Raw genomic sequence first — 144,179 nt, 5'->3', positions numbered from 1 at the left:
GCTTTCATTATAATGCATAATATCCTAAGGAGGTAGTGAAGATCCGAATTTTTGCGAAAAAAAATGAGTATCTCGCAAGCCGTTAAACTTACGGAGCTGAAATTCAGTGTATTAACTCTTTATTGAAAATAAACAGAATGTGTCTTAACATTTTTTAAAATTCTCCTTTATGGAGGGTGGCACTTTCTACATATGGAAAATGGGTAGTGAGTTGGTTTGTAAAAATGATCGAAAACGATCGATGATATTTAAAAAAAACCGAAATACAAAGACAGAGCTTGGCTTCATATATCCATTGCTTTCTACTATAATAATTGCTGAAGCTTATGTTTATTATATGGAGCGCTTACAGCACAGGACAATCAACTCATAAGGTTGTGAGAAAAATTGGCATAAAATTTGTACTGTAAGCTTAATTACATGGAGATTTTAAGTTTGGATTGTATGCATAATTTTATGGAAAATTTTACACTTTTTCCCCTTTACGTTGGTCTACTTACCTTGATTTGGAACTTTCAAATTTCACCCTTTTTTCCACTTCAAATTTCATCCTTCTTAATTCAACAAGGAAATAATTATATTATGATAATATAACTGAAATTCATAGTTATTTGGCACATGGCAAACAGCACTGTGGTAATTGAATGGGAAGAAGGAGGAAAATTCCCATTCACCTCTGAACACTTTCCAGGAACCTCGTTCCTTTTCGCTTTCTAGACGGGGGAGGGAACTTGGTAATGGCATCAAACCTTCATGTGTAATTACAAAAATTAAATTTATGAACAATTAAGAGATCATCAGTTTATCAGGCTTTAATTGATAATTTATTCACAAGATTCCCTATCGAAGGCGTGATAGATGAAGTTTCTGTTCTACATAAGTCGACATTGCCAACTGACATGATCGATATGGAAAAGATGCTGTATGGTGATAGAGAGATGATCTTCTTGCTGATTATTTCAAAACTGACCAAGAAAAATCGTTATCAGACTTAAGTCTAACAAGCAGATTGTCGATGAGGAGTTGCAGAAATCGGGTAGAAGTATTATCAACTTCCACGACAGAGTGCGAACGGGAATTTCCCCTTATGAATTTACAGATGACTGATATTAGAAATAGACTAAGTGCTCAAACATTGTCTAACTTGTTGTTCATCAATGTTCATGGCCCACCGCTAGATTAGCTCAAAGTAGACGAGCAAGTTATTTTTTGGTTATTTACCACGGATGATTTACCACATAAAAGTTACCAACAGGAAATAAACCCAATTTCAGATTTGTTTTAAAGTATAAAATTACGAGTTATGGAAATTGTATACTTGTATTAGTAATGGCTTATTTGTGTTATTCAACTTTGTACCTAACTTTTAGTAAGTCTCTTCTTTGCTTTAGGTAAACTACTTTGAATAAATACTTATAATAATTGCAATTATGTATATTTGTAACTTAAATTTAACGTGGTGTTTTAGTTATTACACAAATTACAATTATGAGCATACTTAATGAAGATGCTCTCACATAATGTACCCGAGCCCCTTTATACAGTATGAAAAAACTGATTTTTCAAGTCTTTTGTGAGAAAAGTACTGTGAACTGAGAAACTATAACCTTTTCCATATTGAACAGGGGTATTTTCCTGCGAATAGAAGTTTGTTTTGGAATGCGTTCAGAAATTAACACTTGCAAGAATATTTTCTTAGTACAAGTATATTTTAGGCACACAGTAATTTCCCCCACCTCGAACTGTTTCAATTTCCTCACTGACAAACACTTTACCATTTTATATCGTAAAGGTCAGATTCACCATTATTGTAACAGAGTGGTGCTTGACCGATTGACTAGAAATTCAAACTCCTATTAGTGACAATTTCATAGTCTTGTGTTATTACAAGTGTAAACTCTTTAGTCAGTACAGAAGAGGTCGTGGATCGTGTTCAGAGTTGATGACGATGAATTTTGGTGAGTCAGAGTAGGTCATAGTGGATGAGAGTGGTTCATGGTGGGTGGTGGGTCACGGTGGGTCAGAGTGGAAAAAATGAAATGAAATATTTGAGTTTTACGCTTATGCCGGTTAGGCTAAAGGAGACGGTGATGATGAGAGATGAATGAAATGGTAGAATGAAGAAAGTGGGAGGAAACGGGAGAACCCCGAGAAAACCCACGCACATGGTGTTTGTCCACCACAAAATTCACTTGGCGGGAGCAGGGTTTGAACCCGGGACCCCAAGCACTAGAGGTGAACGCTCTATCATTAAGCCACCGCGGCCCAGGGTCAGAGTGGGTCATGGGGGTCATGGGGGTCAGAGTGGGTCACGTTGGGTTGTGGGTCAGAGTGGGTCACGATGTGTAGTGGGTCAGTGGGTCGTGGGTCAAGTTTTGTTTGACCCACGCCATTAGTTACAATATTGTATATTTGAAATATCTCTTGTTATAGTAATTTGAAATGAATATTTTTTTTCTAGCAAACTTAATTGTTAATGTGACTGTAGTAATTTCATTGATGTAGTCCAATTTATTTTTTGTATATTTGAAATATTTTAAGATATACTCATTTGAAATATATGTGACATTTTTATGTAAGTTTTAGTCACTCATTTATGTAGAATATGGAAAACTGCCAGATCTTTTCTATATACGGGGTGTTTCCTTCTTGAGAACATCGTTAGGCGTAATAGAATTAGGTCAAATGGGATTGGCATTTCACCTAAAATCGCGGTTGTGATTTTTCTGTGATTGGCAGCTGATAAAGTGTTAGTCAAAATGGAAATTAGGGCAAATGGCGAGTAAATCGCTTGCAACATCAGATTGGATTCGTGCTCAATTTTAACTACGTTATTTCTTTCTTTCGATCTCCTTTTAGGACTTCTACAAGTGCATTGATGTTCAATTTCTTAAGAAACGAAAATAAATTAGTACTTAAAATTGGGAACAATATTGACTGAATGTTGTTTCTCAAAAGTAAGGGGAATTGAATTTAGTAAAGGAAAGTTGAGAATAAGAGTACACTTGTTATACATAGAAATGCTACTTTCAATTTTGAGAACTGTAATTTCATTCATACTCGCGGATTACTCTTGCCCACTTCACATTTATTTCATTTCTCTCTCTCTCTCTCTCCGCATTTATATTAGAAAACGTTGGTTTTAAATATTTCAGAAAAAAGTATATTCTGAGAATATATTCTTTTACTTCCTCATAATAAAATACTTTCTTATAATAATAATAATAATAATAATAATAATAATAATAATAATAATAATAATAATAATAATAATAATAATAATAATAATAATAATAATAATAATAGTAATAATAATAATAATAATAATAATAATAATAATAATAATAAGGTACACCTTGAAATTTTAGAGCAGAATTTGGGATGATGACAAGTTTGTGTCTACAATTATTTTTTCACAATACAACTTTCCTTTGGAAAGAAACGAAAGAAAGAAATTAGGAGCTTGTAAAATGTGTGATTTTATAGGTTACTACATTTATTATCACTGATTTAAACTAATATATTGCAAAATAAAATCAACGTAATGCCTATTTTCATAAATATACTTAAATTGTATAAACAAGTACATTCATAAAAGCGTGTAGTTTAATACTAACTAAATGACTAAAACTCAATCGCCTGATACTTAGGAGGTCCTGGGATCGATCCGTGCTGCCAATCACCCTGATTGGGGAGTCGGAGAAGATTATTAATATCTACGGCCTGGCTACCACATTTATTATCCCGACCTAATCCGTAGACAATTAGAGATCTAAAATAAAGCAAAGAAGAAAAAAGAAATAGAAAAGAAAGAAACTAAAATGAACGCATCGACAGAAATCACCGACAAAATTTTCCATATTGATCTTTTCCATATGTTCGATTTTTCACTGGAACGTTTGAATGGTTCTTTCAATTAGGGCAAGACCTATTTACCCTAATCCTTTTTTTCTTGTTTTTAACTTATGCTGTAGAATGAGAAATTCTAAATATTGAAAATAACAGGCACCAGGCAGGTTGCTTGCAGTCTGAGATAAAACTAAGCACAACCCTGTTCCCTTCTATATACAGACCTGCTTCTTAAACAGAATAGTTTAAAACTGGCATTCTCAACCTATCCAAGATTGGAGTACCACCCACAAGTAATACCAAGTACGCTAGCACAATGAAATCGAACAACATTAATTAATACAGACATATACTTTCAAAATATAAGATTAATCAGATTTTTATTTTTAATGTTACTTTGAATTTCAGTAATATTATACAGATTAAAGGCGCTGGTATCAACGATCAAATAGCCCTTAGTGAATTATTGGTGTCAATTAGTTAATCGTGATCGTGCTTTGTTCTTAAAGTATTTCATAATTGAAAATGTTTATTAGGATACTTTGCGCCGGATATAGCCTATGTGATTTAAAAGCAACACTCCACAGTACAGTATTTGGAAACCTTTTGTGCTTTCTGCTTCCCCAAATTCTTTGTACTAGCAGAATCCCCGTTCTTTGCACGGGTGCCCCAAATACTTTGTACTAGCACAATGCTCGTTCTTTGCACGGGAAGTTTAGCTTCATTTTGGACATAAAGGAGACCATATATGTCACCAATCAACTTAAGGACCCAAAAACTATGAATTCAACCGGCCATTTTCAATTTTTTACATGTCGCCATCGTCCCCTTAGGGGATACTAACGGAGGTTTAATTTGGGTTTAAACAGTATCAGAAGTGTCACTGTTCATCTTTGCAACCTCATAAACTACGAATTTGATATTAATATCGGTCATTTTATGTCTTCGTCCCTCTCCTAAATTTCACCGTCAGATTGAAATGATAAACATTCCAGACCCGAACCTCATCCACAATGAAAAATTGATGTTGATCGGTCGGGTGCTTCAGCAGGTATTATTTCACATAGTCACTTTCATTTATAAATACTTTGTAATTCGTATTTTCCAACAATTGTTTCAGCGTGAACGAGGACTAAATATTTATCTTTTCCCGTTCCATGCCAGCAGCCATATTAATATAATCTTCAATTAACTTGCTTTTCTAGTTAAGTTCAGATTGGATAGAAAAGGATGTTAAGTAACTTCATTTTCTTCTAAAACACGGAAACGTCCTTCAAATTCGAAGATTTTGAATTTCCAGCTGAGCACTTTTAAGACAATCAAACTTGACTCAACTAAGACTCCTGAAATGTGTGCAATTTGTGGGAAATGGTGCAGTACATTTCTACTTGCTGTTGAAAGAAATCTTTCTAAGTGTAATCGAAATGAAAATTTAATTTGTTTCAAGCCACAAGTTGTGTTTTATTCTGACTGGAGTTGTTTATTAAGTTCTTTTAGATACTGAAAGAGGACTACTGTGAAAACAATATTAATCCTGGGATCGTCATAAAATAATTCAGAGAAGATTTCTGAAGATATATGTGCCTTGATTGCTTCGAATACTTTCCAGACCGTTGTAAAAGCCAAGACTTAACCAACGAATATCTAGAAAACGATGAGTTCTGAATATGATGCTGATAAATCATGGAAGAGAACTTTTAGCAACCGTTCGTTAAGAGGTCTTACAGTAAGAAAGTTTTTAATTTAGCAATGACATTAAAATGTTCTGAAATTTCATGAACATATTTTATTTGACTGGCTAGGTTTTCAATATAAATTAAGCAATGACAGTGAATGAAAGGAGGAAAGCGTTTATCACGTTTCAAAGGACTGACAAATCCTCTGTATTCACTCACCATATGCACCAATACACACAAGCGTCGGTGTATTAATGTCGTTTTTTAATAAAAAGTTGGTAACTCTTCTTTATATTCTTTCACCTGTAACTGGATCTAAGTCCATTAACACTGCTAGATATAAATTATCCATAGTTTCTTGGTCATTGACAGATTCTAGAAGTCCCTCTATTTGATCACCAATACCAACTATATTGACTTATGTTTTCGTTATTTATCTTCACTTTCATCAGGCTAATGCCAGAATAGTAACAACACTACAATTGCAGGTTACTACATGCATCCCGATTCCTTTCCCTATATTCGCGAAAGGACGTAACCTCTTCGACGTGCAAGTGGTTATGTCAGACCAAAGTTGCCGCATTTCTCCGATGCTTTAATTATACGTCAATTAGTGAATGAAGTTTTTGTGCGTATAGAAAATATTATCCCCTCCACGTGTTTTACGTACATCCTATAGTAACAGTAAACGATCTACTATTTTGGATGGGACACGGTAATCAGTAATACAGAGCTAAACTTTGGAGTATGAATTCCTAATTCAATCTCCGCTTAAGTAAGTTTGTAGTGGACATCATGGCCGTTAGTTTCGCAAGGATGCTCCTGTTTCTTCCTATATCCTCATTTCACTAATTCTTAAACTATTATTAACTTGCCTTAATTAGCCGTATCCATTAGCCTAAAAGGTATAATTATGGGACGTTAAACAAATTTTTCATTTTAAATTTTCATTTTTTACTATTCTGAATCTATAAATAAAACATATAATTATAGACATAGAATTCATTTCAATTTAAGGCAAAGTAGCATCTATGGTGCATGCTGTGAAGAATCGATGGTGAAAACTTGCGCTCATGGCCATTTTAGTATATGAATTATCCTGCCATTCTTCTGGCGGTACTGAAGATAACCGAAGTCAAAATGAAAGGATCAGGATTTCAAAATGGACCTACAGAACGGGAAGTAACGTTCTGCTAATTCAGTTATGCCCGCTTGGTTAAAGCCTAGAATGATTTAATAAGTCCTGAATGATAAATGCTGAAATATAGTGTAGGTCGTTGCTCAGTTGGTAGATTCCTGGCTTCACGCTTGGGAGCACCTGGTTCAAATCTGGTCCGGACATTATGACGGGGTATTCCAGGGTTTTCCTTAGTCTCTCCAGTTGAATGCCGGTACCTGCTGCAAAATGGCCCTGGTTTTACCTCCCTCAATCCTTTTCCACGGCGTAAACTATAGATAACAGTGTTTAAAATAAAGAATAAATTCAATTCGTACAAATGAGCTTTGATTTTTTTAAAATATAATCTCTGGAGCGCTCATTAGCACTTTTTAGTATATACCAAGGTCAAAGGGTTGTGCATATATGGGTTAGAATAATGAGTTGCAGTGTTGTGGCATGTTATCTTGCCTTCTCCCACTAAGATTTTTTAATGACAGCACTATCTACCAGAGCCTGATGAACCACTTCCTCCATCGAAGGAGTCTACAGGAAAAGCGAGCTTGGAAACAGCCAAAGCCACCTTCAATTCTTAGCTGTGATCGGGCAACAGAGGGACGGCGGTCATACAGTATCAGTTTTGTCTTGAAACCTCATAATGATTAATAACATGACTTACCAGTTCCACGCTCCGCAAAATTTCTTTGGTAATTAAATTCGTCCCTTGTTTTGTTCTTGATAATTGCAGTGCCATCAATGTGAAGATCATCCTGAATGTTGCAATTTGAGCATAGTATGCAATGAAATACAGACGGACACAATTAGTTTCTCTGTGCTCTGTTTCCTCCAAATTAAAATAACCTAATGCATACGTAGAAAGGCTGATTACATGTATGTTATGAGGACGTGCTGCCATGGTATACAAGGGAGAAAGAAATACAGTTTACACAAGTTGAAGCCTACTTCTTCTGACGACAAAAAGTGAAAATGATTTGCAGAAATTATAATGAATCTTGTATAAATGTGAATAATTATAATTCAATAGCATTTACTGATTTGAGGATTTGGACTATCTCTAATTTTAATATATAAGTGTTCTAATGAAAATAAAAATGCACAAACCATTCCTTTTTGTAATTGTATTGATTGTATACATTTTGTTCCCTGTAAACTTTGATTCTGTGTTTGTATATGTTAAGGACCTAGTCAAGACCTTAAATCAAATCCTTTCTTTATAAAGCAGAGTATACAGAAACAAATCAGTGATAAAATAGACTTATAATAGTACTAGCTGAAATGCCCGTTCTTCTCATGGGAAGAAAAGGTTTATAGAAAACGTCTTAATCACTTCCCCCTTACAATACCCTATCTATTTCAATGAAAGTGTAATCATAAATATAAAAAATATTTGTGTGGCATACATTATGAAACACCCTATTCTACAGATTATACCTTTAATTTATATGATTAAAAATCCACTTTGAAGTTGGTACTAACTCTTTTCCAAAATACTATAAACAGGTCAACATTTATCCGACACCGAAAACCATAATTAGACAATCTGTTATTTTCTCATTTTACTATCCGACTCTTCTACCACCTTGTGCCAATGAAGATGATATTAGACTTAAATAGCATTGTGAGCGCCACTGTTTATTTCAGCGTCCCCGAAAACTATCGATTTCACTTTAATATAAATCAGTTTGCGTTAATTTTACATGGCAATCCTTCGAACTTCCACCCCTTGAGTGTCCTATGCCACATTATTTTGTCTATTGTCATTGAAAGTCATTTGTCTATCAATTTTGTTTAAAATTGCTCCAGAAGTTTCACAGTCATGCTAGAATATACATTTATACTGTACATACACCATTTCCGAACGTATATAGATGTGCGAGCAACACGTTTGGCGCTTCCCTTCTAAATTTCCAATGCAGTTGAAATGCTCATTCGTGCTTAAACTTGGGATTAAATGTCATTACGATTGCAACCTAAAACCTTGATGAACCCAAACTATAGATTCGACTCAAATCTCTCATTTGGGGCATTTTATGTTTCACACATTTTCACCTTGAACTTAAACGCTTCCAGGTAATTATCAATTTCAGCAAAATCGAGAATAATGGATTCGACACGATGGTAGACCGTTTTCAATTATGTTCACATATCAACCTCTTCCTACCATCCCAGGCGTACTAACGGGAGTTAAACATAGATTTTAATGGTATAGAAATTGTCGACAATCTTTTTAGGGGCTTCGTAAACTATGAATTTGATACTAATGTGAGTCGTTTATTGTTATTGCTCCTCATATGCAACCGTGGAGTAATAATCTAGTTGAACTTAGACTTAAACTGCATCGGAAGTGTTGTTATTCATCTGTATTACATTCCCGAAGCTTGGGCTGTAAAATAATATCCGTCGTTATCGACCATTATGTGTGTTACTCTCTTCGATTCTCCGTAGGTGGGACAGGGGTTTTGCCCCTACTGGTGGCTGAACTCAAAGGTCATCAGAATTGCTACCTGTAAATTTAGAAAGCTAGGAAATAGACATTAACATAGGTCATTTCCGATTATTTTTCCATTCACAAATTCACCCCTCCTCCAGGGTGCTAATAATGGCTGAAAGTGAACTTAATCCTGCAATACGCGCTCGGGCTACTATTGTAGCCCAGAATTTTTGTTTTTCTTGCTGCAAAGTAGTTTGAGATGCTAACACAAAGGTTGTCTGTGCACCTTTCTATCAACTTCCATTCTGCGTCTTTAATGTGTGGTCGAACGTACAACCGAAACGAGCTCATTGCTATTCTACTTGAAAGTTTGATGGGCTACATCTGTAGCCCGCGCGACGTTTGCTGTCACAAGTGTTCCAAAACATGAAAAGTATTTTTCATCATAGCTTGAATGTTGATTGGATGGTCAATGAGTTTGGATAATGCCAGCTCTTATTAGAAATGTCTTATAGATTGCAATAGTAATGGGAAGAATATTTTGAGTCGAAAGAGCTGCATTTTTCGGACACAGAAATTGTGAAAATGCAGAAAGTGTTACTGAGAATTCCAGGTGGCAGGAATCACTGATACCTGTTGATGATAGTGGTAGTAAAGACAGTTGTAAAGTAAATTATTATGTAGCAAATGAAATTTCAGATGAAAAAAACTCCTACTTGTAATATTTGCACTCGTGCTCATAATATTTTGCTTCGTTTTCCTGGACCTAAAGGAGAGGCCAGGTCTGCATGATCGTAACTTGAATGTCTAGAATTGCTTTTAGATGCAAACATTTTCAGACTTATAGTTAATTGTAGCAATATTTACATTGACAGTGTTGGAAAGAGATTTGTATGTGACGAGACTTACAGACTTACATACAGACGAGACTGAAATACGTGACTTTCTTGGCATTTTGATGCATTTGATGAGTGGTAAATGCTTGAAGGAAAGTGTGTATTTAGTCCATTGTATCTGCATTGTCCACTCAATCACTTGCATGCAGAACACACTTCGAGGAACTTGAATAGGAAAACATAAAAATAAAAATATATGAGAGCAAATTGCATATGTATAATTATGCAAAATGATAATCAAACTTTTGATAGCAAGAAACCATAAAAAGTATTTCGCTTAAAAGATATATGTTTTGTCGATAATACGTTTATTTGTAAGGTTTGGTTGTAAAATTTTTGCAAAATAATGCGTATTTTAAAAAAGAATTCCGACATATATAACGATGAAGAAAAGTTCGAAATGCGCCAGATGGTTGCATTTTTGCTAAATACAAATAAGTGTTACAGTCCCATTCGTGTTTTACTTTTGAAAAATGAATGGCGTTGATCTAATTGTATATGCATAGTTTTCAAAATAAACATACAGGGTGAGTCGAAAGTCCTTGGACACCTGCAGAAGTTTGAAAATCGACGGGAAAAGTAAAAGGTGATGATGGGAACAGAGATTTGATGAGGGCCCGCACTTTTGGAGTGTATGTCATTCATGGTAGCCATCTTAAAATCCGCCATTTTGGATTCAAGTCATTTTTTTAAATCGGAAGCGGAGTGTATGACACATCAAATAACACTAGCTTGAGCTCAGGAATTTAGCGGTGTAATTTGTTTTTCTATCTTTTACAGTTTAGAAGTTATTAATGTTCAAACGTGGGAAATTACCTTGATACTGAATTCTACAACACATATTCTACGTGTTGCCCATCCTGTGCAATGTACAACTGTAGTCGCCGCAACAACTGTAGTCCTGAAATTTGGTCACAGGGCTTGTTTTTCCAGGTGTCTCAAATCACGGATTGTCTCAGCATACACTATCTGCTTAAGATGTCTTCATAGATAATGATTCGAAACTAATATCTGTCAATTTCGATCATTTTTATGTCTCTCCTAGGAGTGATAGAGTATGTCCTCTTCTAACATCAGAACTTTCACTTAGAGTGCACCAAAACTTTCACCATTCAACTTATGGATGCAGAAAATAATGGATTCGACACCAATATATTTTATTTTGAATTATGTTTACCTGCCACAGCCCTCCATTAAGGAATACTAATCAAAAATGAATTTAAATTTGGACGGCATCGTAAGTGTTCATCTCAACGACTCCGAAAAGTATGGATTCGACACCACTATCAGCAGTTTTCGTTTGTTTTTATGTCACTCATCCTACTGAAATTGCACTTCCATTTAAATAGGATTCACAATTGGAAAACGACCATTAGGAAGACCTAGGCGCAGATGGGAGGAGAATATTAAAACGATCTCCTAGAAATAGAAATACAAAGTAGAAACTGAAACCAATTCGCTTGAGATAGAAGTCAATGGAAAGCTTTTGTGAACTCCGTATTGAATTTTCGAAATTCCATAGAGTACATAGTTAGTTTACTCCTGCTACTCCCCTATGTGTGCTAGGGGGTATTACTTTCACTGGAAGATGTACTTGGACATTAGGTTCATGGGAACTGATACCAATGGACTCAGGGCCGCCCACAGGGGGGATGTATGGCGGAAGCTGCGCCATTGAGAAAAATTTTGGGGGGGATTTTACTCTACTTTCGAACTAGCAATTTTACTGTCGGAATAGCATTAAAACTCGATTTTGAAAAGCTATTTTTCAAAACTTTTTCGGGGTGAACCCCCGTACCCCCTGCTTCGATACTCGATGAATGAAATACTGCGCAAGTAGCCGTATGAAAGGAAAGGATGGTTCATTTTAAGAGAGAAGGGCCGCCCACAAGAGGGATGAATGGAGCAAGTTGTGCCATCGAGAAAAAATAGTGGGAAATAAAAAAAGTGAGGAAGAATTTTACTCTAATGTCGAATAAGTAATTTTGCTGTCGTCAGAATAACATTGGAACACGATGCGATTTTTTTATCTCAAGAATGAATCCCCCTACCCAGTGCTTAGAAACTATGAATGAAGTACCGCGCAAGTTGCTATATGAAAGGATGGCGCCAAGTTCTGGTGAACAACAGTTACAAACATTCAAAGAATCACTTTCAAATTTAAATTTGAAACTTGCCTATATTGTCTGTTGAAAATTATAAAGTAGTTTGACATAATTGTGAGCTAGTGGTAACCATACAGAAAACAGCCAAGTTTTAAATCTAAATTTGAAGTGAGCCAGTGAGTGTTTGTAACTGTTGTCCACCAGAACTTGGCGCCTATTTTTGTGATTTCAATTCTTTTTAAGGCCACTCGTACTTGGCCCTTTTACAGGAATGTTTTTTTTGTTGGATATCACTTCTTTTTGTAGGCTAATTTCGAGGATAACATTTTCTTTTGGTATCAAACTCAATAACTTGTAACTTGCGTCTTACTTTTCATGTACAAGGGAATTATATCAATATTTTGTAAAGAAAAAAATAATACTACTAATTGTAAAGAAAAGAATACCTGTGCCATACAGTGTGTAGAAGTTTTTATACCCTTCAATATCCTTATAGAACATATGTAGTATTGTACACTACCAAGACTACTAATAAAAGTAATGCCATTTTTATAATTACTACTGCCCCTACTACTACTACAAGCATTCTATAATACTACTACAGGAAATAAAAACAACAAAAAATAATAATTACTAGTACTATAAAAAATACTGCTACATTAAGCAATTGTTTTTAGAGGACTTGAGTTTTGAGGAGGGAAGAGATTATTAGTTTTGGGGGGAGTGCGCCATCAGCTTTGGGGGGATGGGCACCCCTGAATGGACTCCAGAAACAACCCAGATAGCACGAATACTTGCGGCAATACTTTTTGCTTCGTTTAGTGGAGCAAACAATCTGAAAGTTTGCGAAGGCAAAATTTCTTAATATTTATTAAAAACTTTCATTATGATCTTCAAATTTTCGCTGATTTATAAAAATAAATTCACCACTGCAATTAATTTGCATCTTTCTTGAAAATATAGCGTCGAAAGTTTGCCGTCGCAAACAGTTTGCAACTCTGTAAAAAACTTGTTTCGAAAAACTTGCTGAAAGCAAATATGTGATGATATTACCGAGTGCGCGCGCATGGTACCCAGAATTCACTGCGCTACATCAACTGTGACAAAACAAGCGGGAAGTGAGAATCGAGAAAAACCAATACATCAGAGGACTCCAGAATAAACTCACTGGTCTCTTATCAAATGTTTTTATTGACCCAGGCAGCCTGACGTTATTTTGTGAAAGTGTGTGAGAGTAAGTACAGGGATATGATCGTTGAGTAAGTAGATAAATTGCGATATCCTTTGTCTGCGCGTTTATCGTTCGCAAGTTTCTTATCTTTGGCAAGTAGCTAAAGATGTTTAATGCTTGCCACTAAGAAAAGACGGATCCACATTATAAAAATGTTGATGTTTCATAAAGTTAGGTTTCACTTTATAAATTTGCAGCAAACATTACCTGATACATTTGCAGCAAATATAATCTTGTGATCGTGAAAACACTTTCTGTAATGTTGCTGCAAACCTTTTAATATTTTCACCAAATTCATCAGCTCATTTTCGGAAATTTTGTCAAAGAAAATTTGCACAAAATATTTGCAGCAAAGTCCTGGTAAACTTTCTTGCTGTGCAGTCGCAAACATTTCGTTTGTATTGGCAGATGTTTTCATTTTCTGAGGCAACTTTGCTGCAAACTCAGCCAGCGTCAACTTCGTTATTTGCATTGAACTTTCGGCAAATTTTCTCATTTGAAAAGGCAAGTTTTTTGCAAACATTTTAGTTTGCCTTTGCAAATTTTTAAACATTTTGAAAAGTTTTCTGTGCTATCTGGGAATGCATTCACCACTAATATCATTTGTTTCCGATTATTCATATTTATCTCCCTTCCCACTCCTCCTAGGTATGTACGAGGGTCTAACCGCGGGAGTACTTTCCCCTATAATGTAAGTAATATATGTATAACTTGGTTGAAACTGCTGTAGACTTTCCAAAATTATGCTGGAGTTACACAAACACACACACAAACATCACCATACACACCACATACATACGTACATTCATACATACATTTATATATATACATATATAACGATAAATCATGAAAACACAAGGAAAATAGTTTTTCTCTGTGCAGCATGGCTGCCATCAATGTGACTGTGTACTAGTACACATTGAAATCGACTCACTTCTCTAAAAAACTGAGTGCCAAATTTGGCAACGTTGCAGGACGTCAAAATGGTGGTTTTCGTATCAAGTATATTAACACTGGACGCCGAATGACGGTGTATATGCACCGGAAGCCAAATTGTAGTAGTTTTAAAAGGAAGTCAAAATGATAGAATTCTGTATTGAAAAAAAATTATTTTGTTTTGGAGTATACTTATGAGTTTCGTGATGTACATAGTTGATTAACTGTATATACTCCAAACGGTATAGAGCTAAACATGATATAGCAAGTACAGTACTGTATTAAAAAGGGACGTCAAATGACGTTGTTTTGAAAGGACGTCAAAATGATAGAATTCTGTATATATATATATATATATATATATATATATATATATATATATATATATATATATATATTGTATACTAGAGTTTAGTTATATCGAACTTCTACTTTTTTTGTTAGTGTTCCTTCGAGTAGAGAGGTAGTATGAAACGAAGACCTAGAACTTAATAAGAAATCCGAATTACATGAACTCCCACCAGGAATCCAAGAATTCGACTCCCTTGCGCTAAAGCACGTAGAGAATCTATATAGCCGCAAAGGAGCTCAACCAAAGTTCGAGAATTAATGTTTAGGTTATATTTTCAAGTACTTTAACAACATATTGGTAGTATAATTATAATTGTAATGAACCTCAAATTCTGTTTATCTGTGTGGAACAAAATTGTAAGAAAGGAGTTAACAGGTGTCTGTGGTCGTATGCTGTTACTGGTACCACAAATAACCTATTATTATTATTATTATTATTATTATTATTATTATTATTATTATTATTATTATTATTAGTATTATTATTATTATTATTATTATACTTGTAGTAAGATCACGTCAAAAATGTCGATGAAATAACCAGAAATTTGCATGATGAAATATGTAACGTGATTCATGTTGATACCTCTAAGAACGGACGAAATTTAGTTGTTATATAAGATTTCTGACAATTATCCATAACATAGTTGGGAAGGCAATGAGTTGAGTTGATTTTAGTTTAGCATTCGTTTCAGCAGCGAGGCTATATGAGACGTGGACCTAACGTGAAATCCGAACCACAAAAGCTCCCGCCGAGTATCGAACACGGGTCTCCGAAGTCAAAAGCGCGTACGCTAACCGCTTAGCCACGGGGGATCTCAGTTGTGAAGTGAAGTAATAGGTCTATTAGTAATAATATTGGTGATAATAATAATTGTCGATAATTTATATTTATCTGCAATCAACAAGTCTTATGCAAACCAATGTAGTGAAATATTTTTTTTTTCAACCAACTTTTTTCTTATGAAATCACAGGTCTTAGCCAATAGTTATTTTCTGTTTGTATGATATTTACGTAATTCAATGTCTCCTTGTTACAACATGCGTAATATTTGTAATTAGGAATTTAGTCAGTAGATTGCTACAAATGGCAATTACGTCAGTAGCTTGCTACACCTAGCTCGCTCTTCAGGAACCTCTCTTGTCAGGGAGCCGCGCCCACTTATTGGGAACCAAAGATTTAAACAGTTTAAGGGTAAGAAAAACAGACAGTGCGAATAAATTTAATTTCGACATTCTGCAAATATTTGATGCACTTGTTTATGTATCTTTATGTATCTGTATGTTTATGTATTTAACCAATATGACAACAAAGTCACATATATATTTTGCCTTTTTGGGCGTGAAACTTTAAGAAGTAAGACTATTGTTTTTTAAAGGGGACTTCAATTATGCTAGTTTGAAAGTTTGTATTTTAGGAAATTGATTATTTTCATTTGATTTCTTGATTTTAAGATAATTTTATATTTAATGAATGTAACTATTCTATCAGGCCTTGTTTCCATTTTGTACTAATACACAATAACACACTGAGCAAGGCTATGTGATAATATGTGGAAAACGGTATCACGTAACAGTTTCAACACAATAACTGTGTCTTCATCAGATTTCCACTCCTTCTGGCTGCTTGGGAGTTGGTCATCACTTCCGGAGATCAACTTTTAATTAGGCTCCGCTCCTTCATTAAAAGTAACACTTGTGTGGCTTTCACTTTCACTTTTTAGCTGCACACGTGTCCAATTAAAAGTTTACTTTTTTCGTTGAATACATTCTGTCCTCTAATTATCCTTATTTTCCTTATTATTTTTTCCTCTTTCTTTCTTCCTTTTCATTTCTTCTTCTTTAAGCAGAATCTTCTCCCACTCTTTATTTATCGAGAATCCTGCATTCCAATTCATCACCTTGTCTCCTGCCGTCATAATCTCCCTAGCTTGCTTCCATTTTCTCACGAAAGTTCTGTCCTCTGCTTCTATGACCTCTGCTCCTTCCCACCCTATCCTGTGGTTTGTCTCTTTGTGATGCTTGTATATCGCATTGTTGTCCCTTTTCAATCTTACATCATCCTGGTGCTGTTTAATCCTTTCTTGCATTTTCTTTTTTGTTTCTCCTATGTAAATTTTGTTACACTCCGCATATCCTACTCTATATATTACTCTCCTTTGATCTTTGTCCCCTACTGCTTTTTTCTTGGTTCTTCTTACTAATTCAATTATTCTGCTTACTCCTTTCCTGTACGTCCTAATTCCTGCTTTCCGAAGCATTCTCTTTACATTCTATGTTTCCTTGCCTAGACTTTCTATTCCAAACCATTTTTGTTCTTGTCTTCTTCCTCTTTCTTTCCCTCTCTTGCTATGTCTCTTGTGATCTTATCCTCTTCGTTGTATCCATTTCTCCTTAGCTGTGTCCACAACTTCTTTAATGAATGTGTTTATTTTAACATTTGTTGGTATGTAAACCGATACTGGTAAAATGGTTTTAAATTTATGGTTGTAAAATGGTAGAAAATATAGAGAGCGCGTGACCTCAATTATACTAGCGACAAATGCTAATTAATAATCTTCTTTAACAAACATCATTGCGAAGAATCTTCCATTATTATATTTCCCAGTTATATTTCTGAATAGTTTGAACTGAAACCGTTTAATTACACTAAACTTTTAAAGAGAAGATAAACCTCACGATCTTGAATATAAGATATGTTTTTAAATTTTAAATTATATAATTTCAGTTATGGAATTTAATGTTATAGATTTTAATTATAGAAAAGACGACGCACAAACTTCTAGTATTGAAAGGTGAAACTTTTAAATTCAGATTCGTCGATCCAGAGTGTCCTTTGTTCGTAGTTTTGGTGTTTATTTTATTTTACTTTTTGCCTAGAAGTATCTTTTTTTATTGTTCCCTAATTGAAGGATTTTGTTTACCGCAATCCTACCGGAACGTCATACATTTGAAGGTGCAAGGCCGCCGTTCTACTTGGTACCAGTTAGAAATGGCTCTTACATAATTCTGTTGGAGTGGTTATCAGCTATTCCGTTTGCTCGTTCAACCAGTGAACTTGATATTAGAAGATGTTGTTAATTTTGGACCATCGAAGTGTTTCTGTGTAATATTTATAGCACTTCTTGACCACCTTTTAAGAGTTGAACGCACTGACCCGTCTGATCACTTAGCTATTTTTCGCACAGAATGACTCTCATCTCTCAAAATGACCACATGCACAGGTACTTCGACTCTTAGTGAACAATTTTTCTTAGACATTTTATAGAATTTACCTGTTTTTTTTACACTACTCAAGCTGTTCACGCGAATGAAACCAGTACGATTACATGTCATAGATTTGCATCCAATTTTGCCAATACTACGACATTCGAATAGCGCATACACAGCTGTTAGCTGAAGTGAAGAGAGACAGCTACTGACAAATGCTCGTAAATACCATTAGGTGTCACTGAAATGATGAATCATAAAACAAACCGTGACGTTAGATATCTGTTCATTAGCTATCCGTTTATTGCCAAGCATCTTTCCTGAATAAATTATTTTGGTGATAATAATACCATAATTTTCATGTTCTTATAACCAACAATGGGAAGGTAGTCAGCGAGAGAAAAGAGGTCATAGGAAGGTGGAAAGAATACGTTGAAGACTTATATGAGAGTAGGGATAGACCGTGTAGCCTAAATGTTGAAGTGGAAAATGAAGAAGGCGAGGATGATAAAGGATTTAGTATTCTTCGGGATGAGTTTGAAAAGGCTATATACGAGATTAGGAATGGAAAGGCCACAGGAATAGATAACATATCAATCGAATTCATCAAAAATATAGGAGACAAGGGAAAGAAAGTATTGTGGCGACTATGCAATGAAATATATGAAACAGGAGAATGGCCAAGAGACTTTCTGAAAACGATCATGATACCGATGGCTAAGAAATCAAACCCAAAGAGATCTGAGGATTATAGAACTATTAGTCTCATATCTCATGCAGCTAAAATTCTGCTCCGAATACTGAACAGAAGGTTATGTGGAAGAACAAATAAAGATGTTGAGGAAGAGCAGTTCGGGTTCAGAAGAGTCAAGGGCACAAGAGATGCTATTGGATTATTAAGGGTGATCGGTGAAAGATTTATAGAAAAAGGGAAAGAGATGTATGTTGTATTTATCGATCCAGAAAAGGCTTTTGACCGCGTGAGTTGGGAATTGTTGTTGGGAGTTCTAACAAAGATAGGGTTGGAATGGAAAGATAGAAGACTCATAAGAAACTTATACATGAACCAACAAGTAAGTGTTAGGATAGGGGAAGAACTGACGGAAGAGAGTGCAATTGGAAAGGGAGTTCGACAAGGATGCTGCCTCTCGCCAACACTATTTAATGTCTATCTAGAAGAGATAGTGAAAAAGAGCCTACATGATGATGATGGCATTTCGGTAGGAGGTAGAATGATTAGATGCATAAGATTTGCAGACGATATGGCGCTTGTTGCAGAATCTGAAAAGAAAATCAATAAAATGTTAGAAAAAATGAGAAAGGGCTTTGAAGAATATGGGATGAAAATAAATGTTAGAAAGACAAAACGCATGGTGATTGGAACGAAGGGGTCTATGTCAAATATAAAAGTAGGAGGGGAGAAAATACAAGAAGTGAATAGTTTTCGATACCTGGGTAGTATTCTTAGTAATGACATGAAATGCGAACGTGAAATAAAAGCAAGGATAGGAATGGCGAAAGAAGCCTTTAAAAGAAAGAAAAGTCTGTTTTGTGGGACCTTGAACAAAGAGTTGATAAAAAGACTCATAAAATGCTTCGTGTGGAGTGTTGTACTGTATGGGGCGAAAACGTGGACATTACGTAAAGGTGATGAAAATCGACTGGAAGCCTTCGAAATGTGGGTGTGGAGAAGAATGGAAAGAATTAGTTGGGTCGAAAGGAAAACAAATGAGAGAGTGTTAGAAATGGTGGGTGAGAAAAGAACATTTTTAGATATTATTAGGAAGAGGAAGAGAAACTGGTTGGGACATTGCCTAAGAAGAGATTGTATCATGAGGGATGTCCTAGAGGGTATGGTGGCGGGAAAGAGAGGGAGGGGCGAAGGAGACTACAATTAATGGATGATATTAAAACAGAAAGGTCATACGCGAAGACGAAAAGGTTAACGGAGGACAGTGGAGCATGGAAGCTTCTCAGCTGCGGCAAGTGACCTGCCAATAAAGGCAGAATACCTATGATGATGATGATGATATAACCAACGTTGTTTTTTTAAAAAAAACGAGTAAAATAAATATGAATTTATAGGATAGAGTTTCTTTTTATTCGGAAAATTCCGCAAAAATCGTTAGTGTGCTCAGATTTTTGACAATGACTACATGTATTGTTGGTATGGGAAGATTTATTTTCATTCACTTTGGTGCCGGAGATGATGAGATGCATCAACGTAGAAAAACCTTTTTTAACAATTCTTAAAATATTTTCAGGAAGTTAGACTTTTATGACTCTTCATTCTTGGATTAAAAAGTAAAGGGTAAACGTGGGCACAAAATACTACCTGGTGTATTACATGGGAGATTCTAGCTAGTTTGCAGCAACAATAATACGTGAGCAGAATATTCGTCTATTGTGTTGACATAAATATTCTTGTTGGCTCGCCTCGTTGAAGGAACACAGAAATATGTATATTTTTCCTTGAGGAAGGAGGAAGGTGGTAGAGATTTAAAATTACTATTCACACATTACTGTTACTGGGATCCATCTTAAATTGCAAGTCGACGTTTCATATAAGAAAAGGGCGAATGCTAAACTTCAACATATAACAATCCTTCATTTTCTAGTATAGTTACGACAACACGCTTAATACCTATCTTATCCTACTCTTATATTTCCTCGGTCTTCCTAAAATACTCAATCTTCCTTCTTTTTAATATATTAAGTAACCGTTTATGCTAAAGTAACGGGTTTCTTACCTCATCCAAATCTTCTCTTTACTGAGTGGTCACCTCCTGTTTGAAAAGAGTGAGTAAGAGTGAGGAAAAATCAGCAAAAACACCTTTTACACACAAGCCGTCAGAAGAACGAATTGGCGATTCTAGCTCAAGACAGGTACTAAGATCAGACGGCTATCCTTTCAAAAAAATTGTAATTATCAGAAATGAATTTAGCACAAGGTTTTCGTAAAAAGAGAGACTGGATATGGGAAGGGGGTTAGAAAATTGAAAGGAATACCTTCATTTCGACGTCTGGGCTCAATAGCTGATGTCCACAGGCTCGGCTGCTTGCTCTCTCAATGGCTCTGGCGGTCCTCTGGTCTCGGGTCGTTGATGAAATTCCGTCTAGTGAATCAAGCTCCAGTCCACTAGCCAGATGCAACAGCCGTCAGCCAGTTCGCAGTCAAACTCCGACAGCAACTCCAACTCCGATAGGAACTTCGACTCCAACCTCCTCTACTTCGACCGCGACTTCCCAAAGCGGAAGTTTTCTTTCCTATTTAAGCTCGGGCCCAAGGCTCGGCGACTATTACAAGTGAGGGTAGAAGCGAGTCCCAGACGTCACGGGAGGTGTGTCATAAGGTAATAGGAGGAGTTAGGAAATAGTCACTCACACATTTACTGCTAAATACAAAAACAATTACATAAAAACATATTACATTTGCAGAGTGCTGATTCAGCAAAACACTGAACAGTCGGTTACTAGTTCTTCAGAGAATCAGTCCACATGTCGCTCGTTTCTTATGATATAATAACAACACATAATAATATTGCAAAGGTCTCTGTCCATTCCCGTAATACACTAAATAGCAATAAACACAAACAGCACAGACAAAATTAGGCAACCCGCATCATTGTTCGCTGAAAAATATGATATTTACAAAATCAATCAATCAATAACAAATCAATCACTGTCAGTATTTAATGTGGGCGCCAGCATAAACACACATATTCCTTTATGTTTATTATATGTTTGAGAAATTTGTACATTTTTGCGTTTGAGGCATTTGTTCATTGGAATTTGTCCATTGAGGATTTTGTCTATTGAGAGATTTGTCTGTTGGGAGATTTGTGTGAAATGGTGGTTAGGGAGTTTCTCCATTTTACTTCGGGGATTGTGTCCATTGGGGGTTTCGTTCATTATAGCATGTGTTCATTTTCCAGATTGCGGGATTTTTCCAATCAGGAGAATGCTCCCTCATTGGTAGAGTATTCACCTCTCGTGCGTGTGTTCCCTGGTTCGATCCCAGCTCTCGGCAAATATAATTTTTGGTTGATAAATTTGTGTTCTATCTGTACATGCGCGTTCTCGTTTCCTTTTCCTTTTTTCATTCCACCATATCGATCATCCTTTTTATCTCTATCTCTCTTATCCACGGAGTATTATAATAAGACATTACATTGCAAATTTCGTTTCATTTTATTCTTCATAGTGTGACGAAACACACACGTTAGGAAAGACTGCTATGAAATATTGTCTATGTCAATCAGTTACTTTAGTCAATTGAAAACTGAGTCAACGAAATTATGTCCTATACTGTATTGTTAAGATCAAGATGTGTTTGAAACCATAATTGTCATATCTTTATGTAACCTACCGAAAATTAGAAGGTTCCACGCTCTCCGCTGGGCTCTTCGTCTTGAAGTAAAAATTGCCTTCTTTAATATAATATATTAATTGTAATGTCCTTCCTCTTCACATCTAAAATTCTGCTATACACCGTGTACCTCCTATCCCATCTCTAATAATACATTTTTTCTTAAGTAATATTCCAACCAGTGCCTTCTTCTTTTCTTCAGCAATTCCACGTACTTCTCTTCTTAACTTTTACTAATGAATCTTCATTGAATTTTAGTTCTATTCATCTGTTTATTGTTTTATACAGGTGAATTATATTCCCATGTAGAATAATTCATACCGAGTCAAAACTCAGACTCGACCATCTTACTTATACAACTGTTAACTTTAACCAGTCCATATATTTCATACAAGAGTGTGATTCATTTTGTGCCCTTGAGCAAACCCATATCTGTTACGGGAAAAGATATGGCATGTTTCTTGAGGGTGGAGGACCATGGAGTTCACAAATGTGAAATAGCGACGAAGGAGATTAGTTTCAGAGTCTACGAGGTACAGTGGGAAGAGTGAAGACAGTGGGAGAAGAAGTAAGGACGATGCAAAAACAGGCAACTGTAGCACCATACCAATCAATTACTTGAGGACCATAGCTGAAGGAAGAGTTTTTACTTGTTGGAAGAAACCTTATAATGATGCTGAAAGGAAACTGACATATAAAACATGGGAATAAGAAAGGCATTTCTCCATACAAAACTTTTTCAATGCCTTAAATGTTTTCTTGGAGTCTTCCGTAACCACACACAAAACTTCACGTGCATTTTGCTTTTTACTCTGTGATGGAGTATCTTAACATGAGTTCATAGCTAGCTGCTTCCCTCGCCATACTGGTGACTTGCCAAACTAGACACTTCTGGACTTGTCATGAAGGTGACACACAAACTTCAGCACTTATCACTCTAAGGAGACTACTGAGAAGACCCTTCTCCAATAAATGGATCAGTATCCTTCCCAGCGTTGCCGGCATTCGAATGGAAATTAGTACAATCCCTGGATGCTGATTTTAAGCCCAGATAGCAGATAAAATAGCTTTTTGTACTTGTGCATTGTCTTCCAGTAGTAACCAACACAATATGCATTACTCAATAATAATGGTAATAATATTCACCGTTTAAAGCTTCTTGATGTTGTATCCTGACACCTTTATTTACATTTCTTCTTCCTTTGTGTATCATTTTACTCTCGCTTTTCATTCGGTTTTGCTTTCTTTTACTTTTCTGGCCTGTGTTCTGTACTTTATATGTACATAAATTCAACTAATATCAATAAATTTCATAGCACAATTATAGGATATTATAATAAACTTCTTAGCTGATAATGAAATCTCGTAAAAGAGAGTAACAGTTGGATTATTCAGTAGTGCTCATCGTACGAGACAGCAGCGTACGCAGGAATTTATTTCGGGGTTCCAAACTCATTGTGAGGGTACCTTATATTAAAATTGCCCCTACAATTAGACTAAATTTATACAAAAGTCGAAATTTCAGGGGGATCCCTGCTAGGAGATGTTTGGGCACCTAAGAATAATGGCCGATGCATGTAAAGATAGTGTGTGAAGTACTTCGAGATAAAAGAGGTGCAATGTCATAAAATCTCTTCATGAAAACCCTTATGTTACAAATAAGATATTACATGATATTGTAATTATGTGATATACTAATGCCAGACTCTCACACGAGGCTTGTGTCAATGATATCCGAAACAGGAGAGTATAAAACCTCCAGAATGAAAAACCTTAGGATCTTTCTTCGCCCAGATTCTCGAGCACGTCAGCTCGCACGTGTATTGTCTAAGATGAGATCCGGTATGTCACCTGCGGTTGTGTCAAGTATGATTTAATCTTTTAACTGAGATATCATTTGACGTTCATATTTCACTGAGTCCTCGTTCTTTTAATCAGTGTATTTTTCTGCGAGTCTTTACTATCCGAACTGTAGATACCCTTCGACCAATAAATTCCGACTTCTATCATTTTATATTGCGTGCGTTTTCTTGCATTGGAACATTGGTGTACTCCATCCCAGAGACGAACTAATGATAACCAGCCAGAAGAAGAGAAATGACCCAAACCGCTGTTGGCGCTACACTGGAATGAAAATACACAAGTGTCGAAAAGTTAAGCATAATGCAAGAAGTTGCATGTAAATTCTGGGAAGTTCAATGTAACCACAGGAATTGTGGAGGATGGCGTGTATTGCTTGTGAGGAGCATTGAACCGACCATAACAAACGTCCGCCTGGTTCCCTATGGGAAGAAATCGAATACTAGTGCTAGGATTCCAAATAGGCGCATTCCGTGTGTGCAGTGAGTAAAATGTTGTAGTGAGCGGAGGTTACCGCTGAGTTGAATGTGGCAACAGATTAAAGGAATATAGCACAGAGATGTCCATTGGATGCGTTTACCTAAAGCCGGATCATCGGACGCGTAGAGAAAGGTGACACACAGACTGCAGTAGCACAAGCAATCAATGTAACACAAAGTATCGTGTTTAGGTTGTGGAAACAGTTTATCGACGCCAGGGACATCAGCTGTAGGCCTGTTGGAGGACGTTCACAAGTGACAACTCCAAACCAGGACCGATACTTATCCGTAACTGCGCATCGGACCCGGACCATGCCAGCAAGACAACTGTCAACGGAGCTTTCAGGGTGAGAGTGTTACGCCAGACTGTACCGGAGACAGAAAGTCAAAGGTCTGTATGCCTGATGACCAGCATTATTCATTCCACTGAATCAGACACACATAAGGACCCGTTCACAGTGCTGTACAGAAAATCATGAGTGGACCCCCAACGAATGGGGCCGCGTACTGTTCACGAATGAATCTCATTATAATTCCCAGAACGATTCCCATCGCACTATTATCTGGCGGGAACAGGGAACTCGCCAACATCCGAATGACATTGTGGTTATACTTACCTACACATCTTCGATGCTGGGTACATCAATGGCCAGAGGTACAGAGACGAGGTTCTGCATGCCTACGTGCGCCTTTTCAGGGGCGCAGTTGGCCCACAGTTTCTGCTCATGGATGATAATAAGAGTCCCCATCGAGCCAAACTGGTGGAAGAATAACTAGAGAAGGAAGACATTCAACGTATCGAGTGGCCGGCGGAATCTTCTTATCTAAACCCAATTGAACATGCTTGGCAAGCATTAGAAAGAGGCGTTGTAACCCAGTATCCGCCTCTCATGACACACCAGGACCTCTGTACCGCTTTTCGTGAGGAGTTGAATCGGCTTCCCCAAGAGTTCTTCAACAACCTGATCTTGAGCATGGAACGTTGTTGCCAACATGTATGCCTGTTTGAGGCGACCATATCTCATATTAACTTGTTTTCAATGTCGCCAGTGTGTCTCACAGTGCTTTTGTGGTGTATAAATTTTGGTACCAAGTTTTGAGTTTGTGTTGTGTAACCCCGTTGTACCATGTTTTCTTTCAACTTTGGCCTGTTCCGTGTTAGTGTGGCCCTTAGATGTGATATGTTGGTTCCATTAGTATGACTTCTTTACGTTCTTTGTTCCCTATATACTCGAACAGTCATTATGATTAAAATTTAGAATTAGGATTTGTCTAGTTGTCTGTCATAATTGAGTGTCAATCAAGTTAGAAAAATTAAAAGTCTCTAAAATCACTTACCTACGTTTTCACATCAATTATGCAAATGTTAATAATGAGCTGAAGTAATTCCCTTAAAAAAGATTTGTACGAGGGGGTATCAAAAACTACGTGCAATCACCCAGAAGGGGCTGAACTACGAACGCCCTCGAACATGTATTTTATAGTGAGATTCTTGTATGTTAACCATGCAAATTCTGCATTTGTTACAACAACTCTTTCTTCCTTTCCTTGTAAGTAAATCACTGAAGGTGCGATGATTAACAAGTTTGACACACGAAGCGTTATTAAATTCCTCCATCTTCAGGTGAAATCAGAATAACAGGTCCTGGAAAAGATTAAAGAAGTTTGTGGGGATGAACGTCAATCGTTTGAGATGGTGTCCTAGTGGAAACGTCAGTTCCCAACTTAACACATGACCACTGCTGATGCCTCTAGATCTGGAAGACCATCTTTTACTGATGATACCGCCTTGAGGGAGAAAGTTGATAAGATCATAATGGAAGACAGGTGTATAACCAATGAAAGTGTTATGTGCACAATAAGTATGAGTTATGGGTTTGTCTTGAATATTATTCACAGTCAGGTGCATCTTCAGAAAGTTTCAGCACGGACGACTTCTCACGCCTTTCTACAAGAGAAATCGCGAGAACCGCGAAAGGAACGTTATATTGGTTTGAGGCGGATGGTAAGGACTTTTTCGGTACACTAGTGAAATGGATAAAAGATGCATTTACCTTTATGACTCAGAAATAAGGGAAATGAACAAAGAATGGAAACACCTCTTCTCCCCCCTAAAAAAAAACGAGCGCAGACCTCTGCGGCCAACGTCATGCTTAGGTTTTCTGGAATTGTGAAATGGTCTTAGCAAATTACCAACCATTGGGAAAAAATATTAGTACCTATTATTCCCATCTCCTGACTAAATTAGGAGAGGAACTGAAGAGAAAATGTCATGGATTGATCTCAAAAGAAGTTCTGCTATTGGCAGACAGTGCACCTACTCATTTCAACATGCATTCATGATGAAGACAGTGGTATTAGGATATGAAATATTGCCCGATCCCTATATTTACTGGACCAACTGACTTTTTTCTCTTTCCAGAAATGAAGCGTTCACTCAGAGGATGCCATTTTAGCAGTAGGGATTACTTCATTTTTGAGATTGAACTATGTTTTCGAAGCAAAACTGTAGACTTTTACAAAACAGAAAGTGAAGAACCGCTAGCAAAAGTGTGTCGCAAGGGACAGTGACTACGTACAGAAGGACTAATACCATCATGTTGTCAGAATTCTTCAGAGTGAATTTCTTCTAGATGATTACATGAACTTTTTGATACCTCAACGTAAACTAAACATTTATATAGTCATCACAAATATATACAATAACAATCCATTATTGTAGCTGTTTTTTTTAATAGCAGTGATTATCCTTAGTCACAGAGTTATTTCTGGTTTAGTGCAAATTTGGCAACATAAAATATGGTAAATCATTCTAAAATTTTGTTTGTGGTTCATCACATAGTCCACTAAATTTATTTATATTATATTAGCCACAATAACACAAAGTATTATTATCAGAGACGTACGCAGAATTTAGTTTCGAAGGGAATCCACCATGCAAAATGGGTATGCAAAATGGATATAATGCACTTAATTATATTTGTGTCTAAAAAAGTGTATTAACGTTCTTTAAAATAAGGAGGTTCGAACCGCCAGAACTCACCTCCTTTGTACAACACTATTATTATTAATAATCATACAGTTTATTAGTTTTTAAGTTAGTTTTTAAATGCATACGTTACAAAATAGTTTCCTAGAATATGAATTAATTGATGCAAAATAATTTTGGAGCAGGGGTAAGAAGACTATTGGGGGGAGTCTAGCCTTTATTCTTCCTCAAATGAAGATCTCGAATCTCATTATGGCGATAGATTCCTCCCCGAATATAATAATTTGAGCAATCATAACGAAAATTGTGATCCTACCCTTAATAAATCACAATTTAAATTATTAAGGCAGACGAACAGAGAGAGAGAGACAGTCCAAATGAAGCGTCCACTCTTTTTGATATATTATTTTGAATCTAATTATGGAGATACATTTCTCTCTTGATAGACATTATAATTTGTGGCATCCAAAACAAAATTTGTGCTTCTACCCTCAAATAATCACAATTAATTAACAGAGAATTAAAATCCAGCCTTTATCTTTTCTCACATGAAAGTCTTGAATCTAATATGGCGTCCTTTCCCTATAATAATTTGTGCCATCAAGAACAAAATTTCTGTTTCTGCTATCAGTGAATCACAATTAATTACTAATGGAGGAATGATACTGAAAATCCAGCCTTCACCCCATTTTATATGAACATTTGAAATCTAACTATGGTGCTGGATTTTCCTCTACATATATTAGTTTATATTTCGGGAAAAACCGGGTGCTTTTACCCTTAATTGATATCATTTAATTAATTAAGATACTGTGAGAGGGTGAAAATCCACCTTCCACCCTTTCTTACCTCAAAATATTGAATTCAAATATTTCGATGAATTCTCGTCCGGATAAAATAATCTGCGCGGTCATAAACAAAATTTATGCTGCTACCCTCAATCAATCGCAATTAATTAATACAAATGGAGGGGAAAGAGTAAAAATCTAGCACCCACCTTTCTCACATGGATATCTCGAATCAATGTATATGCAGGCGGATTTTCCTCTGGACACGATCTGAGCAATCGAAAACAATACTTGTGTTTCTACCTTCAAATGACAATTAACTGTAATTAAAATGGGGGCAGAAAGATAGCCTGAATTTGCAGCCTTCTAGCTTTCTTTCTTTACTAGGGGCTATTCATTAATATATTCTAATTCATTGTGGGTACTAACAAATGACAGAGGTTGCTCATTACTTGGTTCTATTTTATTCGGTCCACATCTTTAATGATAATGCTACTCATAAATATGTTGTCGTTATATTGGGCTACCCTTAAATTACAGGAGTTATTCATAAGTTTCTACTTCACTGGAACTACACTCTAATGATGGGAGCTACTCTAAAACGTAAGCTCACTCACTGAAGCTACTCTTAAATGGCAGAACTATTCATAAATATGTTCTACTTCACTCGAACCACATCCTAATGACAGTAGTTACCGTATATATAAATTGTTTTAATTCACTGGAGTTTGTCTTCAATGATAAAGCCTATCCATAATTATGTTTTGTTTCTCCGTGGATACATTTAATAATTGGGTTATTCATAAATGCTCTCTAATTCAACGAGACATTTCTTAAATAAGTGCATATAAATAAATGCGCTCTAATTCGCTAGGAATACTCTGTAACGAAAAAGGCTATTCACAAATGTATTTAATTCACTAGGGCTACGTTTCAATCGTAGGGGCTATTCATAAATGAGCTCTAACACCCTGGCACTAATCTCAAATTATAAAGGTTATTCTAAAGTGTACTAACCCGTTGGAATTATTCTTAAATGACAGGAGCTATTCGTAAATAGGCTTTATTTCACTGGGGCTATACTCCAATCACAGGGATTATTCGTAAATACTCTAATTCACTGCAGATTAATCATAAATGGCTAGGGCTACACTTTAAGGATATTGTTTATAAATGCTCACGAATTCACTGGGGCTACTATTAAATGACACCGCATATAAATAAATGAGCTCTAATTAAGAGAAGCTACTCTTAAATAAATGGATTCTGCTTCAATCGCCTACATTTTAATGATAGAGGATGTTCATAAATGTTTTATTTCCTTGGAGCTACAGTTTAATGATGGGGCTATTCATTTAAGTGCTCGGAATGGCCGATGTGATACTACAATTGGTAGGAACTACAGATATGTTATCAAACATTGAAGAACAGCCAACTTGAGTCCGCTCTGAATAATCTTCATGTAGCGTGGCGGTGTCATTTAAGAGTCCTAACAACATGTAACACATTTCAAGGAATACGCTCTCCGTATATATTTGCAAATCGGAGCAGTCCGAAAATCCATTGTTATATTTAGATTCGATATGTTTATGAAAGGATTGATCTTGAATTTTTACTCTCTCTCCCTTATCTTCAAAGGGATAATTCCGATTTGGTGAATTGAATTGCTGAAAATGATTGCTAGCACTGGATTCAGCACCACATGCAACAGATAAAGAGAGGGCGTTTAGTGGCAAACCGTATACAGGGTGGAAGATAAGTAAGAGCAAAGTGCAAAAGTAGAACTTAGAATATGTCTAGAAATACCACGTTAATTTTGAAATAAGTATTGGAATTGAGGTCAAATATTCAATATGAGGTATGCATGTAGAACATGGGGGACATCTCAAAAGCCGCCATGTTGGACTTAGTGCAAGAAGAATATACGGGAAAAGGGTCATGTGACATATGGCTCTTGAAGCACACCGTCTATTAAAATCAATAGTGGCCAATACAATTTAATAACACTGTTTAATTGCAACTGTTATGGGAGTTAAGAATGATTGTGTCGTTGATACAAATATGGAGACAACAGTGGGCACATTTGAAAAGCAATAAATATGGACAATCGGGCTTTCAAAATTGTCTCCAGTATTGAAATTGAAGCAGTAATGGATCGATGTCATGAATGAGCTAGTTGCTGTTAACCAATATCCAGTTTTATAGAAACCATATCTAATCATAGCTTGGAACCTTGGTGCTGTAAACTGGAAGTGGGTGAGTGATTGCAAGTTAATGAAATTGTCCCATTGTCATATCTTGAAGCTGACACAAAAACTGTATTTGTTATATATGTTACAAAATTCTTATACGAGTGGAAGTAGATCACATCCAATTGCTGTATGAGTGACGTGCAACCATCAGAAAACGAGTCTAGTAAGTTCAACATTGTACGGTTTCTGCACCAACTCTTCATCTTTATTGGTTCTCAATGAATCAGCAGTTTTATCTATAGAAGGCCAGAAAACGTCAGTCACAAACTCTTTCATGTTTCCTTGGTCACAATTTGCACTTATGCCACCATATGAATGAACATTGGGGGGATTAGAAAGCTTGTTGGTTGGAAAGTGGTCTCATTCATATTTGTCGTTATTCCTCATTCACGTAATCTTTACGAGAGTATTGCTACATTATCACAGCGTAGAACACTTTCTGTCACAGAGCTCTACAAAACTATATTGGTCACTACTGATTTCAATAGATGGTGTGCGTCAAGAGTCAAATTACACATGATTCCTTTCCGCTATATTCTAATTTTAACTAATTCTAACATGGTGGCTTTTCAGACGTCACCCATGATTCGCATTACGCCTATTCAGTGGAGCTCTCCATTCAGTCCTCATATCCAATATTTGACCTCAATGTCTCTACTCTTTCAAAATTAACATAGTATTTCTAGACATTTTCTACATTCTATTTACGCACTTTGTCCCCACTTATCTCCTATCTTGTATACTGTTTGCCACTAAACACCCTCTTTTTCTTTGTTTGTTTTGGTGCTGAATCCAGTGCTAGCAGTCATTTTCAGCAATTGAATGAACTAAATTGGAATGTTCCCTTGTTAGTTAATTAATTGTAATTAATTGAGGGTGGTTCCACAACTTATTTTTGACGGAACAAATTATTATATACAGAGTGAAATCTATTAGCATAGTTAAGCACAAAGTTTTCACATAGTAAAGCTGGATGATTTTTTTGACTTTATCTCTCTCTACTTGTCTTATTTTAATTGGGAATAGCACCACAAATTTTGTTTTCGGTTACGCAAATTATTATTTGCAGTGGAGAATCCATCCGCATATGCTGATTCGAGATTTTAATGTGTGAAAGGATGTAGCTTGTTTTTTTTATTATTTGGTTTTCCGTCTATTTTAATTAATTAGTTACGATTACTGGAATAAACAACCAAACTTTATTTTTCGATTACACAAATTATGAGGAGGAACCATCGCCGTAATTAGATTGTATATTTTTATGTGAAAAAGTTATGGAGAAATTTTCACACTCTCTTTCACTCTTTTAATTAATTAATTGTGATTAATTTAAAATGAAGCAAAATTTTTGTTTTGGATGACATTTAATTATTGTATGGGAAAGGGGATTAAACACATAATCAGATTCGAGAGAAGGTGGTGAAAGATCAATTTTCACTCTTTCTCCTCAATTTTAATTACCGGTAATTAATTTTGATGAATTGAGATTAGCAACACACATAATCTGTACTTGTTCTTTTCATATAAAACCATCTACTTAATTCTTTTGACAACATAAGTGGGAGTACTTAAGAATTACATATCGTATTTACGGATGCAGACTAATGTCGATTCAATCTGCATAAATGTAGTCTCTTGTGGCATTAGACCCCTCCCAATAAAAATTTCTATATGCGCGATTGATTAGTAATTGATATTTTAAATGAAAATATTTAAAATGTAGGAATATTCCTACACAGTTTACAAATTAACAACTTAAGCTATCAAAGAATTTTTTTCGTTCTCTTTTCCTTCTTTAAAAAAAACTCTATAAGAAAGATTTTGATTTACTAAATAACCCGAATATTTTTCTTATTATGTAATAATAAATCCATTCATAAATTCTTAATATTATTATTATAAAGTAACTAATACAGCTTCGTACTGAACATCATTGCATTTTGCATCGAGTTATGTACATAAAATAAAGAAAGATATCAAAGATAATGATATTCCTTCAAAACAAGATATGATAATTAATTAAAAGACGAATACTTTCAAAATATCACTTATTTTACAAGTTTACAACTACATTGGTTGGAAAAGGGTCAGCCAGTTGAGGCAAGCATAGATTTTTTGGTAGCGTTAACTTGAATATGTTCATAAAATGGATATCTAAGATTCAAATATAAAATGAAAAATATCACTCAATAGAATATCCGAATCTATCCGATACAGTTATAGTAACAATACAGAATCTATGATCAATCATACGAGTATTAAAGAAGAAAGTTCTGATCACGCATTTTGATTTTAAAAAGTCATCTCATACACTCTCATATTTGGATAAAAGTACTCTCATATTTGGATAAAACCTGCTAATGGAATACCTTAAGTACATTTTCATTTCACCCCTATTATGTAAAATTTCCTTTTAGTTTAATCCTATAGATACGCGTTTCCCAACCTTTTGTAACTTGCGGCACACTACGGGTGTTACTTGAATTCTCGCGGCACACTTATACGTATTATCATTTGTAAATATAAAACACAGTGGTATTTTTCTGTGATTATTGATCTCCTTTTCACAGAGAAGAAAGCTCAATCACTGATTTCCCCCCGTGCTAAATCATTATGCTTATTTTTCATTCTAATTTTAAAACAGAAAACAATTTCAGTGAAGTATTGGACTCAGGTTTTTAAAAATACGCTTTCTTTTTAAAAACTGTATCCAATTTTTGCTAAGAAGGAAGATCACTAAATAACGAACGAACAAACAAATCTCTTTTACTTTTAAATACAAATAGGTAATTTGTCGAAAGGATTGCATGGTATTTTAAATTTTCAACTTACGAAATAGTCTGCAACAATAAAGAAGCAATAATGGTCATAACAATGAAAACAAATATGTCTACTTTTTTCAACATTAGAAATGTACAGAACAGTAACCCAGTATGAAACTTAGAATTGTAGATTCATAGTAGAGGTTCATAGTAATGTGAAATACAAATATACATTTTCCCTACGTTTTGAAATTTAATTGCTATAAAATTAATAATTTTATTTCGATTCCTCGCGGCACACCTGTATGCCGCGGCACGCCGGTTGGGAAACGCTGCTATAGATTGTGAGAAGGACACTTCTGAAATTTACAGTTGAGATGAGTTTAACGTTCCGTTCAACAGCGAGGCTATATGAGACGTGGACTTAATGATTAACGTGGGATCTGAACCACATGAGCTCCCGCCGGAACTGAATCCGAATTTCCTACGCCAAAGGTGCGTACGCTAACTGCTTAGCCACGGTTGAGCTGAAAATTACAATATTTTGGTGATCAGATATAGAAAAAAATATATTTTAGCCGTGGCTGTGTTTGATATTTTGATCTAGATCAAATTACGAAATTTAATTAAGAATGTTTTAAATCTTTATCAATGCATGACTCAAATCCAGGACTACCATCAGTGTAAAAACAGTTGGATTCCTTCACACAATACGGAGATAAAAAGGGATTTTTATTTCTGATTTTCATTTAATTAAATTAAGGTTTACTGATCACTTTTCTTCTACATATTATGTATCTTTATCATACACAAACCTAACGAGAACATTTTTTTTATTAATACATATAATGGAAACGGTTGAAATTATTAATAAAACCAATTAATACATTAATACATGCCATTATTAATAAAACCCATTAATTTTATTAATTTATTAATACATATAATACATTAATATATATATAATACAAATAATGGGTTTACAAGACAAAAATTATAATTTAACTTTTTCACTGCTGGACTACATTTTGGCGAAGATTACCTGTTTTCTTTTTTCCTGAGTTTTAATATTTTTCAATTGTTTGTGTGTGGGGGGGGGTGGAGGTGTAAGAGTAGGGGATGGATATATAGCTTAACTCCATGGTAAAGGACAGAAAACAATTCTTCTTTCTTATGATTAAAGGGTATAAAGTTTCCAGATGGTTAAACACAAAAATATTTTGCAAGCTGATGTTAAATTAAATTATCTCCAAGAACCAGAATTTTGAAGAGAACAAACCGTTTATTCAGCTAGAAGTGTAAGACTACTTCAAATAACATGATTCTGTGAAAATTTAACAGTCTTAAATTTGCTCCTACGTAACTTCCGGTAGGCAAGCGTGAAGAACAAAGACCACACTGAGGTACTAGAGCCATCTCGTACCAATTTCAAAATACGCTTTTTCTTAATCCTTAAATAGTATCGTTAATTTTTATTCCTGTTTAGATGTGAATAGAATGGTTCACTTTTTGTATTTAAATACAGTTTACTGTTTATTACTTTATTTCAATAAACTTTAATACACCTTTGTAAGGTTTCTTTATACAAAAAAAGGAAATTTACAATAAAAATCTGAATTTTTTCAACTACTATTCTGAAAGAAAAGGTAACATGCAGTATAACAAGGTACTTTTTCATTCATATTAGAAAAAAAGAAATAGAACATATTGTATTCAAATAATAAAGTGTTGAGTCTTTATATGCACAAATAAATTCACTATAATCTACAATTTATTTCCGTAACTAGTACGGTGCAAAGTCGCAAAGTTAACCAGTGCATTTCAGTTTCGTAATCAATATGGATGAGGTCAAAATGATTTACACACGAATAAAAGCACTTCGGCTAGATTTCAACCTTCTCCCTCACAATTGATCTAGGGAATATATACATAAGAAAAGTACCACACTAAATATAAAGAAGTCTTTTAAAAAAAGTTTGCAAAAGAACAAGTGTAAACATAGAATTTCGTATCTCTTCAGAACTTGCAACTCATTTAATTTCGTTCCCTTTAACATTTGCTATGTTAAAAGTACCTATTAGTTCAACAGAATCGTAGCAACATAGTTTCAGTTTTACATTTTTGAGCTTCTTCTAATACTTCCGTCAGAGTCCAATGGGATTAAATATATTGTAACCGTCTGGTAGTTTGAACGAAAACGGTGGTGTAATTAGCTTTATCTTCAGCCCAGGTAGAAACAATTTAATCTCATACAAGATACACCTAAGTACATCCTTCTTCTCTAATTCCAGAAGTTCGAGGTGTTTCAAATAGGAAGGTATAAGGTACAAGCAATGCCCTAATTTCAAGTCAATTCCAGCAATATTTAGATATTTCAAATTTGAGCAGCAACCCTTTATAAGGTATGTCACGCCAGTTTGAGTAATTCCACAATAAGAAATATTCAGTCTTTCCAATTGATGGCAATTCAGAGAAATGGAAAGAGCAATTTCATCATTTACGCCACTGCACCGTGAAAGATCTAAGGACCTCAAATTAGCTATAGTGGGTTGAGTGAAAAAGTCCACCATTTCATTAGCCTGTAGAATGAAGCCTTCTGTTAGTGCCAATGAATGTAAATGCATTTGTGCAATACTTTCTAGAGTTACAGTAGTTAACATATCAGAGACGCGAAATTGGAAATGCTTTAACTTTGTTAACTCTGACAAATGTATTAGAGAAAAATCACTCAACTTATGTCCGCAAATAGACAGTCTCAATAACGATTCTTTTCGTTTCTCAATCAGATATATCAAATCACTATCTGTTGTGGAATGCATATTTCCTATCAACAACTCTTCAAGATGTGGACATCCGTCTATGATTTTCTTAATTGAAATTGAGCTCTCGTAATCTGGCATTTGAGAGATATCTAGTTTACGTAAGTTTGTGAATTTGGATATTATATCAGCTGGATTGTGAGGTTCAACTGCTTCATAATCAAAAGTTATATAATAAGGACTAGTAAATACAAATGAGTCAGGAAACTCGAGGATTTCAATATTTTTGCAATTCTGAGCTAACGTTCGGATTGCATTGAAGGGAATACAAGGGACTTGCTTCACTACTAATGTTCGAAGATTTGTACAATTGTTGGCAACGAAATGTAATATAATATCTCCTTCCTTGTGATCGATTATTAGTCCTTCGACGAAAGGCGTCTGATTTAATATTTCAATTGCCCTGTCCTTCGTGATGGTGTTATCACAAGTGAAGGTGGTATTTCTCCAGAGCATTGGTTGGTCTGCAATATTTTGCCAACGTTGGCAAACGTTACGTGCGCTTACCAGGTCTTCGTACTTCAGATAGGAGAAAATCTTCTCAATTGCGAGGTCAGGTAGTTGCGCCATGATGTAGCTGTAAATAATACAGCTATGTTTTGGCTTTCTTCTGTAGCTTATTTCCTAAAAATAAAACAGAAATAAAAGTGTCAGTAAATGTTAATAATCAAAAATAACGCTGTTAAACAAGGAAAATGAAAATTTCACTTAATTTTCTACTACTGACTTCGTATTGCACAAAACAGTTAGCTAGCTGAAAACTTTTCATGTAAGACCGCTCCGGATACAGAGGCAGCGTTTCTGTTGCATTCGAAATTGATTGCTAGTGCAGGTTGCGAACCTAATTGCTTACACTGGATCCGAAAATCTGCAAAAGCAAATTATATGAACATATCTTTCAAATATACAATTAAAATTTTATGCCTGAATGTTTATATCCTAAGCTTTTGGGAAAGTGGTAACGTCGTACGACTTTTTGTTTAGAAAGTAGTGATTTTGGTTTCTTGCCATACTGCGCTACTATCAGAATTAATTATTGTGCTGCTGATTAAGGAACTTATATTATGTACACCACTTCATACATTTACCTTACACTATTTATATGCCTGCACGTTGAACCAATGAAAGACAGCTTTGTAGTGGACAAACAGTGTGTGTGTGTTTATTTTCTCGGGGTTCTCTAATTTCTCTCTACAGTCTTCATGCCAGCATTATCATCCATTTCCCTTAGGCTTGGTGCATAACATGGGCATTAAAAAGTTATAATATAGCAGGATAACAATAATGTATTAAAATATAAGATGGAAATATAAATAATATATTAGTCTCTTAATAAGGAGAAAGGTTAAACAATATAGGTAGAAATGAGTCCGATCTTAAGTTGAGAAATGTTATTAATATGAACAGTGTTCTACTTAAACTGTAAATTTTGTATAAGTGAAGGTACGAAAACAAAATATCTCGTTTTACTCCTCTTCTTTTTCCTAAAGTATATAGTTGTTCTTGACGTAGTTGTAATTTTCTGTAATCACAGTTTCTATATACAATTCCCGCACTGTACACAGAAAAATCCGTTCTCCGGACAGCGGTATATTATACAAATATAGGGAATCCTCTTGCTTACTACAGAAATCAGTATGGAGCATACGTTAGCTATATACGCACTGCCCTTAGATGTTACATCATGCCTTTGCAGGATGTCTGACATCCAACAGTTTTTCGTATATCACATGCATATACTTATGTTACATTTCTCAGCTACATGTTATATACGTCCATTTCTATGTGAGATCCTGACCGCGTATGTTGTTTCATACGGAAAGTACGTATAGATAGAATACTTATACGGAAGGTATTATAAAACATGAGTTTTCAGTTATACGTCTGATGTACGTTAAATCCTAAAACTACGGGAATTACACATGTAACCTACACTGAGAAAAAAATGTAGGTGGCATACTTAAAAACGTAGGTTACATTCGTAATTCCTGTAGTTTCTGGACTTAACGTACAACCGTATATAGCATCCTGCAGCAAACGTATAGCTGAAAAACTATGTATTATACGTACTGTCTGCATAAGTGCAATGACGTCATTCGTGTGACGTCATCTGCAGTAACAAGTATATACGGAGGTGATATCTAGCTTTGTGACGTCAGGATCATATGTAGCATGTGGGTTAAGAATGACGACACTCACTGACTATCAGGACGGAGCATAATTTCAAGAAGTATGCAATATACGTTCTGTACGTGTGTTTCTTGCGTTCAACCCCAAGACAGCATCTATATTGTACTTGTGCCATGTACGTACGACTAGATACAGTATACGTATTGTACGTATGTATTATACAAATTTTCCTTATGTCGCACACAGCTTGTCCCGATACAGCATACAGAATATCCGTATGCACCATACAGAGTGCACATATGTAGCTTACAGACTGTCTGCATGCAGCATATAGATTATACGTATGTCGCGTACAGGCTGGCCATATGTAATGTATGAATTGGATGTATGTAGCTTATAGATTGTCCATATGAAATATACGGATTTTGCCTGTATCGCATACGTATTGCCTTGTTGTAATGTATGGATTGGACATAATCAGGATCTAGATTGTACGTATAGTGCACCATTATTGAAGTGCTGCAACATACTGCGAAATGCATGATACATTCTTACTGTAATGTTGTCACATATTGTTTTTCTCTGTATGGAAACAAAAGTAGCTTAAAATATGGTTGATCTCCTTTGTGCCAATAATAAAAAAATTAAAAATACTACACTTTTCAATCTTAGTTTGGAGCAGTGAAACTGTCCAGAGAAATGTATTTACCTGCAGGGTGTAAGTTTGGACTTGCTGCTAATTCTTTGGAAAGCTACTGCAAAGCCAAGGTTGAAAAGTGGCACAAGCGTTAATTTTAAAATTATTGGCACAAAGGAGGTTAACCATATGTTAAACTATTTTAGTTTTCATACAGAGTAAATCAATATGTGACAATATTACTGTAAGAATTTATCATACCTTTTGCAATAACTTAGTTGCAGCACTTCAATAATAGTGCAAAATGCACAGCCATGTACAATCCTATGTTCAAACTCAAACAAGACTTACGTACAGTCATTTATTAAGCCGTTATCACCCATTGCTTGTACAGTCACGAAATTAAATATTCTTCAGTTGACAAAATTTGTTTTCCTAAAAACTCAACAATAAATTAACCTATTAGAGTACCGACTTTGGCAGGTTGTCAAGTTATAACTATTCGAAGAATAACAACAAAAAGATGCAAATTAATTAATTTGTTCCCGAGCTATTGGCAAAAGAAAATTTGTCAACTGTCAAATACTTTCTTTTCCGTGTGTACTATATAAAGACGACTTTACCTCATTCTTTTCCTTAATAATATCCTCTTCCAAAATGCAGAAGTTGTTACAAGAGGCGTGAATAGGATTTTCCAGAAATAACTTCTCTGCACATTTTAATTAACAGATAAGTTATTTTTTAAATGACGCTATAATTAAAAACATGGTGTCAGCTGAAAACGTGTTCCCTCACAAGATGATTCCTACACAGTACTCGCCATTAAAAATGCAACTTCAAGGAGACAGGGTAGCTACGCCAAAGTTCCCAAGCCGATATCTAATAGTAAGTGTCGAATATGCTTAACCCTTAACATACCAAGCGGGGTACTCTAGGGACCCCAGAGAGTGATATTTAGTGATACTGCCGCAATTATAAGAATCAATTTATTCTCAATTTTTATATGTATCCTGCAACCCTTTGAGATATTAATTACATGATTAGATCAACGATGCGTTTCTTTAAAAAATACAAAAAATAAAAACACACTTGAAAATGTAAAAACTCTATTGTTAAATCTGTGTTTCAGATTTACGAACACAAAAGTATAAAATTGTATGAAGAACTGAATTGTGCTCAAATATATATAATATTTGATGTCAACAATATTCATTTAACTTAAGTATGCTTCTAGCCGTCCAAAAAATAATAGTTGGAGTAACCCTCTGGAATACTATATTGAGAAATTAAAATAATACTTGGGGTCTCCAGAAGACTCCAGCTTGGTAGACAACTTTGACGACTTAGGCTTGGTACGTTAAGGGTTAATCTTACCGCTGTATTCGCTGTGTGACAACGTGGTGACAAAGGAGCAGAACTGACCCAACATTGACAACCAGAACGACTGTAACACAGCGAGACATCGAGAGGATGTTCTCTTCTGGTATGGTAAGCCATGCGTCTTACGATCCAATGCCACAGCTCATCAACTGTAGCTGGCGGAGTTCACAGGTATGAGAAACTGTGCAGCCATCGACCAGACACGTTTATCCTTCCCTGCTCTATACATTCTGCAAATTTGGACTTACCTGGATGTATCCTTCTTATTGCAACATTTTAAGTAACGAGCAGTGTAATAGACTCATACATTATTTAAAGAAAGAGCGATGATTCTCAGAATTACTCGGAAGTTTCTAGTTTACAATGTTATATCTATATATCTATATCTATCTATCTATCTATCTATCTATCTATCTATCTATATATATATATATATATATATATATATATATATATATATATATATAGATATATAGATATATAGATAGATAGATAGATAGATAGATAGATAGATAGATATACAATAATTTAAAACGGTTATATCAAAGTTTGCAATTCAGAGCACAAAAAGAAGTATAGCTCTCGGAACACTGATTATAGCCAGATAATACCACTAGTAAACTCAACCACACTCAGTACCGTTAGTTGCTTGATATTGTCTATGAGGAAAAGATCATCGTATCTCATTGCGTGTAGATTTTTGTATTTGTTTAACGCTAAAAATTGTTTGTCGCTAATCGAACCCAGTAACATATATATACCGACAAGACGTACGTTAGTCACAAGGTTACATGAGTGAAACACTAAATTATTCGATTGACACTTGCGGCCTTGTCAACACTAGAGAAAGGTACAAAGTGATTAAATAAATACGAAACATAGTTCATACAAAATATAGCGATGTATGAAGTCTCCTTTTCATACGATTTGGATAAAGGATACATCTGTAGAGAGCAACATAAATGATTTCTCTGGATAATTTGGATTAGTCCAGAATTTGAACAAAAATAATTTTGAAATTCGTTGTTAAGTCCAACATTTTTCTTTCTTTCTTCGGATTCTCAATAAAGTTGACTATTGAAAAGCTGAGTTACAGATTTTATGTTAAAACATGTTCACTATACCATTGCCTTATTCACAGAACAATACATTAGTTATTAATGTATGTCTGAAATAATAGTGCTTCGTGCAGATTTACTTTATCCAATCGGAATTGCACAATGATTAAAAAAAATGTTGCAAGGTATAATGTTCTTATTTACAGAGAAAAAGAGTTGAATGGACTTAACGCTAACAAACATTTTCTTTAAACAGACATACATTTATTCTAATTTATGGAAGAAAGAAATAATTTGTGGAGCAGTATATTTATTAAGGTTACATATTCGTACAAAAGAATGTAAATATAATCAGGTCTGTCTTCAGAAAGGACGTGCTTTTAGCCACAAATTACACTGCTTCTTTTCGCTGTCTTTCAGGCAGAATCCTGGTTTTGTTTTGATGCATGAAATACCTGAAACAAAAATCCAAAAAATATTTCGAATGTTACATTTTAAAATATTTAACATTTTTTAAATTAAATGGACAAAATCTGTTCGGTCAGGTATGGACTTTTGGGTTTCTGGTAGAAAAACGATTAATTAAAAAAAAGTGTTTATTGATGCTGAACAACTCGAAATGTATTACTATGCAAAAGTAAGTGGGTACCCAATGGCGTTCGAGGTACCATGGGGTACTTAATGTCTGCATTTTTAGATATGTGGAAATATATGTCTCTAAAATGTAAAGAACTGATATGTTAAGTACAGAAAACCGCAACTCGGTAAGCCTTATGGATACCGAGGTATGGGAGAATAAAGAACAACACCATAGAAGTGTGAAGTTTGCGTACTAGATTGTGCAGTTTCGAAAACGTAATTACTGAGGGCTAACAACAACCTCAAAAGTAGTTTCAATTCAATACACTACACACACGTCCTTATGGGGTTTTTCGGGTACTATGGCATTCACATACCTCCCATTTCTAAACATTCTAAAATATATCTTAATAAACTTATAAAGAACGTTACAGGTGTGTGTTTACCGAAACCGCAAGTCGGTACGTTTAACCTTTTGTCACTCGCGCTGTTGGAAAAAAGCAAACAGGTGAGTAAAAACTAATGATTTTTACGAATGGGGTCGCATTAGTGGAGTCACCCTCACTGCTATTCCTCAAGTGGCTCCTTCCCCTCTTTCACCCTAAAGCTCGCTGACGTGCTGCAATTGTAGTAGCTTCCAGTACAGGTTGAGGAAATAGTTTCGTCTGCGTTTGCTTTTTTCAAACGCGCGAGTAGTTCCGTGATAACACTAGCAAACATATATTTTTATGGAGTTTGAAATTTTCCAACGCGCGATCGTTAATGTGATAATTATTGTTTATGAGTGAAGTTTTGTTTTTCTAAGCAACGTCTCGCTTCTTGAATAGAAGTGAGATAGAGAAGTGGCTTGACAATATTAATGATGAGTCTGATGTTAACTATCGAAAATTAGTGGCTGCTGAAAGTGATGCGAATTGAAGTAATGAAAAAGTGAATGAAGATGATATTGATCATGATAGTGAAGCAGATAAGAACAGTGTAGATGCAGATTCAGATGCAAACGATATGGATGTGAATTACAGTTACAGTGAAAATATTGTTTCATTGGGAAAGACAGGAAAACAAAATGTAAATAGTAACTGGCAGCATCAGCAAAGACAAAGTGTAAAAACATTGTGAAAAAGATGCTAGAACCGAAGTTTACTGCTAAGGGTATCACCGAGTAAACAGTTTTTTTTTCGAAATTTATCGATATAGCCGTGATTGATGAAATTGTAAAATGTACTAACAATTATTTGGATAAATTACGAACAAGTTTCGGCGAAGAACGCACTGCAACTGTACAGCAACTTCAAGAGCAAAATTAATGACTTTATTTCGAAGTCTTTATTTGATTGCCAAAAGAAAGGAGCACGTGATGATGTACGATCACTGTGGACATGTGACGGAACAGGAATTCTAATCGTAAGAGCAGCAATGAGTTACACGAGCCTTTTACTGCTACTCAGGGCATTAGATTCGATGATTTCGAAAGCCGATCTCAGAGAAGAGATATTGACAAGCTATAGATATACCACATTGACTTGACACCTAGTTTTCTGTTCCAAGCGTTGCTATCGGCTGAAGGAATTCACTCCCTTTCGCCAAGGCTCTCTCGTTTAGCAAAACTGAACCCTTATTGGCTCAACGCGTGGATGTGTCGATGGTTTGAACTTTAGTTCGCATTTTTGCCACGGATCAAGACATTTTGGCAGCACTATAGCAACAATTCCAAATATCCTAAGTATTTACTCAACAATTGCATGCATTACTTCAAATAAGTTTACTAAATATATTGTTTGTATCTCAAAATGTCAATGTTGGAAAAAAGCAAACGCGCGAGTAGTTATGTTACTAAATTTGGCGCGAGTGACAAAAGGTTAATAGTTACCGAAATATGGTGAAATAAATAGGAACACCACAGGTATGTGGGGCTTCCATACTTGACAGTACAGTTTAGAAAATTAATGAAAATATGACTAATGGCTATCAAGATATTGTCAAATAAAGGGAGGACCCACACAGTTATGGGGTTTTGGTGTTAGGTGGTAAAATTTCCGAAACCGGTCATGAAATCTGAATAAGCACCAGTAGCAATTTCATCCTAAAGTAACTGGGTATTTCCATGGGGTTTAGAACATCATGGGTCTAAAAAGATTAAGTTTTAAAAGCTTTGGAAAATATAATTTGACATTTGTAAAGAGTATTAGAAAAGAGAATAGAGTTACCCAAAACTTCCAGCCAGTACATCTTACAGCTAGAGAGACACCGTGAAATAAAAGAGTATTAGATCTTGAAATTTCATAAAACAAGTTTTGATCTTAATAAAAGTTACATAAGATGGTACTTATATGGGTGAAGTGAGTACCTCACACTCGTCAGGGCAATTCCGATCGAAAGATTAATTCAGCTCGAAGTTTTCTTCGGGTAAATCCAAGCGTGATAATTCCTAGCGTACAAAAAGAATGAAATTTTTTTTGTCAATATCTAATATAGCAACCGAGATATAAGTAATTATGTATTTTATGACGTCGTAAAAATGGAGACCCACATGGATTTGTACTGTTGAGTCTTTGCTGTAAGAAGAAGAAATTTCAGAAAACTACCGTATATACCTAAATAGACGGGTGCAGGCACGGTGGCTTAGTGGTAGAGTGCGTACCTTTGGTGTATTGGGTCCCTGGTTCGATCCGCTGCCAAGTCAGTTTGTAGTCGACATCGTATTCGTGCGTATTCTCGGGGTACTCCCGTTTCCTTCCACCTTTGCACTCCATCAATTCTATCATCAACATTCATTTGCCTTAATTTCATTTTAAAATTAAATGGGCAGTTAAGTGTGATCGTATCTCTGTGGATTAAGACAATACTCCAGTGTAGTTTCTGCAAAACATACTAGGTAAACACCCCACCACGAAGTTACTGTGTCCTCACTGATTTAATTGTCTATTAAGGTATATACAGTAGGTTTTTGAATTTCTTTCTTATAGCAAAGACCCAGAAGTACAAATCCTTCAAGATCTCTATTTTTACGTCATAAAACATATGACTCGTTATATTTTGGTTACTATATTAGATATTCACAGGGAATTTTCACTCTTTTACACAGCTCAATGAACCTTTGGAACTGCCTGAAGAAAACCTAGAACTAATCTTTCCATCGAAATTGTAATGAGGTACTCACTTAACCCATAGAAGTACCATCTTATTTAATTTTGTTGGGACCAATAATTTTTCCGAAGTTTCAACATCTCATACTCTTTTATTTCACGGTGTTTCTCTATATGTTAGATGTACTGGCTGGAAGTTTTAGGTAAACATATTTATATTTACATATTTCTAATACTCTTTACAAATGTCAAGTTATATTTTCAAAAGCTTTTAAAATTTAATCTTAGTAGACTGTAAGATGTTCTAACACCCCATCGAAATATCTAATTATTTGAAGATGGAATTGCTACTGGTGCTTATTAACTTTCCATGACCGGTTTCGGAAATTTTATCATCTAACACGAAAATCCCATACCTGTATTGGTCCTCCCTTTATTTGACAATATCTTGATAACCGTTAGTCATATTTTAATTCATTTTCCAAATTGTACCTTGAAGTATGCAAGCCCCAGGCCCGTAGCCAGCCCAAAAATGTACGGGGGGCCCGGCTGATGTTAGGGGGGGCCCGATCCAACCATATTATAGTTCTTTTGCAAGCCTACTCTAAAACCTTTAGGGGGCCAGCAAAAATTTAGGGGGGGCGGCCCCCCTAGACCCTCCTGGATACGGGCCTGGCAAGCCCCACATACATATCGTGTCGCTCTTTATTTTCCCATATCTCGGTATCCGTAAGGCTTACCGAGTTGCAGTTTTCAGTAAACAAATATCAGTTCTTTACATTTTAGACACATGCATTTCCATATATCTAAAATTCAGAAATTAGGTACCGCATTGGAACCCCATTGGAGTACCCACTTACTTTTGCATAGCAGGGTAAAAACGCCAGTGGTTCTCACTTTAAGGTTGAAAACATACTATTTTGTCTCTTCTCTCAGCATCGTGAATCTGTCGGAGCTGTACCATAGTTGGAAAGACTCACTGATCCTTCCTATAATGACCATGTAGTCAGAATTCAAAAAGGAGTAGCCGTTGAAGGAAAAACAATATTTTAAAATCCTTGCACCAGTAGTCGTCACCTTAAAATCAAAATGTTCCAGTAGTAGTAAGAATTTTCTACCAGTGTTCGCCACTCAAATAACTTGACATAATTTATTCAGAAACGCACTGTTTATCAGTTTAAAATTAAGAATAGAGTATAAAGTACTAATCTTAATAACTGTGCATCACTTTTGGCACTCAAGAAAGAAAATAAAAACGTTTTTACATACTTTTTAAAGCAATTTCAGTAAGAAAAATGTTAACTGAATTCAAAGTTAACTATATATTATTTTAACGTTAAGAGTACAATATTAAATACTAAGTTTAATAACTATAGTGACTTTAAGCACTCAAGAATGAAAATAAACATGTTTGTACATACATTTTTAAAACAATTTGAGAAACAAAATAAGTTAACCGAATTCAAAACTTAATTATACATCACCTTAAGATTAAGAATGGACTATAAAATACTGAGGTTAATAATAATGCATTACTGAAGAATGAAAACAAAAATGTTTTTAACTACCTATATTGTATTTACATGTTGTTATTTCTCATTAACATGCTTTTTGATAACGCGCGATTTGGGCTAGGGGTGCGCATGAGAAATGATTTGAGACTGTCACCTCTCGCAAAGATGTCGCGAAAGTTGTCTCCTCTCGAAAACTGTATCTGTTTCTATTGGAAGAGCTATGTCTCGTCTCGAATTTCGTAAGAAAAATTCTGTCTAGTCTCGTGCCGTGCGCAACCCTAATCAGGCCATAGACAAAAACTTCATTTCGGAGGGGTTTCGATAGGGCTTTGTGATATCCAAATTTTGAAATAGATAATCGATATTGACATACTATTGAAACTTGTTCGAAATATCAAAAAATACAGCAATATCAAAATATAAGCAATATCAAAAATCGAAAATATAGAAATATGATAAAGATCAAAAACATCGATATATCGGTCAAAAATTTCGATATCGATAGTTTGATATTTGAAAATATTAATCGTTCGATCGAAATATCGCACATCCCTTGGCTCCAACTGTTACCACCTTAAAAAAGAATGTGAAAATTGCTAACTACCTAGGTAATCTGTAAGTACCTTAAGACGGGGTTACTTTGCACTTCAGGGTTAACTTCGCACAAAATACGAAAAAAGTTACACAGTCTTCCGTCGGTAAACCCATGAACTGTAAAGAGAAAGTTTCAACTGCCACCGTAAGATAGAACATCTAACTGGATTTTGGCTATAATGTTGGCGGTTAACATCAGTTCTAATTACCTGAAGGGTTTGTTGCTCTAGAGGTATGGAAAGCACTCACTGTAAATGCAGACAAAATTTGGAGGATATCACCTACAAGAATTTCCGTCAAAGTTAAGTCGGTTTCGTAGAATTCTACTATGTATGATGGGACTTTCAAGCAATAGTTGAAACTGAAGGGTGAAACATTGTAAAGCCATAGAAAAAATAACACTGGGAGAAGGCTGTTTTGAGCCTCAAATCGTGGTTACTTTGCACCGGGTCAACGTAACCCCTTAAATGGGAAATTCTTACTACTGGCACCTCCTGCCGTCTAACTTTAGGAAAATTTCCTCTTTAGGTAGATGTCGGAATGGATTTCTTGTTGGAAAATAAATTACGAACAGCGGCGGATTCAGAAGAATAGTTTGAGAGGGACTTCACACAGAAATACTTCTTTTATTTAGAAATCACTAGACTTTTTGAAGGGCTTGACGGGCATACGCATAGGAATGACTAAATTAGATTTTTTAAAAAAGAAATCCTGCAATTTGGGTGGACTTCAGCCTGAAAGCCCCAAATCCCGTAAATCTTCCACTGATTACGGTTGAGATGATATTCTTGGATATAAAGAGCAAACAAGGCAAATCAGTTCACGGAGATTTTTTCTGTTTTTCAGTTGCCATTTTTGTGGGTCATGCTAAACTATCAGATTGTGGCTCCTATTTCGGTACCAGAAAATACATAATTTTCTTTACAAATATCGATAATTCATACTAAGTACTGATACCGGTACCATAATTCCAACATCAATATTTGTAGACTGCATGCAGTTTTGTGTAAAAAATGAAATGTATAAATACAGGAGAGAAAACATTGCAGACAAACATTATGTTAGTATGTTGAACATTTTTTTTTTGTATGTGGTGCCATTGACTGGTAGACCCATAGGAAAACGACCATTAGGAAGACCTAGGCGCAGATGGGAGGATAATATTAAGATGGATCTCGCAGAGATAGGAATACAAAGTAGAAACTGGATCCAATTAGCTAAGGATAGAAGTCAGTGGAGAGCTTCTGTGAACGCGGCACTGAACCTCCGGGTTCCATAGGCCATAGAGTTAGTTAGTTAGTTATGTGGTGCAAAATATCTTCATCTATGGGGTTACTTTGCACCAAAGTTTATATGAAATGAAATCTTTGAGTTTTGCGTCCCACGCTTTTGCCGGGTATGCTAAAGGAGACGGTGATGATGAGTAATGAATGAAATGGTGGAATGAAGAAAGTGGGAGGAAACGGGACAACCCCGAGAAAACCCACGCATACGGTGTTTGTCCACCACAAAGTTCACTTGGCGGGGACTGGAATCGAACCCGGGACCCCAAGTACCAGAGGTGAACGCTCTACCACTGAGCCACCGCGGCCCCTCATATAGAGTACAAGTAACAATATGTTGTAAAAAAAAATGGCCCGTCTGGAGGTCATGTAAGCTAAACACCAATACAATTGTTACAGATTTATTTACCAGCACTGTTTAATTATCTACGGTGCTGAACATCGCAACACCAATATCATTATGTCACATCCTTTCAAAACTATGCTAACTGCAAAGTAGACCTGCTTTGCTTCGTAATGTCCAAATAGTTGATTACTATGCTCGAATGCAGGCAAGTAGCATACAAATTTATGATGTTGAAGGCGTTATTTTTCACAGCTATGGAGAAAAGACATGAAAACAAAAAATAAAAAGAAATCTTTGTTTTACGTCCTACGTTTATGCTATGAAAGCTGACAGTCACAAATGAGTATTGAAAATTGATGATTTTGGAATACGATTTGGTGGAATAATGAGGGGGAAAAATAGACATTGATTAAATATAAAATTGAAAAGAAATAAGGGCCTGACGCTCAAATATTTATCTATCTGGCAGCCATCTTGATCCCTCTAAAATATCATGAAGTACTTGATTGATTCTAAACCCAATAATAGTAATAGTAATTATAACAATAAACACAGAATATACCTAGATATAATTTACGCACCTTGAAGTCTAGAAATTAATAATTGCAATCCTCAGCATTCCAATACAACTTTGATTTCTCCAAATGAAGATTCGGACATCGGTTTTCTTCTCAAGCAATAATGGGGTACAATAATCAGTTGCAGTCCAAAGCCAAGTCACTAAGCATGAATATAAAAGATTTTGTGTTAAATATTTCAATGTAAATTTCATGAAATATAATTCATTAGTTAGTTACATACAAACTCTTACGCATGTAAGTCAGAATCTACTTGTAATAACTTGTAAATTTAAACAAAATTATACTACAGTTATAGGGACATCAAACATATATTCCATAAGATATACAGGGTGTCTAAAAAGTCCCCTGACATAAAGTAACTCGGTTATTATCAGAGTTACAACAAAATGTAATTGGGAAACCGTCTCCAAATATGATGTTTCAAATGTAAGTTGAAGGAATTTTCGAAATCGGATCAGTCGTTTGGCTGTACACTCTTTATGCATCCAATGTTAAATGAAAATGCAACGTTGCCATTTACCTGGACCCACAACATAAGTGAATGAAGTTACTGTCTTTTACGCTAACATGTCGATGGCCAGCCCCCATTTCAAACAGTAACTTCATTCACATATGTTGTGGGTCCAGGTAAATGGTAACATTGCATTTTCATTCCACATTGGGTGCATAAAGAGTACAGCCCAAACGGCTCCTCCGATTTAAAAAGTGTTCACTTTAGATTGAAAACAACATATTTAGAAATGGTTTTTCCTCTTACATTTTGTTATAACTCTGATAACAGAGTTACCCTGTGTCAGGGGACTTTCGAAACACCCTGTATACATCATACGAAGTTCCTTTCTAAATTCTACACGGGTGTAGTTTAATTGAATGTGAGATGGATGATACATTAGGCCGTTTGGGAATACTCACACAGATGGCCGCCATTTTGGATTAAATTTGTTTGTTATAAATTGGTGGGTAATGTGATATATATATATATGGCCACGGGCTAGAATTTTCTCAGTATGTCAAATATGCAATCAGATTCCATGGAGCTTAATTTGGTGAAAAGTTATTGCCAATTGAACGTTGTATTTACCTCTTTCTTCTAGATGTAGAACATACCGTTAGCATGTGAGGAATGTATCGAAATATTCAAACTGTGGAGCGGGAGGAGTGCCTGTGCAGTGGTTACCGATTGCAAACAGAATCATCCACAATGTGACTGTGTTACATGTTGCAGTGTCACAGTAATTAACTAAATTTGAGGAGACGGGCACATTCGTGGACATACGTCGTAGCGGACGATCGTAGACAGCTACAGATGAAGCAACGCCTACGGCAGTGCTGACTTCCTTCTCGATGTGTCCCCAAAGGAGCACACGTCATTTATTAATGCAATGTGGGTTGAGTCATAGGGTCTGCTCGTGTATAAGTGCATCCGTACAAGGTGCAAATGAAGCAACATCTCCACGAGAACGATCTTGATCGCCAAGTGCAGTTTTGTGACCGAGTTATCGAGTAATTATGGTTAAACTCTAACATTTTTATGCAAATACTCTTTTCAGATGAAGCTGACCTCTACGTAAATGGGAAGGTTAATAGGCAGAACATGCTCAATTGGTCACCTGACAACCCCGCGTGCAAGACCCCTCCAACATGACCAGCGCAAAGAAAATTAATTATGGTGTTGGCAGACAAATGAGGAATACGTCGAATCAGTCACTTTTTCATTCCATAAAATTAACTGCGGAATAATACCTCACGCTCGTACAGGGATAGATATTGCGAGCTGCGATGCCCGAGGATGGTACATTCTCGCAGTTTTTTCAACACCATGGCGCTTTCTTCATTATGGGTTCGTGGTGCGTCACTACTTGAACAATTCCCTAGAACATGGGTTGATCGACGAGAGGCAGTTGAATGGCTGCCCGATCACCGGACCTAACGCTGTTCAATTTCTAGCTTTGTGGACATGTTAAGCCTATGGTTTGTGCAGTAAATATTCATAATTTTTATCATCTAGAACAAAGTATCGCCATCGTCTGTGCACGAATTTGACCCATATTCTACTTTGTGTCCACATAAATTGGAAGAAGCTTCTGCAAATGTTTATTGCTCAGTAGGAACATGTGGAACATATACTATAACCAGGGGTAAAAGTGGACCTGAAAAGGTGGGGGGACGGTAGGTAGCGGCATCACTCCACGCCGCTCCTCCTGCCTATCTTTGCCTATTGTACCATTTTAGGGTCTGGGAGACGCCATACATGTTTTTCGAGGTGAGGAACTGCGTCCCCCGCGTTCCCCCTCACTTTTACCCCTGACTATAACAGGGAAATGTTCGAAGTGGGAACAATCAGAGGCGGTGCGTTTTATGGCTATCTAAATGTTCAAATGCAGTGAAGTGTGAAGCCTACAAGATTGCATTTCTATTTACATAATGTCTGAAAACCACTGGAAAGCTTCTTTAGTTACGGAGAAAAAATTGAGAGACTGATCCATCCATCGTGAACAACTTTCTGAAAAAAAAATAAATAAAAATAGCCCCTTACCTTGTATCAGAGAATTATACACGAAAGTGCTCAAAAACCGACTTTTAATATTAACAATTTCCAGCGGGAAAACTCCTGGACCACACACTCGAATGAGGGGTATTTCAAACTCCCGTAAGATCCGCCCCCACTGCAATCTCCTAAATCCGCCCATGCTCAAAACACGACGCTTATAAGACTTCAGAGAAGACGACACATACCAATATACGAAAGAAACAATTCAATATGGCACATCAAAATATAAACTAATGAACTTCTTTGAAAACACCTCATTTTACAAACAAAAGGTAGAAAAAGGTAAAAAATGTCAGTATTGTCAACTTAGAAGTTACTTCTACATAAGAAATAAAATCTTTGTCAATACGTATAAAAGTGGATTTATTAAAGGTATTTAGCATTTATTCTTCCGTGAAGGTATATCTTGATCACTAAAAAACCAGAAACGGTTTGTCTCTATCACTGAAAAAAAAAACAGAAGGGTATGACATACCACTACATATAGTCTCACTTGGTTCACTGCCAATAACATTTCACCAGAATAAGTTACATGATATCTGATTGCATATTTGACATCCTCAGAACATTTTAGTGCATAGCCATGTATCACACTACCCACTTATCATCCGTATTACAATTTCGAATCTAAAATTGAGACCGTCCGCGTGATGTAATCCAAAAGTATCCCTCTGGGCCTAATGTGTATCTCTTATCTCGCATTCAATGAAACTACATCCCTATAGTTTTCAGAAAGGATGACAAGGGACTTCTGATGCACCTTGTATATAATAGTTGTATCAATAATGAAGTTGGAAATATGTGATCTAGTTCGTTGTTTCCAATTTAACCTAATGTCTTGCTGAAAAGGGAATATTTGTTGAAATCTGAGTTTTACGTGCGACGGGTACACCGGCTAGGCTAAAGGAGACGCTGATGATGATATAATGAGTGAAATGGTGGAATGAAGAAAGTGGGAGGAAACGGGAGAACCCCGAGAAAACCCACTCACACGGTGTTTGTCCACCACAAAGTTTACTTGGCGCGAGCTGGGATCAAACCAAAGACCCCAAACACCAGAGGTGAACGCTCTACCACTGAGTCATCGAGGCTCGACAGGAATATTTGTTGAAGTCTACTGTCTTCTTCAGTACCAAGGTTACACAAAATGAGCCTATTTTTTGATGGAATTCGAACCAACATTATATGTATACTCTCTCAGCGAGAATCAAAGCTGGCACCAAGTTTACATATGCGCGCGCATTGTATGTTACTTATATAGCTCACAGAGTTATGGGCGAGCAAACAAGGCGTGGTTGGAGAGGCTACTAAAAGAGAGGTTATATATTAGTACTTTTCCATTTTGGTGTTTAATATTTTTCATCAGATTGCGAAATCATGAAATCAAAGTGGGGGAGACTGAAGGACTGAAGAGAGCGAGAGAGAGAGAGAGAGACAAAAAAAGCTGCGCAGTTTTACACTTCAAAGAATTGTAGTGAAATGAGAAGGTCAGAATTCAAGATGACATTCGGATGCTTGGCACGAAGAAACACATTGCAAGCAATTTTGAAAATAATAATAATAATAATAATAATAATAATAATAATAATAATAATATTTGGTCTAGGAATTAATTCGTGCGGGTGGACAAGAGATGGCGCAACGAACGGAGCGTCCCACAGTTCCGTGTATCCACACATGTGTTGCAAACCCCTGTCATCGCGTATCGTTCGTAGTATAGGGCAGTGGATTAAAGCGTCAACAACACCAGTTTGTAGTTAAGTGAACATGGCGCAATTTGTGCCTGATAAAGTGTTTTTGCGGGGTGTCCTGCTGCATTACTTTAACATGCAGAAAAGTGCGACTGAAAGTCATCGTATTTTGGTGGAAGTGTATGGTGACCATGCTCTAGCTGAGCGAACGTGTCAGAAGTGGTTTGCACGGTTTAGAAGTGGTGATTTCGGCTTGGCAGACCAAGAGCGAACTGGACAGCCAAAAAAATTTCAAGACGAAGAATTGACAGCATTGCTCGAGCAGGATTCGTGTCAAACGCACGAACAACTTGCAGCAGCATTAGGCGTTGATCAAACAACAGTCTCCAAACGCTTGAAAGCCATGGGAATGATTCAAAAGATGTCACATTGGGTTCCACATGAATTGAAAGACAGAGACGTTGAAAGACGAAAAACCATTTGCGAATTGCTGCTTCAACGACAGAGCAGAAAGGGGTTTCTGCATCGAATTATTACGGGTGATGAGAAGTGGATCCATTACGAGAACCCTAAACGAAAAAAGGCCTGGGTGAAACCAGGTGAACCAGGTCCATCACAACCAAAACGAGATATTCACTGTGCAAAGGTTATGCTGTGCATATGGTGGGATATGAAAGGTGTGGTGTACTATGAGCTGCTGCAACCGGGTGAAACTATGAATGGAGAACGTTATCGACGACAATTAATGCGTTTGAAGCAAGCTCTGGCCAGAACACGACCAGAATGGGAGAACAGACATGATAAACTTATTGTTCAACATGATAACGCTCGCCCACATGTCGCAAAACCGGTCAAAACCTATTTAGAAAATGTCGGATGGGAAGTTTTACCCCACCCGCCGTATTCACCAGACGTTGCTCCTTCGGACTACTACTTGTTCGATTGCATGAATAACGATTTGATTGGACAGCGGTTTACTTCTTCAGAAGATATCGAAACATGGGTCTCTGACTGGATCGCTTCCAAGGATGAGGACCTCTTTCGCCACGGAATCCGTACATTGCCTGACAGATGGGCGAAAGTGGTGGCTAGCGATGGACAATATTTTTCTTAAGGTATTTATGTATTTTGTGTTTATACTACAGCTTTAATGTGTGCGTACCAACCGCACGAATTAATTCCTAGACCAAATAATAATAATAATAATAATAATAATAATAATAATAATAATAATAATAATAATAATAATAATAATGTGATATATTTTGTAGGCTTTGGATATGTATGTTTTAGTTGGCATCAACAATTATTGGTGTGTTTTGTAACAATTGACAGTTTAGCGAGAGACTAGGCTAACTGACAATTTTAACTTTCTGAAAGAAAAGGAAAAAAAATGAAAACAGCACGTTACAAAGGATACGACTGATATTCATAGTTTGGCTTAGTATACAACAGGGGTGGATTCAGGATGGACTACTGGGGGGCGGTGGGTTGTAATGCCACTACTTACAAGTTATAGCTACTTTTAAGAGATTCAACTCTGGGTGGGTTTTATTTTATATTAAAATACACAAAGTTTCCTCTTCTTGGGGGCGATAGACCCTCCCTGGATCCTCCCCTGACTCAGGACAAGCCACACCGACAAGTGGTTGAGGCAAAGGTCAATTAATGACATTGGTATGCTGTTCCGTCAAAATCTCAATCTTGACCTGGATGTAGGTTAGCCTGGTCTTTCACTGAACCCCTCAATTAAATGTTTAATATGTAAATTAGGCACTCCTACATCACAAACAGTAAATATAACTTACCTTATTCTACGTTTTTAAATGCATTTCTACAACTGATTGTAACTTTAAAGGTTCTCGTGAAGATTAGCTGGCGGAGGTTACCTAACATAGCCATGAGTTATCAAATTAACAGTTGTACATCGTGGGTGATGATAATGATCCTGAGGTTAGATGTTAAATTGGACTCGAGAGCGGAACAAGGGCTGATCTTATTCGTGTCTCAGACGGGGCATGGAATGGAACGAATATGAAAATAAGGTTGCTGTAATAGTTTCCCACAGGGTTTGTAAGATTTTCGAAACACTTGGCAATTTTTTTATCAAGACTTGACATTTTTAAAAAAAAATCAAGACTTGGCAATTTCAAGTTTCATCCCCCTCCCAATCTTGTAATGCTCGCTACGCCGCTGTACGCAATACATATTTTCGACAATATTCGTTGTTCATCTGCTTCCGCTGAGTTACAACGTGGTGAGCTGCATATGGGACTTTTAATAGTGTTATTATAATGAGAAAGAATTGCAAATTATGTTAATGTTTCTAAAAGAGGGAAATTGAAAGAGAAATTAAATTAAAAATAAATAAGGGAGAGAAAAGTAATTACTTGAAAATAAAAATAAAGTCTTTGAGTTTAATGTCCCACGATTATACTGTTAGGCTAAGGGAGACGGTGAATAAAGCAAGTTAATGATTATGGAATATTTGGTGGAACGAGAAAGTGGGAGGAAACCAAGTCCCCGAGAAAACCTACAAGCACGTATATGAAAATGAAGTAAAATATACACTGGCCTATGCTTTCTTTGTCTAGCAGAGTCATAGTTTGGAATCGAAAATGTGTTTTGAATCCTTGTATTTAGAGATTGAGAGTGTAAGTAACGAAATCACTTAATACATCCATTAAGATTTCGGAAAGCGAAATCTAAATTTAGGTAAGCTAACTCCATGTACTAACTGCTTGCATCCGCTTCGTACATTGTTCGAAGGGTCACGAAGCAAATCACCTCATTTAGTCTACACATACCTAGTACTAGTGTTAATTACCTGCTTCGTTTGGGTTCGATCATTCTAAACTATTTTACTGGTAGCATATATTCGTTCGTTTAGCCAGGATTTCGTAATGGAAGGGGGGTGCGTGACTTGAAATACTGTGGTTACAACACCAGGGGATCGATCAATCTAAACTATTTTACTGACAACATATCCATATTGATTTGTTAGTACAATAAAATGAGGATATGTTAGTAAGTATTTTAATTAAAGAATTATGAAGAAATCTTGCGTAAAAGAATAGAAAAAAGTATTAACAAAGACATAGTCTTCCGAGGTCATTCGAACTCGGTTCTTCTCGTCTTCTTTCTATTTCTCTTATCTTAGTTTAATGCCGTCAAGGATAGCAACGAGATCTCTTTCGGGAGTAAAGACATCCTATAAAATGGATTAGTGTTGCCGCGAAATTCAAAATGGTTCATATTATTGGTAATTCTGGGCATTGCTTAAGTTTTAACTGACAGGCTATCTGAAAGAACCGGTTTATCAATCGTCATTTTAGTCCAAAGAGTTACTGGCGCAAATCCCGGGGGATGAGGACATGTCCCCTCCAATGTTAGAACTGGGGGGGGACTTTCCCCTCAATAATCCGATTTGAAATGCGTTTTTTGGGGAGAAATTTGTGTCCGATTGCCACAAAGGAAAGTAAGATGAAATTGATGTCCCCACCCCAGAATAAGCCTTAAATCTGCCCGCCTCACAATTTTGAAGACAACTATGCTCCCCTGATCCTCCGCAGCATTGTTTTTCAACTTCATAAATATTTTAACATCCTTAAAAAAATTATGAGAACTGTCTTACCCGTCCCTCCCAATGTTGAAGACAGATTTGCGCCGCTGCATAGGGTTAACATGGAGCTAGATGGAATTCGGAATGTTCCGTTACAATAATATCCAATTTCAACTTGATCCCCCCCCCCGTTTCCTCCACACAAAGCTCCTCGTAAGAAAGAGTAACCAAACGCTTATTGTAGCTTCATATTTTTGAGGCTGATTCATCTGTTTCATCTTTCCTTAATATTTTTCATTTCTGGATCCGAAGGGGGGGTCTGGACCCACCCCTTGGCTACGTGCCTGCTTCCCGTAAAAAGCTTCATTCGAACCCTGAATCAAACAACTCCATCTGTAAAGCAGCGCTGAGTTGATTTTAATATCCTTTTCTGCAACGAGGCTGTATGAGACGTGGACTTACTGATTAACATGGACTCCGAACCACTCCCGCCGGGAATCGAACGCGGGTCTCCCACACCAAAGGCGCGTACGCTAACCGCTTAGCCATGAAGGAGCTCATCTCTAAAGCAGTGTAAGCAACAACAACAAAAAAAAGAAAAAACACACACACACACATACATACATACATACATACATATACTAGAAGTTTGCGCAATTGGGGATCAAAACATTTTCAATGAAGTATGAGAAATAGTAAACGTCAATCAAAGTGGGCTTCTGCTTATTGTTTACTTCGTTAATACTTAATTCCTTCTAGAAATAGTGAAACAATACTATGAAGTCACAGTACTTAAACATAATCGAAAGAATAAGACAAGGAAACAGAGTAATTTCCGACTGATTAAACTAGTCATATATACTATGCCTAACTGTTACATTGTATTTCTTACCATATTACGAAAGCGATATAACTTTTTTACCAGCGATAGAAGCTGGACGCAATCCAATACTGCAATTTAGACGCTGTAACGAAAGCTGCAAGTCACTCCTGACACTCCTAACTCTTCAAGCTGTGTAATAGCTGTTTCAAGCGGCCTGCAACTTATGACCTTGAAACTAAGTGCTAGTAACCAAATTAATGCCAAGGTACGATACAAACACCCCAACTTGCCACAATGACGTCAACACAAGGAAAAAAAGAAAAACATCTCATTTTTGGTTCCAAAATTATGAAACAATAATAATAATGTTTTAATTCTCAGTAACTCAAGCATTAGTTAACTAGAGAACATAACAAGCAAAACAAAACAAAACAAAAAGAACCTTAAAGGTGAGCTCTCCCTGACTGCTGTTTTCAAATTTCAGTGAGGCTGTAAAATATTTTTTGTTTTATTGTTAAAAAACAAAAAGAAAAAGAAAAAGAAAAAGAAAGAAAGAAATGAAATAAATTTTGTTGCAAATATCCTAGTAAAAATAGGTTTTCTAGACACAAGTGGCTCGGCGTAGCGTAGTTGCTAACGCTCTTGCCTTCGGGACGAGCGGACCCAGGTTCGATTCCGGTAGGGGCACTCGGTCGAAAAAGTATCAAAAGCTTTTAAGTCCAGCCATCCTGAATGAGGCTTTCTTGGGTTTTCCTCATTTCACACCAGGCAAATGCCGGGTGGTACCCAACATATAGGTCCCAGACCGTTTGCTTCCTTCCCTTTCCCCGGATAGTGTGCTCACCGAGGGACGTCATAACTCACATGTGGCGGGCTAACAAGGTCATTGATGCCGAAAGCCCAGAAATCTAAATCCTAAATCTTCACTACACAAGAAAATGTTCATGCTGAAAACGGTTTCTTAGCAATTATGTTAAGCAGTCCTGTAGTAAATCTCCATTAAGTAATAAACCGTCACATATAAAAAGGAATGAATAAACACATAACATTCAGTTTGCGTACATTGAAATGTAAAAAGTTACAAAACATTAATATTCAAAGATTTCTCAAAATTCAGATTAACCCATTCCTTTCTCCTCATCCATTAACGAGTTACAATAGTAAGAATTGTAGTCATAAATCACATTACTTGTTTAGTACTATATTAAAGCAAGTTATACTAAAGGAATATATAATTAATGGAGTATTTAACTAAAGTGATAGTTTACTATTGCACTTACCCAGGCTTTTGTTTCCTTCCGCTCTTCTTTTCCGTTTGTAAACAACCTCGTTTATAAACCAACTCGCAAGCAAACGACCGTTGTTTCATGACGTCATCTATGGTGCAAGAAAGAGGTGTCTATGGGCGGTTAGGACCTCACACACAGATGGACGTATATAACATATAGCTGAAGTATTTAACATGCGTATACATATGTAAAATACAGAAGATTGTTAGATGTCAGACATCCTGCAGCGACATGATGTAATATCTAAGCGGGTAAAAGGCAATACCTGTGTAGCATATGGATAAAGTACGCTCCGTACAGATTTCCTTAGTAAACATAACGAATCCTTGTATTTGTACAATATACCGCTGTCCGGATAATGGATTTTTCTCAGTGTATCTCTTTAAGTTGGACTGCACACAATGCTCCATTTACACGGGTTCGGACGGACAATCCCAACATGTGATAATTCTAGTTTACAATTTTCGTCGGCGTTGTGGTAATTCGCAGTTCGGATCAACTCGAGGCAATCCAATTTATTTATACATGTTGGGATATTCACATTTGATTTTGCAATCTCATTTGGGTGTAATAAATGTGCCTTCTATGGTCTCCATGAAGAGGGTATCATTAATTAAAATACTAATAATTTCATTCAACTCACAAACAAACCATACCCAAGGAGGAAAATTTCTCGAATTTGTTCCTCGAGTTCAGACTGAGGCATTGATCTTCGTTCCACATCCTTAGAAGAAGAAAAGACGCCAAAAGTTATTTTTAAATTTCTTTAATTGTAATTATCAAGAAGTGAATGAATATTAATTAAATTTCAAAATATTTTAAAGTAAAATATAGTCAGCAAACACATAAGGTCCGCAACTAATATTTTACTTTGTCACCATTTCATCAACGGCTTTAAAGGATAGTAGTTTCATACAAAATTAACAAACGATTATCCTGGGTTCTATTTTGGTAGTGACAATTATTATTCTTAATCAGATTTCACTGTTTAGGTAATTGCTATTGTAATTCTATTATTGCTTTATTATTTTTTAACGAACATACCGTATCCCATTAGATCACGAATTCTATTTTACAGAGGTTACTAGCTGTAATGCCCGTTCTTGGCATAGGTTTATGGGAAATATTTAAATACACGTCACCTTAGAATATTTATATGAATGAAAATCTAATGAAAAGATACAGAAAATACTGAATTTTTGACATAAATATTCAACATCTTACCACCATAGAATACGATTTTAATCAAATTGAGACGAATAAAATTACCCAGCTTGAAGTAGATACTAACTATCTTCCATAAATCATTTTAAACGGATGAGACGTTTTTCTGACCCAGAAAACTATTAATTAGACACCATTTTCAGTCATTTTTGATATTTTAGTTTTCACTATAATCACCCAATCTTCTGCAAATGGGAACGGCATTACGACCATAACTATTCATTTTAACAACTCCGAAAATTATTGGCCATTTTCAATCATTTTTACATGTCACAGTTTCGTGCTCCCCAGGTGTGCTAATGGGGAATGAACCTGAACTTAAATGGCGTCTGAACCCTGAATACTATATATTAGACATTAATATGGTTCGTTTCTCATAATTTTTGTCTGCCACTCTCCCACACCCCTAGCAGTGCTCAGGGGGTCCTCCCTTCACTAAGACTCAACGTGAACTTAAACGGCATCAAGATGGATCAACACGGACAATAATTAACTTAGTGACACTGTAAACTAATGATTCGACACTAATATCGGGTTGTTTACGATATTTTTACATGTGACAATTTCCCCTGGGTGCCTATGAAGGCTTAAATCGGATTTAAAGGCCATCGAGAGTGTCATTATTTGTCAGAGCGACCTCGAAAATTATGGATTAGACACTAATATTGCTTATTTCCTATCATTTACATGTCTCTTCTTTACCTCCCTCTACGGGGTCTCACCACAACTAGAACCTGAACTTTCTAATTAAAGGGCGCCAAAATTGTCACCAATCAACATAGGGACCTCAAAAACTATTGATTCGATAGAGATATAGGTCATTCTCAATTATTTTTACTTATCACTGTCCCCCCTTCAGCAGTACTAAGTAGTGCTCAATTTGCATTCAAATTGTATCGGAAGTGGGGTTACATGCCACGACAATAAACTTTTCTGCTCATTTTCCTTATATTAATCATGTTATGCTTCCGTTATTAACGAAATATTTTCTGGTGAAATAGGAACCTTCGCAAAACGAAAACCCACTCTTAAAATTAAATTATTCTTTGGGAAAATTTCATAATAAATGGCTTACACCATTTGTTTGGGTTATTAAGGAAATATTTGTCCATCAGGTATAAATTAAATTCTAGAAGTAGCATTTAAGATAATTAATAGAAGAAAAGGACTTGTCCTAGAGAATAAACCACTCATCTGGATACTTTCATAGCACGCAATTTACTCAGTATTATGTTGATATTAATGAAAGGTTTATATATAAAATATGAACAAATTCGCTTGAGTTGTTTTGAGAAATCGTCCGAGAACACTCAGATACTCTTCTTGGACTTTTTAGAAAGACAACTGAGTTATGTCATTTTGTGAAGTATGAATAAAAGCTTTGTTTATGAAATTTGAAAAAAAATTGCTTTCGTTAATTGTAGAAAATCTTCCGATGTAAACCACTAGCCATTTTATATTTGTTCAGAAAAATTAGTTATAAATTGTCAGATTATTAATTAAATATATATTTATGAAAAGAAAAACAAGATTATCTTAGTTTTCAATAAAACGACCGAGAAGTACTTACTGCTATCAATAAACTACAAGTCTCAGATTTGTCTCATAAAAATGATTTGTTCACAATACACGAGTTGTCAATGTAATATTCATACCTGAAATATATAGAAAAGCGTTGGAGTCGTATTTGAGAAAATTGGATTTTTTTTATTTTGATCTTTCAGTAAACTGCCTTTATTTTGGGGGTAGAAAGAAAATTCAAGACACTCCCCTAAAGAATCTTAGATTTATAATCTGGTGAGGTTTCGATGAATAATATGATTTCTAGGCCAGTGAACGCATTAGATTGGGATGGAAGAATGGATATTGAAAATTACTTCTTCGGTATACAGAAATGTATTAATTCTTTAAAATCTCGACTTCGATTTATTTGCACAATCATCATAGTTCCTTCCCTCTTGCTTCACGATAGGTTTTGTTTATAATCAGACATGATTAGGTTTGCGGCGAATAAATGGCATTTTAGATCTCACAACATACAAACGTATTTTTCACACAAGTCAGTTTTATTTTACGTTAAAATAACTTATGTAGAACAGAATCTATGAAATTATGGAGATCTGGAATGATCGTTGATAATAATAATAATAATAATAATAATAATAATAATAATAATAATAATAATAATAATAATAATAATAATAATAATAATAATAATAATAATAATAATAATGCGATAATAGAATAACAATAATAATTACCTAAACAATAACATTTTATGAAGAAAAAGAAGACGTCGGGACTCAAACCTGTGTTTGCTGCTTGGTAATTTTGTACAACATCACTAAGCTATAAGCTCTTAATGATACACTGACCAATTAAAACACTATTACGGAGGAAATAGATTTGCTGAGCACATTTTACTATAAAATATCTCGGAACTTAGGTAATATTCCTGCATATCTTGATACAGTTAAAAGAATTATAAAATAATTTTTGGCATCTTTTCTTCTTCCTAGGCTGCGGAAACAATATTGAAAGTTCAAGTCTCATTTTCAGGAACGTTTATAAGATATTTTTCTAACTTACAGAGGGCTAATTGACCTGTTTCTAAATTCAAGAAAGAAATCATGAATAGCCCAACTAATGATCATGTCTTCAAACAAACCTTGGGCTAGTCTTACATGAAAGGTGTACAACTAGCTAATCGATTTTGTGCAACTTAAAGTAAAAGTAATCGATATAGGTAAGTTGTTACCACATTAGCTTTCTATCTAGATGTTCCACGTTCGAATCTCCTTATGTCCGAAATTTTTAACGTGCTTCAATTTCAATTTTAATCCATACTTAGTGTGATATTGAAGATTTCCTGTGGAAAATAACGAGATTGACGTGGTATTGAAGTAACCTCACAAACGAAGAAAAAGATTTACAAACTTATTTTTTTAATTGTTCCAGATTTGATATTTTCAGTTAATTTCTAACATTTCTCTTTCTTCTCACGTGCAATAAGTAGTGAAGTATTACAATATACACACAATGAGTTATGACGTATTTGATATATAGCACTCGTTGAATAACACTCTCCTAACAATAAAGGTTAATTCCAAAATGAAGAACTTTCTTTGTGCATCAAATCCATAGCAGAAGGCTTTTAAAAGCCTCCACACACCTACCAAATGTAGCCTTCTGGCTGATATGACAGCCGTAAATTTGGTTGTCTCTCTCCGGGTGTTTACAATACCCGCAAAATTGCTGGACCGGAGCTAATGCAGTTATAACAGTGTGAGGGTAGATACTTTTCTTGTTAATTGTACGTAGAAGTGCAATATTGCCAAACGAGAGCTAAATATATATACTTTTATTATCCAATTCTGTCATACCATACTCAAATGAGTGTAAACATCTTTAAAGTAAAGAATTTACTCAGTTTCTGTCAAAGTTTGTTGATAACACTGAAAAACGGGCTGTGGATATGTGACATGATATTTACTTTTTCTAATGTAATTTGTCATACGGAATTCAAAACTCAAAACCGTTTCGCTCTATCACTTCAGGTCTTTAAGGTATCGCCCAACTTTTATATTTCACTCTACACCCATTTTAAAATTCCAATCAGCCGTGCAGAAATATGTGGGCTTATGCGCTGAATAATGCAGAGGTAAGCTTGATCAAATGTTTTTTCCGAAAACAGTTCTTAATATGAATCTATAGGGCACATATTGTCAATTTGTATTCGTGTTAACAAGGGATATCCAGTGTCAGAATTACCACGGGAATAGGGTTAAATCCGACTCTGCGGAACTGGGTGTCTCTCAAAGTGTCTTCAATTTCCTCATATAAATTTTTTGCGACGTACACTTTATTTCCCTTGTAAAATGCCCTTTAATTCGCACCCTGTGGATGTCAGACCTTTTTCGTCAAGCAACACTGGTGATTTAAGAAAAAAACGAACACCAGTATCTATTTTATTTCTTTGTGTATCAGCTTGAAGTGGAACTACGGAAATTTAAGCCACTGTGCTGGCAACAGTAGTCACAGTCCTGGCGACGACCATAAGCTAGAGGTGAATTTGGATCCCATGAAAATTGAATATTACAGATTTCGTAAAGGTACGTACGACACTTCTTATTTTACTACCAGTGCATGAAAGTTAAAACAAAATCTGGAGCTATATAGCAGATAAACAACTGTCTGTATAACGTCATTGTGTTTGCCTCTTTGTCGGAAATTTGTCATTATTCTTTGTAAGAATTGAGCCAAATTTTTCACCCAAGTTTTACACTGTTGCCAATTTATTACAAACAAAACAACCAAGCGCTGGTAAGAAAGCACTAAATTTGTATGTTTTCTGTATTGTGTGTTGCAAAGAAATCTAGTTTTTCCACTAGCTGTATTGAGACATTCCACTAACGCATACGTAAATGATGTGAAATTAGTAAATATTTCCCCACTAAGGTATATCCCAATTCCACAAGATCTAGTGGGAAAAACACATAGGAGGGAACACTGCAAATCTACCCCAAATCCAGTTTTAACTTCTTGTAATTTCGCTGTCCCTTTTAACTTAAAATTTAAGAGCACAACAAGAAGTGGTATGAAAATCTAGAATGGCTGAAACGTGCAAGAAAGTTGCAAGAATTTTAAAACACAATTTGTGCTATACTTAGGTGAAAAAGAAGACCAGTAAAGATTTTTCTTACGCAATGTTGTCATCATCTGTTAATCCATGCTTTTAGATGGAATAGGAGTAGACTTTCATACTTCCTATTCATGAGAAGTACCAAAATGTTTTGCTATATTTTAGAACATTTGACATTCGTTTTGTTGTTGGTCACAGGTGGTCATTTTTATTTGTAGGAAATCTAGGTTTCTAAAAATGTTTTTACATTGGATGAATCGTGCAGACAGAGCCATTCAGCTTCAATTTAATTCTTATATATATAGGTTGGAATTATTTGTATAGTTTTTTTATAGTTGGAATATGGGCACAGCTCATACTTCTATATATGTACGGTACATAAATGTCTTTCTCTGTTTAAGAACATTTTTTGGCGGTAAACAAACTAACAGGTGATCATTTTTAACTGCAGGAAATTTAGGTTTGTGAAAAATCTGGGATGAGTTCTGCAGACAAAGCAATGCGGCTTCAAGTTTATACTTTTTAAAGTATTTTTACTTAGGCTGGAAACCGGCCTTTGCATTCGTGGAATACAGGTACAGCACAGAAATGTTTTACTATATTTCATAACGTTTCACATTAATTTTTTACTTAGATAAATTAAATAATCTCTTTTAATTAAAGGAAAAGTAGGGTTTACGAACAATGTTAATACCTACGGTGTTTTATGCAGACAGTCAACCAAACAGCTTCAAAACTATTTTTTCTAAGCTTTGTTTCTTATTTAGGCTGAATTTCAATGAAACATTTCCTTAAATATATTTTTTGTATTCATTAAAACATACTGTCATGATCGCGTTACTATAATTTCGTGTGTGTTTCTTTTTATTTTCAGTGACAGTGGATATTATGTGGACAGAGGTTGCACAAATTCACCATATTTATTTTGCTACGTGTGCGGCTATTTCACGGACAAATCTCATCGGAAGACTTTTACACCGTTTCTGAAGAAAGCATATAAACTATACTTTGATTTCAAGGTGGATAGTGGAAGGTCATGGGCACCACAGTACATCTGTCTTGTGCATGCAACTTGCGCGGCAGGATAAGGAAGGCAAAGAAGAACAATCATCTGGCGGTCGAAGTTCCCATGTTATGGCGTGAGTCGAAAGACCACATCACGGACTATTTTTGTTTGGCAAACATCGCTGGATTCTCTTACAAAACTCGTTCATCTGTAAAATATCCAGACGTTCCCCCCATTTCCAAACCAATTCCACATGACCCCCTCACTCTTCCAATACCAACACCATTTCAAGAATACACAGTTGAAGAAGAAATTCAGGAGGAAAATTCTCTTTCATCCTCTAGTAACGATTCAGACTCTGACTACCAACCTGAGGAAGCTGTTCACTTATTAAATAATGATGAACTTCGGGTCCGGCACTAGCAAAAGGTCATGCTGAACTGCTCGGTTAACGTCTTAAAGAATATGATTTCCTTGCACCGGGTACTGTGACTTATCGCTTTCGGCATAGACAAAAGGAACTCGAAAAGTTCTTCCCAGTGAGTGACTCTATTTGCTACTGTACGGACGTTAAAGGTCTTATGTCAAGTCTAGGGGTGGAACATAACACTGAAGAATTTCGACTGTTCATAGACCCTTCAAAGACAAGTTTGAAAGCAGTGTTGTTACATAATAGAAATAGGTATGCACTCGTGCCTGTTAGATATTCTGCACACGTAAAAGATACATACGAAACCATGTCCCTAATTTTTGAAAAAAATACGCTGCACTGAGTAAAATTGACGAATCTGTGGGGATTTAAAAGTAGTCACTATTCTCATGGGAATACAGACAGGGTTTACCATGTACTGCTGCTTCATCTGCGAATGGGATAGCAGAGATACGAAGCATCATTATATAAAGAAGAAACGGTTGAACAGAGATAGAATGCAGCCAAGAAGCAAAAATGTCCTTCATGTGCCGTTTGCTAAGCGTGACAAGGTTATCCTGCCACCGCTCCACATAATACTGAGGCTCATGAAAAATTTAGTGATGGCACTATACACCGAATCAGATGCTTTTCAGTACCTGTAGAATAAGTTTCCGGAGTTAAGTTATGCGAAAGTGAAAGAAGGTGTATTCATAGGTTCACAAATTAGAAAGATCATGGCTGATAGCAACTTCCAAGACTTGCTAAGTGATACTGAAAGAGATGCATGGGTGGCATTCAAGTCAGTGGTAGCAAATTTCCTTGGTAATTATAAACCCGATGACTATGCGAATGTTGTGCAGAAGTGTATTAGTGCGTATAAACAGCTTGGTTGCAACATGTCTCTCAAAATTCATCCCCTCGACTCTCACGTTGACCTTTCCCCCGAAAACCTATGTTCATTCAGTGATGAACATGGAGAACGATTCCATCTGGACATTTCTGTGATGAAGTCACGCTACCAGGGTCAATGAGTGCAGCGATGCTAGCTGACTATTGCTGAACACGTGCCAAATGTTCAACACAAGCGCAAGTCTAAAGCTAAGAAAATCAAACCATAAACTATAAAAAAGGCATTCAGAACGTGCGTATTTTATATCTATATTATATGTGTGTACTTGTATATTTTATGTGTATTAAACCTTTAAAAGAATGTTACAATATATTTAAATTAAATGTGACGTATTTACAATATGTATTTAGGTAATGGCAAGCTTTAATGCGCTGCAGGTAGCAATTAGAGTTGTAGTGAAACTGCAATTTGTGAGTTACTTACATTGATACAATATTGAAGATTTATAGATGATGATCCCTATATCTTAAAAAAAAACTTTGAGTGATAGAGATAAACGGTTTTCATATTTGAAATTAGCAAGCTGGGATTGTCTTAGAATGCGTGTTGGATACTCAGATATCCGGCGAAAATTTATTTTCGCTTTTTCAGTGTAATAATAATAATAAAGTTCTTTAAAGATTGCGAGCAGTTGAAAACAAAAATGGAGATCTCAATGATTCAATTATGAAACTAGACATTGAAGTAAAATCATTAAACGATTGAAAATATAGTTTCAATTGGGTTTAAAATGAACAAATATATATATAAAATTTAGACAGTAAAGTGAGAGTCAATACTTAAAATTCATTAAAATTCATTACTTAAAAATAATAATAATACAATAATTTATGTAAAATAGAATCCAGTATATAAACGTCTACGACATGTAAAGTCTAAACATTTAGCCTAATGCGATATACAAGAATGTGGTATCACTTCACTTAATGTGGTATCACTTCAAACACGTAAATGAAATCAGACTTGACTTGCTACACCTTTTTTAATTAAATAATTATGCATTGTAGAAATATTTCATCCCCTTTCCCGAAATGTCAATGAGAAGCATACCTTATTTATTCGGAAGTTCAAAAGTAATGCCAAAACTATACTATACCACGAATCTCCTAAATGAAGAATATGAAACTTTGTATATAAACTATTTATTAAAAATTAATTTAAACGTGTCCCAACATTTCGAAAATTCAGATTTTAAGAAGAATGGTTTATATTTGTATAGATTATCTCCACATGTAAATCGACGTTGTACTAGCCATTAACAGTTAAAAACCCTGAATCAATACGAATGAATTTTCTATCTACTGTATTGTGCTCTTATTTCTAAAATGCAGAAAGGTAAAGTTATTTGAGGTAAATACATGTGAATTGAGGATAGTTCCTCTTCGTTACGAAGAGGCAAAATAAAATGTTAGTAACACATTGCGCGGGGCGGGAGGGAGTGGAGGTGATTATCCGTATCCATATCTGAATGCGCCCGGCAAAGAGAGTGATACGTCCCGTAATAACACATATTCTTGCCGGGATAAGAAATATGCATGTATTGTGAAGATGTCTGTTAAGAGAGGTTTAACTATATGTTCTATTTTAAGTGCATATCGTCTATATATACACGTCGACATTTTGAACAAGCAGAAGAAATTATTATGGCGAAATTTTGTTTCTGCGAGATTTTGGACAGGTAGATTTTGTTTTAACAGAGATTTCCGTACGATGACGTATGAAAGAAACGAGTAAATTATTTTGCAATCCGAAGAATGGCGCATTATCCATACTAATTGTTGTTCATTTGTTTCTGTGTAGTTCCAAAGATGTAAGCTGGATATGGATGTTATAGGAGTAATTGTTATGTTTTCCATTGAGTTATAAATATTATTATGAAAAATAGAACTGCAACTTTTGATTAAGTTTCTGAAAGAGAAAACTTAATAAGTAAATAAATCAAAGTTTTTTCTGTATTTTATATTTCCTTTGGTTCATTCACTTCCTCTTTTTTTCCTTTGTGACTTATTCCCATACTAAAATCTTCCAGAAAATGTGAGGAAGTGAAAATGAAAAAGAAGACACATTTTTTGTTACACAGAACAAATTCGTTTTTCTTAGTTTGTCACTGTTTTTTATTAATGGAAGTATGTCAGGACGAGTGAGATGCATTGAAGAAATAAGAGAAAAAATAATAGTAAAAAACATGAGAAAACAAAAAAGGAAAAAAGAATGTCTCCTCCAAATTAAAAGAAAGAAAATTTAAATTTTCACTTTCCTTCCTTCTGTCTATAAACATTAAAAGAAGACGAAAATAGATGAAAGAAGAAATGTTTCTGTTCCATTTTTGATTCAGAATTACTTGCCAAGCGAACGCGATTTTGACACCTAAGTACTTGTAACTTACATGAAGAATGTCATTGTTATAAAAAAGATAACAAGACCGAAAACATTTACCTGTTCTCCTCTCCACTGCTCCCCTAAGGCATCAATCACTGCCAGTGGAGAAACGTCTTGTCAGTTGGTCTCTGATTCTACAATGTAAATCAAAAATACATATAAGAAGCTACCAATCAAATATTTCTAGGAAATCTAAAACTAAAGTTACTTTTAAAAAGTTTGCCCAAAATATATTCAACGATTAAAATCACATTTAATCATTCAATCATGCTAGACCAAGGTAATCTTTCGAGTTTATGAGATTAAAATGTACAAATTCGATACATCACTTCCAAGTCTGCTGATATCTATCGAGAAACGGAGAGATTGAAAAAGTCGTTCTATAAGACTTCCGACATTTATTATCCAAATACAAGAAATGAAAAATGAAATCTTGAGTTTTACATCCCACAGTTGTGCCGGTTAGGCTAAAGGAGACGATGATGATGAAAATACATGAAATAATGGAATGAAGAAAGTGGGAGGAAATGGGAGCGCCCCGAGGAAACCCATGCACACAGTGTTTGTCCACCACAAAGTTAACTTGGCGCAAGCTGGTATGGAACCAATGACTCCATGAACCAGTGACGTTCTACCACTTTTTAATACTATATTGTACTCATATCAGGCAATTATCTCAGAAAGCATTAACAATCAAAGTTGTACTGTGAAAAGCCAATTACATAAGAAACATACAATAGGCACATCAATAAATTGCTGCTAGTAAATTAGCAAACTTTTGTTTACGAATTGAAAGTGCTATAGTTTGTATGTGCATCAAGAGTTGATTGACGTACAAACTCACATTACCATTAAAATCGTTACAAGAAGAATGACGATAGTTTGGGATGTGATCCAAAGAACTGCGTTATGTTTAGTGCTGGGATAAAATGGATAATCCGAAAGCATCATAAGTGACGTACAATGAATATTAGAAAGAATTGTTCTGGAGATACTGGCAATATTTTTTGATACTGAAACATATGGCTGTATTTCGTGAGCAACTTTTGAACTGGTGTTGGAGAGTGTCTAGAACGTAACAAGTACCACAGAAAGAAATACTACAGATACCCAATGTATAAAGTCTCTCATTAGTAGGATATATATTGTGATCAACACTGTACCAAAGAGATTCCATGGCAGGAGACAATACCGGATTATGAATGTTTGCCCAGATTTTATTCCAGTTTGTCATTGGGTAATATTCTACAATACGAGGAACCGAAGTTGTGGTGGCATGGTAGCGATTATATAATTGTCTCACAGAAAGATCTTCAAGGTGACTCTGTGCGATAAGCGAGTAACTAATATCAATAAATACGTCCTTGAGGTATGTCACAAATGAAATCCAAGGTTGTATATGCAGGTTAGCATCTGCCTCAATACTCAATATAACACATAAAGCCTTGCTGGAAAAAGACTCTGAGTAGAGCAGAGTTTTTGGCAGACGCGATGTAACAACAGTGAGTAGATCTGAAGTTGAATGTTTTTAAGACCAAGGCTACCGTCACATTTTAATAAACACGCAGTCTCGTGACTTCCCGTAGGAAGTGATTATGCCACTTACCCTGTGTGTTTTGCATGATACTGCGGTACTTCTTCGGCAAGGAAGATAATTGTGTCAGAAACCAAAGACGACTAAAAATAAAAACATGTAAAAGGTAGACTCGAAATGCAAGACTTACATGCCGGGTTTCACTTTGGTGAATAAGTGCAACCAAAGTATATGTTGTGGTATTAAAATTGTAGTCTATAGTGTCTGCTTTGCGACGTTGCCAAGTTACGCCTAAGATGTTGATACGACCAGTAAAAGGAATCGCAAACAAATACACGTGTTAGTCAGGCGGGTTTATACACATCAGGAGTGACTATTGTTTATTGAGAACAGCACCTGAAATGCACTCATAGTTCGATATGAAGATTTCAACACCTGACAGTTCTTGTGAATTGTTAATAAATCAATGTATATCGTCTATAAATGCTTATAATTTTAAGGTTGTTGCACCAACCTGGATACCTTGAATGTACTGTTCCAATGTGGAAGGAAAGGAAACGAGAACTATGCTATACAAAGTGGAAGACAGGGGGAAAACTTGTGCAATACCTCAGCGTACATTGATAGGATATGTAAGTGCACCATTAACTTTTAATCTTTCATTTCGTTAAGTATAAAGAAATCTAATCAAATTAAGAAAACTGTCTTCGAAACCGTATTTTCATGTACACTAAACATATAATCATGTGACAACCTGTCAAATGCCTTATGAAAATCAAGAGCTAATGAGCGACCTTCAGAGAACTAGTTTTCTGATAACAATGAATACCTTGTCGTATATTACTTAATGCTAAAAACATAGGTTTTGTAGGTTTGAAGCCATACAGATCATTGTGTAAGATCTGATTTAAAAACGGTTCTAAACGAGAAGCAAGGCAAAGAGATATAATTTTCTGGTTAACATTAAAGAGGGTAACATTAAGGAGGGTAATCTGTCTAAAATGATCAAAATCATGCGCTCTTTCATGTTTAGGTACAAGTACCATAATACGAGCGGTAAAAGAAGAGATGCAGGTGGGAGTGAGTCGGAGTTCGTTATACATTGCTGTGAGGAAAGACATAAGAATGTTGTGAAATTGGTGGTAAAATTCTAGTGTATTTAACTTAACTTTTCCGCAAAAATTGCTTGATTGACTTCTCTTTCTGTAAATTGCGCATTGTTATGGGCTTCCGGGATGAAAGAACCAGTCGGATACTCAAACAAAGAGGCAGAAAACTGGATCGGAGCTGAGGAATAGAGATACGGGTAGGCATCGTACAGAGCTGAAATTTCGCCATCATTCTTGTGAACTTCACCGCTAGGAAAAGTGACCTTGGAAATAAGGTTTTGTTTACCTCTTCGCCTTTCATGGATAATTGTAAGTAGAGGATACTTCATGTGGAAGCATCGTTGTCCTGCCTCTAGTAAAAAACCTTGACTTTTTCTACGTTGCAATATAAGTAGAAGTGCTTTGATTTCCTTAATACCAGGTAGTACGTCAACCCCTTCGGCGAGTTCTTTATAATAGGCACATAATAAATTAGGGTAATAATTATATTGCTCATTGAGAAGAGAGAACCTGACTTGACTGTGAGTCCTACAGATAGTGTAAAAAAACGGTTTAATGTGAGATAACCACCATAAAAATAAACTTTTCTTTTGAGATTTAAAGTGCATTAAGTAGTTCCATCTATTGGTAATGAGCAACTGTAGATCCTCGTCAGATAAAATGTTGTTATTGACAGACCAAAGAACGGATGACTTTCAATAGTTATGGATGGGCAAATCAATAGTGCAAACTAGAGAACAGTGATCAGAGAAGCATACAGGGATAACATCTATAGAGCGCATAAAACTAATTAACGTGCGACTGACAAATTCGGTCCAAGCGACTAGATCCATCGCGCCGAAAGAATGTGTGCCCTAGGGCGTTACATTTATAATGACCCCAAAGTCAACTAAGTTAAAATCTTGAATCAGTTTTCAAATGAAGAGGAACTTAAATATGTTTTATTTTATTTATTTTTTACATCATTCTATATGATATTTAACAAGAAAATATTCGTTAACACGTATAATCATTTTTTTTTTTTTTGGAATCTTCATAAATATACAAGTTTACCGATTTCTTCTCACAATTCAAAAGGAATAGCGGTATCTGATAGTCTTAAGATTTATTATTCTATTTTTTTCTGTACTATCTTTCCTTCGACTACTTCGATGTTTATTGTTTGAGAGAATACAGTATATACTGTTAGTTATTGTATTGTTTCTTTTTTAACGATATTGCAGTTTTTTTTAACTTGGAAGTTAATGGCACTTTACAAATTTGAAGCATCAATTCTAAATTTGTCTACATTGTATTTGAGCAATTTGGAGAGCAATTAAAATTGAGAATAACACGGTACAAAATAAGAAGTTTTTAATCATTTTTTTTAAAAAAGCATACAAATCTACAAGTTTATTGTTTCTCGAGTTTCAATGGAATGGTAGCACCTCAAAACATTCAGGTATGGATTTTAAATTTTATGTTAATTTTATTTGCCCAATAGTGGTTACTAAGGATAGCATGATTTTGAAAATAGTTTTTTTTTTTCATGATACACCCTAATGTACAGTATACTTTCTCAAAATTACTTCACCTTGCTCAAAGTAGGCCTGGGATCAAAATATGAATGATACGTGCTATAATAACATTTTACAATATTACAGTCGGCGTAAGTGCTTATTGAAATAAACAAAAAGAAATGTCCAAAAGTGAGGCATAAACCATTAGCCAGATTTTGTTAAGCGGGACAAACTCTTAGAAAGTTATTATTCGAGAAAAATAAATGTCTTAAACTCAAAAATTTACATTGTACAAGGAGCATGCTACCTATTAAAACCTGATGTATACTCCCATCGATGTTTCCTTTATCCCGATAACGACACAACAGTTTATGTTATGGTTAACGAGATAACGCACAAACTTATTATTAACTTTAATTTCAATTGATATAAAGTATTGTCCAGCAAAGAAATTTCGAATAAAACTCCTAGACGGGGGCCACTCTTGGCAGTAATACGACAGAAGACAAAGAGTGCAACGCGAGCTTGATTCAATTAGTTCCTTTAACAAAAACTTGAGACCTGCCATAGCCTTACCATCAACTACATGACACAAGTTTAACACTATCAAGGTCCCCTTACCACTGAAAGAGAATAAGTTCTTAATGTTTCAAGGAAGAAATAGAAGTTATGACGTCTATACTAGATGCTTAGGTTCGAAACCCCTGTGAGACCGGACACTAAACAACACATGGTTATCATTGGAAAAGCTGTCAGATTATCTCCCATATTCACAGCACATCGGAGGAGTCTATGAAGTCATCATGGCTGAGGTACAGTAGAACTTTTTTTTTTTCATGTTACTTGTGTCTCTTGGATTTTTTTGTTAATAAATTGGTGAGTCCCTTAAACATCAACTTTGTGTTTTTAATCGTTGTATTGGTCTGGTCCCAGATGGAACTTGCTTGGAATGATGAGTATCCCCATATTATCGAAGTTTACTAGGCTTTTATAGCAGCTAATTTTAGAGGTTTACACACACCCTTTCAGTTTCGAATATAACAAACATTAAGTATTTTTTTTAATGAACCATTTATTTGTAAAATATTGCAAATACTTGCGCAATTTGCCAACTTGACTTGAGAAAATTTTCCAAAAAGAATTCAGTTCAAGAATAAACTATTCCTTTTGATATCTTTTTAAAAAATAAAACGTTATTTATATCATGGGTTTGTTAATGCGAGATATATTTTCTACGAATAAACATGAACAAAATTGCGCTAGTCGTTTTTGAGAAAATGATAAATGAAAACTAAATCTCAAGAGCAAAATACATATTTTGAATATTTAAATGATAAAAGATTTACACCATATTGCAGATTTGTTAAAGGAACATACATTTATGAAATACGAAAAAAAATGACTAAGTCGCTTTAAAGAAAATCGTCCGTGAAACACTATCCCAAGAGTAAACTACTCCTTTACGTGTTTCCTGAAAGAAACGACTTATACTATATTACACAGTTGTTAATGGAATATTGGTTAATGAAAAGTAAACAAAACCAGTTGAGCCATTTTCGAGAAAATTATGTCTTTTATTTTCACCCTTCAGTAAATTACTCTTACCTTTGGAGGTAAGAAAAAAACTCGACCCCCCCCCCCCAGAGAATATCTTATCAAAACCCTAAATTTAAAATGTGGTTCATATATGTCGAACGGTATTATTATTATTGGACTGTACACGAGGGCGAACGCACAAACAGACGGACATACAAAAAACTCAGTCTTTCGATAGGAACAACAAAATGTGTAAATCCGTGGAAATCTTGGATTCATTATTTGTCATGGTTAATAGCCTCCTATCGACTCCCGAAAAATAAAAGCCAGACGTAAAATTTTCAACGCAGAAACTACCTCTATCTCCTAAAAACGTGACCTTTTAGAACTATTGTGGATAGTGACATTTACTTTTTTTTGGGGGGGGGGGTGAAGAAGAGGAGGATGAGATATATTTTGTGAGGGCAGCTTATTTTGGCGTACCGAAAAAGTTTTATATTACTTGACTAACAATAAAACAATCGAAGGGGAAGTGAGTTCGGGGAAAGTGTTACGCTCCGGGTGACGCCCGCCCCATTATCCTCTCTGGCGTCGCTACTGAATGTAAAAGACTTTGACTACCTAGATGTATTTGATATTAAGAAGTAAAAAATCATCTTTGAGGTAAGTGAACACCAGGAGTGAAAACACATCTCAATGAATGCATACAGACTGCAAAACAGGAAATAACGTCGTAAATAATTACACTCATACCAAAGGAATGTATTCAATAGTCTATAGAGAGGCGACTACAAGAAATTACGTGCCGACGTCAATACAACGCAATCAAAAAAGAAAGCATGAATCAGCTCTCAGGAAGAAATGTTATGGCGGAAATATGAAAACTATTTCGTTTGTGCACATATACACACACAAAAGATAATCAGAAAAAAATGAAATTAAATCTTTAAGTTTAACGTCCCATGGTTAGGCTAAAGCAGACGGTGATGATGAGAGATGAGTGAAATGGTGGAATGAAGAAAGTGGGAGGAAACGGGAGAACCCCGAGAAAATCCATGAGCACGGTGTTTGTCCACACGGCGCGAGCTGGGATCGAACCAGGGACCCCAAGCACCGAATGTGAACGCTCTACCACTGAGCCACCGCGCCCCCACAAAAGATAATAAGATATGATAAAAGAGATATCACTACACTCTGATGAGGATCATTTTATTGATCGTCATTATTTGACTATTTTGTATTTCTTTTGCAGCATTGTGGTCGTTTACTGTTTTGTTTATGATAAACATTTTAAATTCGTGCCTCAGGGGTGGTTTCGTATAATGTTTACTTATACTTTCGGACAAAAATATTTCATTTTTGGGCTAAAATGCCTTTTTATGATTGATGTTTTCCAATTGATTTTGATTTTGAGTTTTATTCGAATGTTTTCCTATAAGACTAAATAAAAGACTTGGCCCTGTAATTGCTAAAGTTCGTCAATTACTGTCCAGAGTTCCACTTATTTTTATTGTTTATTATACTTTGAAAATAACTAAAGCTCATCACAACGGGATGGCTGGACTGCTAGGTTCACCCACTCGAAACTACATTGGTAAACATAATTTTACTAAGGACCAGGCCAAGATATTCTTCTAGTTTATAATTACATTCTGTTCGAAATGTCGGCATACGTTCTCTAAATTCCAATTTCACTTTGATGTGGCCATCACGTGCCCTGACGTCCTTTAACGGAAGAAGCAGCCTCTGTGATGATTTTTGGTGTGATTCTAACATATTCATCTACTTCATTTGTAACATTATTTGTCAACGGAAGTTCGTGGAGGGAATATGGAGCCCAATTATTCATGTTATAGTATTGGTTTGCATTAAAACTGCGAAGTTGTTTGCCTTTTTCAATCTTCTTGCTTTCGTAATTCCTCGGCAACCAAGTTTCCTTACGTCTGAGTTTTGGTGGGTTATTAATGACAGCAGATTTTCAGAATAGACAAAGATTGCGTTTTGTTGAATGATTCAGTCAATCGGATGCCTCAAGTGGTGTGGGATGAAATCGCAACAAGAGATCATAGAAGTGTCTTGCTCCATCAGTTGTCGATGGTCCCTTCTTAATCCCAAACCACACCGGTGCGTTCAGACTGAGAAAAAATGTAGGTTGCGTACTTAAAAAGATAGGTTACATGCGTAATTCCTGTAGTTTTTGGACTTAACATACAGCAGACGTATAACTGAAAACGCATGTTTTATAATACTTTCTGTATAAGTGTTCCATCTATACGTACTTTCCGTATGAAACAATGTAGGCGGTCAGGATCTCACATACAAATGGACGTATATAACATATAGCTGACAAAGGTAACATAAGTATATGCATGAAGGTAACATAAGATAACATAAGGTAACCATTTTTCACTATAATACATATTGAATTTTCATACATTTAGTTTCATTCTTTATCTGAACGTTTAAGACATTTCTCTTCATCTGCTTTTAGCCATATTAAGTATGCGCTATCGAATACTCACATCGACACACGACACTCCTCATGCGACCCATATAAACAATCTATAACAGTGCAATTTTTCATCTATTTGTGCCTTTTAATTTCCAAAATTTTGATACGTAAAACTCCAAGTGATGACGAGTCTTTATTAAAAAGATGATCGCAGTGTTCTAAATGCTTCATATGACAATCATGACTTCAAAATGTTGAAAAAATGAAATGAAATCTTTTAAGTTTTGCGTTCCACGGTTATGCTGTTTACTCTAAAAGAGACAATGATGATGAGAAATGAATAAAATGGTGGAATGAAAAAGTGAGAGGAAACGGGAGAACCCCATGAAAACCCATGCACACGGGGTTTGTTCACCATAAATATCACTGGCACGACATGGGACCAAGCCAAGGACCCCATTCAGCAGAGATAAACGCTCTACCACTGAGTCACCGCGGCCCTGTTAAAAATGTATGTATGTATCATTGTGTGTTGCATTATTGATAACAGCTAATAAAATATTGAGCTGAGTCAAATCATTCTTATTTGTTTACTTAGAAAATAGCGTCATTTAAATAAATCGAAATGCAATATGTATTGTAAAAAATAAGGAAGAAGTATCTTACCTTCTCCTCGAAGACAAATCCAGTCGTAGAGGATAGCCTTTTTTTCGAAGCGAAATCTGTAATTAAATTGAGTCAACACCATTAAAATTGTTTAAGAAATATAAAAGTAAAACAATACATTAACTAGAAATAATATAGTGTTATGTTAATAGTAACTTTAGACAATTTACAAATATTGTATTAACCCACCAGAAAGCACTAGAAATAGTTTCAGAACATAACTTTTGAGCTTAATACTTTTATATTTTTTCAGTTGAACTATTCTCGCCGTGTACAAAACGCATAATTGTAAGCCGCCATTAATTATTGAATAAACCAATTGTAGTACTTTTCTCACACAAGAAAACTATATCATAACTTAAATTCCCAAGTTGAATACATTACCTTAAATTGTGCTGAAATCTTTTATTTTTCTCGAAGATCTTTGACTTTTGATGTTAAAGTTAAAGTGGAAGCGACACCATTGAAAGTCTCAAGTAAAATGATAGGAAGAACGATAATAACCGTAAGAATATTAGCTGTTGCCAAGCTGACTTCAATGCAAAGGAATTCACTTCCTATTGGTTGTAATTACTTGGTATAGTCCACTATCACGTGCTATCACGGGCACACGTGGGCTTAATGACACACAAAGAAGGAACGGATTCCATGCGCTTCTCCTAACATTCTGACTAATTAAATACCATTGACAGTATTTTTGCTCTAAGATACGGTAAGCTTACAGTATATCTGACATACAGTACATTCCATAGAAATTACTACAATTGTTCTTTTTATTCATATTAGAAATGTGTAAATACCGTGTTCTGTTTTTCATTTATAACGAATTGCTTCTATGTCATCAACGTGTGCATAGCAATATAGTACAAATGATTCATAATGGCTTTCGTTTATCGGCAATTGAAGTCAACAAGCAATGACTGTGTTAAAGGTAAAGCGATTGCTTCTTAAAGATTCTATAATTTTGGAATAATTTACGTAGTATTAGAAACCGGTGCAACGACATTGCGCAAATTTTTCTAAAGATTAGATCGTTGATAATCTAAGTAATTTATGTCTTATTAACGAGGAGCAGAAAGTGCTGAAATTGCGCAAATTTCCGCCGCGACGTTGCCAACAACAGGATTTAAGGAATTGTGTGAAATTTTGCATCGAAATGAAATGTATAAAGCTATTCCTTTATGAGATATATTTTATTGCATTCTAATATTTACAAAGCAACATACTTATTTACAGAAAATTTCATTTTACAGTTTGAATGCTTGAAATTTAAATCCTACAGCTTTTAAAAATGTCATACGTGCCTTCTCATAGTTTCTCTGCGAATTCCTGAACTCAGCATACTTCCTCATGACAAACTCGCTCCTTTTGACTTCTGCTGGTCTTTGGGCCTTTGAAATTCCTTTTAATATGGACGTTATTTTCATGGCAGTTTCCGTTTGGATCTCTAACAAAGCAGAAATCACCGTATGAATATCAGGAGCAGGGAAGTAAAATTGACTATTATAATGTCTGTGAAAAGCTTCTGGTCCATTTGTCGTCCGACGCATCGTGGATGGTATAGACGCCCACATGACAGGTGGATACCTAAAATTAATAAAATAAAAAGATCCTTAGTTCATGCACACAATTATTGACAATTTATATAAAACACTAAAACATTTATAACACTAGATTCAAGAAATATTTATAGTCTTGGTCCGTAATTTGTTTACAACTATCAAAACCTGCATTTTAATCTACGTCTTACATGAAGACAGAAGAAAATTTCACTATAATTAAGTTGCATTGAGAGAAAATACCATATCAGCACAACCATTAATGTTGTGTTCAAACTAGGACAACAGTTTTTGCAGTATTAAGAGTTATTGAAGCATGTGCTACTATAGATGAAATTCAAAAGGAAGCTACTTACTTGCAACCGTCTTCTATGTAGTTTTCTAGGACGTAATCGGAAAATTTATGCCCTGTATCATCCGGCGTCATTGATATTAGTTGAGTAAAGGCATCTGATACTTCTGTTGGATGTAAATATGGCAACCCAAAAAATGCCTTTATCCATGAACCTGTAAGAAAAGCAATAATAATAATAATAATAATAATAATAATAATAATAATAATAATAATAATAATAATAATAATTTGTTAGAATAAGCAAGCATTGGGAAAGTAGTGAAATTGATGGATCTTACTGTTGGCTTTATAATTTCTTCATTTCGTACATTATTAGAACAGCAGTTTATTTGCTTTTAAGAATGGTGACTGAATTAAGATTCTTCAGTCAAACAGAATAAGATTCTATTTTCAACTGTATTCTGTATTAATATATAACAAAACAAAGTCCACATGGTATTATTAAATTAATAATAAAGAATAATAGACCATAATAATATCAATAATACCTAGTTCAGATTTTGGATCCATATATGCTTGTCGCAGATCATTGTCGGCTTGAATCCTCCGCCACCATGTTTGTCCCAAATGGAATCTGCAGCCACGAATGTCACAATTTGGAAACACATTCTTGATGGCTTCGTGAGCAGCTGTTTCAAAATCAACGTAAATGATTTTCAAGTCGAATCTACTGTCTAAGTTTCTTATCATCTTCCACATGGCCACATACGTATTCTTGTCTTTCTTCGGCAAAAATGCAAAACATAGAGGTAGATAATATCCATTTTTATATGCATGTATTGTATATAACTGTGTGAAATGCTTAGGAGCATAAGTGAAAGTTCCATCTGCAAATACTTCTAACCCGCTGAACTCACACAGAAAACTGAAAAGAAAATAAGATTAGTGTCAGAAAAGAAAATAGTAAACAAGACTGTAGTGTCATATCGTTAGGTGAAATGCTATGTTACGATATATTTTGTGAGAATCAAAAAAAAAAAAAAACTATTTTAGTTGCACAGTGGCCACCGGTTACTATTTGCTACCAAAATATTTACCACCCTTTTAGATATTGACCAACACCAATATGACCTCTCTATGACTTACGGTTCCTCAAATAATGCTCCTTAAATCTCTGGAAATCGGCCATTTTTGGCCAATATCATGGGAACGGTAATTCATAGAGAGACGATATTGGTCTTAATCAATACCTAAGAGGATGGTAAACACTTTGGTAGCAATATTAATTGGTGGCCATTGGCCAAACCAGAACTCTTTAAGTTCGTTGAAAACCGCGGCGAGACACAACATTCGACATGCTGCTTTAGAATTCTAACTGCATGTAGGAGGTACACGTAGATATAAGTTGCTGCATCACTCAAGGGGGCGAGCTTTCTTGCCAAGGGGCCCTATTTATCTCTAATACACTGACCACTCATTCTTGTAACAATTTATACGATAATACCTAGGTAATATATAACAAATGTTTCTCACAGCACCTAAGAACAACTAAGACGCAAATGCAAATCTAAGTATCATTTATAGAAAGGTGAAAGGATAGTTATTAAGATATGTGGTAGACACACCTGAAATATGTATACAAGTGCTTGTTTCTGATTGGCCAAAACTGGAAGATATAGACAAATCTTTATTTCTGATTGGTCGAACGTCTGTTCACGATATTTCAAGAGAACTTCTAGAAATATTTATATATATTGTTTATTTTATATATGTTTGTTTTCCTTACAGTATTTCAAAACTATTTGCTTTCAATAACTATATTCTTACAGTTTTAATCTTACAGTTAGATATGATACGGAAAATGAATGACTGGGACACATTCCCCAGTCACCCTCTCTAACGACGCCATTGCACACATATAATATAGATGACTGAAAATGCTATTGTTATCCATTACTTTGTATTTTTTTTTTTTTTTGTTAAAACGACTTGCATTTTGGTGACTGTTTTTATTAGTCGATATACTTATGGTAATGATGGCAACGTTGCACAAGATTTTTTTCGCAATTTCCAATTTTGTTGCCTGCTCATTAAGGCTTTATCTGTGTCAACAGATAAGCGTGGGAAAATTTGCGCAATGTCGGTGCACCCTTAGAAACTTTCATGCAATTCTTCCAGAGAACATTATGAATTTTTTTTAACAACTTATTAATACACAATACTAATGGATTAAAAGGATATTTTTGGATAAAAGTGAATGTCTTGTCCTTTTCTTTCATTTCTTTTCTCTCGTTCTTTTTCTTTCTTTTCTTTTTCTTTTTTCTTTATTTTTTTTTATAACTTTTCGATTGCAAACTTCCTTTTGTAACTGATATGCCACTTGCCAGTGTTAGTATACAACGAAAAAATAGAATCAGAATATTAAGCTATTATATTATGGTTATAAACCCTTATATCACACATTTAATTCTCCATAACGGTTCCTTCGTGGCTAGACGGTTAGCGTACGAGACCCGGGTTCGATTTCTGGTGGGAGCTCATGTGGTTCGGTTTCCACGTTAATAAGTAGGTCCCGTCTCATATAGCATCGCTGCTGAAAGCGGCGTTAAACTCAAAATCAACTCAATTCATCTCATTTCTCTGTAAAAAAAAAAATCAAGAGTTTTACTGAGATGTATGCAAAATACAAAATAACGGACTCTGATTTAATTATTATCACTAGATCTCTTAAAATGCTGTGCTTATGAACATAAAATTTGTAGAAGTTAAATCGTAAGGCGTGAATAAGATAGAAGTGAGCGAAGTTCAACACTTTAACGTTGAAAATTGATTTTAAAATTTTCCCGCGTTTTACCAAATCTTTGAAACGGTTTAATTAATGACATGAAATTACATCTTTCAGTTTTACATCCCACAGTTATGCTGGCTAGGCTATAGGAGACGGTGATGATGAGAAATGAATGAAATGGTAGAATGGAGGAAGTCGGAGGAAACGAGAGAACGCCGAGAAAATCCACACACACGGTATTTGTCCACCAGAAAGTTCACTTTTCGCTACCTGAGATCGAAGCCGGACCCCATGCACCAGAGGTGAACGCTCTTCCACTGTCCGGTTTGGTTTAAGAATTTGAAACTTCGTTTAAATAACTCCTTTAAACCTTAGACTCTTTAACGGAGAGAGAGAAAGGAGAGAAAATTATTAAAATATATTATGTTTGTCTTGAATCGCTAGATTTAAAGAGAAAAATGTGGTACATCTATAGGCATAGCGGTAGCTAGGATGTTTTCCTAGCGGGATTGCAAGCCTTACTTCTAACAAGGGACACGTTTCGGTTCGACCGCGGGGATCAACATAAAACTTGATAGACATATACAGGACTAAGTACTGACTAGTGTAGGGGGAGTCATTCCCGTGTAAAATTCGTTTTCTGCCGACAGCGCCCCCTATTCTTCGAAACACTAGCAGTTAGATTCTGCGTTAAAGGCGCTGAGTGAAGATCAGTTAGGTGCGTCAGTGTGTGGTAGTAAGCTCCAATTAATATTAGGTGTGGTAGTCAGTGTTGAAAAATGGGGCGGGCTATTGGCATTAACTCCTTTCCTGTAGCTGAACTGTTAAAAAAGCAAACTAAGGCGCAAAATTATGGATGAAACGTCAGTTGGAGCGGAAGACGAGTCACTTGAGACATTTTGCGCACTTTAAATATCAGTGAGTACGAAAATGAATTAGAAATGATACACAAATCGACACTCTACAGATATTATGAAGAAAATGGCAGGGCATAGGAAGACATCTATGATAGCAGTTCAGAACGGAAATAAGACAGTATTCCATAGCGGGAACAAGACAGTAGTCAAAGCGAATACGACGAACTCCAGCACGAAAACTGAAAACTACAGAAGTTTTTTGCAGTTTACGGAAGAGAAAATCCGGAGTATATACAAGGTTTATCATGACGGAGGATACAACTTCTATAGGAAGCTTCTGGAACGACATAAGAAACTTATTTCGTTAAATAACTGCAAAAATATTTGGATTATAGATACGAAATAACAACTTTCATATCTCTAACTTTGAGCAAACCTGAGATATATACATAATTACAATAATTACAATCCCCATCCCTTTTCTTCAATTCTAGGTCAAATATTAAAAATACTCACATCCGTATATTATTTAGTACAAACGAAAGTTTTACCAGCACATTTCTGCACAAACGATGTATAAACGATCGCGACAATTTGTGGTTCAATTGAACGTGGTGGGGCTAGCACTTAGACAGCTCCCCTTTCTTTTCCTTCTGTCAACGCAGCTGATAGCGTAGAAACAAAACTTTAGCCTGCCCATTACTGTACAAACGATGTACAAACAATTGAGATAATTTTCTTTTGAATCGGACGTGGGGAGGGCTATAAATTAGACAGCCCATAGTTTGTTATCGCTTTGGCGGTGCCCCATTTATGTGCAAACAAAACTTTCAGCTGCACATTTATGTACAAAGACGTACAAACAAGTGCGACAGTTTGTGGTTGAATTGAACATGGTGGGAGGGCTAATTAAACAGCCCCCCACATTGTTTTCGTTCTGGGGGCGCTCCTAATTGTGCACAAACGAAAATTTCGCCTCCACATATCTGTACAAATGATGTACCAACGATTACGACTATTTGTGATTGAATTGGACATGAAACTTATTTCGTTAAATAACTGCAAAAACATTTGGATTATAGATACGCGCTGTCTACGAACTTTGCTTCATTCAAAAGGAATCGGGAAATGAAACTCCAAACAGTGAAATGTGAAGTCATCAGAGAGGATGGTGTATCAGTACATTACTGGCATTTACAGTGCTGGGCTTTCCAAGCGCCAAAAGAAGTTGCCTTATCGGAGTTCAAAATGTCGCCGACTTTCATTGAAAGTCTTTAGAAACAAGCAAGACTTATATCACGAACAATTCATAATATCTGTAGAGTGTCGATGTGTGTATCATTTCTAATTCATTTTTGTACTCACTGATAATTACATTGCACAAGAATGTCGCAAATGACTCATCTTTCACTCCAACGTACGTCTGATCCTTAAATTTGCGCTTTAGTTTGCCTTTTAACAGTTCGACTACATGAAGGTGGTTAATGCCAACAGCCCGTCCCATTTTTGCACACAGTCTACCACACCTAACACTAACTGGAGCTTACTACCACACACTAACGCACATGACTGATCTTCACTCAGTGCCAAACGCGGAATCTAACTGCTAGTGTTTCGAAGGATAGGTGGCGCTGTCGGCGGAAAACGAATTTTACACGGGAATGGCACCCCCTACAGTGGTCAGTACTCAGTCCTGTATATGTCTACCAAATTTTATATTGATCCTCGCGTTCGAACCGAAACATGTCCCTTGTAAGAATTGCAAGAACCTCTCAATTTTTACATTACATTCTGAGATCAACTTCCCTATTGCCGTTGTACTATACTTGGGGACCAGGGGCGCATCCATAAGAGGTATCATTTGGTCGAGACTCCCCAAAATCTCGTCACTCTTTTTACACAATATACTTGTATTTTGTATGTATCAGAGTCACGCTCACGGTAGGTTCACTCAGTCCAGACCTCACGAACAAAACTTTATGGGTGTGTGCCTGTTCACCACTCCTTAAAAATGGCGTATTCTCCTATTTTAATTCTGATCTATTAAAAATTTTTCTCTCTACTCTTTAGTTTCATGGTGCCGCTCTTTCAGAGTGAGTTGGGATGTTTTTCCGGATTAGTTCCGTTTATTGTTTCTTTTATTTCCATTTTTCTCTAAATTTTGTAATACACATGTTTTATGTGTTTGAAATCTACACTCATAAATCAGTGAAAATTTATTGCATCAAAAAGTTAATTAAAAATTATATGATCTACTGTTACTAACTTGTAATTAAATATTTGAAAACAATTTCTTCTAACCTAATTACAAATATCCATATGTTCTCTCTTACAGTCTTACACACTATTAACATTAGTATTCTGAGGAAACACGAACATATTCTTCGTAAGTGTAGCAATCTCATTACCCAGTTTACTGTTTTGTTTCTGGTAAACACAAATAACTCGATATGTGCAGTTCGGATATCACCGAATACTCATTTGATTCAACGTAGTTAGAAAAACGCGGCGATTGAGGAACCTCAATTGCGTAAATATAATGCATGAATGTGACATTAGCGGATCTGCGGCAGTCAAGTAGCTGTTACCGCAACCGTGAGGAAAAAGTTGTGCCACTCAAAAGCAACGCCAAGTCGTCGAATACGTCAGACATTTGTGGAGAATGCAGTGAATGAATACACTGACAGGTTTTAGTTTCAGAAGTTTCGATCGAGACATCTGAATCTTTGAGGTGAGCCCCGCAGAAGTCGACCAAAGGCGTTCAATGATGAGGCCCTTAAGGCAATCATACAAGGGGACAGCAAGAGCGTGTGTTGAACTTGCCGAATGCATCCAGGTTTATGAGGAAATAGTACCTGCACTGCATAGATATGATGTACCCCACTCCTTGGCAGTCAACAAAGAACCACGAATTCAGGCACTACTGTCTCTGCACCGTAACACACCCCATTTGGTCGCTTGCTCACAACTGACGATTGGGAGTGTGTTCAATATGACACTCCCAATCGTACCAGACATTGGATGATCATCATCATCGGAACAAACGTGAGCCTATTCCTCACACCTCAAAACCACCTCTGCTGTCATGTAAGATCATGCTCTGTGTCTGGCGGACTAGTCGCCAAGTGGGCATTACTATCATACCGCCAAACCATACCATCACTTAGGATCTGTCCTCGCAGCAGTTTCAGTGGCTGTAACATGCACTAAAGAGTGACCGTTAGTTAAATGCTGGACTACACGTAGCAAGGATGACGAGATACTCATTCAGCGACTTGGGTGAGAGATACTGTATCCAACATACTTGCCGAACCTAGTGCCATAAGATTGCCATTTGTTCCATCACCTGGACAACCATCTCTGTGGGAAATCCTTCACGATGACTAAGACTTTTAACGTCTAACGTAAGACTCTGGCCAAGTTTTAATATCAGGTCACTGCACACCTGCTTTAACGATGGCGTTACGCTGGTGGATGATGAAGATTACTTTCGGACATACATGGAGTTTAATGATTGTTCCTGAAAATAGCAAACGGGAAGAAATTTTTGGTTACCTTGTATTGAGTTGTTATGTGCGGTATTTTGTTTCTTATTAAATATTAAAAAGAACAGTCTTGGGAAGTAATGTAACGCAAGAAACGCGTTACTTTTTAAGTAACGTTTCCTAGTAACGCGTTACATTCTTTCCAAAGTAACTGTAATGGTAACGCGTTACAATTTTTTAAGGAACGTACTTAGTTTGCGTTACTTTTCTTCGCGTTACATTTAGGATGACTAACTACAATATATGTAGTTCTTTTCTGAAACAAATGTTTCTTCCCTGTAAGAGAATTTCTCAGAATGGACCAATGGAACTGCGTATGTCAGTGACCGACAGTCCGACACCGACACACAAAGACACATAAGATTATAGTGCCACTTGCTGTTTTTGGAAGATGAGGACAGCCTCAGGGAAATCACGTGTACTGATTGAAAGCACCTGGAAGATTTTGTCATAGATTTTGACAGCTCCAAATCAATTCATTCAGTGAGTGAACTGCGAGTGCAATTTTACCGGTAGTCTATTTTAGTTTGATTGGTGTTGTTTTTATGAAAATGGAGAACGGAAATACTTTATCGTTCGAATATTTGAAAGAATACTTTTTCTTAGAATATATAATATAATATAGAATATTTTTAGTGTTGCTCACGAGTTGAGTTGAGTCGTGGAATCCGAACCACATGAGCTCCCACCGGGAATCGAACCCGGGTCACCGACGCCAAAGACGCGTACAGTAACTGCTTAGCCACAAAGGCTCTAGTGTTGCTCACGAGAGGAGACACTGCTCGCATCTCGTCTCGTCTCGATAACGAGACCACAAGAGATTTTTTATAACAAGCTCAACTCGGTTCAACTGAGCCGATGGCTCGACCCGGCTCCCTTGAATGAACCATCGACTCGAGCTGGCTTGGTTGGGATGAACCATCTGCTCGGTTCGGGTAAACTGAGCCGAGGGATCTAGCCGAGCTGTTGGCTCGGCTCGAAAGTGAATGAGCTGTGAGCCGAGCTGTTCGAGTCGTTGACAATTCTAAACCCGGGTAGAGCAGTTTTGAAGATATTTGGCCAGTGCCCTATAACTTTTAACAATGTTTAGCTCGAGCCCGAATACACAACCTAGAACCTCAACCCATATTCAGAAGCTCGTGAACAATGTCCTTGACTCCTAGACTTCAAGACTACCGAGAGTTGGCAATCAACTAGTATTTTAGTATTTAAATACAAACCGTCAATCTTTCATATTTATACATAGTGCTTATTATTATTATTATTATTATTATTATTATTATTATTATTATTATTATTATTATTATTATTATTATTATTATTATTATTATTATTATTCTCTCATGTTTCTAGTCGAATCGAATTTCAAAGAAAAGTAGCTCGAACTCGCTTGTAGCCATCCCTACGAGTAAAGCAGTATGGCATTTTAGTCAATGTTACATTATATGAAAATGGTCATATAACTGTCAAGTAAAATTTGTCCTTGCATTTACATAAAGCGGTTCAGAACGTGCAATAATAATAATAATAATAATAATAATAATAATAATAATAATAATAATAATAATAATAATAATAATAATAATAATAATAATAATAGCGAAAGTAATAGTAGTACGGAGAATTGAAGTAATAATTTTTTTTCACATATTCAAAGTTTCGGACCTAAAAGTAACGCGTTACTTTCGAAGTAAAGTAACAGTTACTTTTTGGGGCAAGTAACGCATTAGTAACGCGTTACATTTTAAGATAAATTAAAGTAACTTGTAACGCGTTACATTTTTACAAGTAACTTACCCAACACTGCTTGGCCATGTGGAGAGAGGCACGTTGGACATTGGGTGAGGTTACCACATACTGATGTGAATTCAATTGCTAGCACTTGTAAATACTTAGTTAAGAAAGACAGTCTGAGCTTTCGAAGTTTGGTTTCCTAGCGAAAATAGTTTTTGTGACTAGTTTCTCAGATATTATGTTAACAATCTCATTATTATCATTTTGTACATCTTAGGATTCTCTTGGTGTAAATAAAATTGTAACTAAGCATTTTGAGGTAAATCAGGTTTTTTTTTACTTTACTTCTACAAAGAAGAAATTAGAACCTACCTGCCATGCACAGATACGACAACGTGGGGTACTGGTTGATGGCACATAATATAAACTGATATCATATACCATACCTAACTCAAGATATTTGATTAATCATTATTATTTATCAATATTAACGTAAAAGGAACTTATGACTCTTAAGCAGGAATATGAGAAAGGTATAAGAAGACATCAAACTTAAAAGTAGTGAGATATTCATTAGTTTTTCATAACCATTTGAACTATCCGAGTGATTCCTCACGGGAAACGACATATTTTGAAATAGACGAGTAAGCAAATTGATAAAGCTTCCAACCATTTTTTGCGAATATTGAAAGTCAATTAATTTAGTTTAGGGAAGGTTAACTTTTTATTTATACTAAAGAAAAAAGATAAGAAAAGCACACCATATTCATGTGAATTACGTGAGTGCTCAGTTCTCATCAGTCTGTGTGATTCTCTTACGCTACCATGTAATACCTTTGTATTTTCTAATTAGCGTACAATCCCTCGAGTGATTTACTCTCTCTCTCTTTTTTTTTTTCATAATACGAGAAATGCACGAGCACTTACCTTAATGCTAGGTTTCTGCTTTTTTCAGTATCTACTGGCTATGTAGAAGTTCACTGCGTTGTGCGTTTTTTGTAATGTAATACCACACATCTCGAAAGAGTATAAAAACGGAATAGTAGTAGGCGGGAAATAATTTAACCGGCTCACTCATAACACATGACGTCACTAAGCTCTCTTCAATGAATGCGTATTCGAACTGTTTCTGCCGTCTCCATGTAAAAATCACTCGAATTACTTCTCCGAAAGTTCCCTTAGGAACGATCAAATCACTCGAGCTAACGAAGATCACTCGTTATTTTTGCCAATTAACAAAGAATTACTGCACAAGGTGATAAAATAAATACAGTATAACTGCGTTTATCCGGACTTACTGGGACCAAAGGCAATCCGGAAAATCGAAAATTTGCATAATCCCTGTGATATGGGTAATAAGCAAAACAAATTCTTAAATAAACAGACTTACTGTTTATTTCGATAACTTTTCTGACCATTTCTTAACAAAGAATTGGTCCACTGTCTTTTGTTTTAAACACGTGTGGCGTTTAAATGGAACAGGGTAACGCAAACACTTTCGGAATGACATAAGTCAAAGGTATTTATAGCTGGTGAATTAATCCACTTCAACGCCCTGAGACACTGTAATAAAATCTTCTTAGCTTCGACAAAAAGCATTTTATGTACAGTATTACCATTATTTATTATACAATCTATGCAGGAACTATACATTTAATCAAAATAAAAAGCAAATGTTTGGCGTACTTATAGTTGCATTCTTGCTAAATTATTATCCATGTGAACATTAAATTTAATGAAATGTCTGCAAATCTGATTCGGATTATTCGGAAATCCCGATCAACGAAGGCCGGATAAACTAACACGTGTAAATTATGCTCTAAAACAAAATCCTTCCTCCTGTATTATAGGCATATTTTACGAATCCTCTAACTTGCAACGGTTTATAAATTGCAGGAGAGGCAAAGTAACAGATTCAGATAGTATCATAAAGCCAATAATAATAATAATAATAATAATAATAATAATAATAATAATAATAATAATAATAATAATAATAATAGTAATATACTTTTGGATGGTACCGACAGCGAAATAGTCTTGGTCTGGAGCTTTCAAGACAAGACAGAAATCGAGACGGACGTTTGTAAATCGAGATGAGACTTACTCAAGGTGAGATTGAGATCAAGACACACTTATATTTCCAGACGATACCGAGTCAAACTTACGCTGTCTTGAAAGTTTGAGTTGTCTCGAAAAAAAAAAAAAAAAAAAAAACTTGAAATCATCTTTACTCAAAAATAGTGCATGTTACGTTACATACAAGACGATGAAATAATTTCTCTCTTGTAGCCAGTCATAGACGAAAAGACGAAACAAAGATTGTAAAATGTCGCCTTTGATCAAGTGGTGTGTAGAAAATGTTTTCAACAGCACACAATGTTCACTTGGGACTCATTATATTTTATTTTGTTTTCAGTCATTTTAATTATCCAAAGAGCATGGTGCCCACATATTCCGAAACGCAATTGTATACAGCAAATACATGAGGTTTCAACTTCTCAACAATGTTTTCCAACATCGTTGAGGAATTACCAAGAGTAGAATATGTTTAAACATTCTTGTTGGTCTACTAAAATCACTCGGGTAAAGTAAGATACCAACTTTTCTTTTATCCTTTCTTTTGTAACGGGAAGTACACTTCCCGCCAAATGAGTCTATGTATCTTTTATTTCATTAATTGCGAAGCGTTATTCCCATTATAACCATGATTCTTTGTCACTAGGAGAATGGGAATTCCATTTTTTTCTTTTAGCGTGTTTTGCATAACTTGGAAGAGATACCGGTATCGTCCTACCGCTTCTAGGAAAAAGTGGCCACAATAGAGCAAAAATTTAAAGTTTTCAGATTGAGGAAGAGTAGGTGCAGAAGTTTTCGAAAAGTTCATGGGAAAAGAAAAGGAATTAAATTAAACAGAGAATTGGTTGGCGCTATTAACCAGCACTTTATATTTAAAAATATATAACAAAGTGTATATTAATATCTTCATTAGTACACACCTCCACGCGCTTTCACTCCTCGATCTACAACAGCGGTAGGACCGCTTGAATGTGAAAGCATATTCGAGTCAGTCTCGATATTTGAATTGCTGTTGTTGGCAAGAGTAGCGTTTGTGCGGCTCGATTTTGTATTCGGACCGAGTGGGAAGCTGGACTGAGTGCGATTAGCCCTTTTCGAACAGAAGATGCTACTTTGACAGTGGAATCGGCGAATTGTTCCTAAAGCTTGGGTCGGTCATGTTAGTCCTGCATTTGTCAAATATTTTTATTCATATCTCTTCGTGCATATTAGATATATATATTAATGTTTGTGTAAGCTTGTTATGTAGGTTGTAGCTGTACATTTAAAGGTGCTACATTGAACTTGGACTCGGCAGCTGGATATATATAGCTTAGGTGATAGAGTGGGAAAAGTGTTGAAACGGATTTTGGTGGATAGGTTGGGACATAGAAGTTACATGAATTTTAAATCCGGGAAATAACTCAGAATACATATTGTTAGTTATGATAGGAGATTTTCAATTGTTACATTCCCAAATACACACGATGAGTAACATGCAGGTACAGTGCGGCAAGAGATAAGTAGGTGAAGGCAGAGTATTACTGAGTATTGGTAGTTCGAATCCACTTCCGGGTTCGTTGTTTTCTTTTAATAAATAAATATATTTATTTGCTTATTTAATTTTGTAGGTACGTGTACATTAGTGAACGAGAGAGCATTGGCGAGGTAGTTCCGAACTCAAAGCCGGCGGTATAGGTGTAATTTCATTGTTTGGGTCTGCCAGCTATCCGGTGCCATTTTGCTAATCGTGATGTTATTTTTTTTAAATGTTTTACTAAGCCATAAAAAAAGACACTAAAATGTGTCGTCAGTTAAAAATTGCTATAAAAATTATAGCGGGGTGAGAACCACTGCTATAGTCTATAATTCAAAATTATTTTCCTTGTTGCAGAGTTTCAAAGAGGGACATCACTTCTGCTGAAATAAATGCATTATAATAAAAAAGAAATAGATAGATTAAGCTGGATCGCTAGTCACCTTTAGGGTAAAACTTTCTCACTAGATGGCAGAGCTCATTGCGATACATGCGATGTTGCCACATGAGTTACGGATAGAAAAGTTTTTAGACACGGCCGCATTTTATACATGATTTACAACAAAGAGAAATGAGAGCTTTTATTTCCATTTTACTCAATACTGCCTGCTTTAAAATTTGAATTAATTATATTCTTTGATCAAAAGTGATTTTTAACATATGAAACGTTATGTGTCTCTCTCAAACTAGATGTCTTTACGGTGCAGATTAAGAATGCCTATACTAATACAAAATCATGACATAAATTTCATCTTTTGGACAAAACAGACTCTCAGTACGCTCAAAACTGGTGTTTTATAAGCCTAGTTGTAATCCTTGGTGTAAAACTTCTCTACTTTACAGATTTAATATATCATGGCTAAAATCCCCTTGTTTTTTGATCAAAGAGCAACTCAATTTGCATTTAGGGGGAAATCATATCATTTCTATGGCAATAGTTTCTTAGAAAACGGCAGTTAAACGTTATACATTTATTTATAATTAGATGCCTCTACGGTGCAGATTAAGGATACGTGTACAAATACAAAATCATTACCTAGGTAGATAGGACAAAACATATTCTTAGTAGGTTCAAAAATGTTATTTTATAGGCGAAGTTGCAATCCTTGGAGCAGCTTTACTTTAGGGGCTTAAATATCATGGCTAACATTCCAGCGTTTTTTGGGCAAAATTCGACTCAAACTGCATTTAGGGGTAACGAAAACTACTTGCATAGTAAAATTTTCTTTGCAAATTACAAAGATATACGTTTATCTATATCTAGATGTCCAAATACAATAATAAGTATCCAAATACAAAATCATTAAACAAATCCGATCTTTTCAACAAAACAGACTTACTAAGCGTGGTATTTTGTCAGTTGTATTCCCGTTCAGGTATTTTGTAAGTTGTGTTCCCCAGTGCATATATTTTGTAAGTTGAATGCCTTAGTGTAACTTTATTTAGATGGCATAATCATCAGGCCCGTATCCAGGGGGGTCTAGGTGGGCCGGGCCCCCTCTAAAATTTTCACCGTAGGCTTGCAAATGAACTATAATATTGTTGGATCGAGCCCCTCTAACTTCAGCCGAGCCTCCCCCCCTACAATTTTGGAGTGGCTACCGGGATTATAATCATTATGGCTAAAATTCCAGAGTTTTCTGGACCAAACATGGCTACGTTAAATGAAAACTATCACCAACTTTTACTAGGTTGCTTACTTACATACAGATTTGTTCCACAATCCAGGTGGAATAAGGAAACTGAGATAGGGCTTTATGCAGAGTCGCTTTAACGTTTGATTAGCGTCAGACTAAAGGCCTGACTACTGTAGGAAACATATCTTAGTCGAACTCTTTAGTAATCACGCGTCAGAATGACTCTGCATAAGTTCTCGCAGCGAGTAAAACTACGCGATTAGCACGTGTGTTAGGGTGCCGAAGGCGCTATTTGAAATTTTCTAGTTTAATATTCCACGATTATAATCTGAATTTAAAAGGAGCAGTGATGATGATTATCGAAATGGTGGACTGAAGGAAGTGGGAAAACACCGAGAAAATCCACGCACACTATGGGTCCTACAGAAAGTCTTCCTGTCAAAAAGTGGGATCGAACCAGCGATCTCGCGCGCCGGAGGTGATCTACCTACCAAGCTAATTTTAATTAAATCTACTAGTATATTTAACCTACTTTATTTCTCCATGTGTTTTGCAAGTATTTGCTTTTGAACCGTGATTACTGTACTTCATATATCACATGCTCTTCAACAATAATAAGCTCAAGTATGAATTCTGTGATTCTTGTTTATAGTGGCATGTATTCAAAACAATTTTACACTATCTTTTAGTACTGGTTCATACTTGATACTATGCACACCTGAAGATAATAACAGTTCCGAATAAGAACACTTTTATTCAGAAACACCCGCAGGATTTTCCCAAGGCCGGGGAAGGGGCAAAAGCCCGACATACATTGATGCGCATAACGCATGATGCAAAACAGTTATTATTCAGGCATATTGCATATGTTTGTGGACTACATTAAATAGGTCTATATTAAATATTCTAGTAGGTGTAACCAAATATAATTTTCCTTCATGTCTGTTTCTGGGTAAAAGCGTTTTGAAACAACCAAACACCTTTCGAAAATGCAGGGTAAAGCGATTGTCCCCTTGTCTCCACTGCGTACGCTCATAGTCTGATCGTTGACAGAGCATACGGGTCTATTGTTTTACTCAATGGTGTCATTCACCTAGTTCGCCCGAACCGGTTATTAAAATTTCTCAGGTTCTTGGAACCGGTTGTTAAAATCGTATCTCCACTTCCATATCCGGTACTTACGGAAACAACAATTTTCTAGTGTTACGAGGTGTCAAAAAACCTTTAAAACTTATAAAAGGAAAATATTGAAAGAGCATGGAACAAATGAATTTAATTTTTCTACATAATCCACTCTACGCTCAATATAAGTTTCCCATTACTTCCAAAGTGTTCCAATGCCTCTAAAGATTTTTTCTTTGATTGGATACGCAATCAGTCATACTCCATTCGCTGCACCTTTTCATCAGATTACAACTTCTTTATCTTTAGTGCATTTCACCACTGAGGCGAGATTTGGTACGAAAGGAGGATGAAATGAAGATTTTCAATGATCGCAGCCATTGCACAGGCAGTAGTATGAGGGCGAGTATTGTTATGTTATAGAGGAAATTTGTTGTCAGAAGTCCGTATTACTTCGTATAGTGAGTTTAGGACCTTTTTGGAGATCGGAATACAAGATATTATTGACTATGCGTTCCCTATGCTGTAACGCTCCAAAATGTCACCCTTTTGGTCCCAGAAGAAAGTACTAACTTCCCTGTAGATGGTTGTGTCCGATAATGGATACTGCCATTGCATGCTCGCTTTCTTACTTCCGGAATGTAGTAGTGCACCCATGTTTCATACCCAGTAACGAATCTATTCTGAAAGTCACTCACACACATTCCGAAATCTGAGTACAGCGTGGATAATATTACAGATTGAACAGTGACTTATGCCAATGATTGTAGCTACTTCATCCAGTCATTCTATATTGCTCCTTATCACACTTCCAATTTACATAGAGCAATACGGTAAGCGATAACAAGAAACTATTTGTTGATATAGATTCAGCGTCCCAAGCATGGGTTCCATCTCCGTTCCTTATTCTTATGTTGCAACCGCAAGCGGTAAACGTATCACTTACAAATCGGAATTCACGGACAATATTCGTCAGAATATTGGATCAATAAGAGCCAGACATAGATCACTCACTTCTGGTGGGTCAGGTTTTTGGCTGGATCCCAGCTCGCGCCAAGTGAGCTTTGTGGTGAACAAACCATAAGTGGAGTTTCTTTCGGGTCTCTCCCTTTCTTTCATTCAACCATTTCATTCGTTGTCATCTTCACCGTCTATCTTTCCTTCGAAGCACAATGATAGCACGTTACAGAAAAAAACATTTATGTCTCTCGATTATGCCATATAGGTTAAACGAAACGGTGATGATAAGAATGAATTAAATGGTAGAATGAGAAAGTAGGAGCACAAAAAGAAACTGAGAAAATCCACACACACGCATGGTGTGTGTCCACCAAAAAGCTCACGTGGCTAAACTGGGATCGAACCAGTGACCCCGCATACAAGATGTCAATGCTCTACCACGAAGTCACTGCAGCTCCGGAGTAGAAAAAGGATTTTTACATGAGTGATTGCGTTTCTCAAGTGAAGCTATAGGGTCTGAATACTTTATTTTCATTATATATATATATAAATAAACAATTCAAGCTTTACGGTTTTATGAATTTTTAAGTACTAACTAGAGAAGGTCGCAGGATATTACTCTGACTTCGTTTCAATATTATGCTCAGTCGACGCCTTTTTACATATGAAACAGTTAGGTAAGTGGAGAAATCCTCGATCGCAAACGTGTTCGAATTATGAACGTTAAAAGTTCAAAACTGAACAGATTTTGCAGAAAGTTTGAAGAACCATTTCTTGAGATAGACTCTTAAGTTTTGATATCAGGGAGTTCTCCTGGATACCCAACACAGTAGTAAGTTCAAAACGTATGTATTTTGCAATGTAAGGGGAATTATTTGGAATGGTGTGAAGGGTAATGGCGTCTTACACCATGCAAATTGCCTCCCATTTGACATACTGGGCCAACCAGTGGTAAAAGTGGATTTGAAAGGATGGGAGGACGGTAGGTAGCAGCATGACGTCACGCCGTTCCCCTGCCTATCTATACCCATTATAGTTTTTTTTTTCGGAACTGGGGGACGCCTTAACTTTTTTCGAGGCGGGGGTACAGCGTCCGCGTATTCTCCTTCACTTTTACCCCTGGGGCCAATAGGCTAATAAAATGTATTTGATACTCCTATTCGACTATACTGTTATTCAAATATCACTTTCCTGTGTGGCCACCTTCAAATTGAACAATCACATTTGTCTTGGGAACGGTTTGCCAGGCGTGCAAAATTCAATGAAGAACGACGTGATATTCATAATTAAACTTGTGATGATCTATATTGTTGTTCTTCCCAGGCCCGTATCCCTAGGGGTCTAGGGGGCCGGGCTCCCCCTAAATTTTTACTGCTCCCCTAAAATTTTCACGATAAGCTTGCAAATGAACAATACTATGGTGATGAACTATAATATGGTTGGATCGGCCCCCTAACTTCTACCGCTCCCCCGCATTTTTGGACTGACTACTGGCCTGGTTCTTCCCCTTCTGTAGCTAGGTCCAAACAGCTCGAGCAGCGCCAGACAGGCTTGCCCTGTCGCGGTACTCCGAATCCTGTCAGCCTATGCTTATGCATCGCAGAATACGGTGTTCTAATACATCATCATGGTGCTTAGTTTTCAGCAATTGGAATGTCGATTATGGGAAAATATTGGTCAAACTCCAGAAAATATTTTAAAATATTCAACGAGAAAATAGACCAAAAAAATTAAAGAAGAAAAAAATGGTTAGCGGGAATGTGCGCTCAAAGTTGTGAACTAGGTGACTTTTATTCTCGAGAAAACCGCTTTTCAATACATCACCTCTAGCCGATTGTTTGTTTTTTGGTCACATTTCTCGCGAAATACCGTAAAATATTGTCTGAAGTTTGGCCACTATTTTCAAACAATCGGCATTGAAATTTGTTGAAATTTTTAAAAATATTGAAACACCGTCTTCCACAATGGATACCATCATGTTTATGGGTTTTCTCGGGGTACTCCTGTTTCCTCCCTTCTTCTCATTCCATCAATTCTTCCATCATCATTCACTTGCCTTAATCATCGTCTTCCTTAGCCTAAAGGGTATAATCATCGGATGTTAAACTGAAATACTTCATTTTTTCCACAATGCACAGAGGCCGGCTGGGTTGAGTGTCGCGTTGAAGTTAGTCCCGCGGCAAAGCGTTTCGGGGACACATGTCATTGTTTAATGTTTAGATGGCCACACAGAAAGTGACATTTGAATGACAATACAGTTGATTTCAAATAAATTTTATTAGCCTATTTATCCGGTGTGCCAAAAAGGATGCAATTTGCAAGTTGTAAGACGCCATTACCCTTCATCCCTTCCCCAATAAGTTCCCTTATCTTGCAAAATACGTACGTTTTGACCTCACCTTTCTGTCGAGTACCCAAGAAAACATTCCAGTACCAAAATTGAAGCGTGTATCTTAAAAAATGTTTCTTCAAACCTTTTTCAAAATCTGTTCAATTTTGAAATTTTAACGTCCATAATTCGAAGAAGCTTGCGATCGAGGATTTATCCGGTTGCCTAATTGTTTCATATGTAAAAAGGAGTCGACTGAGCATAGTATCAAAATGAAGTCAGAGTAAACCCCACGATCTTCCCTAGTAAGTGGAATTAATTACTATTTTCCACTAACGGGTTCAGACACTAACGGGGATGTATGAAAGCTCAAAAACATATATAAATTATTTTCAAGAATATATAATATTTTACCTAACCAAAATGAGTTTCAGAAAAAAATAAAGAAAGAAAGAAAGAAAAGAAAAGAAAAAGAAAGAACACATATTACATATTTAACGTTCAAAATGATCGTCAAAATAAACTATCTTCGTATTACACCTGCGTATAATATTTACGTGGAAACAAACAGTTAAAAATTGAAAAGCGCTTAGCTGTTTCTTCGAATTATTCTCCGTTTCTCTTCGCTTCCCTTGGCTCTTCGATCTTTTACTTTGAGTTGGATTCCTCTTTTTTGTGTATGATTCCTTCCGTTTCCTCATTTTCCACTTTTATTATTTGTAATAGTTTTGTCACAGTTCACAGGTTCCGCCTCGGGACTTCAAACGCTAACAAGTAATTGCCCTACTACTGTGACTGCAACAGTACACATGTAAGTTTGGCAACGAAGCATTATGGCGTCCTGCGTAAGCATGAGATTCAGCCGCTAAAACTATTTCCCTAAACACAAAATAATATTTGGATAAAATGTAAAACATAACACGAAAAACGGTAATATAATATTCATGTTCCGTAATGAGACAACTACTTGTAGAATAATTTATGCTTGTAAGTAAAAATTTCGTAAAACTGAGCACAGGAGTAGCAAAATCTAACAGCAAACGCCATCTTGCGTACTCATCTTAAAACTGATCAAGTTTTCCTCTTAAATTTTACTTTTTTAGCTAACAGAATACATAAGCACAGAAAATAGTATCTCATGTTGTAGCTGACGCATAACTCTATTTTATAGTGTAATACTTATAATATGTGCCATTTCTTTACGCGTTGGTTAAGGCAATAAACTAATGCTTATACTGACTTCCGGGTAGTGATCCACCTTAATATAACATTATTGTTAAACAGACTTTTTCACTTCCATAAAATAAAAAAAAAACGTCTTTTCATGTTTACTCTGTAATATATTTAATTTTCATTTTTAATTTAGTAGCTGTAGTTCAGAGCAGATACACGAAAGTAGGAGGCACAGATACGCTCCTCATTTGAGCCAGGCCCAAGGTCCAGTACAGTCTTATCCTTCCACGACCTCGGTATTGACAGAAGCTGAAGAGCATTACGTACGCGATGCGTGATTTTATGTGGCGGATACAGCAGTCAAAGAGGAATGTAACTGATAATAAATGAAAAATAGCAAAAGTTGAATTTTGGTCCTATTAAATCTAGGGCTGAGAGGTAAACTATGCCAAGTCGCTTTTCGCCGAAATTGAGTTCATATTTTTTCTTACTTAACGATACGAGGACACCACGAGGGATGCTAGGGAAGTTTTGAGATGTGGACAACTGGGACGGAGGAAATGAAAAATGTTTCCGTCAATTAACAATGGAATCAATTCAGCAAAATATTGCCTTGAAAAGATTTTTTCGCTTCTCCTGTGAAATTAATATTTTATGACTTATAGCCTATTACTTTCCTCCTCAGCCCCAGAAATACTCTCTTACTGCTGTCAACTGTGTCTTCTAGTACTTTGGATTTAAAAAACGCAAATTCAACACGAAGGGCACAAAAATAACGCAGTTGGCTGATTAGAGATGAATTATATAGTCAATACTGAGGTTATAAAAATGATACCAGAGTTACTACTTAAAGTGCGCTGTGGATCATTTGTCCGGTTTTATCCAAGGCTTCATACACCGACTAAGAACTGAATCCGCAAACACACATATACAGGGCGTTAGCTAATTAGCTATGAAGTAGTACGCGATCTACAATACTTTCTGAGTCAAGAATGTAAAAAGAAAATTAAAAAACTGCAACCAACAGGCTATAAGATGGTATTAGTTACACATTTTTAATTGCCACACAATTTATTTTGAGACTACCGAGACGAGATTGAAACTTGGCCCTCGAGACCGACATTGATCGAGACGAATCCGAAAGCGAGAAAGCGATATTCGGCTCAAGTCGAGAAGAAAATCGAGACAGCTATTTGTTACTCGAGGCGGAACCGAAAATATATGAAGTCTCGTCTCATTTCGTCCGATTCCGTTACAGTCCCAAATTTACCATTGTTGGAATGTGTGGTTCAGTGTTGCATTCCCGGTGGGAGCTCTGATTTGTCGGCGTTGACCTCCCGGTACGCTTAATTAACTTTTCTTTTCCCACTATTGCATTAGGCCTCAACTATACCTTCTGTATGTTTCTCTAGAATTCTTTCTTAAGCCTTTTGTCTGAAGAGTGGAATCTTAACCTTAGTTATATATATATTTATATCCAGTGTATATATTATCTAAAACAGTGGTTCCCATTCTTGGAGTGGGCGTGAAGAGTGAAAGCTATGACAGAAATAAAATGGGAAGTTATGAATAAAACACAAGTTGTTATAAGCATTTTGCCCTTTAGCTTGTGCAAACGTCAAAACATACATGTTTGACACTTTATCCTTCCTATTTCAATTCAAGATTTCTACTTATTTAAAACTGGAATTCTATTTCTGTTTTATTTATTATGCAAATTATTATTTTAATATTATAAGAAAAGGGGTACAAAATGTTATTTCAGTATAAAAGGGAGTTCAAAAACGTATCAAGGTTGTTAAACAAAGTATTGTTGTCATTGTAAAATGCATAGGCCTATCTACCACAGGCCAGTGTCTTTGCAGTTTACTGCTGGAAATTCTGCAGAAGTTGAACCTTGATATTAAGAAGTGTGTTTGAAATTCAACCGATGGCTCAAGTAACATGCAAGGGCAATATTCCGATTTTTTTTCAATTTACCTATGATCAATTACACGTGCGATTCAGTTGATTTTGAGTTTAACGGCCCTTTTAGCAGCGAGGCTATATGAGACGGGACATACTGATTTACGGGAAATCCGAAGCACATGAGCTTCCGCCGGGAATCGAACCCAGGTCTCCCACGACAAAGGCGCATACGCTAACCGCTTAACTACTCAATCATGTCATATGTGATCTGACAAAAAATTGCATTGATTCTATGTCATTATTCTCCTGAATGACTGTGCGATATTTATGCGTGAGTCTTATCAGCGAGTGTACATTTGGAAGGTCAAATGTAAACAAAGGCGTCTTACAGTTATTGCGGAAACAAGATGGTAGAACACACACTGTTTTTCAGAAAAAGTTTGGTCATTTTTGAACCCAAAAAGTGCTTTGTATATAGAGTTGACAATGACAATTAAGAAAATTGCTTCTACAGAAAATATCAAACCAAAAGCTAGGTGTAAAGCGAAAGGATATATAAAAGATATTCTCAAGTTCAAAACAATTCAGACAGCAGAAATGTTCCTTAAGATATTTCAAGTGACGACCTCTCTGTCAAACTATCTCCAAATAGAGGGTGCTGCTAGTGTAGTCCTATCGGATGGTGTAGACTATTCTCTTTCAACTGAAAGAGTAAAGAGATGATTTTGAATCCGTTAAGAATGCAGCATTAAGCTTTGCAGAATGGGCCCATAACAAATTTGAAGACAGAACGTGATTTCTTTTTTTCTATTGACCTATCGACAATTCGCCTTCAGAGATGGACAGAGATTTTTCCTGTGAATATGAAGCTGCTTCTATCCAATGACCAAGTACTGCATCGAAGCATTCAACACAATATTGGACATGGTAGTTTTGAGTATTTCTTCAAGATTCACGAAGCAATGTACTTTATGGATTATTTGGACCCTAGCCACTTCAACCAAGTAACAGAACTTCCAGACGTGCCTTCCGATAAACTTACATATTTTCTGAAAAACTTTAGTTAAGAAGTTTCCAAGGATACTATAAATGTATTCTCTTGGACTTTTGAAGGACGTGGATATCCTTGAAAGTCAGTCTTGATGACGAGCAAAACCGAGGAAAAATGACTATGCTGATGGTGCAAATCATTCAGAATTAGGAGAAAATACATTTGTTTACAAGGAAAGCGAATGCAAACCGTGTTGCAAAATTGTCCAATGTTCTGCTTTTTAATTTTGCAGAATTGTAATTTGTGCAGTAATACTTATCTAGGTTTCCAGCATACAATTTTTTATTGACTTTGCCCGTAACTCAGGTAACGTGAAAGAAATTTTTCAAAATTGAAATAAACTGAAATACATTAAAAATAGGCTAACGAGTACTATGCCTCAGGAACATTTGAAAACATTTTGTTGATGTCTATTGAAAAAGATTTATAAAAAAATATTTCGAATGCAAAAGTGATAGATACAGTAGCATCAAAAACTAGTACACTAAAACATCTGGTAACTTTGTAATATAGTATACGTTCTCCTTGAACTTCATATAATATTTTGAACAATTCAGAATAATATACTGATGAAAGAATATCAAGTTTTAATTGTCAATTGTTAATAGTATTGACTTACTGTAGAAAGAAAACTGCAATTGATTTGTGACATTGAGATGCTGGTGGCCCTTGTGGGAGAAAGCGCCCGCGCCCCTCTAATAATGCCTATCCGTCTCTGGTCTAAAACCTGGATAAAGTGTGATGGAAATCAGCAAATATTCAAATATTGCATATGCAAGATTCTAGCTGGTCTTGGTGTTGCGAGAATCTTGCAGGTATGGTCTTCGTGTTGCGAGAATCTTGCAGGCATGGTCTTAGTCTTAGAATTAGTCTTAGTCTTGGTCTTGCATCTGTACTTTTCTCAGCACCAATCTGTTCAACTTTTATCCTTATTTTGGCCGATATATATATACTTATATACCGTCCTATCAAGTGGTAGATTTTGTCACCTGACATTATTTGATGACTGATTGGAAGACTCTTCGCAAGTAGCCCTCCAGGCAAGTGGTACGTTTTGCCGCTTGTCATTATTTAAAGTGTTTTTAGAAAACCCTTCACAAGCAGCCCTCAGGGTAAGTGGTACGTTTTGTCGGTGGTATGTTTTGACGCGTATTCCTCAAAATAAACTTCTCAGATCAGAATACAGGTCTGAAAATTTAATGAAACCAAGAACTAGACAATCTAAGTTATGTTTATTATTCAAAAACACATTAACGACACTGTTCAAACAAGAAAGCAAAATCTCGTTATCAATCGATCACTAAACAACCTCAAACTAAGTAATCTAAGCTTTTCGTATATAATGGTTACTAACAGCGCCGAAAATAAATAAATACTAAATACTGCTCTATTCCCTTTCGACATATGCGCAACTCTTCGTTTTTAAAGCTGTTCGTTAAGAATTTCATTCCCTTTCTTTTAGTTCTCGTAAGCGTTGACGGTGTGTTTGAAATTACTTAAAACATCGACATTGAAACAATTCATGACTGATTTACAAGGAACCAAGAATGTATACTAAATTTCGAGTTTTTCTAATGGCTATTTAACTTACAAATATTATGAATGTTGTAACAAATAGACGTTAAAGTAAATATCAAACAGATACAAAACAACTATTGAGTAAGAGTTGTGGCTTCACAAAGAGGAAATTTGGTAATAAAAATAATAATAAAAACTACGATAGTATGCATAAGTCTCGCTGAAAATAAACGTAACTTCATGAGAATAGGATATCATTATTATTATTATTATTATTATTATTATTATTATTATTATTATTATTATTATTATTATTATTATTATTATTATTATTATTATTAAAGATTTGAGAATTCAAAGTTGTTATCTGAAATCGCAGAAGAGGTCAGCCATAAACAACTTATGGCCAACGAGGGAAAAGATTGAGAGAGGGGCATGAAGTTTGCAAAGTTTATGAAGAGAGCGGAAGGTAGAGAAGGTTGAGAACCACTGATCTAAAATAATATTGGATACACTGTAAGCAGAATTGTTTTGCATAAAAGATCATAGTGAACTCTCTTACGGTATTTCGAGGGACCTACTCAATGACAACATGGTCTTTCATAGACAAAGACAATTCGCGAAGTTTCAGTAAAGTCACGCGCATAACACAGACAGGCTGAGAAAGTGATATATTATTTCAATTCAAACCGTTCAGGATCTGTCAGTTCGAGTTCGAGTTGTCTCCGTGATTAGCAAATAAACAATAATTCCTAGTGAATTGCTCGAACAGTTCATTCGATTATTTTCACAACAATGAGCAATCACTCGATTATCAAGATTGCTACCAAAAGTAGTGACACTTGTGAGGTGCAGTAGGTTAGACTGTATAATTAATGTGGTTGTTTGTTTGTTTCTCGTTTGGTTTGTGTTGTAGTGTAACGGTGTTTTTTCTTTTTTTCAGTTCGCAACACTACAAGATGGTGGCTCCCCTGACACTTGAGAAACGTGTCCAGTGCGTTCACCTATTTTCTGAGACGCATAATGTTACGGAAGTCCAGCGACAATGGAAGGAGCTGAATGGTGATCCTGCGCCAGAGCGGAAGGTAATAACAAAGATAATCAAAGCCTTCGATACCACTAGTAGCGTAATTGGGTAGGCCTAGGTCCGTCAACAATCCCGCAAATGTAACTCGGATACAGGTGGAACTTGCGAGGTCACCGTAGAAGTCAAAATAGATTCGACAGTTGCTCCGCACCCTGACTATCCATAAGTCATCGATTGCCAGGGTTCTCTAGGATCTGAAACTGCGCCCTATCATCATCGCCTGCTGCACGCACTCAATGAGGACGTTCCCGATCGCCGTATCGAGTTTGTTGAGTGGTACTTGCGGGCAGTGGAGGACGGACGCTCGCCAGAACTCATCTCTCCCGATTTCTTCCTATGGGGACACTTGAATAAAAAAAGATATATGCAAGACCCATAAACAGTGTTGTGGAATTGGTAGCGCGAATCACCGAGGAATTAATCAACATTCCCATTCAGATGTGCCGAGATGCGTGGAGAAATGTGAGTCTCCGGATGCAGGCACGCATCGGTTTTAATGGCAGCCAAGTAGACCTCCAAATGGAGAATAGGGATTAGATATTGTAAAACACTTGATTTTTACATCATTCTTTTGTACCTACAATTTTGTTTTTTGCCATTCTTGTTTATAATAAAAATGTACTGACCACTCAAAAGGTGAGTCACTATTTCTGGTACACCCTGTATTATGCCCATCTCTATGTCACGTTTACCGAAGCTTCACGAAAGGCTAGCCTTAGACAACTTCACCTGTCTTCGTAGCTTACGAGTAGCTTCGAATTTGTGTGTTGCATTGAACAGTTTCTTCTGTTGGGAACGATGTCAAAGTGATCGTGTCTCAGCTCATTGGAATGTGATAAAGAACGGGATACAAAAGGATAGAATTTATAGTGTTCTTTAAGGTCCTTCTCTTGAAGTTACGTCATGTTTATACGAAGCATTATAAAATAAATTGTATGCTTCTAAATTGGAACATATATTTCATATTCAGAATATCCAGAAATATATATTGAATATGTCAAATAGTTTGCCTTTATTTCATGCAGTATCACCAAAATAGATACGTATAATATAGTGCCTAACGTGCACATGTTTGATTCACATAATTCTGAGTTTGATTTTCGGTACAAACGCCAAACTGGGTAGGGTGCTGATTATTCGTATAACTTTTGCACTTATCATCATCACCTCAGGTAATCTGCCATTATTGGTAGCTTATTTATTGCAGGTAGAAGACTTAGTTACATAAAATCCATTAGCAATTAGTACAAAATTAATTTCTTCGCGTATTCTGCTTGACAACATTTTTAATTTTTAGCAAATCCAAGTTTCCCTTTTCTTTATACACACCCTGTATGGTTTATTCTGGCAAATATAACTATAATTCGTTTAAATAATCACATACAAATCAGGATTATTGAAACGTTTATTAATTTTCAGTCAAATACAAAAGAAAATGGATTGTAATGAAAATTGGTTGTAAAATTATACAAGAATAGTAAATGAATCTGGAATTTTTAGTTTTTCTATATCTTGCAACTACTACTACTACTACTACTACACCAGAAGTTTAAGATGTGTGATGTTCTGTTGTATGTGAATCTTAGGAAACTCAAAAATTTAATCATCCAGAGATAAAGTGGACTTTTACTTCAATTTACTCTTCGTCTTCTTCTTCTTCTTTCTTCACTTAAATGGCATTCTCTACCAAATAAACGACCAAAATAGAAGAAAGGAAAAAAGAAAAATATATCCCATTGTGAAACAAGATGAAATGGGTGCTGCTTACAAACAGGGATATTGAATAGCACTGTTTCCTCGTAGCTACATTTACAGCAGCTGTGTTTATTCTTACCACAGAGCCAGTGCTTTGATGGTTGCTTGCAGCAATCCTTGTGGTAAGCTATTAACATCAGTTTCCTTTGTATCTCTTTACGTGTTTACATGTTTAATATCTGAACAATCTCACATTTTCATGTAGTCACATGGGGAAACAGAATACTCGTCGGTGCTAATGTTGGGAACTTACGCAGGTCGTTGGTTAGATTTTTTTTTAATAAATCAGGAGTAGAATGTTGACAAATGATTTATCTTCTAGTATATAGCGAATAAATCAATTACGTGATGCCAGCATATTTATCTGATGCAACGAGGAATGAGCATGCGACATCTCTTTCCAAACCATCTTCTCGTACAAGAAAACCATCCTCGTTGGGAGAATCGACTTTGATTGTCAGATGGTGCTGTTGAATCAGATATGTTGTTCGGAGGTTCAAAGTCTTCTTCTTTCGATGTCTCCAACATACTCTCAGACAGAATACTTTTCCAATTCCTAAATAATTTTTCCTTCTTCGCCATTCCACATTTTACCAGCTTCCTTCTCCGTAAATCAAAAATTATAATCAAAGCTGCATAATGGCAGATATCATCAGCTTCTCTTGTTATAGGAAGGATCTTTATCCCTAACAAATGGTTCGATAAGGTCCATGCAAGGAAAGTAAATAATTTCACAGGCCCATAATTAACAATAGAGCAGCCAATTATAGTTCCGTAGTCCAATGCAGTAGGAAGAACTACTGTTCCACGCCAGTCGTTTGCAGCGAGAGTAACATCATTGCTGGACGGTTCAAATAAAACATAAATCCGATCAGCGAATACATAAGGGAGTCCTTGATCATCGAAATCAATGGAGGAAAAAGATGGCAAGACGGAGAGATCCCCCATTGCGTGCAGTAACGTTTCTCCTTCAATTGTCATCATGTAGCAGGTAGAAGAGACCATTTTATATGAAAAAGACCACCTCATGTACTCTAAAATCCTTCGGTATAGTCTCTTCTTCTTTTTCCTGGAAAGCAGCTGTGATGAATACAATAAGGTGTGTGCATCGTCATTTTCTGATCGGTTGTGTGTCTTGTGTCCACTACAGAAAGGTAAGAGTCTTCGACATCTCTTGTGAATCCACTTCCTGCAACGAGGAAAGAACTGCCCTGAACATAGCCCAATTTGATTTTCTTCAAAATACTCAGTTGAGCTTGAAAATTCAAAATTCTCTTCCTCCTGTGGCTGTGATGGTTCAATATTGCAAAGCATGTCTCTCCAATTTCTAAAGAGCTTTTTCCTCTTTTCCAAACGACAAGGGCCTGTTCCATGCATGACAAATTAACTAAGGGGACAATATTGACAAACCTCAAGGCCATACGAATAAATATTATTTCTAGGGCCCTTAGTAGTAAACATGTTTTACTGAAATGGGACCATGACTTATTTTTGTTTTATTTATCTTTTGTGTGCTGTTTTGTGTATGTGATATAGTGAACCTGTTTGATGCTTCCTTAATAATATCATGTTCGTATCGTATATGGAGTGAGAAAATTTTGTCTTAAGTGGGCTTCCTCGAACGGCGAGGAACTTCTCTGGAGGTGGGGCAGTTGACCCCCCGACTCCCACAAGTTACGACCCTGCTTGTAGGTATTATTCAGTTTGTAACGAATGTTTTATTTGTATTTCTTACTGTGTGAAGATTTTCGTTTTGTACCTTGTTCAACCTTCACTTCCATTACAGTGTAACAAGGTTAGTACTTTAATTTAACATTTTTGTTTGATGTTACCTCGCGTTTTTTTTTTTTTTTTTTTTTTTTTTTTTACCACGAGGACAAAGGAAACGGTGAAGTGAATAAGATTTGAATCCTAATCTGTTGCGAGGAATTTATTACGGTAAAAACAAGAACACACTGAGAACCGACAAGCGGAATTCATCTCAGTGATTTAGACGTCCCAGTGATTTAGATATATATACAGACTGTTCCAAAATTCGAGTTATTTTCTACAGCGGTGGGAGAAGATGAAGTTTATACACTATTAATGTAAAATTTGGCACTCTTATTGAGAAATATCTGAAGTTTTCGAATTTCTACAGAAAATAAGAGAAAATTGTTGTTTAGCCCCCCTTTTAGGGGTGTAAACACGAAAGTTCATTTTCCTTATGGGAGATTCAATGTTAAATTTTAGAAGCAGTTTTCTCCAATAATTATTCGTGAAGATTATGGAGCAAATGAGTTGTATTTGTTACAAAATGCAAAAACACTCATTCACAAAGCTAGTAAAGCCTTCTCAAACATTATTTTGCGAAGGTCCCCTTTTGGGGGGCAAGGGGCGTAAAAAGGTGGTGGGTGATATGTTACCAAAATCCCAAAATTTATTTTCGGAATGCCAGTAAGCGTGAGATTAATCACAAATGTCACAGAATTAATGCTCCAATGTCCTTACATGTAAGAGTGACTGATAATGGGGGCTACAGCTCCCTTTTAAAAATTAAAAAATCACCACAAATATCCTTAGTAGGGACATACGAGAAGAAGGTATTTTTGTTAATTATTGTGAAATTTGGCGTCATTGCATCAAATGAGTATGCGTTTTTCAAATCTGGAATGTTATTTTGATAACGCACCGCCTTAGGGGGGCACAGGGGGCGAAGCACCCAATCATGGATCTTTATAAAAATTGAAAATTTTGTTCCGGAAATCCCAGTGAGCGTCAGATTTTTCACCACTGTCACAGAATTATTATTCTAATGCTCCTTGCATGTGTCAGTGACATATGGGGCTATAGCCCCCTTTCAAAAATAAAAAAAATCACCATAAATATCCTTAGTAGGGACATACGAGAAGGTATTTTTTTAATTAATGTAAAATTAGGCGTCATTGTATCAAAAGAATATGCGTTTTTCCAATCTGGAATGTTATTTTGATAACGTACCGCCTTTGGGGGGGGCACAGGGGGCGAAGCACTCGATGATGGATCTTTATAAAAATTCAAAACTTTGTTCCGGAAATACCAGTGAGCGTCAGATTTTTCACCACTGTCACAGAATTATTATTGTAATGCTCCTTGCATGTGCCAGTGACTTATATGGGGCTATAGCCCCCTTTCAAAAATAAAAAACCACCATAAATATCCTTAGTAGGGACATACGCAAAGAAGGTACTTTTTTACAATTAATGTGTAATTTGGCGTCGTTGTAGCACAAAGGTATGAGTTTTTCACATCTGAAATGTTATTTTAGTAACCACTGCCTTAGGGGGACACAGGGGGCGAAGCATCAGATGATAGACCTTTATAAAAATTCCAAATTTTGTTCCGGAAATGCCAGTATGGGTCAGACTAATCACAAATGTCACAGAATTAATACTCCGATGCTCCTTGCATGTGTCAGTGACTGAATGGGGCTACAGCCTCCCTTCGAAAAACCATATTGAAAATTCACCATAAATATCCTTAGCAGGAACATAACGGAAGAAACTATTTTTTTAAAATGAATTAAGTTAAATTTGGTGTAATTGTGCTAAGAAGGTATGTGTCTTTTAATATGGGATGTTACTTTGGTACCGCACCGCCTTAGGGTGCACAGGGGCGAAAGATAAAATGATGGATGTTTATAAAAATTCCAAATTTTATTCTGGATATGCCAGTGAGCATCAGATTAATCATAAATTTCGCAGAATTAGTATTCCCAGTTTTTTTGCATGTGCCAGTGATTGATATGGGGCTAGAGCCCCCTTCCAAAAAATCACATAAAAATTAGCCATAAATATTTTAGCAGGGACATCCGAGAAACCATTATTTCTTGTCAAATTAATGTAAAATAATTTATCTCAGTAAAAAGGTACGCGTTTTTGAAATATAGAATGTTATTTTGGTGATACCGGATTAGGAGGGCACAGGGCGCGCAGCATAAGCATTTGAATCTTTATTTAAAAAATCCAAATTTTATTCTGGAAGTGTAAATGAGTATCAGGTTAATCACAAATGACACAGAATTAAGATTCCGATGCTCCTTGCATGTGCCAGTGATTGATGTGGGGCTACAGCCCCCTTCCACAAATCACGATAATTATCCTTAACAGTGACACACCGGAAGAAGCTATTTTTTTTTAAATCAAGTAATGTGAAATTTGGCACTGGCGTTTTTTTTAATTCGGTATAATTTTGATAACGCACCACCTTTAGCGGCAAAGGGGGCGAAGCATAAGATTGTGGATCTTTATGAAAATTCCAAATTTTATTTTGAAAATGCTAATGAGCGTGAGATTAACCACAAACGTCACAGAATTAATATTCCGATGCTCTTTGCATGTTCCAGTGACTTATATGGGCTACATCCCCTTCCAAAAATCACAAAAATTCACAATAAATATGTCATAATTAATATGTAAGTTGTCATTATTGGAAAACAAAAAAATATATACAATAAACCTGGAAATTACTGTAAATGAATAACTTCTGCTAGTGTAACTTATTATGCATATAGCTTTGTTGTTATGGTGTCACTGGAATGTAATCAAATAATTTTATATTTTTAAAAATCAATTAGGGCTCTTTTTATAGCAGAAAATCTCACACACAAATCACCTACGTATTTTCTACACACTTAAGCAGAACCATCTCAAAATAGAACACAAAATGACAATGGAAAACGTAGCAGGAACAAAAAAAAAAAATCTTAATGAAAAGTAAGATCTTAAAAATTAAAAGTGAGCTTTAAGTTTCAATATTGTTTGCTTTATTCGTAAAAAGAAAAAGCATGTATTTTCATTACTTCTTACACAATAACCGTATTATCCAATTTTCCATATAACAACTTACTCGTATGTACTGCCGACGTAACACACACGGACACACGGTTGTAATAGAAACAAATGTTTCCCGAGGAATAAGAATCAGTTGCTGGAAATTATTCTTTGTTGAAAACTACTCTTTTTGGCCCTACTATCACTAATTGTTTAAAAAGATCATTAACGTAAGTGTAAAACCCATAAAATCAACTTACTTTTATTCGGCATGCCCTCCTGAACGAGCAAGACATAAATTAATGCAATTTACTAAAGAAACTGTGAACACCTTCTCCAACATATCTGAAGTGATCATCTCTATACTGTGGACAATCCTCTGTTTCAAGTCCTCTACACTGTTACATGATTTTTGGTAGACAATTTGTTTTAGGAATCCCCTCAAGAAAAAAATCACAGGGTTAAGATCCGGACTTCTTGGTGGCCATGGCCATTCGACACTTGAGCCCATAGAAATAATCCGTTCCCCAAATTTCTCTCTCAAAAGATTTATAGTCGTATTTGAGCGATGCGCTGGCGCTCCATCTTGCATAAACCATAATTCATCACTTTGACCTAAATTTAAACGATCAAGTTCAGCAAATACTTTTTCTCTTAGTAGCTTTTGGTATGATGACGTTGTTACATTTTCATCAAAAAAGAAAGGTCCTATCACCTCAGTCGCAGTTATACCACACCAAACCATTATTCCTCGTTTGTCCATTCACACTTCTGATCTCACGTTCGTCTGTATCGATGACCAATATCTTGCATGTGATGAGGACACAGAACCATTTAAGAAGAATTTTGCTTCATCGGAAAACATCACTTGAAATAAGAACATAGGGTTTTCATTTAACTTCTCGATAAACCAGTTACGGAAATAAACACGATCACCATAATCACTTGCACACAATTCAGAAACCATTCGGACCTTGTATGGTTTTACCTTCAAGTTTCTTAAAATTCTTTGTAGCGTAGTTTTCTTAATATTTAAGCCTAAGCTTCGACGAGCAAGGAATTTCAGCGGTGACTAGTAACAGATAACAACACCTGTCTTTTTTTTTCTTCTGTAGATACACTTGGAGATCTTCCTGCACTTTTTCTAGATGAAGATGGGCAGTGTGAAAACAATTGCTGCGGAACTGTTTGTACAAACGGTGAATTTGCATATCGTGTACTTTTAATCCGAGTTCTTTAACTATACGGGATCTTGTTGCTCTTGCAGATTTTTCTGATAAAATGTACCATTCAATTACATTAGCACGCTGATCCTGAGTTAAAGACTGCATGATCGAAGGACACTAGTATGAATGCACTCTTAAAGTATACTGGGAACGACAAGTGATTATCAAATAATTAAGCCAGTCTATCCCCGAGATTCACCTACTATGTAATGTCCATTTCCAAAGAAGTCAATCTAACCCAGGTGTTGAGTACAGACACGAAATCCTATTGAACTGTCAACGCGTTAACTCGTAAATCGTTGGTGTATTGCAATAAGAAAAGGTCTGAAACTGTTGTCAGCACACATGAACAAGAAGTTGAGTCAGGAATTAGAGGGTGTTTTATAAACAAAAGTTTGTTGACATTGCTTAAAATCAGCTTACAGTGGGACGCCAACAAATGATTCGGACGTGTTCCAGTGCTTCTTAAACACACATCTCTTAGCATGCATTCTGAATAGGCCAGAGAGAAGCATGGAAGATAATAAAACAAAGTGGTGTGGTTCTTTAAATGATTTTGGGACTGGGAAGGGGGAATTGAATTACTAAAGTGGTCGCTGGCACATGGAGGTAGCTTCTAAGCATTAATTTTGGTATATTTCCAGATACTTTGACGCTCACGGGAAATAACGAAAAGTTTTATTTTTTCTTACTGCCTATCTTCCCCAATTTGAAGGTTTGGCGTAATAAAACTAGAAACGCATGTACCATCATAGATGAAAGGGGAGGAAGAAGAGGAATGGTATCGTATTTTCTACCTAAAACTGCTAATTTACAGCAAAATTCGTATAAATATAGAGCAAACTGCTTTCCGCATTTTACATTGAAACTCCAGTTAGGCCAATCAAATTTTGAGTTGGCACCACTAAAAGAGATCAACACATGACCATTATCATACTGTCGCTTTAGCTCTTTTTCTAAACAAACAGTTTTCGACAATAATGCCAAATTTCACTTTAATAATGAAAAATATTTACCTTCTCCCAGTAGGTCCTTGCGTATAGGACATTCATAATGAATTTCTACTGTTTTATGAAAGGGGATTGTAGCCTAATATCAGTCACTGGTACCTGTTCATGGAAATAGCATAGGAGCATTAATTCTGTGCGTCTTGCAATTAATTTCATGCTCATTGCACTACCAAAATAACATTTGGAATTTTTATACCTCGACCCCTGTGCCCTCCAAAGCCAAAAATTACTTACCGCGCCCTTTGTCCCCTGTTACCAAAATAACATTTCAGATTTGGAAAATACATAACTTTTTATTACAATAACGCCACATTTCACGTTAATCGACCAATAGAAAAAAAGCTTCTTCTGGTATGTCCCTGTTAAGGATATTTATCGTGATTTTTGGTGATTTGTGGAAGGTGGCACAGGGAGCACATCAATCACTGGCACATGCAAGGAGCATCGGAATGTTAATTCTGTGTCATTTGCGATTAATCTAATACTCATTCACACTTCCAGAATAAAATTTAGAATTTTTTATAAACATCCATCATTTTATGTTTCGCCCCCTGTGTCCCCCTAAGGCGGTGCGTTATCAAAATAACATTCCAGATTTGAAAAAAGCATACTCTTTTGATACAATAACGCATAATTTTACATTAATTAAAAAAATACCTTTTTCTCGTATGTCCCTACTAAGGATATTTATGGTGATTTTTTTATTTTTGAAAGGGGGCTATAGCCCCATATAAGTCACTCGCATATCCAAAGAGCATTAGAATAATAATTCTGTGACAGTGGTGAAAAATCTGACGCTCACTGGCATTTCCGAATCAAAATTTTGAATTTTTATAAAGATCCATCATCAAGTGCTTCGCCCCCAGTGCCCCCTAAGGCGGTGCGTTATCAAAATAAAATTCCAAATTTGAAAAACGCATACTCTTTTGATACAATGACGCCTAATTTTACATTAATTTAAAAAAATACCTTCTTCTCGTATGTCCCTACTAAGGATTTTTATGGGGATTTTTTTTTTTATTTTTGAAAGGGGGCTATAGCCCCATATAAGTCACTGGCACATGCAAGGAGCATTAGAATATTAATTCTGTGACAGTGGTGAAAAATCTGACGCTCACTGGGATTTCCGGAACAAAATTTTCAATTTTTATAAAGATCCATGATTGAGTGCTTCGCCCCCTGTGCCCCCCTAAGGCGGTGCGTTATCAAAATAACATTCCAGATTTGGAAAACGCATACTCATTTGATACAATGACGCCAAATTTCACATTAATTAAAAAAAATACCTTCTTCTCGTATGTCTCTACTAAGGATATTTATGGGGATTTTTTTATTTTTAAAAGGGGACTGTTGCCCCATTATCAGTCACTCTTAGATGTAAGGACATTGGAGCATTAATTCTGTGACATTTGTGTTTAATCTCACGCTTACTGGCATTCCGAAAATAAATTTTGGGATTTTGGTAACATATCACCCATCCCCTTTTTACGCCCCTTGCCCCCCAAGAGGGGGACCTTCGCAAAATAAAGTTTCAGACGGCTTTACTAGATTTGCGAATGAGTGTTTTTGCATTTTGTAACAAATACAACTCATTTGCTCCATAATCTTCACGAATAATTATTGGAGAAAACTGCTTCTAAAATTTAACATTGAATCTCCCATAAGGAAAATGAACTTTCGTGTTTACACCCCTAAAAGGGGGGCTAAACAACAATTTTCTCTTATTTTCTGTAGAAATTCGAAAACTTCAGATATTTCTCAATAAGAGTGCCAAATTTTACATTAATAGTGTATAAACTTACTGTAGAAAATAACACGAATTATGGAACAGTCTATATATATATATATATATATATATATATATATATATATATATATATATATATATATATATATATATATATGTATATATATATACAGGGTGGTTCAGTAATGTTGGACAGCCCTGAATAAATCGGAAACCAGAAGAGATATTAGCAAGAGTGTGGTGGATCCAGATACTTGTGAAGGGGAACGTCTTTTGAGGTACCACACAATGTTACCAGGTCAACAGTGTTGCCAGCTCAGTACAAAGTTGTATTTTTTTAAATGGAACATATAGAAGCTGATGCCATCAAAAGAATTAGTACAGAATGTGAATACCAACAAGCGAAAGCGCATCTGTCAGTGTTGCCAAATAAGGAGGTTATAAAGCTTCAAAGAACAAGAAATTAAAGTGTCCGTAGGGCAAAACTAGCAAAAAGGCAAGAAAAATAATACTACGGAATGAAAAGGAGTAACAGAAAGAGTAAACCAAAGAACGCACAGCATCCAGTGAGTAACAGGGTTGCCAAAGCAAAGGGGGAAAAATTGAAAATTTTGCAGTTGCTATAGGAGGAAAAGTGCCCATATGACATAATGCTGGAAACACCATAGAAAGTCTATGTAAGAGTCAGGAATCCTAATCGAACGAACGGAGCCTTTGTTCGAAAGCGATATCTCTAACCGTTTTCCAGATACACCAAAGGTGTGCGGGGTTTGCAACACTGCATAATTGATTTGACGATTAGACCCGTGTAGTTCTTACATTTTGTTGGGCGTATCATTTTCATTACTCGTTCCTGTAGTTTGGAGGGCGAGGGAATTATTATGCAGTGTTGCAAACTCCGCATAGCTTTGGTGTATCTCGGAAACGGGTAGAGATATTGCTTTCGAACAAACGCTATTAGGATTCCTGAATCTTACGTAGACTTTCTATGGTGTTTCCAGCATTATATCATATGGGCACTTTTCCTCCTATAGCAACTGCAAAATTTTCAAATTTTCCCCTTTGCTGTGGCAACCCTGTTACTCACTGGATGCTGTGCGTTCTTTGGTTTACTCTTTCGGTTACTTCTTTTCATTCCGTAGTATTATTTTTCTTGCCTTTTTGCTAGTTTTGCTCTACGGACACTTTAATTTCTTGTTCTTTGAAGCTTTATAACTTCCTTATTTGGCAACACTGACAGGTGCGGTTTCGCTTGTTGGTATTCACATTCTGTACTAATTCTTTTGATGGCATCAACTTCTATATGCTCCATTTAAAAAAATACAACTTTGTACTTAGCTGGCAACACTGTTGACCTGGTAACATTGTGTGGTACCTCAAAAGACGTTCCCCTTCACAAGTATCTGGATCCACCAAATTCTTGCTAATATCTCTTCTGGTTTCCGATTTATTCATGGCTGTCCAACATTGATAAATGAAATCAGTTAATATTGGTGGGTTCAAACATCTAATACTTGCAACAATTTGTAGTGTAAAGAAATACAGCAAAGTTCATTTCGACACCTTTTCTGGAAAACTTCTGGCGTCCCCCATGATTAATTTCCGTATATATTTTGTTTATTTTTTAAATATAATTTCATTAAGCTAATGAGTGATGCATACTCAATTGGTAACGGCAAGGGTACGGCAGTTGTTAGATTTAGTATCCCGACATTCGCCTGATGGGAGTGAGGGCGGACATTGGCGCATCTTCTGTTCACCTCATCTTTTCGGTTTTCGTTCTATGATATTTAAATTCTACATTGGCCGCAACAGTAAGCAAAGGATCCGTATTATCAATATCTAATTGACAGGTCATACCTCTTCAAATTATTTCATTTTATTTCTGATTCCGAACGCCTGCGAAACGAATGCTTCCACACGATCTTTTCTATTTCCATTACCTACTCCTACACCAAATTTGGTGCAATTATCTCTGAGTGACATCGCGCCCTTCCCTCGTAAGTGAAACTGGGATGATGGCTTGGATGATAATGCGGAATGACTAAAGTGGGAAAACCTCAAAAGAACCTATATACACGGTATTTATTCGCCATAAAAGCCCACTTAACTGGATCCAAGAGTGAGCCAGGAACCGTATGGGCTAGGTATAATTTAACTTTAAATATAAATGGACTGAATAATGAATTGAACAAGCTAAAATGTTATATTTGGAGACAATTTTGAAACAATTAATCTTCAGTTAACACATGTAACTAGAACTAGGTAACACATGTAATTCAGTTTGTTAAGAAAATAAAAATAATAATAATAATATCTAATTTATGAAGACATTTAGATTTACATTATTAAATTAGTGATCATTGCAAAAATTCAGATTACCTTGATTGACTGGCAGAGATGAATCAATACTTTCTTGAACTCTCTATGGGGAGAAAAAAGAGAGATCCCAATCCATTTGATATGAAAATGAAATGAAATATTTCAGTTTTATCCCTCGCGTTATGCCCTCCAGGCTAAAGGAGACAGATGATCAGTGAAGGTAAATTAGCTATTTTGAAGGGAGTTAATTAGAATGACAGTGTAGGAGGAAATGGGAGATTTCTAAGAAACCCAGTTGCCCTACGTAGTCCATCACAAACTCACATGAACTAGAATCGAAGCAAGGGCCTTTTGCCCCAGAGCGGAGTGTTCTATCACAACCACCATGTCCACCCATATATTTCATAATGTTAAATAATGATAATAAGAACAATACAGCCTGCTCAGTAGATACATTCTAAAGTCCCAAGTAATTGTTTTCCAGAATGCGGAGCTTATATTCGGACGAAATAAGTGAATTTCCTTTCACATTTTGAATTATGATTGACTTCCAACTATGCGAATTCAGTATTGACGTCTGAATTAGTCAATCTATCAAATGGAAGGAAAAGGTTACCGATGAAACCTGCTCTTTGGATCTTGGATCCATACCAAAAACAGTTTCTTTACATCTTGTATAGTCATTGTTATATAGGAGTCAATACTGAAACTGAAAGTTACAGTAGTTTCTTTTTACTTCCAGTTTTAATAGCACAATTAAGTAAGAACATAGACAAAATTTAATCTTAAGAATGTTTTAAAAAATGTTGATCGATCCGTATTATCATTTTTTAAGGGAAGCAGTTTGAAAATTTAGTTACCTTAAAAAATCTATAAATTTAACGGAACAAATTTGAATTCACCATTAAAACTAATAACAAAATTTAACAATTTCTTTTAAAAATTATTAGCATTAAACGAGAGAAAAGACCGAAGATTTAATATTATATCAATCGATAGATCGCACTCAAAACGAAATTAAAATGAAATCTTGTAGTTTGACTTCTCACGTTTATGCTTGTTATACTAAAGGAAACGTGATTGACTAAGGCAAATGAATGATAATGGAAGAATCAATTGAACGAGAATACGTTTATTCTTGTTAGGCTAAAGGAAACGTGATTGACTAAGGCAAGTGAATGATAATGGAAGAATCAATTGAACGAGAATACGTTTATTCTTGTTAGGCTAAAGGAAACGTGATTGACTAAGGCAAGTGAATGACAATGGAAGAATCAATTGAACGAGAATACGTTTATTTTTGTTAGGCTAAAGGAAACGTGATTGACTAAGGCAAGTGAATGATAATGGAAGAATCAATTGAACGAGAATACATTTATTCTTGTTAGGCTAAAGGAAACGTGATTGACTAAGGCAAGTGAATGATAATGGAAGAATCAATTGAACGAGAATACGTTTATTCTTGTTAGGCTAAAGGAAACGTGATTGACTAAGACAAGTGTATGATAATGGAAGAATCAATTGAACGAGAATACGTTTATTCTTGTTAAGCTAAAGGAAACGTGATTGACTAAGGCAAGTGAATGATAATGGAAGAATCAATTGAACGAGAATACGTTTGTTCTTGTTAGGCTAAAGGAAACGTGATTGACTAAGGCAAGTGAATGATAATGGAAGAATCAATTGAACGAGAATACGTTTGTTCTTGTTAGGCTAAAGGAAACGTGATTGACTAAGGCAAGTGAATGATAATGGAACAATCAATGGAACGAGAATGTTGGGGGAGGCGGGAGAAAACCTACGGACACGATATTGTCCACCACAAACTTACTTGCCCGGAGATCGAATGAGAGACCCCATGTGCCAGAGGCCAGAGGTGAGCACTCTAGCACTGCGTAAAGAAAAAATACTCTGTTAAATATCAGACCGAGTGTCTTCTAAAAGTTATACAAATAATCCCACTAGTGACGCAAATAGACCTAAGAGTTATAAACACACTATTTTAACATGTTGCAACCTTTGGTTATATTGTTTAAATTTCCATCACACATTTAGTATGTTGACACTAGACGTTGCAGAAGCAACACTGAGCCAAACTCCAAATTGAACGAAATTTTGCCACGTTGTGGGGGTTGCACTAAAAATTGGGATACTCTATTTTACATGGCTGCATTATAACCCTTCCACTATATTTTCATTACCAGAAGGTTCGATTACACTGGTCTACATCAATTTTGCCGACTGGAGGCTAACAGCTGTTCTTTAATAATTCGAGTGTGCTAAATCCAAAAATGAAATCAGTTTTTCTCTATCACGTCAGGTATTTTCACAAAATGAAATTTTATATAATATTTCATATATGCTTTAGAATCAATAATCGTGAGGTAGTTCTACAAGATGTCACAAGATGGCAGCACTGTTGCGTTTAATTTTATTTTTACGAGTAATTACGTAAGAATTAAAGAATATATTAAATAAATTATAGGTAATTCAAAATCATGTTCAATTAAAATTGAAGAGGATATTACGTATGAAAAAGGTTGAAATAAGGAAGCACTCGCAGCTGAATTTTTATGCGGGGTGACGAATTGCGATACACTCCTTGTTTATGGAAAACACCTCGAATTAATAGATTTCTGTTCTCTGGAGTACCACAAGGGTCAGCCTTGTCTCCTTTACTATACCTTCTGTATGTAGCAGATATGCCCCGACTGCCAGATCAGGTCCATCTCTTCCAATATGCGGATGATACGGCCCTTCTCGCACTTGGAACAACTATCCAGCAGCTCAACATTAAGTTACAGACTGCTATTAATCGCTTTCACACTTGGTGCACTCTTTGGCGGCTTACTCTCAACGCAGCTAAAACCCAAGCCATCATATTCCTACCACCCAAACGAACTTCCAAAGTCCGCAGAAATCCACACAATCTCTCTCTGTACGTTGATGGGGTGCCTATTCAAATCAGTAATACTGTCACATATCTGGGAATTACCTATGATCACCACCTTACTTGGTCCCAACAAATGAAAGTCATTACTACAAAAGCCTATAATAGACTCAATCTATTGAAACGATTGACTGGTACCACCTGGGGCCTTAAAGCACACACCATCCTAAATACCTACAAGGTATTTTTACGACCTGTCCTTACTTATGGATTTACTGCTTGGATAGCTGCACCCACTAAGTTCTACAGTAAACTTTTAATTCTAGAACACCATGCTTTCCGTATAGCGTTCCGCATTAAGCTGCCTAGTCTTACACAGGATTTATACCGCAAAATCACTTTTTCGACTTTACAATATTACCTAGAAAAGCTGCGGCTAACATTTATCACCAAACGCTTCGAAACACGACATCCTTTATTACAGGACACAATGCGTTATTTAGCACTTCATCCAACATTTCACCGTTATTATCATCCTCCACTTTCGCTCCTCTTCACATTATATCATTATACTCTACCACTGTTAGACCCTGCTTTACTTATAATCACAGATTACGTCATTCATGAACATCTTCCTCTCATTCACCCATCATTTCCAGCACAGTCATTACCATTATTTCCTAACAAGGGCCTCATTCGTCTTCATCATAGCCTAGAGTAGCCCCTAGGCTGAAGATAACCTCATCTGTCTAATTAATATTATCACGTGTTGTCCTGTGTAAGCACCTCACCACATCTTTCACTCCAATTGCTATACTTGTACATATCATGAATTCTATACCTAATCATCATTCCCATTATGTTATCGATTATTTGTTTAAAATATACTGTATGTTTATTTTCCTTGTGTATATACCTGCACCTAATGTTAAGGATTAATGTTCGTTAAGTCTCCACCTCCAAAATTACTTATTTATGTAAATGTTGTTGCTAATAAAGTATAAAATCACTTAGCGCATCTAACATATCCTTTCCGTAGTTAACTATCATGTCTCGTTCCTAAAAGAGGGCGTAACCCTCTGAAAAGCAGCTAGCCCGTCGGGCTAGCCTCTAAAAAAATGGCGTCTATGGTTCCAGGGCAGAAGATAACCATTCATTTGAATTAATAGACATACTTTCCCAGAGCTTTGCTTTGCTCTGCTCTGAAGCGCCACTAGAGCATAGTGACGAGTTTTGTAATTTCCTCTCATCTATCCTGGTCAATGAAGCTTGATCTCTGTGTGTATCGGTTGAGAGACTAATCCAGCCCAACTCATCAGATATCTATGCAGGTTGATAGCATCTTTGGCCCACCTAGACCACTATCCAAACGGGTGGTCTTCAAACCTGTAACCTAGACGACCCTTGCTATGGCATCTGGACAAGGCCCCGGTCATTCTGGATTACCTTCTGTTGTTGTACAGGGCCCTTCTCTGACGGCGGCAAAGCTTGATAAGCGCAAAGCCCGCCAAGAGTCAGAACCGAGCGGTCCAACGGGTCAATCTGCAAAAGCTAGTTTTGCTGCTGCATTACAGATGACACCTCCAACGAAACGCCATCATACTTTGAGTGAGTCTTCCTCAGCATCTAGCAATATGGATACCGAGATCACTGCCAATACATTATCAGCTAAACCTATCGTTCATTCTTTTCTCCTAACAAACTACGACGCCAAATACCATGATTTGAAACAGATCTATTTACGTTTACTTAAGTACGTGCTACGGTCGGATGTCAAGCAGCTCATACCCACCAAGAATGGTATTATCATCGGATCCACAGATCCAAACATGGCAACCACACTTCGCAATACTTACTCTTTTGAGATCTTTGGCAAATCGGCAAACCTTCAAAAGCTTACCTCTCAACAAGCGAAGCAGCCTCCACCTCCTCGCAAGCCTCCGGCTCTCTCTGTAGTTATCCGAGGAGTTGATCCACAATACACTGATGCTGGGATCGCTAAGGAACTCAACATGAAGGGTCATTCTATCTTTAAATGCATTCGCATTAAGAACATATCCGGACCAACCTACATGGTCCGTGTTCCAACAAATAACCAAGAGACCATGGATGATCTCCTTAGTAACGGTGCTTTTATATACTTAAAACGGCATCGAGTAGAACCATCCCGCTCACCACCTCCACTTCCAATGCGTTGTGAGCGATGCCAATCCTATAACTCGCATCATACCATCGACTGCAGGAACCCTTTCAAATGTGGGTACTGTGCCTTCCCACATTCGACTAAGTCGTGCACCAACCTTACTAATCCACCGCAATGCTCAGCTTGCCCAGATCAGCATCCTACCTACAGTTATAAATGTAAGGCCAAAGCTGCTGCCGAGATACTTAAACCCGAGCTCACTGTTCCTATACGCATCCATAACGCCCATTCTGCTACACCACCCCCTACTTCTGCAAATCAACCGATTACCGTCGACAAGTTTTTGGCATTTCTTACTGTCACATTGCAGAACATACATCCCTTCCTTCGTCAACATATTCTTCAACAAGTGCAACTAGCCGCAAAAACCATCCTGCATGTCAATTTTATTGGCACATACTCCAACAACTTCGCACACTTCCATTCTACTGTATATGAATCTGCAGTATAACTTTCTGCTGCGTCTAATTTCCTTACTCTTCATTATGGCAGTTCACTGTTTATTTCTGAACATTCGTTCTCTCCAGAAAAACAGGCCTTTGTTTGAACAGCTGCTCTTTGAGGAACACATACATTGCTTTCTACTTAATGAGACATTCCTCTCACCGAAAATATCCTGTAAAATTCCATCTTATCATCTTGTCCGCCACGACAATGCCGTTCCAGCCCGCCGTGCTAGTGGCGGTGTCGCAATTGGCTTTCCATCAACTATCTCTCATCGGCTACATGCTACCGGAGACCTAACGCTGCCTGAAAATATTATTTCCACCTTATATTTCAAACATTGCTGCATCACGGTAGCCACCATCTATATACGACCCGGCCAACCTATTCCTCTCAGTTTTTTTCAGTATATATCAGACAATTTTCGCAGCTACATTATCATGGCCGATATTAACTACCACAGTCGCACAGATCACCAAAAGCTTACTTTTCGCAACTATCTTCAGACCCGCACGACAGGTTTCTTTCATCATATCCCTAAACCGACAAGACCGGCATCCAACACAACTCCTGATATTGTCGTAACTTCACCCAACCTTCTTTGCAAGCTTAACTTGACTGTCCTTGATCCGCTGGGGAGTGATCATGCTCCTATAAAACTCACTCTTCAACAACAGAGACCTATTCAACCACCTCCAACTGCTCCTCCCCGTTCAGTAGCTCGTTTTGACCGTGCTAATTGGCCTAAGTACAAGGAGTGCCTTTCTAATAAACTCACGTCTGTATCAGCCCCTACTACAGAGGCAGAACTTTACGATGCCTTACATACCATCACCGACAGTATACATCAGGCATCCGCTCAATCCATACCCCAGACTACAGTAACTTCTTACAGACCTAAGCTACCGCCTCAGTATTTACCTTTAATACGCCGTTCCCGCCAGTTCTATCATGATTTTACTCACACAGGTAATCTGGAATCGCTTCGGCAACATCGCAAATACCAAAGAGCAGTCCATAACTATATTCTTGCCTATAAGACCAGAAACTGGATCAAAACTTGTAATAATCTCTCCGATACAGCCCACCCAACTAAGTACTGGAAACGATTTCACCAGCTCACTGGTCAAACCTCTCGTACTTCTTATCCGCTCCTCCTTAATGATACGCCCTTACACACTGACGAGGAAAAAGCAAATGCTTTTGCTGACCAGCTGCAAGGGGTATTCACGCCTCTTGAACCTGCCCTTACAGCTCGTCGGTATCCTACAGCTCGGCTGAATCTCAACACACCATCACTCCAACCTCATACCGAACATCCTCTACCCGACGATTCACCTTTAACAGCTCCTATCAATGTCGCAGAAATTACCACCATTATAGCTCGTAAGCGTAACACTGCTCCAGGGCTAGATACTATTACCTACCGTTATATCAAAGAAGGGCCGTACATTCTTCATTATCTTCTGTCTCTTATTTTCACGTTCATTCTCCGTACTGGATTTATCCCGACCGATTGGAAAACATCAAAAACATTAATGTTCCTAAAACCGAACAAACCAGCTCCCTCTGTGTCTTCCTACTGCCCAATACAACTCACCCTGGTTTTCAGCAAGATACTCGAACGAATTCTTGTCTCACGCTTGCACATCCATCTCACCGCTCACAACCTTATTTCTCTTCATCAGGCTGGATTCCGTCCAAACTTCAGTATTAACGATCAACTTCTCCGCCTGACCACGTACATTACTGCTCAATTTAACCAATCTAAGCCTTCCTGTCTTGTCCTTTTCGATTTAGAAAAGGCGTTCGATAAAGTCTGGCACTTAGGTCTTCTATACAAACTCTTTTCTTTCCGCCTTCCAATATGTTACATTCGGTTCATCTACCATTTTCTCTCCGGTCGCCTGACATATGTTTCCATCAATACTGCTCTCTCACACCCGGTGTTTATCCATTCTGGTGTTCCTCAAGGCTCGGCTCTGTCCCCGCTTCTTTATCTACTGTATGTTGCTGACTTTCCTGCTCTTCCTACGAACGTCAGTCTATTTCAATATGCGGATGATACGGCTTTTCTGGCAACGACAAATACTATTCAAAACATCAATCGCCTCCTTCAACCCGCCATTGATGCTTTCATTGAATGGTGTGACACATGGCGCCTCAAACTTAACGCCAATAAAACCCAAGCCATTATCTTCCTACCACCAGGTAAACGCAGTCGGGTTCATGGCAATCCATCCAATCTCAGTATTGAGATTGCAGGTACCCCACTTTCTGTTAGTCTCACAGTCACATATCTGGGCATTATCTTCGACTCCCATCTGAAATGGTCTGCTCATCTCAAGAGTCTTGCTCTTAAAGCGACCAACCGTCTGAACTTACTGCGACGCCTAACTGGAACTACCTGGGGCCTGAAACCTAACATACTTCTAAACACCTACAAGGCTTTTTTACGCCCTGTTTTGACTTATGGCTTTACAGCCTGGCTATCAGCTCCAGAGTCATATTACCGCAGGTTACAAATTCTTGAGCGCCATGCCCTACGCCTTGCCTTTAGAATTAAATTGCCAAGCCCTACACGCGACTTATATGAGAGAATACCTTTCCCACACCTCCTATATCACCTAGAAGACCTCCGACTCCGGTACGTTACGAAGCGATTCCAGAATCACCATCCATTGCTTTTTGATGCTATGCACCACGAAGCCACTCTTCGCAAACCTAAAACCATTCTCCGGCATTCTCCACTCTCTCTGCTGTTTACTCTGTACCACCACGTTCTCCCACCAAATAGTCCCGACTTTCAACTTCTTGAAGACTTCCTCATTGCAATCCCCCCACCATATACCATTCCATCTTATGTTGCACAGTGATTTCACCGCACTAACAGGGCTCCACTCGTCTCCATTACGTCAAGAGTAGCCCCTGGACACAAGATAACATTCATTCGTCTCTCTAACACTCCTCTGTGTTGTGTTGTGACGTCAAGTGCACCTCATTGTTTCGTTTCTCAACATTTTTCTGCTCTCACACTCTCCTGGTGAAATGCTCGCCATTGTTAATATGTTCTCCTGTCCTTATGATTATGGTTAACGGCCATAATGTCCTTTCATTTGAATGAACTTGGATATAATAAAGTTAATAAAATCTCTTTTGCCTCACGACAATCAACCTACACCTGCAGTTCCTATTAACTCCGCTTCCCAAATAAAGGGCGTAACCCTTTGGGTGGGTGCTAGCTACGGCTAGAAAAAAAAAGAATTAATAGATTGCGAAAGGTGTGCTAGAATTTTGTGGAAGTTTTGCGAACATTTACTGATCTGGTTATTTCTAGTATTGGTGTAGTGATATCTACAGGATTATAACTACTATAGTGTACACTACACACATTCTGATCAAGTCGGCAGCTGTACCGAGTTTAAATAATATTACATCTTTTCGAAGAAAGTGTGAGAACGATCCGGATATAACTTGAAATATGTGTGGTTCTTTCACAACCCCGAAACAACGAACAAATGTTTCAGAATTTGTACGAAAAGTGTATCATGCATATTTCGAAATTAAATTTGGCGACCATGTGCGACCATGGCCACCACATAAAGTATGCAGGACCTGTGTAGAAAATCTCAGACAAGGGTCGAAGAACAAGCATTAGTTTTGGAATCCCAATGATGTGGCGAGAGCAGAAAAATCATGTAAATGACTGCTACTTCTGTATGGTAAATGTATCTGGTATGAGCAGGAAATCTAAGCATACTATTCAGTATCCTGATCTTTACTCTGCTAGGAGACCTGTTCCTCACAGTAATGAAATTCCTATCCCTACATGCAGCACGTTTGCAAGTTCCAGTGATGATGATGATTGCTCTTTCAACATAAATACAGAACGTAGTGACGAGGATTTTGTGGTGTCTGATGAATGCAATTCATGGAAACCCTTCACTCAATCAGAATTAAATGATTTATTTCGCGACCTTGCTCTACCAAAAGCATCAGCAGAATTGTTGGGTTCAAGACTGAAAAAAAGGAATATGTTGCACCAGGAACAACTATCGTATATCGGGACAGAGAGAAGCATCTACTACAATATTTTCAAAAAGATGAAGACCTTGTGTATTGTACAGATGTAAAAAGGCTAATTGAAGCTATGGGATGTGATTATGATGCGAAAGAATACATGCTCTTTATTGACCCTTCTAAGAGGAGTTTAAAGTATGTATTGCCGCATAATGGCAATAAGTTGACATCCATTCCTGTTGGTCACTCCACACATTTGAAGAAAAGCTACCAAACATTGAAAACGTTTCTTGAGAAGATAAATTATGAGAATGATAGATGGCTTATGTGTGGAGACCTCAAGGTAATTTCAATGTTACTGAGCCAACGAGCAGTTTTTACGAAATATCCTTGCTTTATTTGTTTATGGGACAGCCGTGCAAGGAATGAACACTGGATACGAATATTGTGGCCTGCCAGAGTAGATTTTGAAGTGGGAGTGAAAAACATCCAGAACGAACAGCTTGCTGACCCTAAGAAAGTGTTACTGCCTCCACTACATATAAAGCTGGGATTAATAAAACAGTATGTAAAAGCTTCGAACCAGGATGGTGCTTGATTCAAATACATTTGCTCGAAATTTCCTACATTGACACAGGAGAAAGTGAAAGCCGGTATTTTTGACGACACCCAGATAAGGTTGCTAATGAAAGAGAGTTCTTACAAACCATGAACCCCACAAAAAGAGATGCATGGGATACTTTTTTGCCGTTGTTACAAACTTCCTTGGAAATTTTAAAGCGGATGACTACGAGAAACTTGTGGATAATTTGATGGTCACATTTCAAAAGTTAAGAGTAAATATGAGTGTGAAGCTTCACTTCCTACACAACCATCTAGACTATTTTCCTTCCAATCTTAGTGCCCTTAGTGAAGATCAGGGTAAACGTTTTCACTTGGATATCAAAACCATGGAGAACCGGTACCTGGGAAGGTGGAACGAAAACATGATGGCGGACTATCGCTGGTGCTTGCAGCGTGACGCTCTGGAAGCCACTTACTCCAGAAAATCAAAGAAACGAAGATATTTGCCTAAGTAGGTAAGCACGTTGTGTTATTTTGTTGTGTGCATTTATCAGCTTGAGGTCGTAAATGAAATTAAAAGATGTATTGGATTTGCTTAATTTTCTATCAAGTCTAAATTCATTAGGACAAATAGGTTCGTAAAACTATTCCGTACGTAATATTCTGGAAGCATAAACATCATATTGCACATCAAATCGTTATATATATATATATATATATATATATATATATATATATATATATATATATATATGTAATATGTGTGGGTGGGTGTCAGTAACTTTATTGTAACTTGTTTCGTATTTATATTAATATTAGGGCAATAGTACAATATTTAATGTAAGATATATATGAAACAAATAAGAAACCTCTGTCAGTGTAAGTATGATCCGATTGTGTAAAATTCTGACGTGATAGGCAAAAACTAACTACACAACTGGAATCAGCTACCTCGATTTAAAAAAAAAAGTCAAATATCTCAGTCAGCAGAAAAAAAATTCACATGTAGACCAGTGTCATCTACAGTCATCGATCAATGTGATACCTCGTAAAATGAAAAAGATATTTTGTAGAATTTAAATTTATTTTTAATTCAACAAAATTTGAAAATTTGCTTAACTTGATTTTTCAGAACATTTCCACAAACGCTTACAAACAGTACAGGATGAAACATTCAAAGACATTTATAATAATTATATGAAAGGAAAATAATATATCTTATTCTTGACCTCCCATCTAACAGGCCATCTTATCATTCTGCAATTCATTTGTTCTATCCAAACCCCGTTTGGGCTGCGGTGGCTCAGTAGTATAACCTTCACCTCTGGTGCCTGGGGTCCTTGGCTTGATCTCAGCTCACGCCAAGTGAGCTTTCTGATGGACAAACACCTTGTGTGTGGGTTTTCTCTGTGTTCTCCTGTTTCTCCCACTTTCTTCATTCCATCATTTCATTCATTTCTCATCACCACAGTCTCCTTTGGCGTAGCCGCTTAATGATGTGACGTAAAACTTAAAGATTTCATTTTATTTTATATTTATACTACTTTCTTCCTTCCCTTGCTTGAGTTACGTAGAGTCAATAAGAAATATTTACTGCTGGAATGCATCTTTTAGTGGATACTCGAAAAATTAAATTCCATTAGGTTTACCTGTTATTATGAACTAAAGGCATATGAAATCGAGTATATGAGAATGTATTGGACTAATTTTGCTCCTTATTTCAATCTTTTTTTTTTTTTTGAGAATTTACGAAACGATTATCGATATCGTTCAGAAATACGTATATAATAGCAGTTTTTTTTATTTATCCTTATTGCTTCTGGTGTTAACATAAATCAAGTAACTTATGATCAAAGAAGTTGACGGAACTTGCTCTACATGTATTATTTTGCAACTGTCATGCTCTTTAGTGCTTAGAAATAGTTTTTACTACTAAAATTACTGGTTGTTGTGCTCAAGTTTTCGATCCACTGTACAATATAATTTAAAATAGTATTTAATAATAAACTATAGTTGTTTACCTTTAACAAGTTTATTTACTTTTCTAAATTTGCCCACTAGAAAACCCAAACTCTAAATACTACTGTCTATGCAATTATTTAATAATTTTACTGACATCTATTATCGTCAGGTGAGAAAATAATAGCGCACATATTGACATTTGCTAGCGTCACGGTTTTACTGTTATGGATTAAAAAGATGCATTAAAACGTTTTCCGTTTATTATAAGGAATTCTCATGGTTTCTCTCATCTTTCTGTAATCAACATTGCAAATCTTTCACGAAGGGTTATATAACATTAATGGATATTAATCGTTAAAAACATATGACACATTTTTGTGTTGTTAATAGGATATGAATTTCAACATTGAGTATAAAATTTTGCAAAACAACTAGACATAATGATTTTAAATCAGAGAAATCTAACTCGGTTGTAAAATCATAAATTATACAGTCTCACCAGCATAAACCTGTAATAAAGCAGCTGCTAAAGAGCATTCGTTGGTTATAGAGCATTTATAAGACATTTATTAGGTATCTTCGATAAACTGAACATGTTCAATAATTAACTCATGGAATAAAAACTTCTTTCGATACAAAGGGATAGGTTTCATCACATTTATAAAGTTATATCATGTGGGCCTATTACTGATAGCAATTATGACCAATTTCATTCATTTAAAAATTTGTGAGATGGGTTATGGCGCTGTTCTTATAATTGTGACAATAATATTGATCTCTGATTTCTAAGGAATGTTTTATGATTAAAAAACAAATAAACTTTATAACATGAGTGATGTAACCATTGCAAGTGAATCTATTTGATGTTTCAGTCCATACCAAGAAGAACTCTCGAAAATGCAAAACGACGAATCAGATCAAGCTTTTTCTCAATTGTAATTGCAATTTACTCATGTATTGGTAATAGGACGCAACTTAACTGCAAGAAGGTACAGCGGTAAAATAAATAATGGATTTTGGCATCTCTAGCATATTAACCTATCACGTATGACGTTTCTCGGCGATCACACTGTCCGAGAATTGGGAACCAAGAAAGGAATTGGGAAGAAAGAAACTGACTTGGAGCCATTATGTGAAGTACCATTCCAGCATTGGCCTGGCGTCAATGAGGAAAACCCAGGAAAAAATTACTCAGAATGGTTGGCCTGAAAACCTTTTACTTCGACAAAGTGACCCCACGGGAAATCGAACACAGGATCGCTGACAACAATGCCGAGAACGTTAGCGACTATACTATGTGCGTTCCTAATTGTGGGTTGAATAGGAGGTTACGGAGGGAGATAGTCTATTCTTGAGATTCGATTCCCAAAATAACTGTTAGTCACTATTTTGGACAATTTTCGCTGTAATACCTATCTACAGACAGACGAACATAATCGTTCTCTGAGGTGACCAAGAAAGCTCTGTCACTTTTACACCCACCACTTTCAACATCAATATATGACCTAAGATGTACCTGGAAGATTAAAAATAGTCTCCATAAGCATTGATTATCACTGTTCAACAACGAAAATGTAAATTGAACAAAATCAGCTAATTCTTATTGATTTTGAGGTGTTGATCACGAATTTGAAAGTTATTTTCGAATATTAGCTCTACTTTTCGATTTTCAGGCATGTCTAATAATAACGCTTTAAAAATAAATATATTCGCTTCCTTTGCGGTAAAATGTTACACTGATCCGGCAACACTGGAGAAACTATATGAACGCTTGGTTGCATTGTGTTCCTTATCTCAGTAGTGTTCTGCTATTGTTAGAAAAGACCGGTTTAGTGCAGTTATCAGCGTTTTGGGTGTGACGTTTGTGTAGTGCAGGACATAAAAATACAACTACAAGTACGCAAAAATACTGTATTTGGAATGTATATTTTTAAATAGTTGTCGGAACTACTTCACGTGACATTTTGAGGATTTCAATAAACAAAAATGCCGCGAAATTGTGTAAACAGTGCGGATAGCTTCTGCTACGTGTGTGGGGAAGTGAGATTTTTCTCACAAAAGCAGACTATAACACCACTAATAAGAAAAGCCTATCAATATTACTTTGGTTGTAAAATTGGAGACCAAGATAAATCTTGGGCACCCCACATTGTGCGTAACACTTGTGCCAGCAATCTAAGAAATTGGATTAATGGGAAAGGGCGCTCAATGCCTTTTGCAGTGCCCATGATTTGGAGGGAGCCAATCGACCACATCAGAGACTGTTATTTTTGTATGGTTCCTTCCGTCAAGAAGGGAATTTCCACGAAGAAGAAGCGAGCCTTGATCAATCCTAACATTCCTTCTGCAATGCGCCCTGTTCCACATGGAGAAGGACTACCTGTTCCTGACCCACCTAAAGAATACGATCTTTTTTCTGATGATGATCAAGAAGTTGAAGCTCCTGAATCAAGTACTTCGAAGGACCCTACGTTTGTTGTAGAAGAACCTTCATGTGAACCACATAGACTTACTCAAGAGGAACTAAGTGATCTAATCAGAGACTTGGACCTCTCGAAAAGCAAAGCCGAAATTTTAGCGTCACGCTTAAAGCAATGGAATTTATTGCAGGAAAAAGTAAATATTTCAGTGTATCGGAATAGGGAGAAGATGTTCACTTCATTTTTTTATATGGAAGACACACTTGTGGCATGTACAGATGTAAATGGTCTCATGAGGGCACTTAAAATTAATTACGAACCTACGGAGTGGAGGCTCTTTATAGATTCGTCCAAGGTGAGTATAAAGGCAGTGCTTTTACATATTGGAAATGAACTTCCTTCAATTCCTGTAGGTTACGCAGTTCATATGAAGGAATCTTATGAAAACTTGAAACGTTTACTTCAAGCCATTAAATATTACGATTTTCAGTGGCTCATTTGTGGTAACCTTAAAATAATAGCACTGTTGCTAGGTATGCAGTTTGGGTATACCAAGTATTGTTGCTTTATATGTGAATGGGACAGTAGAGATCGTGTATCTCATTACCGCAAAAGTGATTGGAGTACCAGAGAAACTCTTCAGCCGGGAGTGAAAAATGTGCAGCATGAACCACTGGTATATCGTAACCGAATTTTGCTTCCCCCTCTACATATTAAATTAGGTCTTATGAAAAGTTTTGTTAAGAGCATGAACCAAGAGGATGAGGCCTATAAGTACCTAAGAGGACAATTCCCTCGATTAAGTGATGCCAAAGTTAAAGAGGGTGTTTCCATAGGGCCACAGATTAGGCAACTATTCAAAGATCACAAGTTCGACGAAATTCTCTAAGGTGAGGAGAAAGCTGCGTGGAAAAGCTTCAAGAGTGTTTGTTCATAGTTCTTGGGAAGACACCGAGCAACAAATTACAAACAACTGGTAGCAAAGTTGTTATTGTGCTACGGAAAGCTTGGTTGCAATATGTCTCTGAAACTCCACTTTCTTCACTCACATCTAGACTTCTTTCCCGAAGATTGTGGAGCAGTAAGTGACGAACATGGTGAGCGTTTCCATCAAGATATTGCAGCCATGGAGAAGAGATATGAGGGAAAGTGGAGTTCTAACATATTGGCCGACTACTGTTGGACTATTGCAAGGGATGCTCCAGATGTAACCTACAAAAGGCAAGCCAAGCGAAGACGCTCAAAATAAAATAATCATAATCCGGTACAAGGGATCACTTGAAACTTTTGTCTACATTGCAGTGTAGTTCTTGCACAAAAAGGTATTTGTACATATTTTTCATGTTTTGATGTTAATACTGATTTTTATTACGGAATTGTTAATGTTTAACTTGACCACGGTTACTTTATTTTCTGTATCGCTGTGAAACTCGTACTTGCGCAATTTTGTAAAAGGAAGTACAAGGGTTTAGAAAGCTATAGGTTAGGGTACTTCTGAACTCCCCAGCTTATCACATCACAGTGAAATAGATAAAAAAGTGAAATGTAATTTTTACAAGGATTTTGCTTAAATGTTCTATAAATATTAATACATTTGTATATATACAGCTACTGTTGTACAAGGGCGTTTTTTTCACAACCTGAGCTAAGAAAATTCTTCTATTATCATTTCCTTTCATATTATGCTTAAATGAATGTAAAAATCGCAATTTCAAAGAATTTACATACTTTCGATCAAAATTTGTTGAACAGTGTTACCTTTTGCCAATGTTCTGGAAGGGCGTGGATTCCATTGCGGTAGTAGTTTGTGGGCCGTGAAGCGAAGAAGGTATCAAATGCATAATTTAAACTCTACAAGGGATTTGAATTGGCATCCTCTAAGGTAATTGTCCAAGGTACGGAACAGGTGATAATCGAACGATTCAATTTCCGGGGAGTGTGACGGCTGCAATAGTGTTTCCCATCCAAGGCGTAGAATGGTGCCCTGGGTCATCTTGGGGCCCGCGTGGGGTTTAGCGTTGTCCTGTAACAAGAGGATCCCTTTGCGGTTCAGAAGTGCTGGCTAAAGAGTTTTGAGTTATCCTTGAACACGGCTGGTAGCAGTTCCCAATGCACGATGCCGCGAGCAATCCACCAAACGCACAAGATTACCATCTTCTCGTGCAGTGCTAGTTTCGTCTATTTTGGAATCGTTCATGGGGTGCTAACCAATGATGACGGCGCCGTGGAACTTTGTACAGGACCCACTTCTCATCCCATGTCAACACCCTATCTAGAAATGGCTCTTTCCTCAGAAGAGACAGCAAGGAAACAGTTATCTCCTCGCGTTGGTTTCTGAACCGGAGTCTAATCATGTGGGACCCATCTACCCAAGTTATAGTGCTTTCCAAATTAATGGAGTGCTTGGGGTCACGCGTTCGATCCCAGATCCCGACAAGTGAACTTTGTGGTGGATAAAAACACCGTGTGCGTGGGTTTCCTCGGGGTTCTCCAATTTCCTTCCACTTTCTTCATTCCACCATTTCATTCATTACTCATCATCACCGTCTCCTTTAGCCTAACCAGCATAACGTGGGACGTAAAACTCAAAGATTTCATTCTAAATTGATGGATGTGCTGCCGAATGGTTTCTCCACTCACTCTGAATTGTAGTTCCAGCTCCTTACATGTCTGGCTACTGTTCGCCTCAATTGCTGCCTGAAGATCTTCATCTTGTACATATGATTGTCTTCCGGCACGTGGTGCGTCTTCGAATGTTTTGTAACCAATCTTAAACTTGTTAAACCACTGCTGCACTGTCCGCGTAGTGACGACACCCTCACTGCCTCCGCATGGCATATCTTCCACCCCTCTGCAGCGGCGTTCAACTCCAGTTTAAACTCGTACAACATACACACCCTTACGCCGCTTTGTGACGGTCCCATGTTCACTCTGTCCTTACGCAAGTTCACTGTGTAACTGAGCTGCCACAACAAGGTAGTAGGTCCCACAGCAACAACTGACCTTCGCCTTATCTCCATTCGCAATCAACTCACGGTGTGAGGGACAATTGAATACAGCCCCATGAATAGGATAGTTCTAGAGTTTAAAATTGTAATATAATACAAGCAATAGTTTATGAGATATTGACAATCAAATTTTTGTATGGTTATAGATGCAGAGCAGTAATTGATACAGCATGTTAGTGGTTAACGAAGTATCTATTGAAGTTAAATGTGTTTTCATTTCTCGTAGGTGAATTGGAATTTAACTAGTCGAAATAAGATGTTGTTGTTTAACTGGTATGCTCTTAATTACATATATATTATGCAACCCACATTCTACATAAGGCTACGAACTGCCATTTACATATGAAAATATACCCACTCAAACGCTTCCTATTGCCGCCCCTTGCTCTTCTTTACCTCATAATCATATTTCCTATAAAAGTATTATTCTTGTTTTGAAACTCTTCTATACCTTCATACCAAGTTTCCTATTCCAATGAAACTTGGCAAAAGTATAACAGGGCCTAAATTTCCGGCCGCCGGGTCGCCATTGGTGACTAGAAATGTAGAGCTGGCGACCAATGCTCAGTAGGAACGGTTTCTGCCTAAGCTCACGAGGCTGCGAAGTTTCTATTCCGCACGAAAATAATTGTCACTGATTGAGAGGAAACAGCGTTTATCAGTCTTTTCGATACAATCTTAGGTTCTACTTCATACAGGGCGAAGTGTTATCGGTTTGGGTATAGATGGTGCCGTGAATATGGTTAGACACAAATTTAGTTTGGCTGTGCAAATGAAAGCTGTATGTCCCAAAATGATAAGAATTAAGGCCCGGATTTTTATGTAAAAACACGTTTTTTTCCAAACACGTAGATGCCCAAAACAAAGTTTATTATCTCAATTAAGAGTCTGCAAGTATAAATTACAAATTTCATTTTACATAAAAATACATATTTTCTGAAGAAAGCTATGTAAATGAATAGTTTGGACATTTTGTTATAAATACATATTTTAAACAATTTTCCGTTATTTTACGTATTTTAAATTTCACAATGATTTTCTCTTTCGCTCAAAAGAAATTAACATCAGGAAAAGAATAGGCTAATCTATCGTGTTTACAAGCAATTTCCTACCTGTGGAAACAGCGTCGTCATAAATTCTGCTTTTCAGCGCTGGGGTAATTTACGAAAAACAAAGAGCTTCTAAAGAACTTTGAACTTTGAAGCCAAAACTGAAGGAGGACGAGTGACCGTATATGAAGGGGAATTAATCGTAGGCACAGCACTGCTAGCCTTTAAAGAACTTTCAGTTACGAGTCACGTGACAATTGCCAGGCTGTTCGATGAATCTTTGCACATATTGTGGCCGAATGGTATGAAATACGACAATGGTTTGCTTTTTCTGACTGATGGTGCTACTTATATGAGGAAAGCTGGTAAAGCTCTTTCCATATGCTATCCTAACATGATTCACATGACATGTGTTGTACACGCCCTACATCGATTGTTTGAAAAAAATCCGAACCCTTTATCCTAAAGTGGACAAGTTAGTATCAAATGGAAAAACATTTTCGTAAAACCGCAAACTAGAATTGAGCTTTTCAAAGAAACAAATACAGATCTTTCACTTAACATCCTTAATCACGTGGTGGGTTACCTGGCTCAATGCAGTACTATATTATACGGATCACTTTGAAGCATTTGTATCTGTAGTAACTAAACTAAACCCAGACAATGATTAATCCTTTTAGTAAGCGACAGTAGCTTGAAATGTGACTTGGCTTTCATATCTCGCAATTTCGGTCTCTTGACTCACTCTATAAAGAAACTAGAAATATAGGAGATGTATTGACTACTTCGAGTAAAGAAGTAAAGTGCGTTGAAAGAAAGTTCAATGTTCTTTCTGCTTCGAAAGCTGAAGTCGTAAAAAAAAAAAAAAAAAAAAAAAAAAAGAATTTAAGGATTTGTTTGAGAAAAACATTGGATGCCCTATGTATAATATCTGAAGTATGGGGAGGCCAAAACACAAGTGAAGTTGGAGCAAATGTTCGTGATATACTCCTTTTCAATTACGCTAGGTTAACATTGTGTGATGTAGAACGTTCCTTTCCTCAATATAAGGCATTATTCCGTGACAATAGGCATGGCTTTATCATGGACAATTTGTTACTTGTTCACTGCAATGCGTATGGAATCTCGACATTTTATGAGTAGGAGCTATTGGTGACTACTATCCATTTCATAAAGATAGGCCCCTGATTTCGCGGTGCTGCCTTGACGTCCAATCAAAACTTATATTGCATTGGTGTACCTCGTTGGAATTGCTGGAATGTTGTATTTTCAATACTTAAGACATAAACATTTTCTTTGTACTATGTAGTGAGATAAAAATAGAAATTAATGAAAAAGTGCGTATTTTTTCGTACTTTTTTTGGTAAATCAATGTTTATAGGACTATATCTCAGAAAAGAGATAACTTGAAATAATTTCCTGTGTACAATATGTAGATGCATCCATTAACTGTAAGCTGTGAAAAGTTCAAATTTCATCACTTGATACTTTTTGTGTAATTAAAACAAATGTACGACGCCCTGATCTCCTTTACCATGTTAGGTAGAGAAACGTACAAAACACTGTTTGAAAATTTAGAAGTCTAGTGTTCCAAATATTTGGAACTATTAACAAAAAAGGGCTTAGTTGGTAGAGTATTTATTTTTTTAAAAAAATGTTTACTTCAGCATATACTCTGCGTTAAGCGGTGAGCCATGTTGCAGCCCAACCTTTAAATTTCCCGCGCTTATATGAAGAAACAGCATACAGCAATTGGAAGTGCGGCAACGCTGTCGTGCAGTGTTGTCGCGTTCAGGAAGCTTGTAGCGCGAAGCCTACTTCATAAGAATGTATTAGGAAAAAGTATTTATTATAACCTTTCACAACATCATAAAAATAATAATAATGCATGTACACTCATGCCCAAAATTATTGTCGTATGTCTATAAATATGTAATTGTAGGAATATAATTTGATAACGAATTCGCCTGGTATTTCTTATAATGTTAGTATGTGCATAATCGGCAGACATGTATATGGCAAATTTCATGTCAAAAGAGCAGTAAATAAGAACAATAAAACGAAAATAATATTTTCTTATCCATTTAGCAACATTTTGTTTTACTCGTGCTAATTTTCTTATTTATAGTTATTTTCCTGTGAAATTTACCACAGATATACATTTCCCGACTCTCTAATAGTATCAATATTAAAAATACCCTGCAAAATCATTATCAAATTATATTGTTACAAGAAGACAGTTATAGATATGCTACAATAATTTTGGACATGAGTGTACACATCTCAATGTAATCGAAATAAAACGTTGAAGTAACACATCCAAAAACACATTTCTTAATCTATTTACTTCATTCACTTTCGTCATGGCTTTGTTGACTCATCGCTGCTCCTGCTATCTTCCTGAATACTTATTAACAATGGCTCCATTTCTACCTCAAGATCTATCAGTATACACACTTTCCAGCTTACGAACATGTTAAAGGTTAAAAAGAAATGTATTGTAGCCTTGGCAATCACGTGTTCACCCAAGTTCTGCGATCAATTCCCCTGCCGAATGTACAGTAACACAGAATGGGTCCTTTGTTTTCTTTCAACGAAAGAAAACAAACCAATGAGTAGGTGACGAGGACTGGATTTGCGTCTAATCACGTTGCACTGATTACGTCTTCAACATTTCCCTTCGGTTCGTAGGCGTCAAAAACTTACATATGCACTTACATCATATGGGTTCACTGCAATGAGACGGACGAATGGGCATTTATATTTTCCTGAGTATATCTCGTGCTTTTTGATTGAAAAGAAAATATGGATATTCCTTTACGAGCGGCGGTATTACAAAAAGAAGAGGCAAAATGTTTAGCAATGATTAAATTGCAGAACTAATGAATAACTCCGACTCAGACGGTTATGAGTTAGTAATGAATAGTAATGACATTGATTATTCTGTGCTCAGTGGCGTATCCGGGAGTGAACAAGATAGTAACTCCGTTTCAAGTAAACCTCAGGCTGCGCCGGGAAAGAGAGAAAAAAACGCGTCGTTCCTATTCAAAGGCAGATTCTGATGTAGCTTGAAGCGATAAAATTCAAGTAAATGCAAAACCCCTGTTTAGTGGTGTCCCGGGAATTGATCAAAATGCTGGGCTTACAAAGTATTCCACATATAAAATGTTTCAGCTCTTTTTACCGATGAAGTTTTATAGTAAAAAGAAAAGTTGAGTTGATTTTGAGTTTAACGTCCTGTTCAGCAGCGAGGCTATATGAGACGTGGACATACTGATTAACGTGGAATCCAAACTACATGAGCTCCCGCCAGGAATAGTAGTAAAAGAAATGAATCAATACGCAAAACAGCAGATTGACGAAAAGAAAAATTACTAAAACAGAAATCTTTGTTTTCTAAGCGTGTTACTTCAATTGAAAACAAGGAACTTTTTACACTAATTATTCAAATAAGCCTTGTACGGAAGCCAGCTTTACGCGATTTTTACAAATCAACTATGCAAGAGCTATTAGTGTGTCTGTCAAGTGGTGGAAGAAGCTGTTTTTTCTGTTTGACTTATCACACATGTAATGGTCATATAGGCCTACTATACAGGAAGAAAGCAGGAAACATATCGCACTTCGAACTTTTTATGCGAATGTAGCAGATAAACTGCTGCACTCAGCAGGCATTGAAGTACAGAGAGTTTCAACCGGTAGAAGGCTGGTAGCAAGGAGCCATTAACCATAGAGAGTTTCCCCCCAATATCTGCAAATTCTAACAGAGTAGGACAAAGGAGGTGCAAAGTGCGTAGCATCCGCACGGTGAAAGGAAGTTTTTAATAAATATTAGCGTTTATTGCAGGGATGCAAATAACCACTCGCCTGGGGCATGTGGTTTATCGGTGCGGGCGAGTATTTAATATCATATGGAAGTTAAGTAAATTATTTTTATTATGTGATGTGAGCTAGTAACTTTTTTCTTGGGCGAGTAAACTTTTGTTGCTTATTTGCATCCCTGGTTTATTGTCTGATATATAAAGTTGGACTTTGCGTGGGAAAGTGTTTTGAAATGTACAACACTAAAGAGAAGTACTGGGACTCCTAGATCTGAAAACAGATTTTCTGTGAAGTGTAAACTCGATATTACATATCAATTAAGGTTGTATCATATAATAAACCTTGTGCGTGTTTTTGTTTCTGTGCAAGTGTATTTTGTACTGCGTGCAGTAAGTGGAAAACTGACAAAAAGCAACAAATTTTCGAGGACCATCGCATGCAAATCCAAAGAAGATAAGAGTTCGCTTTTGTAATTTTGAACATTTGGCACATTTACTGTATATCCTGTTAATTTCTAAGAAATTGGTTTAAAATCTGTGGAGACATTAAATTTTAAAAATATCTCTAAAAAGTGCCGGACAGTGTGCGTGACAAGTTCAACCCTTATCCGGGCAACCTGGCCCTCCCAGGCCCAGTAGCTTCATTTTTCTAAACTTTCTCAATAACCATACATATTTCGAAGACATAAAATACTGAATTCTTCTATCTTTCGTCGAAGTTAAAATCATAAACATATCGAGTTGGTAAAGTTTTTTTTTTTTAAATTTGAAAATCTTTTCCTGACGTAACCGGGCAACCGGGGCCTAGGGGGCCCCGTATAACTTTAGTGAAATTCCTGTCAAATATTAGATCAAATTGTCACATAATTATATATTGAACACCTGACTATTGTAACCTTTAGTCGGAACAGTATGCGGCAACAGACATTGAATTTTGAGTGTTCTGCACTTAAAATATATACTGGGCCTGACAGGCCCCGGTTGCCCGTTTACGTTACAAAAATGTCTGGACCGGATTTGCTATTCTGCTTAGTCGGCTTACAAAAGCGTGACACGAAGTTTCGCCACTTGACAAAAATATATACCGGTACATTCTAGACTGGTCTGAACAGTAAGTGACAATAGGCATTGATTTTGTGTATTCTGCACTTAAAATATATACTGGGCCTCACAGGCCCCGGTTGCCCGTTTACGTTACAAAAATGTCTTGCCCGGATAAGGGTTAAATACCCGTCCGGCTGAGAGTGTATACGCGCCAGGAAAATGTGGCAACCTAGCACTCCGCATAAACTGCGATAGCGAAGGGCGCAAAGCAGAGAAAATGATAATGTCATATTTGTGGTTGTTTATCTTTTAGAACAAGTCAAAACAGTTTGGTTGAGAAAGCTACTTTAAGATCTTTCTAAAAGTTTTTTCAAATTGTTAATACACCGTAGCAATTCAGAGATAATGATGTCTCACTTTTTACTGAATAACAAGAAAATTACTATGTGTTGAGTAATGAAATTTTCAGAACTTACAGGTAATATATGCATCTACATATCGTGCACAGGAAATAATTTTATGTTATCTGCTTTTCGAGATATAGTCCTATAAAAATTGATTTACCAAAAAAGTATGTAAAAATACGCACTTTTTCATTAATTTCTATTTTTATCTCACTACATAGTACAAAGAAAATGTTTATGTCTTAAGTATTGAAAAGACAACATTCCAGCAATTCCAACAAGGTACGACAATGCAATATAAGTTTTGACTGGACGTCACGGCAACACCGCGAAGTCAGGGGCCTATCTTTATGAAATGGATAGTAGCAGTATTTATTTTTCTTGTGTTGGGCGTTTTCCCATACTTTTCCTTATTATTTTTTAATATTTTTTTAAAACTTGTACCAAATATTTTTTTCTTTTTTTAGCACATAAAAAATAAACATTTTACAGTTGTTTTAGCACATAAAATCCGGGCCCTAATAATAATACATTGTCCTGCACATCGTTTTCAATTACCTGTGTTAGATGTGTGCAGTGAAGTCGAATATGTAGAAACGTTCGACACCATGGTGAAAAGTATTTTTAATTTTTACCATGGCTCTGCAAAAGACTTCATACATTGCGAAACACAGCAGAGGTTCTTGAAGAAGAAATTCTTAAACTTTTTGATATTCACACTTAGTGGATAAGCCAAGTCGTGAAAAACTGTTGTTATTAATCTTCAACAAGTGGCCCACGGGAAGGACAGTGATGCTACTAAAGCTAAGGGTTTGTTGAAAGGTTTGAAGCAATTTAAGTTTGTTAAACTTCTATACTTTCCTCCGGACTTCTTCAGGAAATTGAACCCTTTGAGCCTAACGTTACAGAATAAAGAACTTCTACTTCCATCTCTAAAAATGAGAATTGATCACAGCGTCTCAGGACTAGAAAACCTAGAAAACAGTCTTGGTCAAGGTGAACAAGGATTCTTGGACTTAGTATGTTTCAGGTAAGTTGAGGGATGTGCAGCTCACAAATTTTCACTCTGAATAGCAAGAATTTCAGAGTCTAAAACGAAATAATGAATGCTAAAATGTACATAACATAATGGTTGCAATCTGAATCATCATCAGAGGTAGTTTTGTCGCTTCATATATTTCACACTTTGGGTTGGCCTCCTAATAAAAAAATTCTTGGATTTGGAAGAAATAAAACTGCTTCTTAAGTACTTGCAACAAGATGTATACAGTGAAAAGTTGGACCTTTTCTTAGCAGAGTGTGCAGAATATAAACTTTTGTCTTCTTCATTGACGTTGAACTAGACAATGAAAAAAAAATTACATTGAAAACTTCATTACGAGATTCCCAAATTTGCTTCCAATTGTCATATTTTTGTGCAATTTTACCTGTTAGTACTGCTTTATGTTAGAGAGGCTTCAGCATACTCAACAGAGTTAAGACTGCTTACAGGAATTCACTGAAGACTGACACACTGGACGACTTGCTGACAATTTCCATCAATGGCCCTACACCTAAGGAATACGATCCGAAAACTGAAATCGACAACTGGCACTTCAGTGCCGAGAGAGAGCGTTACACAAACATTAAGTCTTATCGTAAGATAGTTTGTAACATGTATATGAATTGTCTAATAAAAAATTGATTATCCTG

At 36.3% G+C, this 144,179-nt stretch overlaps 1 protein-coding gene across 1 annotated transcript; it reads right to left on the bottom strand.

The window, feature by feature from the left end:
• Nucleotides 1-34,921: 34,921 nt before the first annotated feature.
• Nucleotides 34,922-79,110, bottom strand: LOC145690369 (uncharacterized). The gene is made up of 4 exons (XM_081765198.1): nt 79,038-79,110; nt 78,654-78,709; nt 69,915-69,991; nt 34,922-36,804 (listed from the first exon to the last, which is right to left on the bottom strand). The coding sequence occupies exon 4, from the start codon at nt 36,748-36,750 to the stop codon at nt 35,506-35,508; it is 1,245 nt and encodes a 414-aa protein (XP_081621324.1). The 5' UTR covers nt 36,751-36,804; nt 69,915-69,991; nt 78,654-78,709; nt 79,038-79,110; the 3' UTR covers nt 34,922-35,505.
• Between the last annotated feature and the right edge of the window lie 65,069 nt (nt 79,111-144,179).

This window comes from Thermobia domestica, chromosome 7 (assembly GCF_964235325.1).
Source record: "Thermobia domestica chromosome 7, izTheDome1.hap1.1, whole genome shotgun sequence".
In the NCBI taxonomy this organism is placed as follows: Eukaryota; Metazoa; Arthropoda; class Insecta; order Zygentoma; family Lepismatidae; genus Thermobia; species Thermobia domestica.
This window is presented reverse-complemented; position numbering and strand designations above follow the sequence as displayed.

Bases quoted from the DNA above. Each gene is read 5' to 3' on its own strand.
- LOC145690369 (XM_081765198.1), bottom strand. From the start codon at position 36,750: ATGGCGCAACTACCTGACCTCGCAATTGAGAAGATTTTCTCCTATCTG.